General features: G+C 38.9%; 3 protein-coding genes across 7 annotated transcripts; all 3 read right to left on the minus strand.

Moving 5' to 3' along the window:
- Positions 1–12,017: 12,017 nt before the first annotated feature.
- Positions 12,018–19,155, minus strand: MRPL44 (mitochondrial ribosomal protein L44). Its single transcript, XM_074154205.1, has 4 exons — positions 18,958–19,155; positions 18,078–18,546; positions 17,025–17,203; positions 12,018–15,787 (listed from the first exon to the last, which is right to left on the minus strand). The coding sequence occupies exons 1-4, from the start codon at positions 19,113–19,115 to the stop codon at positions 15,616–15,618; spliced, it is 978 nt and encodes a 325-aa protein (XP_074010306.1). The 5' UTR covers positions 19,116–19,155; the 3' UTR covers positions 12,018–15,615.
- Positions 19,156–20,934: 1,779 nt separating this feature from the next.
- On the minus strand, positions 20,935–44,630 carry MFF (mitochondrial fission factor). Of its 5 annotated transcripts, XM_074154199.1 has the most exons (9): positions 44,452–44,630; positions 40,048–40,265; positions 38,965–39,137; positions 38,030–38,118; positions 33,962–34,036; positions 30,180–30,338; positions 24,195–24,257; positions 22,122–22,206; positions 20,935–21,766 (listed from the first exon to the last, which is right to left on the minus strand). In XM_074154199.1, the coding sequence occupies exons 2-9, from the start codon at positions 40,262–40,264 to the stop codon at positions 21,635–21,637; spliced, it is 993 nt and encodes a 330-aa protein (XP_074010300.1). In that variant the 5' UTR covers position 40,265; positions 44,452–44,630; the 3' UTR covers positions 20,935–21,634. The 5 variants fall into 5 exon arrangements, with proteins under 5 accessions (XP_074010300.1, XP_074010302.1, XP_074010301.1 ...); XM_074154201.1 differs by lacking the exon at positions 30,180–30,338; XM_074154200.1 differs by lacking the exon at positions 33,962–34,036 and having other exon boundaries at positions 44,452–44,614.
- Positions 44,631–50,622: 5,992 nt separating this feature from the next.
- Positions 50,623–99,858, minus strand: COL4A3 (collagen type IV alpha 3 chain). The gene is made up of 52 exons (XM_074153594.1): positions 99,664–99,858; positions 99,134–99,190; positions 96,179–96,268; positions 94,427–94,471; positions 93,896–93,940; positions 93,538–93,600; positions 92,733–92,786; positions 91,862–91,888; positions 91,192–91,269; positions 90,098–90,160; positions 89,636–89,671; positions 89,479–89,520; positions 87,951–88,028; positions 86,405–86,467; positions 86,093–86,149; positions 84,818–84,862; positions 83,405–83,458; positions 82,975–83,016; positions 81,587–81,674; positions 80,530–80,565; positions 80,019–80,183; positions 78,800–78,892; positions 77,950–78,045; positions 77,526–77,596; positions 76,054–76,242; positions 74,932–75,100; positions 73,937–74,029; positions 72,733–72,837; positions 71,741–71,838; positions 70,218–70,368; positions 69,973–70,086; positions 69,005–69,172; positions 67,841–67,930; positions 67,132–67,266; positions 66,303–66,401; positions 64,741–64,830; positions 64,210–64,349; positions 62,967–63,093; positions 62,613–62,693; positions 61,501–61,599; positions 60,476–60,526; positions 59,298–59,483; positions 58,591–58,721; positions 58,083–58,155; positions 56,594–56,665; positions 56,354–56,473; positions 55,207–55,305; positions 54,408–54,620; positions 53,558–53,735; positions 52,421–52,535; positions 50,945–51,117; positions 50,623–50,707 (listed from the first exon to the last, which is right to left on the minus strand). The coding sequence occupies exons 1-52, from the start codon at positions 99,856–99,858 to the stop codon at positions 50,623–50,625; spliced, it is 5,127 nt and encodes a 1,708-aa protein (XP_074009695.1).
- Between the last annotated feature and the right edge of the window lie 17,176 nt (positions 99,859–117,034).

Genomic DNA, 117,034 nt, shown 5'->3' on the forward strand with positions numbered 1-117,034 from the left:
TGGCTGTCAGTGTCTGACTGGCCACTTCCCTCGTCAAAGGAAAGAAAACCAAGCCAACAGTCACGTCTGCTGATATCCTTGAGGAACCCTTGACTCTGGCTTGAACTTAAGTCTACTGCTGGTCTACAAAATATGTGTTTGTTCTTTGCAAAGGTGCCTAAAGGGATATTTTTCAACAGAGCACAAAATATTTTTAAAGAAAAAAAAATGTGCTCTATAATTTGGTGAATTGATTTGCAGAACTGCCTAGCAACACTATGTATGATTAAAATCTTTTAAGGTTTAACGATTCCCGTTGCTGTGTATTTAGGGTCAAGTTCTGCACCTCTGCCATCAGTACATATGTTAGTGCTAGCTTTTGTAGGAGCAATATCTGATCCACTGTATTTTCCTCATAGTTTTAGTTTAAAAAAACCCTAGTACTAGGTGTTCAGCATCAGTAATTTGGCATTCCTCCTTCGATTCCTCTGGACGTGCTGATCTACACAGGCTGAGCAACCAGTCCTGAGTTTTAAACCCAGAGTATAATGCAGTGATCTCAAATTTTTCTAATATAGATGGCAGGAGCTATTCATAGTGAAAAATAAATATCATGAAATCATTAAATAATCACAAATTGTTAAGCAGCATTCTTAAAAGTAAGTATGAAATATTTCCAGTCTTGTAAGGACCAAATTCTCACTGCTTCCTCTAGTTTTTCACTTCCCTTTGAAATGCTGATATTCTTGTTTTTCAGAAGATTTTTTTTCTTCTCTTTTTTTTTTTTTTGCCTTGTACAAAACACACTAACACTGGAGATTTGCCAATGAGCTAAACAGCCTAAAGCAGATGACCTAAATTTAGAGGAAAAGAAAAAGTTTAAAGGTTAAAGCCCAAGTTTTTTCCTAGAAAATACTTTGGAGAGCGATGATTGGCCACAACACCTGCCATAGCGGAGACTTGCTATGTACAGTCAGGCCTTGTTTCAACGGGAGTCAAATGTGCCTTGTAAGTGAAGTGAGAATGTCCAACTTCAGCTGCTTGTGTTGTGAAGGTACCTACCTGAATACCACATAGCTGTTAGTAAAAAAAGATACCATTGTCATTGAAGTTGTCGTTGTCATTAAAATGTGGAACTGAGCTCCAGGGGAAAATCCTAGTACGGTTTAAGTTCACCACAAAGTTCAACGGGAGTCTTACGGATTTCATATTATACTAGAGCTTGAAGAAACACTTTTGACATTACTCATGGCCAGCACCAAGATGGGCTTACGCTAATCGATAAATTACCTTTACTAACATTAATTTGGTTTAGAAATAACTCTTTAAAAATACGAAGCCTCTCCATTCTATATCTTATAAAGCCAATTTACCGCAGGAACTATGTAATGAGACTTCAGAGGGTTGTGAGGATACACCCTTTTACAAAGATCCATAAACTGTGGGATTTGGGTTCTTCTAGAGATCCATGAGCACATCTGCTCCAAGTTTTGGGTTCCCGCAATCCAGCGTCTCTGTCTCACAATCTTGTTTCCCGTAAGAGCCGGTGCTTGAGAAAGAGAAGTGCCTACATATAAATGTCTGCATTTACGCTGTTGACATACACAGGTGTGAAAACTGGCTACATTAACTTCCAGCCCTGTTTCACCTCCCCTCAAGCAATAATGTGACTTGTGCTGTTCCTCCACTCCCTTGTTTTTTGTTTTGTGCTGCTCACAGCTAGTGTTAATTTCCTCACAGCAGATGGCTTGTTCTTTCTCTAAATTACTAAGGGAAAAAATGCACAAATAATACACATGAATAAACCCTGTACTCTTGAGCTATACTCTTTGGTTTTCTTTTTCCTGATATATTTTTCTGTTTCTCTGCCCTAGGACCTGAATTTCCTTTCCTACAGCATCTCTGTCCAAATTCGTTCTTCATTCTCTCTTCTTAATGACCAGACTTTTGTGGTTGGAAATATACTGGCCAGCTGTTTATTCCAAAAGTGCTTAATCCCTGCTGTACCTGCTACAGCTTTTAGCATTAAAATTAATTTCTTAACAAGAGGTAAAACAATGATTCCTTACGCTTGCAACATTTCTCTTTACATAAAAAACAGAACTTAACAGTTAGCCCAGTCATGGGTAATAATATCTGAAAGGTGTTTCTTCAGTAAGCCCTTAAATATGGGCTAATAGGGTATAAATTGTAATATACAAGCACATAATCTAGGGGACTGATTGTCAGGACCAAAAGAAACAAGAGTCTAAGAATGTACATTTGGGAGATGAATAAGACATTCTCTGTTTGTCACTAGGATTGAGGTCAATAATATCCATTTTAAAGCAATTAACCCAGCAGGCTAAGTGACGTGAAAATTATCATGCTGAAAGACTAATGGGCTATTAAATCCATCTTGCTTCGCTACTGATGGGCATACAGAATTAATCCTGGGATTAGGTATATCAGATCTGCGGTAAACTGTTACTGCAATATTTGTATATGAAGGGGTTTCTGAAAATGCTAAGAAAGAACATGGCAAGTGTATCTGGCTGGAACATTCACTGATATGCGCTATTAAAGGTTCAGTCAACTGAGCATAAATTAGTGTGTCTGGGCCTGGTCTTATTTAAACTGTAGCTTTTTGTTAATAAATAGATACATTTTAGTGGGAGATCAAAACAAGAGAAAGTCATAGTAATATTTATATAAATCATTATTGTTTGTTGACAGTTATTTAAATCTAAAAAATTTAACTGCAGGAAATGGTCAAATATGATTGAATTACAAAATTGCGTTTATTTGAAATGCCATTTCCCCTTTAATGTTTCCCACCCAGTTCAGTGACATTAACATAATAGAAAAGGTAAATGATGGATAGCCCTGCCTTTATCATAACAGCTGTTCATAGGAAACAGGCCTCCCAATAAAGAGAAAGGCACAGTCACGTCAGCTTGTTTTTAGTGATCTTTAATTATGTTTTTTTAAAAAACTCATGTTTTATTAGTGTGCCATACACCTAATTCCTTTTGAGTGATTTTCAGTGAAGGACTGAGATTCAAAGCAGAAGTGCTGGTTCTGAAGATGTTGTGGAGGAGGCTGAAGGTATAGGGTGAGAGACACAAAACCAAGAGTTAGCAGAAAAGTAGGAAGTATCAAAAAGATCAAAAAGCACAGAAAAAGCAATTCTTCTTTAGTCTCCTCTCAACAGTTTATGACTTATCGACTATATCCTTATTGAGACAACAGCTTTTACAGTTTCCGAGTGAGATAGAATGAAGAGCCAGGAAGAGCCATAGATTGTAGAACCAGGAATCAGGCATTCATAGCAAGACACACGCTCTCCTAGCTGCAAACTAAACTAGAATTTTCCAACTAATGTGAACAAACCAGAAGGATTTTAGGAAGAGGACCGTGAAGGTGTAGAATGCCTTTCCAAAGTTAACAGGTCAAGATCAGAGGTGGTAAAAAGCCTTAAGTATCTTTCCTTAGCTTGATGTTCTGTTCTCAGTGATAATTACTAAGAATGAAGTTCCCATTGTAAATGGTAAATTAGATTAGCTTTTTGCAGTCAATTTTTCTAAATTGTTTGAATGGAAAATTTCATAGAACCATAGAATTGCCTAGGTTGCAAGGGACCTTTCTAATCATCTAGTCCAACCATTTGAACTGAAATGAATCGGTGACATCCTAGTCGGTGTTGTTAAAAAAATGGTTCCTTTTGCCTGAGTTAAATCTATTACCTTGTAGTTCAGTTGAATCTACTTGAAAGTTTTCAGTGGGAAGGGCTGAGGTTTCCTGGATGGACTCCCATACTGGTTATCCTGTACAACTACCTCTCTTCACTTTTTCAAGTTAACTAAACTATTAGCATCTCTCTCATGGAAATACTCTCCTTAAGCTTTCTTCACCTTCTACCTTTGTTTTCTTCTCATCAAACAAACAAACAAACAAAAAGTATATCGATTGACAAGATGAACAAAAAAATTCTATTATTGAATTTTAGCTGTTTAGAAAGTTGTTCAGAAGACTCTGTTACTTAAATTGTGCTTACAGTTGTTAATTAAAAGCTGTGCTCCCCTGGCTGGACTGGAACTACTAGGGGACCTTGTGAGCCTGTCTTGCCTAAGCTTACAATTGTTACACTGCCTTAAGGTTTACAAGTTCCTTCAGGCACCATGGTTGGTGAAGAACAACGTGATTTTTTTTCCAGTGGGAGACTTTTTGAGTGCGGGGCTGTCCCAGCTCATAGTGTAATCCAGTCCAGTTCAACAGGAGATTTTCAGATCCAGGGAGGACATTGCAGTAGATTGACTCATTCCAAAGTTACAGGATGATCTTTAAGGTCCCTTCCAACTCTAACCATTCTATGATTCTATGATTCTATGACTTTTTAATTTTTTTTAATTTTAGTGAGAAATCATGGTAGCTGACGAGGCATTATTCTCTTCCTGTTTTCTAGCTTGGTCAGTGATGTCAAAAGGTTATCAATATTTCAACCTTGCCTCTTTATGTGACACAGTTCTTGAATTTCCATCATGCCTTAAGTGTACAAGATCATATTCCAGTTTGTAATCACAGACTAGGGATTAGAAAGAACATGCCTATATACAGTTGCAGTGAAGGCAAAACATCTGTCATAGGAACATCTTGTACATGAGGTGAATATATTTTATTTTTAATTTCATCCTTACAGTACCTTTTCCTTATTTTTAGGGTATATGCCAAAGTTTCTGTTACTGATTTTGATTTATATTCATTTATCATTATTCTATAAGATCCTGTAATTTAATTATGCCTTATAAACTGTACCACAAATCACACAACTTTTTGTAAAATGATTGTTTCATGCATCCTTTCAGAGGAACATGCCAGAGGAGAGTGGAACCCTTTAAGCTGAAAGGGAAGTATATTCATATTTGATCCTATAAACAGCAATAGAAAAAATAACGGTAAGCCATATCATATTTTACATTTGCTGGAACTGACCATGGGAATGTTAGCAACACACAAGGCAGCCTAGAGCCTATAGGTAGAACAGAGGTTGTGAAACCAATATAAATAAAGTGAGAAGGAAGCAAACAAATGACCTTAGGAGACAAAGAGCTGAAAGACAGACCTTGGCAGTGGAAAGACAACTTAACTGTCTAACTTTGGGTTCTAAATTAGAAGAGGGAGAGACAGAATCTAAATAGACATCCAAACCACCAACAATTTCTGTAGTATTAGGCTACATAAAGTACTAAAATGGAGCCAGGAAACGCTCTCCCAGCTCTCTGAACAGGAAATACTTAATTTGCACATTAAAGTTTCTATAACATAACTTACTTCTTGACCGATGAATGAGATTTCTATTTAAAGCCCAGCGTATTTACAAGTTCAGTTCTTCAGTACCTTTTGTACTTGATGATGAGCATTTCCTGCCTGTTTTCTGTATAACTCCCATGGGAATGAAGAGAGGCCTTTGTTCCTCTTCACTCATGAATCTAAATTATTGATTAGTCAGTCTAATTTGTGGAAACTACTATCAGTTAGCGCTCTCTTAGAACTGCCTTAGATTTGGCAAAAAGAATTACAGCTAATTTGACAAGCATCTTCAGTGAGGGAAACACAATATTAAAATAGACAGGAGAAGTAATATTCTCAACCAGTGTTCTTTTATTTGCTCATGCTTTACAAAACTGATATATACTCCAAAATTCCCTAAAATTTTAGTTCTTTTAATAAACAACACTTGAAGGCTGATTTGGGGAACACTAGAGTAGAATTAAGTGTTCTGGGCAGGCATCCTTTAGTGCTTGTGGTAGTCCTGAAGCAGTGTTTACAGCTGGGATCTACACACAGAAATCAGGTCCAAAGCTTTCTAATTCACTAAGTCGACCTGAATATGTAAAGAATGAAAAAGGTCAATAAGGAAGGAAAAAGTGGTCTGAGTCTAAGATGCCAAGACAAGCCATGAAATACTTACCATGCACTCTATTACCTGAAAGACTGATGGTAAATCAGTGAGTGACTCCAATGCAGTAGTATTTGAATCTTGCCTGATAAACAAAGAGTTTTGTACACTGCAGTGAACAAATCAACAAACATAAGTATCAGCATAACTAAAAGTCATGGAAACATCCATTTGGATTTAAAGTGGGACAAAACCCAGAACCGTATCTTAGTGTAAAGCAATGGAGATGGACGTAACAAAATAGGGAAATTTGGGAAAGAGAGCTTTCAAGTATCAGACATTCAAACAGAAGAATAAAGAAAATTAGGTACGTAATGTGAATATGGGAAAATAAAGTTCTTCAGCCCCCCCATTTCTGAAAGAAAATATTTTAGAAGTAGACTACAAAAGGAAACCTGATCCTTCAAATTTAGTGTAATGTTTCTCATTACTGTAATTTTAAAATCTGAGATACTGTCACCAAGATTTTTCCCATGAATGCCTGAGAATTTGTCTTGTCCTAACTGCAGTTTCATTATTCAAGGAGGAGAAGAGAGAAGGGCTTTATGACTGGGAGTATTAACAAGTTAAAAGTAAGAGCACTAACAAGATGTACAGCAAAAAAAAAAATCCCTGGAGAATGTAGCACAGGCTACTGCAGTTGCAGCAAACAGATACGGATAATCCCTGGTAGCTGCAAATATCCTCTTAAGCGAGGTTCTCTGCAGAAGACTTGTCTCAATCCATAAATGGGAAAAACACTGCTAAAACTAGTAACATTTTAGCACTTTCTCCGTGTTACTTAGTTTGGAAGTAGAAGGACAAACCCTCAAATTGTTGTTTAGAATAATTAATTTAACAAGAAAAGTGAATCCCCTGACATTAAGGCCTCTTGTACATTCTGCTGTACAGCAGGAGCACCTGCACTCTCTTGCCTTGAACGGACTGTTTTCAGCATTGCAAGCCATAGCTGTAGATAAAAAAAGCTTAAAAAAATTATATGTCTTTCAAGAATCCATTCGCTGGTTAAGTGGCAATGACGGACACGTCCCTTTGAAACAATGGGTGTGAATTTCAATTGAGAATGCAGATTTTGAATGTATTTGCCAATAAGAAAAACTCTTTCCTAACCAAGAGGAAAAGGAAATGCTCATCAGCACATGACATAACCAAAGTGACTTGACATGAAAAAGCAGCTTTATTCGTTACATGACAGGAAGATTTAATATTTACTGGTTACATGCTTAAATACGTAAATTTAACCGAAAAAACCACCAACAAACAGAAACAAATTAACAATTAAGGAATGGTGGGCATGCTAATATTCCACATACTATGTTTTGGGAACTGGAAAAGAGTAAGTGTTCAGAAAATTATTGCAGCCTGACTAGAACAAAACCTTGTTTTGGTCTGGTTTTTCAGTTTGGTTTATGGACAAGGGAGTTAATGGAAGAGAACAAACAAATACTTGGAAATAGCACAGTGAATGAAAAATTTGGGTTAATATCCACTCAGAGCAATACCCTAGTTATTGAAGAGCAGAGTCTTACTGACATAAACACAGGAATTTGAGACATACAGCCCCCGGTGTACAAGAGATTTTTAAACAAATGAAAAAAAGTAAAACTTTTTCCTTCAGACTACCATGGATGAGGGAAATTGGCAGGAAAAAAGAACCTGACAGTTAATGAATCATCACAAATACGGAAACAAAAGTATTACAGAAGCTATTAGGTAAGCATAGTATTTCTTGCAACTCAGGACTTTTAATCATCTCTTGTAATTGTTATAATTCATGACTCTCAGTATAATTTCTTTAGAGCTCTCTAAGTTCACCCTGACTATCCTAAATTATCAAGATCCACTTTATGAAAGCATAGGGGTTTTGCATTCCCCCCCTCTTCGAGTGGGGTTGTTTCTGCCCTCAGTACTTTACTAATTAAGGTCTAGCTTTCCAATTTTTCAATTTCAGTGCATTCGTAGCCAGCTTATGAATATTGCTCTGATGCCAGAACTACCCTTCAGCCTATTTTCCCCTCCCTGCACATACCTTTGTGCACAGCGATAAGTGCACAACTGAAACGTGCACACGTGCAGGCAAGAGATAGAGGAGGTGGGTGCCTGGCCCTGCCCATCAGCCACCAGCGGCTGCTCCGTGCTGCGCAGCTGGCTCAAGGTGCGAGGTAATTCAGAGTTAGGATTAGGAGTGTAATCATTCAAAAATAAAACAATTTAAGCAAAGTAATAATTAACAGAGAAAGGTTTCATAGTAATTAATGAGAAAGTTCCATCGTTACTGACCTAGACATTTGCCAGCGTAAACTCGTTCTATACTTCTACTCTTTCCATCATTGATAGAGAATTTTTATTTTATCCTCATTATAAACTGAGCACCTAACACTCAATGAATTTTCAGAGCGTTGTCCATAATCCCAGTTTTGCTCCGAAGTACCATGTGTTTTCTTTCTTCGCTAGAGCCTCTTAGCACTGCCAGGCAGTGGCCACAATTGCCCTCGGTCCTCTCCACAGCCACTCTCATCCCCTTGTACAATGAAATCAAAATAACTGCTTGTCAACACAAACTCTTTGGAATGACAGCTCCACATAAAATGATGTATTGTTATCCTTCAAAATGGAAATTTTGTTGAAAAGCATTCATTGCAGGTTTTAAAAGAATCTGGTAAGAGTCAGACAATCCAGCGGTAGATTCTGTCACTAACAGCAAATTCCTTCTGCAGTTGGGGGAATTTTTCTCTAGAGGAAAAATTTGAAGCTTATTCCAAATTTTATCATACTTTATTTAATTTTTTTTTAATCTAGTCCCTGATGGTTGTCTTTACTAGAAAATGATGACAATGGTACTACAGTCAAGAAAAAATGTTCAATCCTATTATTTTTAAATTGCCCGTTTTTATCTCTCACGAGGTAATGAGATGAAACAAATTCAATCTGACCCATGATCATCTCCTAACACTTGATCTTACAGCCAAGCTCGCAGTAGACAATTGAAATAGCCAATTAAGAACTGAAAAATTCAAGAAGAATCTTTCAAAGAAATAAACCATGCAATAAATTACCTACCTCTGAAACCTGGGAACGATCAGCAGTTTTGCTGCTGATCTAGATTTCCAAGAACTTCAGCGTCCCGCCTGCTGTTCATGTGGCACAGACTGAAGCAAGGAAATTACCACACGCTGCACTTCGACATTGTGCTTTAAGTCACAGGACACTGAGTGTCAGTGCAGATTCCCAGCAGCTGGGAAAAAAACTATGCAATGCCAAGGGCCTTGAAGTAGAACTATGTGCATCTAGGGGAGGTTCATCCTAAAGTAATAAAAGCAGCAATAATGAACTGCCACAATTGCCACGCTGATATGCTCATATGTAATCTTAAAGAGCATTGCATGATATTTGAGATAGAAATGAAATATTTAACATGTATTTCTATTGCAAAAGACACATAAAAGCAAAACTGAACCGTACTCGGTATTGTAAATAGAAAATGATAGGTAAATCACTCCAATCTAAACCCATGATCCTCCTAGTGATTAAAGCCCAATCAAATTTAAAAAGTAGTTCTTCTAAGTTCATTGCCACAGTCGGTGCTTGATGCAGAAGGTCTGTGAAACAGAATAAATAACCTTCAGATACACAGGTTTAAATGAGGCAATGTTTTTTTTTCTGATGAACTGTAAAACAAAAGTTATTTTGTAAACATTTTCAGTTCCTGCCACTTGAAATTAAAGAGAGTAATTTTCATTAGCATTCAACTAGTGTTCAACAAATGAAGCCGTTTTCTCTCTGGACTCTTCTTCCTTAAACTCTGATGCTGGAGGTACTTCTACAAATCATTTTGTTAGATTATCATCCCAAGCACTGATATTTTTTCCAATAACTTAGAGGCTAAAGCTGTGTCTCCTAGTTCTTTGTACTGAAATTATCATTAAAGTAACCAAATTTCTTTATTGGACTACACCAGAACTTTTAGACATATTATTGCCCTCTGGTGGTGGGAATGCTTCCCCCTAGTTAATCCTCCTCTTACAGGACTAATTCTGTAACACTTCCTCAGTTTCATTAGCATTTTCTTACTTAGGTAGGGCTGCCTCCATGAAGGAGATATTCCACAAGAACAGATCGTAGAATGGCATCCTTGAACTCCAATTACTCTGAATTTTCTCTCATAGGTTTACGTCTAATGTAGGGCAGCAGTGCTCTACTACTGTGCTTCCTTCAGCCTCCAGGAACACCTAATGATTTTTCATTCAATTAGGTTAATTATTTGTTTGATCTGGCAATATCTGGCAATTACCTCAGAGATATTAATCACAAACCTAGAGATGCCCCCACTCTATTGTCAGCTTAACGTGGCAATGCGTCTATTATCACTCACTATGTACTACATTAATGGTGGCATCATTCTCTAGAAATGGTCAAGCAAGGGCAGAACGTTTTAAAACTTCCAAACCTAGAAACTTCAGAATCTGATCTCCCACACCAGTCAGAATTGTTTCTTTTCTCACTTCTGTAAGGTGGAAAAATTGCTAGTGGTACTTCCCTCCCCCCACCAAGTACCAGCTACAACCCGCAGAAAGAGACACTGACGAACCAAAGATTTGATTCAATACTTGGCTAAATATGTCTGAATCGTGAAACTACACAACCTGTTGCCAGAAGCAAAGGACAGGACTATAGCTATTGTCTGTCTCCACTGAAACAACTTGCATTAGTGTTGAAAAGTTTCTTTGAAGCTGGATATCAAAACGTTCTTTCAGAACTTTTTTTGCAAGCATGCATGTTTTTAAGAGTTAGAAATGCTACATAAAAATTGGCCATGATTTGAATGACTATTGAAAATACTGTTTTCTAATAGACACACCTACCTATTGATGTGATTAATTTTGATTGCCTATATAAAGTACCAAAATTAAGTACTTTAATCCAAAATCATGGCTTCAGGACAAAGAGTATTAAACTACAAATGTCAGGTAATGATTAATCTAAAATATGTCACTCAAGTTATAAAAATAAATGTTGCTCTGATTTATATAAGCCTCTCAGCCTAATTAGGGGAAAACATAGGACTGTAGAGCTATCAAGATGCTCTAAAAGGGAGAACTCTCAAGCATGTTGAAATTCAATGAAATTTTCATCTCATTGGAATTAAATGCAAAATTCTCCCGATGTCAATAAAATCAAGATTTCTTCTGATAAAGATGACTCTTATAAGAACACGTGAGCACAACTGGTAATGTGTACTTACAGAGGTAAGGTATAATTTTTCATTTTCGTATCAGAACAGTGAGGTTCTGTAACTGTCGCCAGCTGGAGCAATAGGAGCAAGAAGTGTAATGCTTCTAAAACGGAGCTCAATCTGCTCAGGAAAAGGCTCGTAACACCACTGTGATGGTGATGAATTGTCTTGATGATCCACGAGGTCCCTGACAGTCATACAATACCTGCACTCCAGTAATTCAGATAACATCTTTAAACATAAAACTGGAAGTTCAGGAGCACAGTCAGGCAGGCTGGCAGGAACATTATACTTATCGCACAAAAATAGAAAGGGACGGTAGAAAGGGACGGTAACATTTACTTTCTCCCCAGAGGTACCTTCGTCCCAAAGACCAGCCCTGTTTTCAGATGGAGCACGAGGAGCTGCATTGCAGAATGCCCCGTCACGCACAGAACCACCGACAGCCTTCAGTGCTCCCATTCTGTCATGCGCATCGACTGTTTCCACTATGCAACTTTGCACTATGACAGCGGCTACTCACTGACCAGCTGCTGACCATTTTATCCTCCTCATTTATCAACAATTTCTCCGACAAGCTGAAAAGGTAAACGCATAAAACCAGTGCCATTAGATCAGTGGAATCAATTTGAAAGAATGAAAACAATCTGTCTTTAGATGTTTGCTTCACTTAATGCATCCCTTAATGTTAACTTCAAAGCTCAGACGTACTTTAGAAGAGAAACCAAATAGTTTAGAGCCTGTTTAAAGTTTACCGCAGCACTCGGTAAAGGACAAGCAAAAGTAGGGCTCCTCTAATGTTTCTGTACCGCATCATCCCTCTCCCCCTGCCCCGCAAACAAGAATGACACCACATCTTTTGATGTTTTGAATTCTTCATTGCTTTTTATAGCAATATAACACCAGAGCAACTTATTTAAATTTTTAATTTATCATAAAAACCAAAAGTGTTTGGTACAGGAGATTTCAATTAAAGCTTTAACTTTTCACTGGCAATTTCAAACTCCAAATTAACATGGAGATAATGGTAAAATAATTGTACTTTAAGCTCCTGCCTTTATATCTCAGGAACAATTAACACAAGAAATATTCCTGGACTTCTTAATATATTTTTAAGAGAAAATTACAGCAAAACATCTGGTTATTGTAACCATACGAAGACTTGAAAACATGGAGATAATACAGAGCGTTCAGTTACATTACTAAACAGCTCGAGACACAGCAGCAAAAGCACATACTGAGAACAGAATTAACTTAACAGAAGAGCATGAAATCACGTTAAAAAGTTTTTCTCCTAATTACTTAGCTGGGACCAATACAGTAGAACTTCTCTTACCTTTCTCAAAATAAAAATCACCTTTAAAATACCTTCAAGAAAAAGACAAAGGATCTAGATGACAGATGTACAGTAACTGAAGACACTGAGTTTACTTAACATTTGAAGTAAACCCAAGTCTAGACCAAAATCAATAGCAAAACTGACACTGCTTTTAATGGATTAACAACTACTGGTCCATTTATTTCATAAGTCAACTTATATCTATGTCTAAGCACACAGGCATTCTTATGTGAACTAATACAAAGATCGAGAAAGAAAAGACAGCTAAAAAAAAAGGGTTAGCAGAAAGTACTATCCATTTGTCAAAACGCAGCTGTTAGTACACACATGACATCACATTTTAGTTAGTGAAGAAATATTGTTATTTGTGTTCTGCTTTACCAATTATACTTCTCACTTAACAGAAAACATCTTGATTAGGAGATAAGGTTTGAATGAGTTGAAAGATAAATGCAAATACAGTAACAGAAACATCTGCATCAGATAAAGTTAAAAAGTAGTGTACAGAAAAGCATAATCAAAGTTGACTCTTGAAACGATAACCTATTACAGAATTCCATGTGAGAGAACGTATCCTTTTCTACTGTTAAGTTTATGAATATTCATAATAATCATCAATAAAATGAGTTGCAAGAACAAACTGCCCTCATTCCTTTCTGTCAGTCAATTATTGACAAGCTGCTTGATCTCTTGCCTTCTCTAAAAGATAAATAAAATGTGATCTGAGAAAGGAACATAAATGCACTTGCAATGCAGCACCTGGGTTAAAACTAATGCAAGTAGCTTACAAAGTACTTTTCAGACAACAAAACTACCACGGAATTTCATGACCAAAGTTTCTGGTAGGCGAAAAGCTGCCATTTTCACCAGACTTTGTAGATACGGATTTCTGTAAATCTAACCAATCTTTTAATGTCACTTGGACCTTGTTTATGGCTCCTGATTCAGGAAAAAAAAAAAGGGAAGAAAGAAAGAAAAAGAAGTTATTAATCTGAAGTATGTAAATGATCCCACTATTAAAACAGTAAATCCTTAAATACATAAACTTAAGTGCCAGAAGTTGAAGCACAGATACCATATAAAATGCTTTTCTGACCTTTGGAAGCTTGAAACTAGGACGTGTTTTCTTACAAAAACTCCATTTCAACTTACACCTCTGTAAAAATCTAGTCCTTTCTTTCCATGTCCCCAAACTGTCTTTTTGTTTCAGCTCAAGACATTCCATATATGTTCTACACAATGAAATTGATTTATCTTGCATTACTCAATTTTTTTCCAGACTCAGTAATCCACTTCTCCTAGGACTTATGCCAATATTCCAAACTGTGAAGCCACAGAAAGCAGATTTTAAACATTCTTTTAAGGTAAACTACCAGAAAATTGCTTTTTTTTTGTCTCTCCTAAAATACATACATAAGAATAGTAGGTAGATCAAACTTTGGATGTAAAAAACCCACCTTCACTATTGTCCTTTTAAAATAGGTAAAGGTAAGAGAAATACCTCATCTGGAAACTAAAAATAGCATGAGTAATTTCTATCCTCTTTTCAGATTCTGCTGTTATTCCCCTGGAATACAGTGACCTTATTGGCTTTGCTTATATAAGCGAGAATAGATTACTTAGCTGGAATTTTTCACTTAACAAAAGCAATTTTATGCGTATTTTATGCTCGATTGATCTTTCTGCTGTGTTTTATATTCCAGCTTTCCCACGTGTAATCTCCCATGCCAAAACACAGAAGGAAGACTTTGCCGCTCTCCAGTCACGTTTCATACATGCTTAAGATGCACGTCACACCAAACACCGAAGACACACGCAAATCGCAGACAACCAGTTCTTTTGCTTGAATACACCAGTAAATCTGTTTCCATCAGGCAGAGCAGAGTCAGGTCTCATTCCCGTGCCCGGGGCCGCAGGGAATGTGCCACCTGCACTGCACCACAGACCTGCTAAGCAGCCACCACCTTTGGCTGCTAAGTGTCCTCCACGTAAAGCCATCTTGGGGGCGAAAGGCAGTGGATGCATGTTGTTAGGGACAGAAACATCAAACCTGTCTGAATGGCACTTGCATAATTATTTTAGTTTGCAACAGACTCTCACTCCATTTTAAAGGAAACAGTTCCAAGAGTGACAATTCTCATGCATCTGTTGTCTCCTGGAACACACAGTGGGTTTCTATGACATTTAACAGGGACACAATGGAGGTACCTGAGTTATTTCTATGTCACTTTCCATTTACCTGGAGTTACATTAGAACAGCCACAGATGCTGCAAACAAAACAAACACAGATTTCACTGAATCCAATCCTTTAGTCACATGACTACTTACATAAGTAGCCAAGACAGGAGAAAAATGGAAGTACCTGGACTAGACAGGAAAAGTACCAAAAAGGAAAAAAAAAAAAAAAAAAGAAAAAAAGAAGGAAAAGAAAGATAAGGCTGTGCCTTACTGAATAGCCTAACATTAAACCATATTCTCCGATTTCTTTGAGTTCAGGCCTTCATGAACCTCATTTTCCTTTTCACAAATTTTAAAATTAAAAATATACCTCTTTCAGAGCTCCAACAATAGAAACCAATGTGTAGGGCAAATGAAATTTGTATGCAAGCAGTGAGACCTCAAAAGTGACATTTGCATATCTTTTTTTGTAAATTTGACCATCAACAGCATCAATATCATTGATTTCATGTTTTCATAAGGTCAAAGACAAATGAATGCAGATACAATCCAAAGACCGATGTTACACATGTAATTCAACTCATCTTATTAACCATACCCTCAAAACAATCCCCAAGGAAGCACTTACCGAGCCTTTTTCTACCCAGTGAGGCTTTGTCACACATTATTGAACATCCTTAAAAATAGTTTCCCGAGATGTATGGAAAAACTTCTCAGCCAAAAGACAGAAGTTCAGAAAAAGGGTACTTCTGTTATGCTTGGGAAAATGAGCAAATATTAAACATTGTGCAAAAGTAAAAGACTCTTTATTTTAATACCGTATTTGATTTTAAAATTTCAAGCACTTAAGATCAGAAAACCAAATGGAATCTCACTTTCCTAAATACATCTATAGTCAGCATGGAAGCCATTAATTCTTAAGAGAAACCTGAAACGTCTTTTATTGTCTAGTTACTGCTGAGGGCCTTTGCAGCTGCCAATCCTTGTTTGGGTTTCGAATAATCCCAAGGTCTCCTGTTCTCTGTGTACCCGTAGAGCTTCCGCAGAGCCACGCGGGCAGCTTCTTCCTCTGCAGCAAGCAGTGTTTCACCAGGACCCTCAGCTATAATCTTCTTATCGCTTGGGGGAAAAAAAATAAAATTGAAACCATTTCATCATAAAGTCCTGAGCACTATTATGCACTACTATGAATAAGGGCTGATAGATTTTCTTTTTCTCTCTAATGTCTGTGAATACTGAAGGTAATTTCTATATCCACACAAATGTAAACATTTCCGTTAGTCTTTCCCGCAAAGATAAGTGATGGTATATTCAACAACGGAAACTCAAATCAGAAATGTGTCCATTTCCTGAAGAACACTACTTTGTTCATTGAGATTCCAAACATATCACTGATTCTTTAGAGCATTCACTTTGTTAGCCCTGTTAAAAACATGCAAATTCATTACTCTGCTTAGCTTAAACAGAGACATTTACCGCCCCTGCTAAGAAAGCATTTTAAAACTTCTTCAGAAGGATTCACAGAGAAGTTCTCAGTGTTATGAAGTATGTACTCAGCTCTGTTTAATCAACATCTGTGGCCACATGAACAGTTCACGAAGGGACACCAGGGATTCCAGAGGAAAAATAATCAAAGTTGCTTTCTTTTATATAAGAAAATAAATCTTAGAAGGCATAGGAACTGAAGCATGATAAATCAGAACAAGTTAAGGCAATCTTCCTGTGCATTTATCTGCAGCTCGCTTAGCAAAACAACAGTGGTGTCGGTTTTGGTGGAAGAAGGTCCTGTTCTGCTCCAGAGGAGCAATGTTACCCCTGGTCAAGAGACCAGGACGAGCGCTAACCACGCCAGAGACAAGTGCACCAGGGACGACTGGCGCTTCCCAAGTCATATTTGGACACAGACGCTCCTCTGGCCTAGCTTACAGTGCCCATGCTTTGAAAACTAAACAGCTTCTCTGGAATATAAAATAAGTGTCTCTTTAGTCCCACCTCTCTTGATGTCTATGTCTCTTTACCCTTCCATAAACTCTAGACACAGTTGTGGTCCCTCCAAAGCCATTCAGTTACGGTATTTGCAAAGCTCCTATGTCAGGTCACCCAGAACATAGACCCAGACGCTTTCACGCGCCTGATTTTGACTTTGAAGCCTTTTAGTCAGACTGCCTTTTTATGCGTCATTACAGCAAGCTATTGCCAACGCTTAAATGGCTGCTTTGACATGGAAGTCACTGTAAGGTTTCCTTTCTGTAATAACTTGACCAAAGAGCACGAGTAGAAAAGTAAAAGACCATCTTCCCTCCTCCCCTCTCCCCCAGCTTAAATCCATTTCACTTTAAATTAATATTATACTAACCAGTACAACCCAACAAAGTACAGTGGCAGAACTGTGCTGACTCCCAACTGCCTGGTAATTCTTGGTTCTGGAGAAGAGATATTCCTCTTGGTCAGTTCTTCCACTAGCAAGCCCATGGGGTTTATAACTTCCCAGATCTCAAACAGGTCTTTTCCGATCAGTTGGGGAATAAAAAAATCCTAAACAAAAGTATTTAGAAGTTACAATTAATGGGAAAGGTCATGAAGGCTCTAGCTTCTGGTATCTGCTAATAAAAATACAGTATGAAGAGGCATTAATACAGTCGACAGTTAGCTGCTGAAGTGCATGATGAGACCGCCCCAGCGCTCCATCGCAGCTAAGCACAGCTCACCAGCGCCGTTACGCTCGGCAGCTCTGCCCGATTGAGCCACCAATGGGACACGCGCCTCGGGCAAAGTGAACGGCCCAGACATAAAGAAGGAACAGACCAGCCCGAGAGGGGGATTACAACAACATGAACGTGCAGCTCCCAGCACGAGGTAAGCAACTCAGAGCTGCTTCTAAGCCAGAAGTTGTGCACTGAGTTCTGCAAACAGGCTGAAGGGAAAGTGCAAACCCACAGGACTTTCACCTCTTTGGATCACTCTCTTGCCTGTTAACTGCTACTTGCTCTTACAGAGACTTCCAAATGGTCTTGGATCAGGAATAAGATTTTAACATTTCTTTTTCCTCCAGTGCAGAATGAGAAATAAGTGAAAAGGACAACTGAAAGGACAGTAGCTGCTGAAACTACTTCGATACACCGCATTTTAATTGAACATTTTTGTATGAAATATCTTCAGGTGCTTGCACTCCTACATGCAAAACCCACGAGCTCAGCTCCCGCTTTATATAAAATGTTCTTTTAAAATTGAAGATATATGTGACCTCACATGGAATAATTAAATTATTGTCAAACTTCTGCCGATCTCCCTGGATTTCTGGTCATCAAGGTACAAGACAGTTTATTTTTCACGTTTTTCCCCTGTAACTTCTGAGCCCCTTAGATGTTACTGTTGTCGGTACAAAAATACGTGATCAGTAATGACTTACCCTGACAAAGATCCCTGTTTTCTCAGGCCCGCTGCTACTGAGCAAGGCTCCTATCACGGCAAAGAACGTCCTCTGTAGCACAGCTGGTGGGACGGGAAACTCTCTGCAAAGCGCCAGGTCCTGTATAGACAGGTTTTGAGCCACATAAGAAACAAGTTCCTGACTGGTAAGAAAATCAACAAGTGCTCCTATCCCCTTGGCTGGTAAATCTGGGTAGGCACCTTCAAAGCACCGCGTCAGGTAAGAACGCGAAAAAGACACCCCTTGTTCAGCGAGTTTACTATTATCTTGTAGATTAAGAGCAACCGTTTCTTTGTCTATCCCAAGTTCTCGGCGTCTTGCCTCTTCGCTTTCAATGTAACAAGAATTAACAAATGCAGTCTTGAGGAGATCCAAAGAAAAGTCTTCCTGTAGCCGGTGGCTGAAAGCTTGTATCTCCGCGTGGTAATCCCAGTTGGGCTTCTCGGACCTACAGACGAGGGAAAGGAAAGGGATTCAGGAGCAGACCTGGGAGGTGCCCGCACTGCGAGCATCACGCCTTTCAGATGACAGAAAGGAAACAAAAATCGCAATTAGCTTTGAAGATCCGACCCGGCGTTCAGCAGCCCTGTCCCGTCAAAGGGAGGTTTCTCTCTCGGCAGCACCGTCGGTTCGCCGCCGCCCTTCGCCGCCGCAGGACGGGCCCCCGCCGGGCTCAGCACCGGGGCCGGGCTGGGCTGGCCTGGGGGCCGCGCACACCCCGCCCCGACGCCGGCGGGAAGGTGCGGAAACGTTGTGATTTAACCCGTTTCTCAGCCCGCTGCACTCCCTTCCCCCCAGCCCCGCCGACACCGTGTGTTCCCCCCCACTCCCATCTCCTCGGGGCCGGGCCGGCTCTCACCGCCGCTGGGGGGGCGCCTCCAGCCGCTGCTGCTCCAGGTAGGCCCGCAGCCATCGCTTCTTCTCGGGGCGCGGCGCGGTGCTGACCCTGCGCCCGGCCCCGGCCCCGGCCCCGGCCAGCAGCCGCCGCGACTCGCGCCAGAGCAGCCGTGCGGCCATGGCGGAAGGTGCAAGCGGCGGAGGATCCGTCCCCGTCCCGTCCCCCCCCCCGGGAAACGCGTCCCGCTCCCCGCTCGTTCCGGCCGGAAGCGTTCCTGGCCGGACGGGACCAGCGCGGCGGAAACGCCCCTCCCGAGAGCGGCCGGCGGGCGGGGAAGGCGGGCGGGGAAGGCGGGCGCGGGGCGGGGCCCGCCGGCGGACAGACGGACAGACCGACCGACGTCCGGCCCGGCTGCAGCGCTGGGGGTCCGCGTCCCGCGCCGCGAGGAGAGGGGGAAGTCGTGGGAGCGGGAACTACGGCGGTGGGACGGGGCGCTGGCCGGGCCCGGACCCCCCAGCCCCGCTTCTGCCGGGAACCCAGGCTGCCTAAGGCACAGGGAAGGGACACCTGGGGAGGGGGGCGGTTAAAATCTGCTCTTTATCTGTCGTTTGGGTTTCATTTACACGGCAAAGGCTGTTCCCGTACAAGCAGCTTTATTTTTTCCTATTGCCCGTACAATTCCGTGAGATCTGCAGCAGCTCCGACCCTCGTTTGCATCAGCAGAGTTCATACAGTTCATACAGCGCACCTTTAGCTTAAAGGTATGAAATTCATGAAAATACAGAAAATGTGCAAAACAGGCCCTTCCCTTTGTCTCCCTCCAGTGAGAGACAAAGGCACACACCTTCAACATCCACGGTAAGAAAACGTGCACCACAAGCACCCAGAGAAGCCGATGGAGTCCCGTAACACACGGGGAACAGAGCTCCAAAACACCAGAGGCCGCAGCAGCCGGGACAACACTGCAAAAGCCTGGGAACGCCGCACACACCACCGTATTGAACTCGACAGCCCATGAAAGGTGTGAGGGCAGCACCCCTTCACCGGGCACCCACAGGACCGAACCCACCCAGATCCGCAGGGCTCTTCATGCCGACGGTCCCTGAACAGCCTGTCCTTACCCCGGCGCTGCTCCAGGCCACCAGCTGCACAGTCGTGCCAGCCACCTCCCCGCTGGCCGCATCCCTCGGCACACAGGTAGCCCGCTCTGCCGCCTCTGGTGCTGCAGGGTGAGCCGAGGACCTCGCCGACAGAGGCTCCACGGCCTTCTCTTCTGCGGCTGTTGGGTACCATCGTCTTTTTCATGCATCTTCTAGAGCCTTCTAATGGTCCTGCACAGGGGTCCAGGTCAGCTGCTCTAGGAAAGGTCCCCTTTGAAGCGCTGTTTTGGTATCGCTGCATGTTCTCCTGCGCACTGGCACTTGCTCAGTGTCAGTTGTTCATATACCCGCAGGGAAGGGTTGTGGCTGCTACAGCACCGCAGGTGAGCGAGCTGCAGCCGCACAAGGAGCCACTAATGCGCAGGGAGGCCGAGGTCTCCCCGGCAGCACTGTGTAGCCCAGCATCCTCAGGCAGCAGCCACCAAACATGTAGTAGATCGTGGGACCGGACAGGGGATCAAAGATGTTTAAACTGAGCACAGTGCCCATCCCTGGAAACATTCAAGGTCAGGTTGGATGGGCCTCTGAGTAATCTGATCTAGTTGAAGATGCCCCTGCTCATTGCAGGGTGTTGGACTAGATGACCTTTAAATGTGTCTTCCAACCCAAACTATTCTTTGATTCCATGTGGGGACACCAAGCAAACGTCCCATACCTGCGTACTCACCACACGCACCCAGAACAACCCCACAACCCGCAGCAGGGCAGCAGATGCCCATCTGCTACTTTTCAGTTGTTCAGTCCATCACTGTTACTTCAAAGGTTGATAGTTCAGATGAACCTCTAAATAAATTTTATTAAAATAATATTAAATAATGGTTCAGTATTAATTTTTTTTGAGAGTTTTATTAAATATACTACATCAGTATCTTGTACTCCATAATCTTTTGATCACTCACAGACTGACTTGCTTAAAAAATGTATTTTATAGAAAAACATCTGCAAAATTAAAGCTAAAAAAAACCAAACGTATTACACACCTCTGGACAATCTGCATGTTAGCAAAGAATACCTTTTATTATTTGACCTGAACATGTGCTGAAACAAGGAACATACTCGTGGAACAGGACACACTCCTTGAATATGGCACACCTCAAACTACTCAGACTAAAGGAAAACTAGTGCAATCATGTTTAATTGCATCTAACAACAAAACAATAAAAACTACTTTTTATTCCTTTGTTTTTGTATTTTTTTCCAAACCCATTCCATTTGTTCTCTTCCCACCACAACGAAACATCCAGTGGTTATTTCTGTAGATCACTGTCCTTACCTTGCACGAAGCAGACTTCATAATGGCTGATCCATATTTACACTGAAGCATGCACAGGAGGATACCGCAAGTATTTGCAATGCAAATCTATTAAATACATTATAACTGAACAACAGGGTGTCCCTTTAACACTGCAACTCTATAGCCTTTATCTGTGGTGGAAGTTTCCAGTGTATGAATTATAAAACAACATACAATTCAGAAACAGAAACAAAGAATTTTGCAAATTGTTTGTATTCTCAACTATTAAATCTGAGAGCTGTGTCTAGCGCCGAAACCAAAGCCAGCTGTTGAGTAGCCAGAAAGCTACAGTAATTGAATACATGATCATTTCCCTTTTAGCACGCTCTTTGTTTTCTTCTTCCAGAAGTTGCAGACGGCGGTTAAGTTTGATTATCTAAAAATAAATAAAGGCTTTTAAGACTTTTATTAAAAGTTGCCAGACTTTCTAGAAGCTTCTGAATAGCCGTGTAAAATTAGTATCTCGGATGGATTTTAAACACTTGATAATTTGACTGTCTTCAATGGCCAGTGATCAGATCTTGCTGTCCCTTATAAGCAGAAACAGAAATGGAGCTCTCCAGGTTCACAGACGATACAGGATACGTGAGGGCACTCCAGCCCTCAGGGGTACAGAGAGTATCCCTCATCGTATCTGTTACGGGTACCTTTGCAGCCACACAGAACACCTGTTCCTCCATTTTATCACTACAGCTTTTTCTTAATATTACCAATTTGTGTGCTTTACATACCTGTCTTCTTAAGGAAGCAGCATCTACAACTGTCATGTCATCTGGTGTTCCCTCAAGCGGCGTATCCAAGTTGGAAAGACCATATCTACCAGATAAGAGAGATAGCTTAGCTGTCTCATCCATGCAAAGATTAGCAGGTACCGTATTTTATCGACATTCTAGTAGATGTATTTTTTGGTGGTGATGCTGAGAAGAATTATAAAACTTTTTTTCCAGCTTTTACAGACTTGTCTATTTCAATAGGATCCTAACTGAAGGAAGGACAAACATGTATGAAGTGGACAGGAGCTTGACTGAATCTGGGTTTATTGCTCTCCATATTTAAATATTTTTGAAGCTTCCCCACGCAGACAGACTTCTTGCTTGCACTTGGTCTCTCAAGAGACTGTTTCCAGTTATTTAACTGATTAATGAAACTTGAAAATTCCCTGAGTTAAAATGCTAAAGTTGCAAGAGATGTGGCAATAGATTAGAAATAACCAAATGAAGACCTGGAAAGAATTGGGTGTCTTATGCTCAGTACCTACTTAAATATCCCAAGCAGACACAACTTGAGATTAATGATATCAGTCACTTTAATCTCAGAATTTTAGGCAGAGAACCTTGCAAATAAAGAATCTATTGCACAGTCACTGCTACTGAACTTTGCACGCATTAGAAAGTTTGTTCCCAGAGCACCTCTCAGTTTTCTTAATTAGCGATTCAGAGAAAACATTATTCTAACTCCAGGGCAAGTTAATTAACCATGGCACATTTATTATCAGTTGGGAAGTGGCAGACAGTCTATACGTATGTGTTTTGATCATCCAAATGCTACCTCTTAACCAGATTCTTTTCCAACAACTAACAGGTAAAAGTAGTTCCTGATGCTGCACCTACCACTGAGTTTCTCACTCTATCTTGAGTTTCCAGTATCGGTTCCCCTTGACTTGCTTTCTCATTAGGACCTATGAACAGCTGCAAGCAGCTTAGGAAATTGAACAAAATAACACCAAGGCTATCAAATTCACAACAAAATACACCTAAAGGAATGTTCAGCATTTAATGACAGTTAACGGTCAACTTTGACTAACCTGAATATGAGTAGTATTCCTGAAGCTTGCACAACACATTTAAGTGCAGACACTACTTCTGCTCTGCATGTTCTTTCACCACTTTCAGCAAACGTCTACGGAATGCCCTCAGCTCAGGCAGGATCTCTTCCCTCCCCCCTCGCCAACAGAAAACTTGCCAAAGGTTTCCCTGTACATTAACATGTTGTTTCTGAACAAGGATTGCTGTTTCTAGATGAGAGTTACAGTAGTCTGGACTTTGATAACAGTTAGATCCTTGAGTGACACTGTATAAGAGATAGGAAGTTAATTACGTTTTGGTCTGTGGATGGGTATACAAGGAGAGGGAAGGGCTACCAGCAAGAAATTCCTTGAGATAATCTCTTGGGCTGTTACAAAAACGGAATTCCCGAGTTAGAGAAGAATCCCCTGCTTGGATCCAGTGTCTACCCAAGCACAAATGTAATCTCCATGTCGGTGAAAACATGGAAATGTAGCGGGAAATGGGAACAACAGATCTGGAAGGGATTATATTTTTTTTTCCTTCATCCTGACCATGAGATTACGTTTCAGTCCAGGTCCCCTGAAACAATGTCAATCTGCCAAGGTAACGGTAGTGAAAAGGCATCCAGCTACAACTATCAGCCACAGGCACGTTACTGAGAACTCGTGGAAAAAATAAGGTGATGCCAGGTCAAATTTTCTAGAAATAAAAATATGAAACTCACTACTAAACAGAAAATACTGAAATGTAATATACTGCTAATGTAATTTAAGATCCTCCCCTCGCACATTACTTTGAGCCAGAATTCTGCAGCACATTGTATCTATTAGACAAGTGAGGTCTTTGCAGGCGACTTGGATGGGTAAGGAACAACGGCCTGAAATATTTCAAGAGTTGAGAGGGAGGATAGAAAAGAACATTGTGTTTTAAAATAAGGATACTAGAAATAAGGAAACAGAAGTCTGAATTTTAGAATCTAAATTAGCGGATCATGACTAACAAAAAAATACTCTTTACCTGATGTTGTCATGATGAGGGTTAGAGGAAGTGGTAGCAGCTGACCCACCACGTAACACTGGCCTACGGCAGGTTTTTGTAGACAGAAAGCACGAGACAGAAACAGGAAATGACAAACAGAGATAAGAGGTAAACCACACAGAACAAAGGAACATCAGAATACTTCCACTTACATTGTATAATGTTTCAATACAATTCAATATCTATTTATTCTGTTGTAAATTGCACTTTCACATTCCTCTTATTCGAATTTAATCAATACTGAATGTTTATGCAGCTAAGACATGTAGGCAGTTTCTGACGATATAGCTTCATTTATGGAAGACAAACTGTTGGTATAGTGATTTGGGAGGAAGTTATCTGCCTTATAAAATAACCATGGGAAACTTCAGGTTTTAAAAAAATCCCCCTTACCCTCCCAAACAAACCCCCACCAATAACAATGGAAAAAAAAAAAATCTATATACTTATAAAAGCCTTTACAATCATCCTCTCCTCTCTCTAGGGAAAGGGGAGATTTGTCTTTTCTTTATTCATCTACACTAGATCTAATTCAGAAAACCTGGGCTAGTAGCTTAAGGACCATATATAGCCCGAAGAGAGGTAGATCTCTCCAGGAAGAAGCGACTAAAAGCTTCAAGTAGATGCTATGAACATCCTTGTAAGCGTTGCTCTTTCAATTTCTTTTCCTTTTCTTTCTAGGCAGAGAGGAAAAGAAGGTAGAGCTGATTAAGCTGCTGCAACTGTATAATATACGTTCACTTTGCAATAAGAAGTTACTGTGTCCCAATTTACAGATGATGTGAATACCAGCAGTACCTTCTGACAAAGCCACTACTATGTGTTTTCAGAACCTCTGGTAGTGAGGCATTACTGTTCCACATCTATGATGTGGAACAAACTCTTCAAGAGCCTGAAATCCTTTTTCACTTTCTTCCCTTTTCCCAATGCCAAGAGGAGGTACTAGTACCATGTGTTTAACCCATGTATACTCCAGGCTATAAAATTAAAGACAAAGAGGATCTAAGTACGAAGATCTTTACAGCAGGTATATGTAGGAGGCAGAGACTTGGTGCTGAGGTGGCTTAGAGAACACAGTGGCCTGGCCTGAAAACAAGCAAGAACCATGCAAAAATTTCATTTGAAAGGCTCAGGATCTAGGAGCCTTAGCAAACTCTGCTGCCTGATGCAATGCTTCCTGAGACTAGTTCCTACTCTAAATCAGCACGGTGAGTGCATACCACGATGTTTTCCTGTCTAGCACATAAGATAAGCCAGCATGATGTGTTTTACCAAACAGAAATACCCATTCCCAATGCATACAATAAAATAATATTCTTAACTAAATGCATGAGCTCTTGAAGAAATTTATCAAAAAAGGTATTCCTATTTTTTAATCAGAGAAATAATTCAGCTAAAGTCCTGTCTGAGAGATGCTAGAATGAAATACTTCGCTGAATTTCTCATGGTTTCTCAACCAGCAGCTACGGAACAGGCTGCAGAATTTCTCTGCCAATGTAAGTCGCCTGTAATTAACTGGCAGATAACGTGAAGGTCAGCTTGACAGCATCCAGCAGGCATTTCCCACACCATCCGGCACAGGACAACAACATTCGGATTTTGTGTAATGAGAATGATAGGTCTCAAATGCTCTCTCAACTCTTGGCCTCTGTGGTATCTTGTGGCAAATGAAGTTTTATAGCTGTTGCAGAACTAATAATACTAATTCACACCACCCTTCCCAAGGAAAGCCACTGGCTTGGCGGTAGCTGAGGGCTACAGCAAGGAACAAAACTACAGCACTCTGGGATCTGTACAAATCAGGAACTCAATCCAAAGACAAGTCTTTAATCCCACTTCTCAGCATAGCCAGGCTGCAAAGAAGCTGCGCACGATTTCTTCCTTTTCTTTGCAGTTCACTTCTTATTTCTTTACAGGTGGACCCAAAAGAATCACCAGAACATTCCCCTGCCTCTCCCACACTTTTCACTTTCTTGGTCTTATGTATCAACAAAAAAATTCATTATATAGATCACAGTGGCCTCATAACTGAGATCACCTTACCCCTAAATCAGCATCAAGATTTTTGGCAAATACTGAATGCACAAGCATAACATAGTCAAGCTATCACATATATATGGTCGTCTTTAAAAAACTGAGTAAAAAGTACACTACATCCTTGAATTTTCTGGCTACTTCTGTCAATTACATCCTAAACATTAACACATGGTCAGAAGCAGCCATAACTCTGAGGCCATGTACTCAACACTTAATTTCACTGCAAATACAGTGGCAGCCCAAAACATGAAGGGAATGCAGAGTAATCCAATTTAATAACAGTGGGAAAACAGGCAATGAGGCAGCAACCAAATGAATCTGGTCTGTCTTCCTCTGCTTAGAGCAAAGCATGCAATGGAAATACCACAGTCACGATGCAATCATACACACGTGGGCTGGGAGGAAACCACAAGTGTGGACAGTCTAGGTCCTTGGGTCCAACTTCCATCATCTCTGTGCATGCACACAGGGGAGTGAGGCCAGCACATTGCCTTTGCCCAGCAGAGGAAGCAGCTATGTTCACCCCCCTCTGTACTTTAACAGACCTGGAAATCTCAAAAGGGCTGTAAGAATGGGCACTAGGACTTTACAGACGTATTCTGGACATGAACTGGGTAAGAAGCTCAGCTTCCAACATACAGAAAGGATTGGTGCACTGAAGAATCAGTGACTGGATGAAACCTCACTTGTCTCTCTGCTGTTAGTGGTTACTTCAATAAAGCAACAAGCTACTGTTTTTCCCAGTCTTCTTTGCATTTTCAGACCCATTTCATTTTCTTCTGAACTGTATTACCCCGATCCAAAGTCACGCATAGCCCCCTGCGATGGTCTTAACGCATGTCCTATTTTATTTCTACCATGAAAAATATCATTAACTTGCTCAATATAAAAAATGATGTCATAACACCTCAAGATATGATTATGTGGGTGAAGTTTAGCATTTAAGAAGGATAATGGCTTTTTAGAAAGGGCTATCCTGAAGAAAGGGAATAGTAATTGATTTCCATACTTTCTTCTCCTAAAAAAAAAGGTATTGATCCAAGAGTTGAAGAATAGTTCAGATAAAATACAGATTTCAACACAACTCTATTCAGATATGAAATTGCCTTTTTTCCTGCTTTTAAGACATCACTAAAATCTCCTTAAATGTAGGAGGTTGTTCTGGGGTGTTTTTTGGTGGTTCTGTTCGTGTGTCTGTTGCCTACAGCATAGAAGATCAGTCTTTCAAAACCACTAGGTATAGACCCTACAGTCATTCAACAGCAATTGAGACAGAAAAATGGTTAGAACTGGAAAACAAAACTGACCTATTGTCCTTGTCCAAGCTGAAGGAAATGCAAGAGTAAACAGACAGTGTAAACAATGATCATTAAATTGTTGCCCATTTAAACAACCCATTATGTGAGCAGTGCCGGCTAAACTAGGCATAATTTGTTATCTGCAGCAGTACAATCAGCACCTACCGTTAGCAGTTTTAGTAGATTGGAAAATATTTTGGAAAAAAAAAGAAAAAGCAAGCCATAAAACAAGTTAAAAATATTTCCAGCAAGTAACACACAGTCAGATCTTGCTCATTTTAAAAGATCTCTTCTAGTATTAAGCATAAAATGTTAAAATACATAAGGTTTTGAGATAGAAAGCACATTACACAGAGCAAAAGAACAGAGTGCGGGTTTGGAGCAATTTAAAATTAACAGTATTTTGCAACCATGCAAGTGGATCATCCAAATTTCACATTCCTACGCCAGCTGGATAGTCACGGTGGGTATCTAAACACCCAACCACAAAGAATACACTCTCGCCGTATCGAAAAGTTTGGGTTTGGGCACCTATCTGCTCATTGGTGACTAGAAACAGGTTTCCCATTTATTCTAGGAAGGTTAGTAAGAACACCTCAAAAATTAACCCAAACCAGGAAGAGTAATGCAGCTTTTAAAGTATTCGGAGCCCTAGAAATTTTCTGATAATTGAAGTAAGTTGAGAGTGTATGTATGCATCTGTGTATGTTTTCCAGAACCCAAAACATTGGCAAGAGCATACTTAACGGAAGCCAGGAATAAAACCCGTTAGCTTCACTGCAGACTGGGGAAAGGGCTAGAATTTCAGTCTATATTTTAACAAGGACTCTCGGCACAGTATCTGTAAGTGCTATTATTCACAGACAGTAGAATTCCTCCTTATCTGGGAGCTTTAATTTTGTAAAACAAAACAAACTTGTAATCCCATCTAATTTTTAATACTGACAAGGGAAAAAAAGGTATTGCTACCCAACTGTTGACAAGCATCAAAATTTTAACAGCTACAGCCCAAAATTTCAGAGTCGGGTTAAGCATCCAACTTGCAGAATTTCAAGGGTAACTATGCAGCTAATTTCTTTTTTTTTTTTTTTTCCTTTGTTTTGTTTTTAAGTTTTGTTTTGTTTTGTTTTTAAGTCCCAGGGTAAGAACATAAAGGCCAGCAAAGCTGGAGTTCTATACGATTCAGGAATAATATGGGCATTTATATCCAGTCAGGTCAGCAAATATGGTGAGCTACAGGAGGTGCTGGTTTAAAAAGTGACTGCAAACACACAGATATTCACAATAAGATTGGCTTGATAGTGATGTTTTATTACCAAAACAACTAGAAAGCAAATAATTTAACTTCACGCTACAAGATATTAAGAGTGCTGCTGGGATGTTAGCAACCAGAGGCAGATGGCAAATTTCAAAGAACTTCCTAGCACAGGCCACACCGAAGGGCTGCAGGAGGAATGAGCAGTTCCTCCCAATGTTCTTGCCAATTATCTCCTCTAATTCGACCTCTCGGCAAGTCCTAGAGGTCTCAGCTGGCCCGACACTAGAGACTTACTGCGGGCAATTTTTACCCGAACCTCAGTGCAAGCATGCTTTTTCATGTCATTTCATGACATGAAAATTGCTTTTGGTAAATCAACCTTACCTAGCCTTTATATATGTTTCTGTAGTGTTAAACATGTCATTCTTTAATTTTGTAAAACAAAACAAACTTGTAATTCCATCTAATTTGGCACTTCTAAGTGTTACCTTAGAAGTGCCAAATCAAAACAGTCCAAGGATATTTCAAGTGGGCAAAACTCCACTGAAGAAAATGGAAATTGTAGAATCATTTCGGCTGGAAAACACCCTTAAGACCATCGCATACAACTGTAAACCTGACACTGCCAAGTCCACCACTAAACCATGTCCCTAAGCACCATGTCTACACGTCTTTTAAATACTTCCAGGGATGGTGACTGATTGCCATGAGGCTTGTATTGGCTCATTACCTCTCAAAGTATCCACTCATCCATACAAACAGATACAGCATTAATGAGAGGAGCAACCAGCTTCTCAGTATCCATTCCCTTTCTTGTTCTCAGCAGAGTGGTTACCATCAGTCATGTATCACAGAGAACTATTCCCAATACAAAAAGGAAAGAGACTGAAGTCTTGACACGTTATCAAAAGCAGTGTCTGCAATGCCTTGCGTAATATTCTGCCCTGTTTCTGTACATTTGTTTGAATGCTTTATGACAACATCAACCCAATCTTATTGATTTGCACCATTGCTTACCACCAAAACAGCAGAAGACAAGGCTCATAAATCTGCAGGCTCAGGGTCAAATATTAATTGCAGAAAACACCGACAATTTGGGAACAGCAAAGTCCTTTGCAGTCACAGAATAACACCTCCTATTTTGATTTTTATTTGGAAGGAAACCAAAACAATGCTATATTTGACTCCAACAGAAGCATTTTGAAATGTGAATTTTGGACAATTAAATTGCTTGTGAATAGTGAAAGCAAAGGAAAGCAAAAGCAAATAATTTCATCTCATTATTTTGTAAACAGAAACCAAACTCCACTAAAAAGGAGAAAAGAAAAAAAAAAGCAGCAAAAGCTGGCAGAATCAGTGACAACCAATCACCTGCGGTTTTCATCCAGCACATCCAAGACCTGCTGGTAAGCCCTACGAGTGGAAGACTGGATAAACGACAAAATGCCACGAGCAGAGTAAAGATTAGTTCCATCTTCAGGTAACATATTGGGAGGACAGACACGAGCCTGTTGCAGTGATGGTGTCACACTGTTCGTACAAGCATAGTAAATGAAGAGAGAAATACTGTAGTCAGATTTTCAATTAAAAAAAGCTTTTCAGATAGACCCCATTGCAAAATGCTTATTGCTTGCTTTTGGTTTACCCTTCTCCCACCACTGTAACGTAACACTCCCAAATTCTAGTAGCGTAGGGATCACCAGCCACATTTATACATGTTCTTCAGAAACAAACACAAGTGATAATCCAAGGACACTGTTTTGATCGTTATACAAATTAATTTTATGAAGTTGTTGTCCAGCTACATCTCTATCTGTTGAGGTCAGTACTCAAATCCTCACTGACATCAACAAGAAAAGTATTTTTATGAGCACTGGCATTTTAAAAAAATCCTACCCATAATCTCTTTCCAAACACAAGCCTTTTTCAACTAGGAGAATCTCACACAGAGCCTCTTCAACAAAAATTTTTCATCAAGCTGTGACTAAAGACTAAGAGAGTATTTTGATTTGCATGTGAAAAAAAGCTTAAAGGCAACTGCACACAATTTTAAAAAGCACATAATTTGTATCCCAGTGACAACAAATTCCATGATCTGAGTTTTGACTACGATGAAAAATCATGTTTAAAACACACAGGACTGAAATTCAAACATGACCATTTGGATTATACAAACCTCATCTCTATTGGTCAGAAATTAGTTTTGATAAACTGCCTTTGATTTGCTCGTACTTCTTTACATTCAACCTGACTTTATCCACATTGTCCTTTGCACATCAATATATTTTTAAATTTTTAGTTTTTTTTAAAATCAGGAAACTTTAAAGGTGAGATGCCTTTTTAATAGGAAGCAATTTGTGTTGACTTAATTGTAAATATTAGCACAAATGCAAACCAAAGCACGAGTCACTGTACCCTTTAAACCTTGGAATAGTTTTTATTCCAAGATCAGCATCCGCAGTTCAACACATTTCCTTTGATCTTGCCATTTGTGCTTTGCTATAACAGTTTCTGGAGTTAGAATGCCAATCTTCCAGCTTTTGGCATTTTTAAGAAATTGAGCAAAGCATTACTGTCTGAGTGTTTGGAAGCTGGTTTGATATTTGGATAATCTCTAGGTGGGTCATAATTCTATGGATACTCTTATTTTGCATAGAGTTGTTCTGCGACTGGCTGGCACCAAGATCACAAAACTGAGTAAGAAAGAAAATTCAATTGAAAAGGCAGATTCAAAGCATGTTACATGGATGTCACTTCACCCACAGAGAAGTTCAGCCGTCTTGTGCTTCAAGAGACATGCAAAGACAGCAGGAGCTGGTGCTTGGCTGATACTGGTCACTATTTATTACCTAAACTGCAAGTATCTGTAGCTGTAGGGTACATCTGGACAAGAGAAAGTAAAAAGGAGGAGGAGAAATCAATAAACATCTACTTTGTTTCTTTACAGCTTTTATCATTCTCCAGGGCTTGTAGGATCCATCTTTCTTTTATATTTATGATGACTTCTACTTTGCAATCAATGGTAGTGGTCACATCCACATATTTTACTCTTGAATTGCATTGGAAATGTCAACGTTCACTAGAAAACTATCAAGAAGCAGGGCCAAGTACAGAAATACTGACACTAAAGTGAATTTGTGAGAATTTCTACTCCTTTGTGGATTTGCTGGCTTGAGGGAAATGAGGGAAGGGCTGAAGGCTTGAACTTGTAGCATGTTTTCTATAGAAGAAATTTTTCCTGCTCACCACTTCAGAGATTTACAGAATAGGCTGAAAGACAGCTTTAAAAAAAAAGTAACAAACAGTATTTATAAATATTGCAAACCAGAAGGTATTGTGGAATTCCTGTTGTCCGGAATGATATTGCTGTAAATACCACAGTAATGTTATTTGCATACAAAGTCTTCTGTAGATACTGGTGGAAAAAAAAACACACAAACAAAAACCCCCAAAACTATTTAACTAAAACTGCACAAAATTCTCTGGAAGAAAGTTACATGTGCTGATAAAATGGAAAGTGTGTATAATAAGAAAAAAAAACAAGGCAGATTTCAGAACTAGATAATTCCTAACCCCATGGTCTAGTCCCTAGACTACTTTATGCTCGTTGTTTTATAGGTGGCTTGTAAGAAAAGAGAGTTTCAAGAGATTACTTCATTCATTTTAAGGTATTATTTAATTCTTACTTAAGAGAATATTTAGTTTCTTCAATGATTTAATTATTTAAATCTGTTTGCTCCTGGATACGAGCTAAAATGTACAGCTACATGGAATTACTTAATTTTTCCCCATAAAGGTTATTGTTAATTTTAATATCCTTCTAGAGTGCATAGTCTGAGACAGACCTCTCTCTTCCTTTCTGTCTGAAAGTGAGAATAATTCTATTAAGGGCTCAAATGTCAGGATTAAGGAACAAGGAGGGAAACACCACCCCCTCCCCCCAAAAAAAATCCAAATAAGAAGCAAAATTTTTTTTCTGTCACCTTTTTCAGGATTCAAAATTGTTGTCCTGTAAACATGTGGTAGTCCTTCAGACTATATCAGCGACCATGGAGAAGAAATACTATGAGCAAATATCTGATATACAAATCAGCCAAGATGACATAAGAAAAAAAATCTCTAACATCAGGATAATTCTCTAACTTTGAGTATGACTACTTATAATTAGATGTTGTGGCCATCCCCCTTCTCTCCTCTATTTGTAGTTAAATAGTCTTTATCCTAGGTATAATTTAGTTTCAAATTTCTGAAAAGAATTCTTACATACAGCTCCAGCCACTTACTATAGCACTCCCTGGTTACAAACACCAGTCAATTCCAGGGTGTGGAACCAAAACAATTCAGATGGAATCAGAAGTTACTAGGGAAGAGCACGGTAACGTTCTACTATGTGCAGAGCTTTTAGCTTAGCAGCAATCTCCCCTAAATCTTCTCAAAACATCTGTGATGTACACAGGGCTTATTTCAGATATGTCTCTGACTTACTGTCCTGTAAGTATCAAATGAGAGGTTAATAGATTTAACTAGTCAAGGTTACTTTAAATTAATCCACAGAGACAGACTGTGTTCTCATTAAAGACATGCACACTGTAACCTTTTCCCCCACAACTTGCATGAAGAGCAGAATTTCTCAAACTGTGAAACTGAACTCTCTAGAGAGACGTGTTTTTCTAAGGGAAAGGCTGGTGTAGGAAAGAAAATGAAACGCTGTCCCCTTTTCCATGCACTCATGGTGGTTTGTTAACTTTCGATGCAGAAGTGGAATCCTTGCATTCAACATCGACTGGCAATGGACAACAAATAAAGCTTTGTTTCTCCAGCCATTCAAAAACAGCCAAAGAACAAGGAATCAAACAAACTAAAGCTAGTTTTGAAATTTAATTTTTCTTTACAAATCAGTTCTTAGTTGAAGTTGTCCCTTTCCTTTTGCCGCCAAGTATTTTTTCCCTGTGTTCTTTACACAGGGAAATGATTCGGAAAAGTTTGAGAAACCCTGAAGCAAAATTAGAAACCACACATTCAGTGTAGCAAAGGCTGTTTCAAATTTTACATTCTAAACTACAGATACTTAGCAAAAAAAAATTAGTATTGCAGAGAGCTACATAATTAAACACACTCTTGATTTTCATATACCAGGTAACATTTAGGCTTACGTGCAATCCTTAGTCGAAAGAGGTGACTGGAACCGTGGCATTTTATTTCTTGGGACAGTATCTGATCTGTGCCACCTTGAATAATAATTGTAATCCCTTAAGTAAGCATTCTTATAAGTAGAATATAATTCAGAGAGCTGTCATTACTGCTACGCAGGTAGATAGTTATTATATAAGCAGGTACCTACTTGTTAGTCTCAGTTATTTTGAAAACATTTGAGAATTACTGTGTTTAGTGAAGCCCAACTCCCGAAAAATTCTCAGAACTGTCTCTGCATGCATCTGGATGATGAGAAGATAAAAACAACAGAAAAGAAACAACTATCTGTACCATGTAGAGAACACTGTGATAGGGAGCCCAGCCAATTCTTTTGCTTCAATCTGACAATCTATTCCAGAATGTTTAATTTTGTCACTTTGTAGGTCAAGCACTGGAATTTTGCGCAGTACATCTGAACATTTTGTCCAAGGAGGACAACACCGTTCTAGATTAAAACTTGAGTATTATAGTCCTATTTAGAAAAGAAAGGTTTTAAAAGTCAGTGCTCCATGTGCCTTTTCAATGGGGTCCTCATCACAGCATCTCAGCAGACTATCATGTCTATTGGAAAGTTGAATCAAGAAGGTAAGAGAAACAAGCATTTAAAAAAAAAAAAAAAGTATTTTTTGGATAGGAATTAAATACTTGAAATAAAACATGGACTTTATTTGAAGATGTGAACCAGACTCACACAAGCACAGGAATAAAGAGCTGATCTTTGTCAAGTTAGAGTACCATAGTACTTGTTACTGCAGAAGTAAACTACTTAGACATGATACGAACTTAAAAGTCAAGCCAGTTTTGATGAAGCAGCAATGTGTCATTAAAGTAATTAGAACAAAGATTATTTCTTTCAGCCAACAACACCAGAAATAAGAACTTTAGGAGCAGCTGGTTTCTTACATTTTTGTACCACTGGAAAAAAAAAAAACCAGTATTTCTAGATGCTCAAGAAATTTCAATGTGATATATATGAGGTAACAGGTGTACAATTACGTTTTCTGTAGTGCAAAGAAAACATTTGTAGTAGAATTTATCTACTTAAATGGTGTAACTTATCAACACAGAAACTAAAGCTTGGAAGACATGCATTACATTTACCATAAACCTTTAATAGAAATAGTAGCCTATGAGCTAGGCGATACCCAGTACCATCTGAGGTAGCATGATTTACATCAAGCAGGTTTGTTTGCTTGTGCATATTTTGAGCTATACAATAACACTTCCACATGCGTAGCTTCTCTAAGTAGCCATCACAGTGAAAACAGAATGCCACCTTATGAATTTTGTTTGTAGATTCGCTCCTTCTGGTTTTATTTACATGAAACCTGCAAGTATTTTTGCAGTTTACCTGCATTTTTCTTAAACTGTGAGGAAACAAGAGCCAAGAGATACCTTTTTCACCACATACAAGAGACTTGGCTTTCCTGCATTTGTGTGAGGCAGACAAGTTCCTTGAACATAGTGTTTTTGTAATCTGAACTCACAGAACATTCTCCTGAGAGTTACCCAGGTACATGGTCACATTCTCCACTTCGAGATTGACAAAGCCTGGATGAGGGAGAAACACCAGGCTCAGCATCACCGGGAACGCCACAGTGTGTTCAAAGTGATTTCTTATTTTGGATCATACTGAGTCAGAAGCAGCAATGATGACAGAAAAAGAAGGGATTTCTAGGAACCTCAACGATTTCAAAGCAGATGATCTACAAAGTAGGCACAGCATAACTTCTGCCATTAAAAAAAAGTACTTGAGAGGACAAGAGACAACTGAAGTTCTACTAAAATACATTATCTGCAGGTCAGCAAGCGTGGAATGCTGCAGTGAGAAAGATGGCTTCTTCCACACGGGCAGAGAGCACAGATACAGCAAGCTCAGTATTAGCTAGCTGATATTTTTCATATTTTTGATCCTGCATCTATCTAAAGTTCATATAATTTTCCTAAAAGACACTCATTATGGGAACTGCTTAGCATTGGAAGTTTGGTTTATTTGACAGACATTATGCAGGCCCTACCATGGGCATCAAGAGAAGAAAACTAATATCCAGATGTGTCATAATTTCCTGGCATTTTTGAATGATAAATTGGGTCACTCAAGCTATCAGTTATATGCTTATTGATCGTATCCTTTTTCAGTTTACAGAATTCCAAATTCGTATTGTATTGCTAAGCCTCTGAAGGACTCCTAGTAGATTAATAAACTGTCACAGCAATTAATATTCAGACCATTTTAAACCAGTAATTCTACATACAGCTACCAAGCAACCACAAAGCACACAGAGGAGTTTTACAGGTTTATGATTTTTGGATTCAAGAAGTCCAAACATATGTGAGAAGTCTGACAGCACCTGGATACATCCAGTCAGAGCTGATCTTGCCAGTTTCTCAGATGGGTGGCTGGGCAGACACAGCCCGTGGCTTTCAGAAGACTAAACTAACCTGAGGAGCAAGGATAAAGTGATTTCAGGAAATCGCAAGATTTCATATACCATCTGGTTTTCCTTTCAGTCCAATACATCAAAGACTGGCAAAGCAGAGCTGCTCACATCAAAGGGGTAAACTTTTTCACAGGCACCTTCCATCACATGAAGCCCACCTGTTCCAGCATGTATCATGTGCAAACTATCAGATAGGCAAGTGACAGCCACTCCTGCAGTGAAATTCAGTATGACCCATCCAACAGGACATAACTGGATGAATGATACCACAGGGAACCTGGGCACTTAAGAGGCTGCTAGAACATTGGAGACCGAGATGATCGGGAGTTTATGGAGGTGAACCTGGTTTTCCCAGCTCAGTGAATATATACAACTCAGCAGACTCGAGTACCCAGATGTGTGCAAGCTATCAGCTTGTATGAACCAAAAGCCTGATTAAGTAAGAAGAGGAAGATATGCAAAAATATTTCCATGAAAATCTGGAGGAGGAGAAGGAGAATCAACACGTCTAGAACATGCATCAGAGTGCATTTTAGACAAACTAACTAACAAATAAATATGTAGTACATATAGTACCTCCTAGCACCCCTGCTGTAAATAGAAGAAAACAGACATTTCTAGGACATAATTCACTTGATCTGTTTTAGACTAAAAATAGGTAGACCCTAAGTAGGTTATGCACTTATTTCCCCCTAGTTACTGAAAATTAAATTTATGGTAATTTAGCAACAGTGTTATACAGTCTACATTGGGACAGATGAATCCCATCTTCTAGGTCTTGTATCTAAGATCCTTTCAACAAGGGAAAGTATTCTTTATGGTAACTGTATTAGGAATCTTCTATGTGAGTTTTAAGTGTTACATTGCAAAAACAGTTACTGCCAGCTGGAAAAATGCTGTCATTGAGAATAAACCAGACTAATCAGACTAATATCTAATTAATAATAATCAGACTAATATCTAATAGAAATATACAGACCTGTAAGTCTTCAGAAAGCACCATAAGAATTGCTACCTCAGATGGTATCAATAGATGTAGTTCCAATTCTAAATTCTACTCGCCATTTTGATGTCAAAAAATTAAGATATATACTCAGAGATTCCAATACATTGAGTACATTGACACCAAAAAAAATTTACTCATTCTAATATTTATGAGAAATAAATATATTCCTTTTTCTATGAATGAAAACCATTACATAATATCAAAAGTGAGAGAGCCAGGAACATTTTCATGCACAAACCTCAAGTTTCCTGAAAATTCAGGGGGGAGAAAAAAAAAAAATTATACCAGCTCAGAAACTGAAAAATTTCCTGAAGTAACATTTCACAATAACTGGTGAAACCAACTGTGAGCCCACAAACACTCCCACCCATCCACTGCAACAAAATACTTCACAAATGAGTCACCTCACTAAACAAAAAGTATAGAAGTTAAGAAACATGTTGGCTTTGTAATACTAAAAATTATGTATTTGCCACAAAATACAAAATATTAGTTGAAAAAAAAATAACGAGGAAATAAATAACAAAAGAAATATGTAAAAAAGGTGTAGTTGTGTCCCTGCACCCTGTTGCTCTACTCACATGGAATCATTTCGGGCCAGCTGGCCATTCTGCCGAGTGGCGTTTTCGCTCATGGAACGTTCTCTCTTCAGTCTTCCCACTGAGCGGACCTGTGTAAAGGGGGAGAAAGGGAGAGATCAGAGACAGGGAATTCCAGGAGTCACTTAATAACTTGCATTGGAGTCTATAAAGTTAGATCTGCCCTCAGATACAAGGTACGTTTTGATAAGTTTCACAGTGATTAGAAGGAAAACAACTGATGACAGGATCTGGTGCTGGTACATGAAAAACTTACTGCAATCTTGTCATTATCTGTCCATGTGATCTGATGCCAAAAGTATGAAAAAACAGAATTTTGAGTATGTAAGAAAGCAACACTACGTTTCATATTACTTCCCATCACCAGAGATAAGTATATTTCTACTGTATTTTAATAGTCTGTAGAGTATGCAGCTTCATAAATATTTTTCATTTTCTAAAGTGTCAATTACACATCATACTCCTGGATGACAATGCTACACTGCTCTTTGAAGTTGATTTTCAGAGTGTTATTAAAACTCACTAACTCTTTGTGGTCTTATATCATCTGGCAGCACATTCCAAAGGTTAGCTATACATGTTAAAAGAATTGTTTTTGAATAACCTGCAAATTAAAAAAATCTTGTGGCTTTCTCTTCCATCAAAAAGATTTTTTTTAAAAGTATTTTGAGTATTTCTGACTACTTTAAGTTCTGTGTAAGCCTGCAGAGCATGGCAACCCCTAGCCATCTGCCAGTTAAATATGGAACTTCAAAGTCATAATTAGAACTACTACAGTGCTAATAAAAATATTTTTATATTTTGCCCATTTATGTTAGCACCAAGTAGATCTGCATCATAGTAGAGAAATCATTGGTCATTTAACCTTCTTTAGCAGAATGCTTCCCAACTAAGGAAAAAGCAAAAGAAGTACTAGCCTCTTCATTTTGAGGTGTCTGTTGTGGAGGTTTTTCTAGGTCCAAAAAATCTAGCGGTCGATCACTAAGAGAAATAACACGGGGAGGAGTTTTCAATGCCAGTGGTTTGAATGGAGTAGACTGAAGAAGGTCAAGGTCTGGTGGTCTGGAAAATGGAATGTCTTCACTATTACCTGCAAGAAAATCAGTTATCAATAGAAAGCAAGCAGTTCTGAAGCTTGAGGGCTAGTGCTAAAGTTCAGAAACACATCACATCAGTTACTTCCCCTGACCAAGCCAAATAATTAGGCACACCTTTCCTTAAGAGGACTTATATATTAAAAACTATGGTTAAAGCTCTCATAAAGGCCACATTAATTGACACTTATTTGAGCAGCTTCTCTAAGAACAATGACACTGAGCAATCCAGAGCAACATCAACTGTTAGTGCAAGTGAGGGCACTTTTAATCTCAAAATATAGTCCCAATAAAGGTGTATTCGTTTAGAAATATGGTGATGGGGGATGTGAATATGTCACTCTTTCAAAGCATAAAAATACATGCATGTCACACGTTTTGCAAATCGTAAGGTCCGGGTCTGTCACTGTGGAGTCCACGACCATAAATAGTAGAAAAGTATTGATAGAGTCCACCCAAGGACAGACAGGTCCTTAGCATAACCAGCATTCTGTTTATAATCAAACATATTTGGCATGGCTAATATATAATACATCCCCCAAACTTGCTATATATAGTTAATTAAGAAAAATCAGCTGTAAAGCAATAAACATTAAGTTTTTTGCTCCAGAAATGATTTACTGAGATGAAAAGTCAGCAATTAAACTTTAATTATGAAATTTCTGTTCATAATTCATTCGTTAACTGTCTCGACTCCAAGCTATACCAAAACTATTCATGAAACATTTTCAGAGTTTAAGAAAATTCTTAAGTCAAAGTTGATAAGCAATAATTGCTTGAAAACCAGAAGGCATTTTACAGGTTTTTCTTTTAAAAATATATCAATGTATATTTTTGTACATCCAGAAATTTGGAGAACTAATTTAAATTTTTGCCTCTTTTTCTTTTAATGTGACGCAGACATACCTGCCACTACAATCCGCTCCGGAACCTGCATAGTTACACTAGCATTTGGAAATCCTTCTTGGACGCCCTTCTCAAGGTCAGCATTTTGAGGAGCTACTTTGAGTTTTTCTGGGACCCTCATGCGCTGACTGATTCCTTCCGTGTATTCCATTTCATACTGAAGTCGATTAATTTCTGCCATCTCGGCAGCTGGAGATGGGAACGCAGCCCCACTCATCCTGGCAAAAGAAAACAAAACGCTATAATAGCAATATAGGAAACCAGCAGAAAGCACATAAACGGAACTCTTTGTTCTGATTACTAGGCAAGTGGTAGATGATGCTAACTGAACAGACTTACTCAGAGAAACAAATTATGTGAGAAAATTCATAGGAAATGTAGTCACAAGGAGCTGAGAGTTGAGGGCAATGACAGAAGAACAAAGTGATGCTGTACGTAACGCTCAAAGCAGCACTGAGGGTCCTCAAATTGAGCTGTGACAAAAAAGTAGAAATTTTGTATGTAATTTTCTGCTCTGGCTGGCAGAAAAAGAAAACCAAATAAGCCAACAAAACAAAAAAAAATTGGCAGGATCAGTAAGAAATCTATTCAGGATTGGTAAGAAATCTGAAATACTGGTATGTATTTAAACAGATCAGCCTATCAACATCTGAGAAAAATGGATGAAGTCTTACAAAACTCCAAGTTGACATCGGGAACAAAAGAAAGGGCTCAGCTTGGGCAGCAACCTTCTGCTTGCTGCCAGCCACCCAAGTCACACTCCATCTTCCAAGGACAAAGTTCCTTATCAACAGCTTGTCAAATCAGCTTGAAAACCCAGCATATTCATCACCCATTCCCAATCACATGCAATTCCGTAAACTTCTCACTTCTGAATTTTTCTGTAAATGAAAGTCTTACTTTTGCAGAACAGCTACAAGATGAGCAGAGAGAGAACAAGACTTTATTTAAACTTGGAAAAGGTTGCCAGTACTTCATGTATAAATTTTCCTAGAAAAGGAGAGAAATTTCATATGAAGCAGTGGGGGAATCTCCTAGAAACTGCGCTGTAAAAAAAACTTACTAATATGGCAATTGCTGGGAGCTGTATTGAAGACAAAACCAAGATAACTGCGTTTTTGAAGTTAGGTTTAAGGTTGAGAGAAAAAGTAATCCTAGAGCTGCACTTGGAGGTGGGCTGCAAAGCAGCTGCTGATGGAAACCGTGTGCTGAAAAAGGAACTTGAATGGCTGAGAGAAGTTGTTCACCTGGGCAGTGGTGGGTGGACCTTGTCGATGGCTCAGATAGATTACGTTTATGGGCTCAGTCAGGAGAGAGACATCCTGGAGCTGCAGTTAGAGTGGGGCTGGAAAGCGGCTCCCAAAGGAAACCGTGAGCTGCAAGGAATACTCAGTTGTGAGAAACTTTTCATCCAAGGCTGGGGGGCCTTGACAACAGCTTAGACTGAGATAACAGTTACTTTTAGGGTTAGGATTGAGAGAAATATGTATTTCTATACATATACGTACACATACAATATGTAAATATACTTATCGTGGCAAATTTGCCTACAGGAAGCATAGCTTACTCTAGCAAGAAATCTTTTAGTGGTATTGCTTGAAGTAATTCCCTAAATGAAGTAATCTATCCTGGCAAAAAGGCAGGTTTTGCCACTATAATTGTAACAGCATTCTTTTACTATTTTTGGCAGCAAGGCTACATCTGTTGCTGCCTGTGTGCTTTCATATGCTGAACACGCAGAACTTTGTGAACAAAATGTCTCAGCACAGACCATTTATGTGACAGGTGAGACGGACCACAAGCCATTCCTCCCACCATCACACAGAAGCAATAGTTTCCATATTTATTTATTAATAAACCCTCAAACTTCAAAGGCAAGAAGGTCACTGTTCTATGTAAACTTAAAAAAAAAAATTAGAAAGGAAATACCTGAAGTGATGCAGATTTAATCTATCTGTATTAATTCCTACTGTTGACATGTATCAAGTCAAAGGAACTGGAACAGCCCATTTAATTAGAAATAAACACTTTATAGGAGTTCAAGAGGTGCTTAAGCAGCTCTGTCACTTCAAAATTCTTAAGATTTCACTTTGGAGTTTTTTTGTCCCTGCCCTTTGGTCTTGCAAGCTAGATTTGTCCCTCTTGCAAGACATTGGCTAGATCAGCCACTGACTTGAACAAAGCACACAGCCTTCTGACACTTCCACATTCCAAAGGGTGCGTTTCATTCCAAAACATGGTCTATGATCGGTAAAGCATTTCCAAATCAATAGGAGTAAAAATCATAATGTCAATAAAGAGAACGAATTTTAAGAAGAACTTAAAGTACCCACAATATCTGCTGGCAGCAGCTTAAAGAACAGTTATTGCTCACACTTGACAAAAGGTGTTTCACTGCTTGTTCACTTTCTCATTTTGAAATACCTGTATGGCTCTAATTTTCACAAAAAAGCACTGCTACACTGCACCAGCTTTTACACCCCAGCTTCCCTAAACTTTGGTATTGTTTTTGTACATAAGTCTGCATGACAACTGCTTTCCAGCTGCAAGGTAAAACACACACAAAGAAGGAGCATTAGAGCAGTCATTCTATAAACTAAATACTACTTTGGGTTTAGCTGTACTTGCCAAGGACCTATAGATATAATAACTGAATGTCTTCCTACTCTTGCCTACTTCTCATCTACTTTATGTCATCGAGAATTGCATTTTCTGTCAAAATTATTTCAATTTTTATGCCTTTTTAGAAGAGAATAGCAAAACAGAGATTTCAGCAACAGAAAACTTAAAATATTTAAATGGAGCTTGATAGCAAAACCTCCAAGTATTTAAAGAAATCAGTTATGTTTTCTGTAACGTTCTTGTTACACAAAGCATTTTACAGAAGACATTAATAATAAATCAGGAAGAAGAAGGACTTTAAAATTGATATTTACAAAACTAAGTAGCCGTAAAGGGCCATGAGAACAGAGAAAATGTCCAGGAGCGATGAGACAATAAAAATCCAACCACAAACATGGGATAAATAAAGGACAGAGAGCAGCTGAAGCATAAATGAGCATCAGTGGCATTTAGCAAAAGAGAGAAAGGAAGGAGAAAATCCAGAGGAGGATAAGGGAAGAGAGAAGTTATACAAGGTAAATTGTAAGTGTTCAGAAAGACACAGGGGTACCTCCTTCCCCCCCCTCCTAAACAGGAACGGCACGAGAGAGACAGGGATGAAGCAACGCATATGGATGTGAAGGATGACGTTTTGTCAGGATTCTGGCAATAATCAGACATTGGCCATACCTGTGCTGCAACCAGAACGTTATGCACAGTGTGGATGTCTGAGTTAATCTGAGATCCATGAAGATGAGCACTGGTAACAGTACAGCTGAGCCAGCACCGAGATCACAGCAGGTTTTACAGCCTACACCGAACTAATTGTAGCTCCTCCAGCTACAGCACTGCTTGTTCCTGAGGCCGCTACTTTACAACTGGTCCATTAAGTGCATGTAAGCTACAAAGTGCTCCTTTGGCAAGTGTCTACAGATATCCTTTGGCACGTAAAACGGGAGGAGGAGGGCCTAAAGCAAGGTTAAGGACATGTATTACAGGACCCAGAGAACCCTATTAGGGGACCCTAAACCCGTCAGAACATATACCACGGAGGCACTCGGGGCCACAGGCTACGACAGCACTAACAGAAGAATTTGAGGGAAAGGAGAGGTAGGTGTAGGCTAAATGCTGAAAGCTGTTCTACACAGTACAGTTGTGTGTGTTAACTCGTAAATGCATTGCCTCCGCTCCTTAGTGGAAGAACGACGACAAAAAACCCCAAACCTATTATACATAAACAAGGCTGTGGGATCACAAAACACTTCGGGCTGTGTTCTTTCGAGTTTGTTTTACTCCAGCTGGAGGTTTCAACACTGACATACAGAAACACTACTGGAAACGTTAGGAGTGGAAAAAAAACCAACCCTGTCACAGTCTGACAACCGTTTCTCCCGAACACCCAAACATTCCTTGTGTCGGGAGAGCACCAGGCGCGCTCGGCAGCGGCCCCAGCCAGCTACCGATGCCGGGGGAAGGCAGAGGGGAGCTGGGCAGAGCTGGGCACGCCGGCAGCACCGGCCGCTCCAGACCGGCCAGCGACACCCGGCACCGCAGGGAAAGGACGGCCAACAACAACGGGGCGACGGCCAGAAGGGCCCGGGGGGCCGAAGGGGAGCCGAGACAAGCGGGGGGCGAAGAGCGGGGCTGGGGCAGGAAGGGGTGGCGGGGGAGAGTTGGGCTGAGAGGAGGCAGGGGCGGAGGACGGAGGGACGCTACACGGGCTGAGGGGGGGACGGCGGCCAGGCTGAGGCCCCCGGGACCAGCCGGAGACGCTGCCGCCAGGCCCCGGCGGCCCGTACTCACCCAAAGCGGTGGGAAGGCGGCCGGCGGGCCCTTGCCCTGTCCCGGCCGGGCCCCGCTCCTGCCTTGCCCCGGACCCCGGCGCTGCCTCCCGCGGGCGGGCGATAGTTACGCGGCGCGGCGCGACCCCGCCGCGCTCCTCCGGTAAGACGCAAAAACCGGCCCGCTTGTCCCCATCGGGCTGCCGTAAGGGCTGCCGGGCCGGGGACGGCGCGTCACGTGACCGAAAGAGGGCGGAAGCGACTCTCGGTGTATAGGAGCCGGAGAGCACCCATGTTTAGTGAGGGAATGGCGCAGGCGCGCTGGGAGGCGTCCCCAGGCCGCGGCGCAAGGTCAGCGGCGGGGCCCGGAGGCCGCTCGCAGCTGGCGCTGGGCCTTGGACGAGACGGCGGTCGCCGGCCCAGCTGGCAGCCCGAGCGGCAGTTGGTCCCTGCGCGGAGAGACACTGTTCGGCCTGTCCCCGAGGCGTCTCCTCGCCGCGGAGCGCGGGCGGGCCGTTGGCCTTGGCGCGGCGCCTCAGCCGGGCCCCGCGGTCACCGGCGGCGCCCCGGGGGAAGCGGTTTCGGGCAGGGCCCGTACCCTCGTACTGCTCTCTCTGAAACCGTGCTCTGCCGCCCTTCGGCGCTGGCTGTCAAGCGGCAGAGCTCGGGCTGTCTGCTGACATCTTCGTGCTGCGGTGACACACGTACCTACTGTTGTAATACGGGAACGCGGAGATCTAATTAGGTGTTAAGTGGGCGGAAGGTGTGGCTGGGGGAGAGATGAACCCGGCAACCCACCCTCCTGTGATACCTAAGGCAGATTTTATGTAGTTTATAAATGGTTAAACTGTAGAGAATCTTCTTTTAGAGAAAAAATTTAGCTATTTTAGCAACCATCCCAAATGGTTTCAAGGACTTAGTAAGGTAAGGATGTATGTGGCCCTGAGAACATGGTGACGTAAGACAGGGATGCAATAAATATGGATGTTGACTGACAAAGAGGTGGTAGCAGAGAGATCGTTAGTTTTAATGAGCAATTAAGCAGTTAGAACGTTTTGCCAACTTGAATAGTCAGCCAAAGGACAGGTGAAGAAGATGAAGAAACGACCCTCACTCAAAATGAGGACCACCAGAAGGCACAACTATGCATGCCCAAAAGCTTATTTTAATATGTAAAGGAATTCTCAGAAATGTAATGGATATGCTAATGTTTTCTTGGAATTACATTGAATACGTATACGTGTTGTGTATAAATTTAATTTGACAACAGTATTTGGTGCACACAATAGGAGGAGCTATCCCCTCTGCACCCGGCGCCGCAATAAAGAATGCCTGCTTTCTAAACCTTACATTGAGTCTCAGAAAGCTTTATCTGCCGGTTTGCGGTAACACCCGTGCGAGGGCAAAAGGCCAGTCGCTCCGGGGCACCTTTTCTGAAAGACGGGAAGGTGCCTCCCTGCCTCTGAGAAGCTCCCAAGCACCCGGCTGCTGGCTCAGCTTCACCTCCTACCAGCTGGGAAACCTCACCGAGGCTGCCCCGTAAAACGCTGGCTTTTCTATGTCAATCACCGCCCCATTAGCGTCATCGTATAAAATTTGTCAGCAAATGGGGTTGACGGAGCCATTGTTCCCTGCCTCGCTTAACCCCAGCTGGCACGTTGGTTTTGACCACAGAGCACCATCTCCTCGGGGGGCAAAACGCCGCCGAGGGCCCCGTTGGGTGACCTGACCCTTCCCGAAACTGGCTCTCGCTCACAGCACAGGCTGCCGAAGAGCAGCCGTTTCCTTGTGCAGCGGGTAACTTACCGCTTTTCCGGTTCCGTACAGAAAAATAAAAATGCCAGGATATACAGCAGATACTTTTTTTTAAAGAGAGGAAAGCAGCCTCTGAGCTTTCCCGATACTGTTTTGGAGGTCAAAATGAGTAGCGATGCCAGAAGCATTGAAGCGAATATTGATCCACGGCCCGCAACTTGCTAATTCAGTTCTTTACAAATACCAACAGCGCTCTTTTGCAGAGGTAGGTGGTCTGAAATACGATCTCTTACTAGATAAAAATAAAAGTTGTATAACATGGAGAACTATACATTATTTGCCCTTAGATGTATGATCTTACATTTGGCCTCCTTGAAAAACGAATTGTTGGCCTGAGCACATCTTACCAGGCAATCCATAGAAGAGGCCTCAGTTTTACTGCTTCTCCAGGGTCTATGATTTGCAAACTATCGACAGGGATTTAGTTTTTGGTTGTTCTGTTTCGGTTTTAATCTATAAAAAGTCTAAAACTGGTTCTTAAAGCACACTGAAAATATGGTCCTCTCCTGATTCTCCATATGTAATTTTACACAGACATCAATTGATTATTTTTATTCCACTGAATATATGAATTGTTCATAAATTGGGTGGTCACACTATAAAAGTGGCCATGGACTAGTTCTTCTAATCCCCAGGAAACTCTCCAGAAGAGCCCCGGTGGTGATTTCTAGTGCAGTGTCACGTTAGGACTTACCGCTGGAAACCATGACTCTGCCAGCCTGTTCAGGCCCCATGTATTCCGCCAGATCTCAAAAAGAATTGCATCCTGATCCCCTTTAGGATGCTCCTTCCATTTTTTCATTGTGTAGAAGTCCTAGTACAAATAATTTTCTTTGACAGTTTTCAGATCTCTCTGCAGTTATCCTTGATTTTCTTGTTCAGTTACTTAAAAGGCCATCCTTCAGAATGTTGCATACAATGCTGTTTTATCAGTTTGATGTTCAGATATCTTATTTTCACACTGAAATCTTCATGATAGTTTTAGGTGTGTCCTTTTCTTTCTGTTGCAGACAATCTGCTTGTTTGTCTGTCTGTGTGCACTTACAGAATATCTGCAGGTACTGTCTTGTCTGAGGAAACACTGCAAGTCCTACTCTTTTCTAGTTTTTGCAGATTTTAGCCTCCTTGGTGGCTAGTCCTTTTCTTTCTTGAACCAGGAGTTACAGTGGTTCCCTAGGCAAGTTGTGAGAGTGTGGCCCCATCAGCCAGCCACCTTCATCTTCCTAGTTTTTCCCTCAGCATCATCACAATCCTTTCTCTCGTGCTATTTCTGTCAACAGCAACTTGCCACCCACCTGTGCTTCATGCATAGGAATCCAGCAGAAAACAGGAATGAACACAGAACAGAAGAGAAGAGAATAACATGGCTGAGTTGTTCCAGATCGAAACCACTGGCTGTCAGCAGCCCATCACAGCATCCTAAGTAGAAATATGTCTAGGAAGAAAGGTAGCATGCAGCATGCAGACATCCAGCCTGGGTATCTACACTGAAGTGCCAGGCTTCTAGTGTAGTCCAAAGTAGGAGAGATCGAGCATCTTTCTGAGGGAAAACTCCACCTGTAGTCTCTTAATCAGATGCCACTTTTTTTTTTTCTTTTTGTGTAAATGATATTATGCATAGGTAGAAGAAAAGATCCTTAGCGGTGGGAAGAACAACAAAAAAACCCAACCAAGTAAAATGGGTCTTTTATTTAGTCAAAATATTTTTATTTGGCTGTATTTAACAGAAGGTTTGCTTTCCTCCTTTCTCCCCCCCCTTCCCTCCCCCCTATTGTTTGCTCTTTATTTCTGATTTTTCATGTTTCCATTCTTTTAGTACAATATATTAACACCTTGCAACTCTTCAGCATTTTCCAGTTAAGGCTCTCAAAGCATTTACAGACCTGAGTTAACTAATGTTCACAATAATCACTAGCAGTGGGGAAGTAAAATGATCTGCATCTGCAGAGGAAAGTTAATATTTTTCTTTTTTTTTTTCCCACCTTTTTTTATTTTCTTTTCAGTGACCAGCTTGTACTATGCTGGACTTGATGAATGTATGTGTCCCTGCAGTTGTGTTTCATACTTTTGAAAGAAAGACTGAGTTTGAGCACTCAAAATTTAAAGCTGTTTATGAAAATCCTTCTTTAGTAACTTGTTGAAGGCCGCACAATAAGTGAGCAGCAGAATCCAAAACTGGGAACAAGACGTAACTTCCAGTTACGTGCTATTCTATGAGACATAACCCTTTGTAACTTACCTTTCGACTTTAAAACCACAACCCATTCCCTTCTCATTACCCATTATCCTCTACTGACCATTTCCAGCGGGCTTCAGCCCCAGGTACTGACATTCTGCATTTTACTACCAAATTTTACATGAAGGTCTCCACCGTCATCAGTTGTATACAGTGTGCAATGCCTTTGGGTGACTGTAATGAGCCTTAATGGAAAAGAGATAAAAAAACAAAAAACAAACCCAAACCCAATAACCTAACAAGCAATGGGTGTGGATTTTATCTTTGAGTATTTAAAGCAAACTTCAGAGTTTATGGAAAAATCTATTATGTGATTGTTTTAAGGAAAACACCCCATCCCCAAACCTGGTTCAAACGGAAGACTAAATATTAACTTGACATTAACACCTTCTTATCAGTAGTGCATCTGCATAGAGATTCTTCATAAAAACCTGCAAACTCACAATTATAACTTGCAAACAGAAGTACTATGACTGTTCAAGCAAACAATAACTTTAAAATATGCATTCAGTTCATGTAAATGGTATCCTCTTGTTAGCTCCATCAGAAGATACTGGCATGAAACACAGATGAAACTTTTTCTTAGTTAGGTTAACACTGAAAATTCAAACAGTCAGACAAACACAATGCAAGTGTTTTAACAGAAACAATATAAAATTTCACTGGCTTAAAAAAGACCTAAATGAGAAATCTTGGTTATTTCAATGAATTGCTAGACCCTACGTTTAAAATGATGCATTTACAGAACTATTGAGATGAATTAGGCTTCTTCTATAACACTAAATACTAGAATTCTGATAGATTGTGCAAGTATTAAAAAATATCAACATTTTAAATGTTAACATTACAGTTTTAAATAGCCTTGCAAGTGCAATGTTATAAATATAAAAAAACCACCTCAGAGCTACAATTTTATATAAGTTATATGAGTAAATGAAAGTGCTTTTCAAGTCTTTATGTTTGTCCACAGTTGGATTCTCTTAAATCAGTAAGTCAGTGCTCAGATGGTACAATTTAAATATCAGTATTTTTAAAAATTTTGGATTCATACATTTAACTGGATGGAATAAATGATTTGATTTGCAGAAATGGGTGATAAATACTTAAAAACAGAATATAATTTTTGATAAATATTTAAATATGGAGTACTATAAAATGTGAATATTATATTTTTTTGTTATCTATTAAAATAAAACAGAAAGAGATCACATCCTGATGGGTGTGTGATAACCTGATAATGCCATGGAAGCCCTTGAGCCATACAGTAATTGTTAATTCCATTAAAATCCCAAATTATGATACGCTAAATACTTGTTGTTCAGTAGAGACAAAAACATGCAGTCATAATAAAGGCCAAATACTGTCGACTTTTGAACAATTTAAAAGATCTCCTGATCTGTGTCAAAAGCTATGGAATCTAATGAAAACTTTGCAGCACTTTCACTTAGTCAGCCACAGTCCCTCTGGGGAGCACAGCTATCGTGTGTCCCCACTGTACTGTCTCACCAGTGCACGGAGGAGCTCCCTTTCTGGCTAGTCAAGAAACATCACTATTATAATGACACAAAAAAGATTGTATTCCTGTTTGGCAGCCAGAGGAAGCACAAGGTAAGTGGGGAGATACTTGTTTATTAGACAAGAAAACCAAAACAAAACAACCCTAAGTGAATCAATATATATTTAAAAGTGCACTGAAAATATTTCCTATTGAACCCTATCTCTTGTAAGTGCCAGATTTTCATCTTAAATTATATCCACTTTGAACACTGAACATATGTAAGCTGATATTAGAGAATTTAGTTTGTCTTGCGGTTTGAAAAGCACATGACACAAGGCAGCAAGAACACCCTTCATTAAAAATCCAGCACTCCCATAGTTTTATCATGAAGATGCAGCTGAGAAGTGACACAGTTCTGGAGAAGCCCCTGCAGGCTGCCGTTACAAGCTTTCTCCAACAAAGTGCTTTGTCATTTGCCAAAGACAAAAGTCAAACTGTTGCCCTACCTCACCGCAGTGCTGCACGGGCAATTTACAATTTTCTTTCCAGATGCGGTTGGACTTTAATAAATTATAGCTCTTCAGAGTTAGGCAATTCTTTGTAATCCAAGCAGAGTTTCATGTTCCATCCAGAGCGGCCCCTGTTTAGAGTGGTCTCTTCATGCAGACCTGACAACGGCTGATGATATTTTCTAGTTCTCCTGCTTTCAAAGTCTGTGGCAGAGGCCTCCTAAAAGAAAGAAAAATAACATTTACTTTTTTTTTTTTCTTTAAAAAAACAGGGTTATTGACAACAACACTGAAGTCCTTGACTCACTTAAGGCATCTTTGTGCTACAGAATGACCCTAAACCTAACAAAGGGGGGACGTCTAAACTGAGAGGAATTACTAGGGGAGGCCCCACATGTTACGCAGGCAGTTGTCTCCTCGGGCACTTGCAGCACGGATGCAGGGAAGTACAGTTTACCTGAACATTCTTCTTGGATTTAACGATGCCAACCAGAAGCTGTAGGAATTTGTGTAGTAGTTGCACGTCCCCCTGCCATGGCACTCTATGAATGGGATGGCTCGAAATTCTTCCAAACAAGACCCAGGAGATGCCAATGCTTGGCCAGAAGCTTCTGAGCCGGCACTTGTATACTGTAACCACCAATACATTTTTTTATGAGAACTTGTCCATCAGCTTTTAGTAAACTGCAGGCAGAAAAAAATATCTCTTTCTAAAACATACCATATGGTCTGTGGTACATTTTGGACAAAACAAAATGAACACATATTAGCTATATCAAAGTTATAATGAAGCACGGAAGCCTTATGAAAAGTCAAGGACAGTTATGGCATTTCTGAAGTCCCTGCAACAGCCTTTTTCTCCTCCATGAAAAGGCATGAAGCTGTAACCAGCACAAAGACTAGAAAGTAGCTGGCTTCTGTCCAATTGAGGACTAGAGTAACTGAATTACAAATAGGCCAAATCCCCTATTTTTGGTGTGTTCCTGGTTTTTGTTGCATTGGTTCCTTCTCCAAACACAGAAAGCAAAGGCATTTTCCTTCTCTGATGTTGGTAAATGCTTGTAGAAATAGCTCTAAAATAATTTATGACAGTAGAAAATTGGCTAGAAAATAAAATTTAGATTTGGTGACGTTAGCAAATGGTTTTAACCAGATGCTGAAAAAATTCTCTCATTCTTTTCCAAGATTATGATTACTTAGGACCAAATCCCATGAGAGACAAGTTTCACGCTAGACCTAAAAGGACTTTAGATCATGCAAAAAAAAAATTAAAAAAAAATCTGTAATTCTCTCTTTTACTGTCATTTGCTGGCATCCTTATGAGATCCCACAGGCATGGATAACAAAGATGAAGTGCTACCTCCCTAGTATAGATATACCCTTATTCCCATAATTGGTTCTCAATTCACAGTCACGTTAATGAACTTTCTTCACTCATATCTCGTTATGGCATCAAAATTGCCAAGGCAATCTTTTGCAGACAGTGTACTGCATTTGTTTTGATTTTAGCTTTCTGCTGAGTTCAGCCCAAGATCCAATTTATAAAGAACTGCCTGGCATGGAAGTGGGTCAGTTATTTCTGTGTATATGTGTTCAGGACTGGTTTAACCACTCCACTCCCCAGACCTCTTTCCTAGATCTTAACATGACACATGAAAATGAGAGCGTGCAGTTATTTCTGTCAGACTAAAATCCTATGGTTCTCCTTTCATCTTTTCCCCTTTTCCTTCTGCCACCTATTTTTGAGGACAGATAGAATAGTTGTTCCTATGATTCTGGTATTGAATAAGAGTTAACAGAATTATTGTCTACTTCTTGGCAAAGGAAAAAATAGTTTAACGATTATTAAGAAACAAGCAAGCTATGAGCAGATGAACACACCAATGAAAGTAAAAGAACATAATATTAATTATTCAAGTCTTTAGATCCTTACCATAACAAAAGAAAAACCCTTCCAGAGAGATACCCAGCCTTCTGGACATGGAGGAAGTACTGTTGTTTGGCTGTGAACTGCTATTACCATTGCAGCTCCTTCACAGACGACACATCTGCAAGAAGAAACTGCATTCAGTGCAGATATGAGGAAAAACATGAAAGCAGACAAAAATTGTATCTTCTAGGATAGTAGCTACCTAATGGCAGGGTAGCTGCCTGTGTGAGTTGTAATGTAAATGTTACAACTCACGCAGGTTTTCTCTGTTTAATGAGGAGATAAGTAAAAGGAAGGTAACCCAAATACCTTGCTTTGCAATCTCTACTAGTAACACCAGAGGAAGATTGGTGTAAGATGGGAATTAGTCCCAGAACTTTTGAGCTTCCTTATTTTACCTTTACTGAAGTAACAAGCTAAATTTTACCTTCATGTGCTAACTGCTTTATGTTGTTATGGTTTAGATCAAAGTTCTATACCTTTATTTGCTAAGATTAGAAAAAGTAATCTTTATTTCCTAAATGAAGAAACTATGAAGCTGAGCTACTAGATTGCAACAACTGAGTAGGGCAGGCTAGAAGACGGAGTGCAAAGCTTGCCTTCCCATCTTTGCTTTTGCTAGTCTCGGTCTTCCATGCTTTTAGAGCTTTTCCTCTTACGATGCTCTTTATCCTTCTCAGCTGTTCTAAAGCAACTAGAAAGGGCCACATTTGCACAAGAGTGTTTCATAGGAGAGAACCTTCAGCCCCAATTTACAATGTTCTTCACCAACTACATCACACATAATTGAAAGCAGAATTTGATTTGTACTGTACTCCAAATAATGAAGCTGTCTTTATTTCATTTTAGTCTGTCTCCAATAAATGCAATAGTTTTTTAACTGCAGTCAGTGGGATTGTGGGATCTATTCTCATGTCAGCTTTGCAGATTAAGCCCTGTGGTGGGACCCTAGCTTTAATCTAACTTTTCTTAGTGTATCACTGAATTCAGGTGAGTAATTAAAAAAAAAAATCAGATGGTTAAGAACAGTGTTTGTACTGGCTGAGATAGGGAAGTCTTTGCCTAAGATTTGCAGTTCAAGACAATTTAGGATGTCTTTGTCGTTCCAGGCCAGAACAGCTAAAATTCTTATACTTTTACCTGCTTATATGGGGCTCTAGTGCCCTGCCAGAAATCGGTGCCATATCTACTGGCATTACTGTCGCAGTTGACAGCCAGTATGAATAGTCATTGCGAGAAGCAAAACTACAAACATCGTTGGTGTTACAGAACAAGAATGGCATGGTGGTAAATCTCTGCAAGCAGCTACCAGCTGTTCCTAAAAGGCAAAAAGAGGAGAGGTTTGTGACAGATAGGAGATTATATTTAGTGCAGCAAACAGAAGAGAGACACAATGGCATCCAGTCTACTATAGTGAGAATAAAACAGTTGGCAACTATAAAGAGAGAAGTGTCTGTACAGTGGAATTACCCTAAAGCAAAATGCTTATGGTATGTATAAAAATATGTATATAAAAAATAAGGGCTAGGAACAAAATCTGTTAAAATAATAGTATCTTCTTGAATGACATTGGTCCTTGACACAGTAGTAGGGATTCAGATGCTTAAACAAAAGCTTCTGGTGCCATTTTTGACACCCTAAAGCATCCCGTTTAGTCTACAAAAAAAGCAAGACTCTCTCACATACTCTGTTGCTACTGTCAGCCCTGTGCAGATGTTATGAACATTTATACTAGACATCTATCCATAAGTAACTGAATTCCTCCTCAGAAATGTCTAGGGATAGCAAAAAGGGAATATGGGAGTGCAGGAAAGAAAGGTGTCTTTCAAAGCCATGATTCCTAAATTGACTGAGAGCAGCAGACCACTCTGGAGACTGATGGCTGAAACCAGTGCCCATCTTGGACACTAACTGTCAGTTTGGTTTCATGACAACTTAGCATTACTGGACTATAACGAAAATTATCCAAAAATTTTTACCAATACAGTACCAAGATCTTGTCCATGTGCTCGTTCATTTCCTTGTACAAAAAGCAGCGAATAGCCAACATAGATCTGTGATGTCCCATGTGGGCATGAAGGAATCTTTGTTGATTGACTATGCCGGGTAAAGATAAAACCTCTTCTTGTTGGACCAGTAATGATAGAACCTGGTGATCCAGGTAACCCCTGTAGACCTGGAAAGCCAATCAGTCCAGGTTCTCCTGTGGAGAGGAAAGAAATACAACTGCAAATATTATCACTTTGTTTGAATTTTTACTTCATTTAAATTAGTGGAACCACTTGAAAACTAACAAAAAAAAATAATCAACAAGACACAACTTAAAAATTGGTAGTATTTGTTGTTAGATGTATTAACTCCTTCAGACCTAGCTCAGGTAGCTTTACATTGCACAGTTTCACGGAGTAGTGAGGTATTTTAAAGAACCACAGCCATTTTTACCAAAAGAAGTTGTAAAGTAAAAACATTTTATGACGACTAAATAAAAATATTTAGTTCTATTTTGATGTCATAAAAAGGCACACTCATACCTAGGCATTTCAAGTGGATAAATAAATATTATTAATAACAAAGGAGCACAGTCAAGACATATTTTTGTAAATTATTATTTCAGCTGTGAATGTGCATTTGTTAAAAGCTAAGAATGTGCTTACATGTGTTTGTGGCCCTAAAGGTACTGTAAATGTTACAGAATCTCAAGACATGCAAGAGGAAGGATTTAGAGAAACAGGAAGACAGTTTATCTGTAAATTCAGTAGTAGCAGTCAGAGATGTCTGATTTCCTCTACCTCTTTGTCCCGGAAATCCTCTGTCGCCTTTTGGACCAGGAAGTCCCGGTTGACCTGGATGACCAAAACTTCCTGGTAGACCTTTTAATCCTTTAGGTCCTGAATTGTATCAAGAAAAATCCAGGATCATGTAGCAGTAGTTATTCTAGATTTTAATAACTGTTAATGAATAAAGTTAAAGTCCTCACGTAAATGTAGCTGCGTTAAAATAAAAACATCAGCATGAATTTAGTAAGTTTTGAGGCTGTCTGTAGTGCTACTGTCACCATATTTCCTATCAGGAAGATTACAGGGAAATATTGAACGTATTACAGAAAAATAGTCTCATGAGAAATGTTTACAGAAACCAAAGCAAATCGCTTTTTCTTTTAGCATGTGTCATACAATAGAAATATTTCAAAAATATAGTAACAGACCATAATCATTGTGGGCACAGTTTGTAATTCTATAAATAATGCAGCTCCTTTTGAAAACAATTTTAAGGAAAGCATAAAAGAACAATTCTTTAGTGCCTGCTTTGTTATGCTGGAGGCAACTGTCATTCCTGAATGGGGCCTGCCTTCTGGCAAGCCTGTCCCCTAAGGACCTCCCTTCCTGGGATGGAAAGCCATGGTACTGAGAAGGGTGGCCAAGTACCCATTGCACATCCACCTCATCCTGCCTGCTCCTTGCTTCCCTATCCCTCACAGCCATGGCAGGCTTCACTTCCAGTGCCAATGGAGAAGCACCCAGCTTCTCCTTTCCCTTCCCACCCCCAGACTACGACAGACAGAACCACTTCGTAGCACATCTAGAATACTTTTATTATGTGTGGTAATTTCCCCCCCAAAATGACAAACATCCTGAGCATGGTTCTGGTTGTATAAATATGGTGAATGTTTTGATCCAAGTTTACTTTTTATTCCATTATTTTGCTTGGGCCTATGTTGAGGGATAATCTTACTCGCTCACTGACTGTGAGGGTGGAGGGCACACGGAATGGGACAGGTTATAAAGTTGTTAACAAGGTATAAAGAGCTATTTTTAAATATGGAGAGGTATATTTAAAGACACATCAATTTTCTATGCAGAAGCATATTTTCCCACCAAACCAAAATGTTCCACTAAGCAGCACACAAACAAGTAGAGAGATAAAAATATAAACCACCTTGTAGTCCAGGAATCCCTTGAATTCCTTGATCACCTGGTGTTCCCGGGATTCCTGGCAGTCCAGGAGGACCCTTTCTTCCTGGGATGGAGAATACTCTCCCAGGGACTCCAGGTGGACCTAGTAGCAAAAATATAATGAAGAGCTATTGCTTTATATTAAAAGAAAGCAAACAAACTACAAACCAAAAGAAACAGATAAATCTAAGTCTGCTGGTATTAGAATGAGAAGGGTTGTTACCACGCTGGCCCTTTGGTCCCCTTGGCCCTTCTGCACCTTGTGGTCCAGGGGGTCCTCGATTACCCTTTTCTCCTAAAAAAGGAAGATTGAAGATACATCTGTCTGGTTTAAAATGTCAAATCAACTGTCAAAGTTTCAGAGGCTTATTTAAGAGTCCTGCATGATCCATGCAACCTTCCCAAAGAGTAACACAGCCTATAGACTCATCTGAAATGCGACAGTGGACTTCTACATCACTGCTGTTACTGTATAATTTATAGGTCAAGTATATTCAGTTTACAAGAAGATGTTTCCATTCCTATCTTCATATAATGTCTGGTCCCATAAATCTAGCCTAAAATCTCAACTTTAGACTACGTCTTTTTATCTTATGTGTTTTTGTCACTGAGTTTGCAGGTGAAGCGATGCTGTTCAGTGATGCTGTGCAGCTCAACTCCCTTTAACTCCTACTGTCAGTTATGCTGATGGGTGTTAAGAGGGTTATATAGTTTTTCAAGTGTTTAAAACTTAATAAGCAATTATTTTCACTGCACAAAAATTAAGGTTACATTCAGATTACTATCCACAGCTCTGCTGGAAATAAAAAAAAATAAAATGCTTTTTATTATCAAGTCAGGAGATTTGACTGACTAAACCATGGAATAAGAGCTTTTTGCTTAAGAAAGTATAATTACTATCTATATGATGACTTTTCAAATTAGAAAAAATTAAAAATACACAATAATTAACATGGAACACAAACCAGTAGGTTAAACAGGTAATGCCAATTTTGTGTGACTGTAAATCATGAAATTTTAAAATGAAAATACTGGAGTAATGAAGACCTATATCTGATCTAAATCACTAGAAAAATGTCTAAATTAAAAGGATTTTTAGCCAGCTACTGATCCAACTAACCCTCAGAAATATGAAATTAATGAAGCCAATACATTTAACAGTTCATCTGCTGATAAACTGGTAAATTAGATTATAATTGGGACTATTCTTACAGAAAACAGAAAACCCAGTGCTCTGTGTATAATTATTATATTATATATTATATTATTATATACAATAATATATTATTATATATTAATATATATTATATATTAAACACTCTTGAGTTCTATAGCTAAGAGGTTGCCAAAAAGTCACATCTTCTAGCAGTGGTGTGGCATTTCTAATTAGCAGATTCAGTCCCAAAGTCCTTACACATTATTAGTCACTAAGGACAAACTTGTTTTGAATTTGCCTGCAATGGAGGCCATTGAAGTTTCAGTCCTTTCTCACTTAAACATCAGTTTGGAGATAGCCATAGCATCCAACTCAAAGAAAATGCTCTCTTAGGAATGCTTTAATTTATAACTGCCCTACATCCTGCTCTTGATGGAAACACCTCATGTCTCTAGGACCACACCTGCTACTATTTATTACACACATACTATTGTAATGCAACATGTAAATGTTTGTATTTGGCACATGGACATGTATGTGATAAATACACGAATACCTTTTACACCTGGGAATCCAAGAAATCCAGGGTCCCCTCTAGCACCAGGGTAACCTGATTGACCTTCAATTCCCTGCAAACCAGATAACACCAATAATAAACAGGAAGCAGCATCTGCATGCTATGAAGTACATTTTCTTTTTGTTCAGAATATTCAAAGCATTATGTTCACAGAATATGCTACAACTAGAATTATCTGCTCCATTTGTGAGCATGTCAGAAATAGGCATATCATTGTCAATGTTATTTTGTAATACAGAACGGCCAAGGAAATTACATGCCAGAAATTCGCAATAGTTTCTTTTTGGTCTGCTTAAGTCCAGAAAAACTGCTTCTCATATCTATTTTAATACCTTTCTTCTATTAGAAGATTTTTGGGGGAGGATGTGGGCATTTGTTTGGTTTGGTTTGTCATTTTGTTTTTATTTTAATTGTTCTGGGTATTATTTTCACGGTAAGAGCAAAATTAATAATGGAGTAAGAAACAAGCAATATTCCTTTCACTGACTTTTGGACCAGGAGGACCAGTGTCGCCGGCTGGGCCTTTTGGCCCTGGTATGCCATCTGCCCCTCTAACGCCTTTGCTTCCCTTCATGCTGGGTGTGGGAAGACCAGGAGGCCCTGGAAAACCAGGAGCACCTGTACAGAAACATCAGAGTAAGTAAAGAATACTGCCAAACAGCACTTCACATACATTACATACAATGCAGTACAACATTTAGCAACTCTATAATGGTACTCACGTTTACCACCTCAGTGGTTCCCAAGGAAATATAGACATTTTTAAAAAATCCACTCAATTTTCCTAGCCTGCTCATTTAATCTGAGATCAGAGTTGAGTTCTTGCAGAACTCTATAGCACTACAGTTTTTTGAGTATCCTCCAGCTGTAGTTATGACTGTAATCACACTCATGCTATCTCTCTTCTTTAAAGTTGGATCTTAGCTACCCTCCAGACCCCATGGGAAGAAAGCAAAATAATGCAGTTGAGTGAACTGCAAAGCTTCGCATTGTTTTAATTTGCATCATACTGCGTAGACCATCATGGTGTTTGGAATGGTAACATTGCATTAACTGGTAAAGGAACTACCTGTTTAATTATGAAACTCTCTTGGGGAAGACCCCTTTTAACCTTCAGTTCTGGACAAGCTGAATTCTGCTTTCAATTATCAGTATAATATAATTTCAGATAAATAAGGAGTTATAACAACACACCTGGTCTTCCATCTGCACCAGCAATACCTCTATTCCCTTTTTGGCCCATAATGGCCATGCCTGTTGCGCCTTGAAATCCAGGTAACCCCACTAAACCAGGAGGTCCAATGGGTCCTTGATCACCCTGATGACCTTTAATACCTGGTGGCCCAGGAAAGCCAGGTAGTCCCATGTCTCCTTTGATTCCTGCAGAGTATAAGTATTACATTTGGAGAGAGCTGTCAAGATGATAAGGTGATGTGACGACACAGAATATGGGCATTTACTACACCACAAAAGTGAAATTCAGCCTTTGTTTTTAGTACAGAGAAGTCCCCAAAGCCACCTTGCTACTGTAAAGCAAAATAGTTGTGAGAAGACAGGACTAAGGTAACATACACCCCATTCTCTTCTCTCTTTTTTTTTTTTAAAAAACCCCTCTACTTCAGAGATTGCTCATACAAAGGAATAAATGTGAGAGAAGGGTAGAAAGACCAGAGCAGGGAATATTTCTTTATGCATAAGTAGAAGAAATACTTCTTTGCACATCAGAATCAGCAAATCCTTTTCAACTAAACTCCAGTTAAAAGCACCAATATGAGTACAACAAATAAGAGACTACTCTGAAACGATATTGTGCTAAGGTTGATCTCAGAGTGCATGATCTATATATGAAGGATATGAAGAGAGAATATTTTTTCTTTAAAGTAAAGCAAATCAATGGATTTCTACCAGTACTAAAAATATAATGCAAAACCTAAAAAAATGGGAAGAGTCCCCTCAGTCAACTGTTCATAAATATAAAAGGGGGGATAAACAAAATGCGATCACTGTAGCTTTCTTACAGTATGCTTAGTATTTAGCAGCATCATCTTTTTTCATTAGAACATACTCTGTTAATCAAATTGTGTATCAAAATAAAATTTCAAAAGCTCTAGAATGCATATATCACTTTCACAAAACCATAGAAGTTAGCTACTTTATTTGCCTTTTACAATAGTCTTGAATTTACAAGCAAGAGCTCTTGACTTTTAATATATAGCACCAAATCACTGATCAAAAGCACAGAATCACTCTTGATTTCCTCTCACAGTCTTAGTGCCATTTCAAGCATCCAAAAGCAGAAGGCAACTTGAAGACGAAGATGATTATTCTGGTATTTAAAAATTAAGCTTTTGCTTTCTGCAAAGACAACTCACCTCTACGACCAGGCACACCTCGAAGGCCAGGGATTCCTCTCCCTGGTGCTCCTATAAAATATTAGGACATGTTACACTCGAAGTCCTGAATAACTATTAGAAAACATCATAGTTGTCTAATATTTCATACATTTCTTCAGAATTCACTGAATCAAAACGTAGATTCTAGTTATATGTAAAATATAACTTATTATTTCCATTTTTTCTATCCATATATACAAATTAAATTTGTAAGTTTTTCTTTATAGTAGGAAATCTTATTGATCAACCGTATTTGAGGTACATTCTACAATAATAAGCTTTGTCTTTTTTCAGAGGAAAAAAAACAGAAGAAGAATCTGCATTTAAGTTAGTAACTAAGAAAAATAGAAGAAGAAATATAAATATCTAAAAAAGAAAATACGTTAACAGGGATTACTTCAAAATTAATATGAAAAAACTTACTAAAGACTATGAATGCCTTCCCAGTAACCTCTTTATACTAATATGCAAAGAAACATTTTCACTGTAGAATATGAAAACACTTTCTGTCAGAATTCAGCGGAGGACTAAATCTATCTGTGGATGCTGATGACATCAGGAGTAACATTTAAATGAAAGGTTTTACAACCCAAGAGCCAGGTCATGGAAACTTTGACTAAGCATCTATGTAGACACTGTGAGTCCTTTTATCTTATTTCCATGTAAGAGAGGAGACTCCTTTAAAAGGATTTTGGTTCTTTAGTCTCTTTGAGATTAAACACCTAAGAACTGTTAACAGCAATACTTTGGCTCTTACTGACATTAACAATTGTTATGACAAATCACGTGTACAATAGAGCACTGACATGCATTTGGGTTGTTGACAGCACATACAATTACATAGGAAAACCTGTGAATTATGTAAAAGTGAAAAACCTTCTAGTTATAAACTTATCTTTGGCTCCACAGAAACTCTTATTAATCCTTCCCAAATAATCCTTGTCAATTTAACTAGGGAAAAAAAACAATTGTAAAATACAATGAAAATATTTCACTGGTGTTACCTGGTTCTCCCTTTACTCCTGGGTGACCAGGCATACCGTCCTGACCTTGATTACCTCTTTCACCAACAAGTCCATTTTTTCCAGGGTCTCCAGCAGCACCTGTGAATAATAATGAACCAAAATATCATTTTCATTACCGTTATTTTACATTTCAAAGGGAGAAGATATGAGTCCCCTTTATTAAAATTTAATTAGTTCAGCTGCTTCAGAGATAGACGTAACTGTGTTGGTATATAAACATTTGTAAAGAGCAGCATATAATTTTTATCGAGCTCACTGGACTTCAATAGATTTTACACCCCCACTATTTTTCACAGGCAATAACTTCCCTGTCTTTCAAAGGCACTTTAGTACCCTGCCTTTGATGTATCCCAAGCTGGTGGGAATCCACACAGGCAGTGTGGTTTCTCTCCCTGGCTTTATTACAAATTCAAGGTTTCTCTAAACAGGGATTAGATTCTGATCTTTGCTAACTCTGCCGTTTTGTCAGTGCAAGTTCACTAAGTCTACAAAACCACAACATCATAATTTTGATGAGGATCTCTGAATATAAAAACATTCAATGCTCTTTTTGAAGACAATAACTGGCACTCACTTTAATAAAGCCCGCATTGCATACCTCCCTGTTGCTGCATACTTATGCACTCCCCCTTAGCTTGAATAGTTTGATCTTTTCTGTTGCTTTAACAAACAACTACAACTCTCCCCCCTCTTTCCACTCTAATTCATTTTCTTCTCCTCATCTAGCTACATCTTAGTTTATTATTCCCATTTAGGAGGTAGAACAAGCCTTTCTTACAATTGTGTGGATATAACATCTTGAGACCTCTAGATGAAAAAAAAAAAAAAAAAAAAGGCAAAAACCTTTACAATAGCCAAACGAAATTAAAACCTCTTGCCTCAGCTGAACTGACAACATTGAAAACAAGCTGTTAAAGACCTTAGCTGGAACCAGAGAAGGTAAACAAAGCCTTGAACTAGCATAAACAGAGACTGCCACTGCATCAGTTAAATTCTAAAAAGTTCAGAAGAACAAGAACATCAGCTACCTCATTACAAAGAAAATAACAAAGCAGGGGGCAGTGATTTGGGAGAGATGCTATATACCATACCAGGAGGGCCTGTAATGCCCTGTTGTCCTGGATGGCCCTGCCGGCCTTTAACACCAATATCTCCAGGAGGTCCAAGCTTCCCTGTAATAAGAAAATGTGGGAGAGGAGAAAAGGCATTATCACTACATCCAGACTCAGTCTGAGAACTTTGCTATAACTGCTGCTTTGGACAGCTGTGAAATATCTCTAGCTGACATAAGCAAGCCTGGCTGCAGTGACTATAAGGAGCTGTTCAGGTTTACAGCAGTTGAATATTAACATGCCACCCCACAGGCACCCTGTGTACTTTATTGAGAAATTACCTTCTTCTAGAAGCATGTCAACATCTCACCACCCCTCCAAACCAGAACATACCTGGGATTCCTGCACTTCCAGTTTCCCCTCTGATCCCATGTGGTCCTGGTACTCCTTTATGTCCTGGATGACCTTGGAATCCTTTTTCTCCTTTGCTGCCCAAAACTCCTGGGGGGCCTGGATCTCCCTGAGAAACAGCAGTTGCACAAACATGTAAAGAATCACATTACATTAAATACATTTACATTCCATATTTGAACAACAGGAAAATCATATGTAATTTTAAAGGTTAAGTAAGTGTAATCATGGTTCATTATGATTTTCAGACAAAAAGTCTTCTTTGACATGAAGACATGAAGTCTTCTCATAACAGCCACTGATCCTTTAGACATAGCTAAGAAAAAAAAAAAAAAAAAAAAAAAAAAAATCTTTCTTTAATCTGTACAAATCAACCTAAGTCTTTAGATGTTTTCACTGGCACATAGACTTCCCTTCAATTTTATTCTAACAGCTCTTCTTTTGATTCAAATGTACGTTCCCTACATAATATACAACTATACAAAGTACTGAAATGCGTATTTTTCCTTGAATTTCTACTGACTTTCACAACAGTAATCTCATCGTGGCTACCCAGCTAATACAAAAAATAAACAGAAAATTTAGACAGATTACAGGAGTTACAGTACAGTTTGCAGCCTCAACCATGTATCAGATAATCTCATATATAAAAAAAACTCCCAGTTGTTCAACAACCAGAATATGTGGAGTAAAATTCTATCCAGTTGACCTGACTTAAAAGATGCTGTTTTTTTCTTAGCAATATATATTACTGAACATAATATATACCAAACGTAATATATATTGCTAAGAAAAAAACCCAATTCATCTAGTGTAATGATATTACTAGACTGTCAAAAACCAACAGCACAATTTTAGATCACGAAACTTTTGCACTTGCTAAGATTATATTTTCCTGTACTTTTTAACATACAAGTATTCCTACTGCTGACTTTTTAAGTGCCAGTCCTTGTTCTTAATGGATTAGCAACTTCTAGAGAAGAAAGTTATTTCCAAGACGTTCCATCTTTACAAATAAGACATTCTTGCACCAAGAGAAAGATGAAGTACAATGAATTAAAAAATTTCTCCTGAGTAATGACACAATAGAATGTTCATATTTCTTATCACTTACAAATCATCTACTTCTACAAACTCTGCAGCTCTTGCTTGCATGTTGTTCTGTTTCTATAGTCAAAGGCTCTGCTCATTGCCTAATACGACAGTGTTGCCATTGCCTTGATACCTTTGGACCAGGTTCTCCTGGAGGCCCAGCAGATGGGTACCCAGGATCTCCTTTGTCACCTGGAAAGCCACCATAGCCTGGTGGACCAGGGTCACCTGGTAGTCCTGGAAAGCCTGGAGATCCTTTCTGTCCTTTTGGACCTGGAAAAATAAAGATACTGATACCATTCTTAAAACACTTATAATTGCATATCACACCTCATGTTTTGCGATCTACGGCTCATATATTCAGGTATTCATTCTTCATTAAAGATAATTTACACAGCCAGGTGATTTTCATTCTAAACACATTAAAAAGAGGTTTTTCCATGCAAAGACATATAAATTAAAAGAAGTTATATTTCATTTAGAGAGAGGGAGAACTGCATTCTGCAAATCAAACAAATGCTGGGGTGGTGAGAAGTCTATAGGTACCGCAAAGAATAAATCCCAGTGTAAGTATTGTGCAGTGGGCTTACAGAAACTGCTCAGGTCTGTGCAAATGCTTCTATACAGCTCTATGAATTTGTAATATGGCTTGACAGAAAATAACCTGGAATTCCCATGTCCCCTTTGTTTCCTGGTGCACCTGGGAATCCTTGTCCTCCAGGAACCCCTGGAAGACCCATAAATCCTTTGACACCTGCAAGATGAAGAAATAAATGTCATCTTCACGTTTGCTTTAGACACTGGCTGGCTGGTAGAGCTGTCATGAACACAGAATCCTCTACTGCACACCTCGTCCTGGTACCTTATTATTTTATAAATCAATATGACTCCAGACACAGATAAAATTATCATTATTGTTGTCAGAAAGTCAAGGAAATGACAAGTATCTTATGTATCAACATTAAAATTAAGCTTTGTGACCACAGCACTTTGGGGCAGCAGCTGAAATATACTTTTGCAAATTTTGGTCAAGATCATGATTTTGTATTGCACTCGACTCTCCGTTCATTGTCCCTGCCCGAGTTTAGTCTGGTTTCTGGGCACGTTGCAATCACATTACTACTTAATCATTATGCATTTCTCATGACTAGTATACTCAAGAGCTTTTTCTTACATGGCTTAGGCACGTTTTCCCCCACTTACCTATCTTTAGCCCAATTTAGCTCAATTAGCATTCAGTGTAATGACTACAAGATTTTGTTGCATCTAGAATGTCCAGATGTCTAAATTCTAGGGTACTAGCAATGCCTGAATATTTAGGCAGATGAGGTCTTATTTTGTTCCATAAAAAGTTAGGGAGTAGCAGAAAACATGCAATTTTTCCTGTGATGGCTACACTGCAATGACTACAAAAGATGTTAATGACAGAATATAGCAATAATGCTATAATGACATACAGCACAGATAAATGCCATCATGAGAAGAGCAATTTTGTTTACAAGTTTAAAATTATTTCTAATTGTCACCATTTTTATGTATCTCAAAAAATCAAAAATACAGAGCGGTAAAGATGTTTTATTAGCTTTAATTTGAAAAAGCAGATGCATTGTCTTACTCAAGGGTCAACATGTATCATTATGTATGAGGTTATGGTAACAGCAGAGCAAAACTTTGTAAAATAGCTTAGGTAGGTTTATAATTTACGCAGGTTCTTCTTAAGTCTGCTTTTCACTGAATACCTGGTAACTTTCAAAATATAAGCCTAACGTGCAGGCTTTGAAAATGGAAATAAAATCAATCTGAAATAAAAAAAGCTTCTGAAATATTTCTGTGCATAATTGTAATGCTCATGTTTCAGAATTCTTATTTTTTTTTAATAATACTGGGAATTCAAACTTGTGTTCAGAAATGCCAATTTTTATTCATCGGCCTCATCAGCTTTTAGATTTTAAAGTTATTATTATTCAGGATTTAATATAATTTTCTATTTATCACCCCAAACAGTGGTCTATATTTGGAAGGGAGCAGAATCATTTGGCAGTAGCTGGTATGACTTCCAAACAGCAGGTTTTGAAATTACTCAGTTTCAGAATTCTCAGAAAAGCTTCAGAGTTAATATAGAGAATGTACTGCTGCTGCTGGAGCTGAGTTTATGTGCTAGCACTGAGGCAATATTATCTCTACTTTCCACATGATACAGTAATTTTCAATATACATATTCAATACCTGGTACACCAGGTATTCCTTCAGACCCATCAAGACCTGGGGGACCTTGCACACCAGCATCTCCTTTCTCTCCTCTTAGACCCATTCTTCCTTGAACTCCTAAAACAAAGTTTCATTTTAAAAAAATATTACAAAACAACATCTTAGAATATAAGTTTTATGTGAAGTTTAAAGTTTTATAACTCTTGAAGCTAATGAAGCAGAAGTGGAGCATAGGTTTTTCACTCTGTGAACACTCATAAGCAAGACACAATCTCACAATTAATGCCTTCTGTATTTCTCGTATGGAGACAAAAGAAAGTTTCTGAAAGCTTCCACAGGAAAATGTCTACACTAAAAGCCAGATACCGTTAGTTAACGCATGTACAACTTGTATAGAGAGAGTCTATATTAATACTGCAAACAAAGGAATTTTTCTGACAGCCAAGTATTTCTGATCAGACTCAATTTCTTTGCAATCCAGCATTTAGTTGGTAAGCGCACCCGTTTTTGTGCTCACAGCTACTAACTCTGTAAAAACATGAATGTGTAGCATATATGTATAAATATGTATATAAGCCTCCTAGTACTACCGACATATTATTACTGGTTTAACATTACAGTAAGAGTTTTTTTTAAGGAACATGGATATGTAAATAAATATTCAGTGTAATATTCAACTATCCCATAAATAAAAAAGCAGTTACAGCATACAGCAATAATTATTTCAAAGCCATGAGAATGCTCTCAGTAGTAGAGTCAGCTTTCTTCCATGTTTTTGATTCTACTGGAACAGCAACATAGATGACAACCCTAACTAGTTGTGAATGACAGAATAAAGAATGTGTACCTTTTAAGCCTCGTTCTCCTTTATTCCCAATACCAACCAAGGTCTCAGATGGTCCAGGAAAACCTTTATCACCTAGTTCACCTTTTTCTCCAAGAAACCCTTTTCTTCCCTTTAGTCCTGGGATGCCAGAAGAACCTGCAAGAAAATATAATGAAATTTTCTGAAGAAACCTGAGGACGATAGGATAAAGGAAGCAATGAAACTCCTGTCTTCAAGGATAACTACATATGTAAATAAACATTCCAAATCAACAACATAAACTAGCTTCTTAATTACTCCAGTCATCAATAAAACATCTATAAGCACAGATTATGGCAAGAGATGGTAATTATTTCTTATATTCAATATATGTATAATCTGTTGAATAGATATAATAATGATATTTGGAACATGAATGGGATGGAAAAAATAGAGCAAAATAGCTCTCTGCTCTTTACTTAGGAAATCGTTAGCCACTTTTACAAATACCAATGAACTAGAAAAGGTGGCAATTCAAAATTGCTAAAATAAATAAATAAATAATATTGTTCTCATTCCGTTCGTAGACTGCATATATACGGAAGCCAAAGATTTACCAAGACAAAGAAATTATGGTATAACACACATACTCAGGAGTGATAACATACATCAAGATGGATCACAAGACTACTTCAGCATGGAAGTTTCTATATTTTAAGTAATAATGAAGGCAGAAACTATGGCCACTTGCCTCTGATACCCGGGTCGCCTGGTCTTCCAATCATGCCAGGGGGTCCAGGAATTCCTAAGAGGCCCATTATACCTGGCTCTCCCCTTGAGCCTGTGGAATTGAAGCAATAGGAGCATATTTTTTAGTATTTGATCAGTGAAAGAGAATACTTCAGAAAACTATACATGTGCCTGTCACTTAAGTGTTTAATTGCTTATTTTATTTTTTTCTCCATTTCTATAACATATTAAATGAGTTTTCTAGTCTTTAATGACATGAACAGGCCTTACACACACAGTAACACCCAAACTACCTAGATTAGTAACTGCAACAGCTTCTATCAGTGAGTGAAATAACTGACAGTGAGGATAATGTAGCTGGGTTATCCACACAGGGATGGAAGACCTGTCATGGGATGTAAGGGAAAGACATTCCTTTCTGCCTCAGGAGCTGAAGGCTAGCTGGGACACAACTCCCCTCTAATCACAACAGAATTCTAGGTTTGCATAACTGAGTCAAATACTACATGTTTATCATTAGTTTTATAGATTGTGTATATAGAAAGGTATGTACCATCTCCTTCCCACAGAATAATGAAGGATTTGATAGCAATGAAAAAAACTTTATTAGAGAGAAGCAGCATTACATAACTGACTTTTTTTATTCTACAAATCAAATAAAACAGGGATTACCTACCTTACTTAAAGTTAGCTCTGGTTAACGCGACAGAGTTTGATCTGACTCAACTCTGTCAGACTCAAGATCTGCACTTGCTTTTTAAGAAAAAGACAATAGCATTGATAAGCTATCTGTTTGAAAAGGGATGCTGAGTAAGAACTAAACACTTTACACTTCCATTATGCTGGGGAGTTGCTTTAAATGTTAACTATTTCATGTCCTACTGCAAGGACATTACGGTACAAAAACAATGTAACGTAGCCCTCTGTTCTCAGAGGACACTAATATAAAATTCCGTATTATGTCATGACAGCTTCAAGATATGCTCGTCATTTAGGGAATGATGATTTATTTGTTTTCCATATAGATAGATCTCAGTGATATATGAACGCTGTTGATGGAAAAGTATTTCAGCATCTTCAATTTGGAAAAGCATGACTGACACTTTTTTGCAGAGACTGACTTAATTTCTACATCAATCAATCCAAGTATTTGGGGAATCCTTACCTGGCACCCCAGAGATCCCTGGCCTTCCAGACTGTCCCCTGAGACCAGGTAATCCTGTATTTCCCTGAAGGCCTACTAATCCAGGTTCCCCAGGCTTTCCATAGATTCCCGGGATACTCAGGCCAGGAGGACCAAGTTTTCCTTTTGGACCTTGTGAACCTCTTCCTCCTAAGAAAAATGCATGACAGTGCAGTATAGTACATCAGTCTAAAAAATAAACCTTCATCTCTATCTTGCCATTATGAGCATGAAAAAAGAAAAAATCCTCCTGTTTGAGGCAGAGATTAGATGTGTAAGACAATATACACATTTGGGAAATCTTTAGAGTTATGTGTTGTTTGTTTGTTTTTTTAAAGGGGGGGGGGGGGGGGAAGGGCGAGTAGACAATTCTTGTCTTTCTCAGAAAAAGAAGAAAAATCCAAACATGAAAGCCCCACCAATTCTGCATTCATCCTCTTAAAAAAAAAAGTAAAAAAAAAAAAATAAAAAAAAGAAATCTATTTTTGAGGTCATATACAGGAGGACTGTGCTACGTATTCAAGTATGCTTCTTTTGGACTGATAATCATACACAGTATATGCAGGTACTTTTGAGACCCTAAACTGTTTTTTACCTAGTTCAACCCTTCCTCTGTTCTGTTTCTTTATCAATCACATTGCACCAAGGAATCTAAGTTCAGCCCCACATAGGAGACATGACGGAAATATCCTTTTTCCTGTGGAATTTGGGCCTGTTTGTGATTACTCTTTATATTATACAATGGAATCTGAATTCTAATCCATCTTAACCAGTGCATGTGTTTCCTTCCATCTGCAGAAAGTGCATCCTTTAAATGGACTCACGTTTTCTTGCATACTGTCCTATAACTAATATTCCGAAACAACTTCAGCTCCCTCAGGCCACTGGAAGGCAGAAATGAAACCCAGACCCACCCAGCTAAATGGCACATTTGATTCAGAAGGTCCTACCTGGTGGGCCTGTAGCTCCCTGGCCACCTGGCAAACCTGGCAGGCCAATAAGACATTCAGCAGGTTTCCCTGGAAAACCTGGATCTCCAGGAACTCCAGGTGAGCCACGATCTCCTAAAAGAAATGAGACTGGATTCAAAATGATTTAATTAGAAGTTTCAGGCTTTGTGTGAGCATTGTTTGTCTTGGCTTCCCTTTCCTTAAAATAACTTGCTGTGTTCCTTGAGCTTGTTTGACAACGGTACCTCTTAGGCCATCATCACCATCGTGTCCAGCATTCCCTGGTAGGCCTGGAAGTCCTGGAAATCCAGTTTCACCTTTTGAGCCAGGAATGCCATGACCTCCTGGTGAACCCAGTCTACCTGGCTCTCCAGGAATAACCATGCCTGGGTCACCCTGCAACACAGAGAGAAATGTAAAGAATCCACTATGTTTTTGCAAATTTGCCGAAATATTTTCTTCACTGGTGATCAATTAACTTTTTTTATTAGGGGATCTTTTACAATGTAATTTTTAATGGCTCCAATTCAGCAGACCAATTTGATGTTCCCTATTGACCAGCTGCAGGTTCCATACCAGAGGAGTAACTCATCTAGACAACTTTTGAACTTTGTCTCCTCACTCGAAGAAATTGCTACCAAGCAACGCAAGACACACGTCCCTCCATTTGGCCTTTACTGCATTGTGATGTTTGCTGTAGCTGTGAAACCCTTTGGACCAGTATCTCAAAATTTGGTTAAGTTTGTGCAAATACAACTTTTCCTATATTTTTATCAAAATATTTATTGACATAATCAAGGTCAGCAACCAGATAAGTCTTGGAATACTCAAAGTCAGTTACTGTTTTTTTTTTTTTTTCAATCATTCTTCTGAATGTTCCTTTCCATGAAGGCTGGTTTTATCACAAATGTCCCAACTCTATTCCCCAAATGGATCGTTTGAATTAGGTTTTTGTAGGCTGACTGAACTGCTGGTTGTTTTGAGTACTAGCTTTGAGTACCAGCAAATCAATATGTTCATAAAGCAGGTCAGTAGAGCTGAGCTTGTACCAGTCACTGGTGATATACTTGAACTAAAGGCCACTCCACATCTAGCTATTCTGTGGCATAAAACACACATTAAATAATAATTTTTAAAAAAAATGTCTACAGCCTTAAACTCTACACTCCGTCATGTCAAAAAGCACATAAAAAATGACATATGAGCACACAAATAAAGAAATGCCACTTTTTCAAAACTTTTAGGTGTTATTATTTTGTTAAATTTTGAATCCTGGTTACAGAGTATCCAAGAGTCCTATATTTACATATGCCATCAGTACATTAGCTTCTGTTCCTCAGCAAGAGTGGCTGCAGTATTACCTCCAACCTACTTGCTTTATGCTTTAATTCAACAGAGCACTTGCTATAATTAAATGCAAACTTACTTGTCACTGAGCTCCATCAAATACATGCTTAATTGCAACTTCTGAATAGCCATCTTTTCAGAAGTTATGGCCTCAAATTTTGCTGTAAGCAATGCAATATCCTCCTTGTGCTCTGAAAACTGCACTACCAAAACATCCCAAACACTTGGGAGTTCTGAAATCCCGTATCTGAATTTAAAATTTTGGCTTGAGCCCCTTTTTATACAAAAAATTTAATTTCATAGTTTGTGCATCACTGGTCAGGAAACTCCTATATTCCTTACACTTCTTAATTTATTTGCTCAGCGTCACATTTAATGAATGGGACCTATGGGAAAGTCTGTGCTGTATTTTCAACCAAACCTTCTCTCCTGGTTGTCCTATGTTTCCAGCTCGGCCTGGATCTCCGATCTTTCCTTCACAACCTGGTGACCCTCTGCCTCCTGCAAGCCCTTTATTTCCTGCAAAAGGAATTAAAATGCAGTACAGATGTTACGGTTATAACCATATTTTACAAGTGGGTATTTGTATGGATGCAGTAATGACCCTCTGACACTAAAGTAGCTTACATGAGCTGAAGACAGTATCTTGATTTCAGAGTTGGTGTGACACACTGCATCTTGTTCCTTACATATTTACTCAATGTTTACTCTAACACTGCTTGGTTACTTTCTTGAAATCAGGTATTTCACAGGGAATGTTTTTTTTGAAGTGAGGCTGCTCTGATGTCGGTTCCCCATTGTTTTCTTTAACAGCTTGGTAGTAGTTTTAGTACCAGAACTTACTTCACCCTCCCGCCCTGCCCCCTGTCCTGACAGGATTATAAGAATTTGGCATTTGTTAATATTTCCAGTGTCCACAGGGGAGTATGACTTTGCATGAGAAATGGCCAAATTCACAGTATTCAAAATGCTTTCTGTTACCTGCAGATTAGAGCAGGTATTGCATTGTACGTAACTAAAATTGATTAAAAATGAAGTACTGACACTTATACAGCTCTGTCTCTGTAACACATATCCAGGTAAAGAGAATTCATCTGAAGTACGTGTGGCGCTCAGATGCGCTGCACCTGTTTGGGCAGTATTCCAGGAAGCATCAGTGTCTTAAAATATTTTCCTACTGCTAGCTTTGATACTTAATTCTCTGAAATACTTAAAAATATTTCAAACTTGCAATTTATATGCCTTAAGACAGTAAATTACAAGAATGCTAAAACCACTTCCCTGTATGACTAATGTTCATGGATATATTTTTTTTAAATTTGTTGATTGTTTTTAATGTGGACTGAAAAAAAAAAAAAAAATCAGATTTTTTGGGGGGTTTGCTTTTTTTAAAGATCAAAAAGCGTATTTTACCTTTTGGACCTGGGTTTCCAGGAAATCCAAGCCCTGGAAAGCCTGTGTCACCTGTTGGCCCTGGATGTCCTGAATCGCCTTGCTGACCTCTTGCTCCAACTCTACCTGTACAAAGAAAATAAGTAAACTGTGATGTGACAGAACATCAGCTTGTAAGATTAGATGTTATATAGTTTATCAATTAGGACACCACTGTAGTTTATATTAGAACTTAGACACTATTTCTCCTCCACAGCAGGTTTTCACAGTTAAAATGCTAAATTATGTTCACAGTATCAAAGCAGGCATGAGTCTGTGGGTGAAGTTTTTATGAAATCTGCCCAAATTCCAGACTTCTAGGAACAATTATGTTCAAATCTTCCACTTGTTGAGAAGATACAAACACATCCTATAGGGTTGAGGCTTGTAACAGCAGCAACTATAAGAACAGAAGCTACCGTAAAGCTGCCAAGAAATTTTCTTATGCCATTCAAGGCAGCTTTAAAGACTATTGTTCTACAAAACCAAAGCAAAGATGCCTTACGGTTAGCCTGAATGTCACTTACTGTCCTTCAGTGCATTCAAAAATTCTGCAAAAATTTAAAACACCAGCAACCAAAAAAGTCCCACCTAGAACCCAAGCCCAAAACCCGCCCAGAACCCACCCAAAACTGGAAACTCACGTTCTCAATATCTTATGACAATGGTTAGTAACAGTCACATTAAAAAGGAACTGGGAAACATAGTAATACAGTTACTTTTTGACTGTGTCCCTGCAAAGGCTGAGAAGGACCGAGGGCTTCAGGAAGATTAAGAATGCTTTAACCTGATTTTGTTCCTTTTGTTTTGAAGGCTGCAGCAGTCCCAGCGTAATTTTGGATACGCTTTTGTCAAAATTAAGCCAGAGGTGCCTTTCTGGATATACAAGCTGCAGCATAAGCGCCAGATGTTTCTGGTTCTTAGAGGAACCAAGCCGCAGCATAGGACTACTTGGAATCTCTGCCATACTGCAGAGATGGACATGGACATGGTCCTGTGTGGGCCTTAGTTTTCCTTAGTTTTCTTGAAAGGGAATGTTAAAGCTAATTCCATAGTTTCTGTATCACAGAAATCCTTTTTCTAGGCATTTAAAAGTAAGCCAATGGTTTTATATGGCCAGAGCTGGGAGAGAAATCCCTATCAGATTATCTCTGAAATTTACCGTATCTAGTGCAGATGTACTCACCAGGCAGTCCTGGGGGTCCAGGTAAACCGTCTGGTCCTTGAGGTCCTGGCAATGCAGGTAATGGAGTTACCCTACTGGTCTCTCCTTTCAGACCTTCAGCAAATACATAATCAAAGATTACAAAGCCTTATAGTTTGGCAACATGTAATCTTAAGCAATAAAAATATTAGTGATCAATCTACTCGGTTAAAAATGCAGTCTTCTACACTTTCCATATTTCTGAAACTCCAACAGACTTTGAAAAGCATTCAGATTCTGGCTTTTATAAAGCAAAAGAATTTTATTGACACCAAGTCCACCTGCAGTCTTCCTCTCAGCCCTCCTGCAGTCTAGTGGAGACCCAGAAATGGAAGCACAAAGTCAGCAGGAAAATGATACAATTGCAAAATGCTTAATCTGCATCTCCATTTCATAAAGATTTAATGGGCACTCTCTTTAAGAAACCTTGACTATATTTGCCACCCAACTTTGTGTTCCTCCAGATTATGCTGGCCTATAAATACATACACTGGTATGTTTTCAGCACTTATAAATGATTAAGTCCTTCATATCTTCACCTACTGACTTTGCTCACACTAATAATGATGACTGGATGCATATTTAAAGACCTTTTCTTTTTTTTTCCATGATGGAGACAGTCAAGCACTGGAACAAGTTGCCCAGAGATGAGGTGCTGGCTTTGTCCTTGGAGTTTTTCAAGGTCCAACTGGATAACGCCCTGAATAACTTGGTCTGAGTTTATAGCTGACCCTGCTCTGAGCAGGATTTTGGTGTAAAGATCTCAGAGTTCCTTCCAACCTCGATTATCTTATAAGCCTAAGACTTTTGCTATTAGCTCCAGTGGGACCAAAGTTGGAACAATGCTATGGAAATCTCACTGCAAGAGAAACTTCCTATGTTTCAGAAATTATGTCTTTGACTTCAATCTATCTCTGCAATTTCAATCAAGTACTCTTTAAGATAGGTAAAACATGTTAAAATAGGAAGGTACAAACCAGCTTCTCCAGGTAATCCAGGTGGACCAGGTATTCCTTTAGAGCCTTTGAAACCTCTTATTCCTTGTGGTCCATACCCTGGAAGTCCAGGAAGCCCCATCTCTCCAGGAAGACCAACATTGCCAGGCAATCCAGGTAGTCCTCTATCTCCTTTTGAACCAGCCAATCCCTATTAATGATTACAGGTGTGTGTATACCAAGCATTACTTGCTTTCCACACCAGCTTTCATAACTAAATGTCCAATTCTCTGTCTGAGTATAATCTTGCATTACTTTAGTAACAGAGTAGCTCTTCTAATTTAAGAGGAATTTTTCCTCTGATTTACTTAGGATTAAAAGAATGTAAATTTTAATATCAATGGTTACAATAGAGGGCTATTAAAAGTGAAATAGTACAAATAAATACAGCACCTTCATTTTTCAATAGCTGTACACTGTATACTTTTTTCTTTTTAAAACAAGTTTGAGAAAAAAACCAAAACACCTCAGCTCAGATTTTCCTGGAATACTGTGGAGTCAGGTTTAGAGATAGTTGTATCTGAATCACTTTAACAGTTTCTCAGCTGACACAACACAACAATAATTGTTATTTTTTATTTCTGCTGAACAAAAAGATGATTCTTAGTGAAGATTATGATTCCAGTTTTACGGTTAGTCCTCCCAACTTTTGTGGTTTCTCTCAGCCCTGACTGAAGGTTAAACTCCTCAAGACTGTACAGGAACTATTTGAATTATTATTTCCTTTTAAGTATTTTAAGTAGTCGGAAAAACTGTCTTTAAAAAAAAACCAAACACCTAAAACCAAATCTTATTCATCATAGGAATCCAAGATAATGGTGTAATATAAATATCCAAACTAACAGCACAATAGACTGCTGAGGTTTTTCAGCAACACGTACCTACACTAGCCTCGTCTCTCTGGTATTACATAACAATATTTACTTTCATTCTTTTCTGCATATTGGTTATGCATATTCATTCCTAGAGTAGAGCATAGTACCCTTAAGTCAGGTACTAAGTCAGTTAAAGTATCTGAGTAGATTAAAAAACTGTTATTCAAGATATGAATACTGACTTATTTTTTCATGAATTCTGTATTAATTGCAAACAGTGCATACCCACCTCTTCGCCTTTAGAACCCTTGGATCCTTTAGAGCCAGTTCTCCCCAGAAGTCCACTTGAACCTTTTCTTCCTTTGTCTCCCCTGGGCCCTGGATCTCCTCTCTCACCTTTTGGCCCTTCGGGATACACATATCCTGGCTCACCTTTTGATCCTTTATGTCCTTGATCTCCTCTAAAACCTGCAGGTCCCTGGAACACAGCAATCAAAAGATTTTCAGTACTAGACATGTCAGCTGTTTTCAGGCTTGCCTTTTTTTTTTTCTTTTTTTTTTTTTTTTAATTAAATAACTGATAGTGGTTCTCTTTGTTCTCACCTTTATTCACTGTAACAGCACATATCAATGAACAGGGGATTTTGGAGCTTTTTTTTTATTTTACTTTTCTCCTGCGTTTATTCCAGTTGGCCCTGATTATCATTTCATTTAGGCTACTATAAGCAGGAATGATGCAGGATCATTTAACAGATCAGACTGTTAGCTACCTGTTTGTGCTTTGGTGGCACAAAAAGAAGGACAGGAAAGTACCTTAAAATCTAATTATAAGTTTCTCCTCCACATGGGAATATCTCCCCAGGAACACTGTAACTGCCATAGTTAGTGCTATTCATAGTTAACTTCTCCTCTCCTTTCTTTCCCCCTCAGGGTACAAAGTGCGTTCTCTATCCCAGCCAAAACTATTGCAAGCTGAAAACACGCTGGGGTCTAGTGATCTTGGGCTCATGAACTCTTGGCAGCCTTCTGGAAAAGCCTGTGAGCAGGCCCATTCTGCACCTGTACTGCAACCACCACAATAAATACTTGTGCATGACTTTTTTTTATTGGACAGTACCAACTGTAATTTCCCATAAATAATTACTACTACAGGCATAAGTTAGAACAACCAAATGGTATGTCTGTGGCAGCAGGTGTCAGCCTTCCTTCTTCATAATGTTTCCCAAGAGGGAATGTCCTTTGTGCCCCTGAAGAGGGTATTATGAGAAGGAAGCTTCTCTGCACAACTGGGGCTTAAGCAAGTCCTGAGTATGCTGGAAACAGAAGTAGTAAGAAGTCTGATGAAAATCACAGCACACAAAACTCTATATATGCTTTACAGCCACTGCCATGATTATAGAATTATGTAGATGAGCAGAAGTTAACTGTATACCCATACCAGGGTATACATGTTAACCCATACCAGGCAGAAGCAGCAGCCTAGCCATCATGAAATTCAGCACAGGTTAATCACACAGGTATTTACCTGCCTCACTGCCTGGGCTGTGCTTCTTGCTGCACTGAGCAAAACAGGCTCATGTAAAGCTAGGTCACCGTACCTTACAGTCTCTACCTAGGCCTTCCATGCAGACACATTCATTACTAGAGAAAGAAAACTGTTGAGATCACCTAGTATGACACTGCATGTAACAGCAACCATGAGGTTTCTTTGAAATAACTCTTGTGCAATCTGAAAAATAATCTGAAAAACCGAAGTCTTACTTGAGCTCCTGGAAACCCTGGTGCTCCTGGAGAACCTGGAGAACCCTTTGGACCTGTTGTTCCTTCTCTACCTGCAAAAGAAACAGCATATTTTGTGATGAAAAATGAAAAAAAGGACATGGATTTTGACAAGCTCCGATGATCACACCAGCATTGAATGTTTCTGCTTGTTACATTGACTGCATCATCATAGACTGACCTGGCTTCAGGCTGCACATAAGCCTATTAGCATTCTGACTTCACCTCTTTTATGGCTTGTGCTCATATCAGTGGATGGAGCTGGATCAGGTTCTCACAACTCATCACAACCTCAGGGCTAGTTCAAGGACTGCATGCTGCAGACATGCCTGTACCTGATTCTCATGCTGAAAGCAAAATCATTGGCATTTCCTACTATACTGTCAGAAACAACAAGACAATTTACCAGGCACGCCATCCTGCCCATGTGGCCCAGGAGAACCAGGACGACCAGGTATTCCTGGAACATAGCTGCAATCAGTACACACGCAAGCTTCATCACCTAAAACGAAAATAATTCATTAGTTGTTCCACACGAAGTCATTCCCAAGCCTAACTAATGTGTTACATAGCCTGTTACAGAGGATGGCTAACACTTTTTGGTCAGATAGTGGCAGAATCACAGCCTTAATTTTGTTGGGAGATGACTTCCAACACAGTACAAAATTGCCTGTGGTCAGATAGTGAATCAGAACTGATTACATTTAATTGAAACTGTAGGAACACCCAGTTTAAATTCAATTCTAGTTTTAGTAAACCATTTGGATACAGTCACTCTGCTGCTAAGTCAAATTCTCTCAAAAGAAGAAAGGGACATTGGCTTAAAACTAGCATAGCTCCATAACAGCCTGTGTGACTTTAATGCCTAGCACATGGCAAAGAGATTCAGCATGTCCTGTGGTGAAATTTGCAGAAGGAACCTTCTCTCAGAGAGTGTTGGTGTTGAACATAACAATACGACAAGCCTACCATAATTGTAGGGTTTTATACCCTACTGTAATAATTGTTTTTTCCAGTGAAAATCTAAGCCCTGCTGCAGTGCAGCACAACGGGTGTGCAGCACTGGCACGCGCACTGCTCTTTTAGCTGCTGTTTACTGTAAGGGGAGGAAGACATCTTGCTATCCCTAATGAATTTTCTTAAATCTCTGAACTCAAATGGCTTAAGAGGTAAATTACATTCAAAATCTCATGAGGATCCACGAAGATTACTGGATTGCACCATCAACTTCTGAGTGATAGTTTTCTGAAACTGACCTTTCATGCCAGTGTCTCCTGGAGGTCCCGGAGGTCCTGTACACCCTGGCTCTCCAGGAAGTCCTGGTAGGCCAGTTCTAAATGTTACTCTACCTGTTAATGAAATGAGCATGACACCATTACATAAGCAGATTATTCAGACAAATTCTCTAGTTGCTAAGACGGAAAAAAGTTGCAGGGATGAGCTGCAGTATTCTGATCCTTATGGGTCCCTCCCAACTTGAGATATTCTACGATTCATTTAAAAAATAGAACTACCTGGACAAATACAAAACACCTGCAACTGGAAGTACTTCAGGATAAATATGGTAATGCCAAAGAAAACCTCAGCAGACTGTTCAATCCATCTGTCTAGCCTGTAAAAAGCGTAGTCCCTTCTGGGGAAAGTATTTCCGTTTTATTTGAATCAACAGAAACATAATTCTTTCTTTTACCGTGAATGGAAGGGAAACATTTTTTAATCGGAAATTATTAATGCTGCTCAAGTATCTTTGACACAATTATTCTGGTGTATTTACTATTAATTTGGAAAAACAGAACATGCATTGAGCTCTTCCGAAGGTAATGCATTTGGAGGATAAATATATTTTTCAAAGAGAAAGAAAAGAGAAGCACTACATTGGTATTACTTCAGAAAAACTTGTTTTGGCCATACCACATGTAAAATAAACATGATGCTATTGGTACTCCTAGTTAAACAGGTATTCCTAGTTAATAATTTTATTAGAAGTTTTATAAACTGATACTGCTTTATTTTCATGCTGGCAGAACTTCAAACCTGCTCTAAGGCCCGCTAAGACCTCTGGAAGCATGCAAGTGATTTCTTTAGCTTTCAGATTAGCCCCTTCTGAATTTAGTTTTACAGCTTTACTACAACCTTTGGAATGATTAATTTAAAGAACAGATTTTCTCTCATTATTCTTTCCTGGGTTTATGCAGCAGACTTTTATAGTCAGAGTTATACAAAAAGGTAAGAAATCTTTATACTGGGAAGTCATTGTATTTTCCCTACAGAATATCATTAGTAGTGGAGGACAGACCTTTGCTACATATGATTTCGTGAGTATCCTAAAACAAAATTTCCAATGAGAAATTATATTCAACCATATTACTCAAAACATACTCTATAAATAATGTATTTATATAATCTCATATATTAGATATTGAAATGACTCTGGATCTGTTCTTGTTCATCATACGTAGAATACTGAAATGTCACCTGGTTCTCCGGGAGGACCTGGTAATCCAACAGGACCAGGTCTGCCAGTAATACCAGGTAGTCCTGGAGGGCCTACAATACACAAGCCAGTTTGTCCTTTTTCTCCTTTTGTTCCTTTTGGCCCAGGAAATCCTGGGGGACCTCTCAGACCAGGTCTTGTCACACCTAACCAAAGAGGAAAAAAATACAAAAATGAAATTAAAGAAATGAAATTTCAAAGCAAAGTAAGTACCCAATAGAGTGAGTGAGAGACAAACATACTGAGTTCATCCCACAAATCTTTTTTATCTTGTAATATATTAAATAATCACAATGAGAATATTAAGAAATTTAAAAATTATCTTTAATCTCTCTTTAAATACTTGGCCCATCAAAGCTTTTGGATGAGATTTTTTTACCACTCAGAGATACCTCTCAAGTCATCTGAAGTTAAGATTCCACAAAGCTGATTCAGTATAACAGGCAGGAAGAACAATGTGTCTTATTGTTGGTACTGGATCATTGTACATACCTGGTCTACCAGCATATCCGGGAGGACCCTGTGGCCCTGCAAAAGCAATATATTTAGAACTTGAATTAAACCACTGTATACTCTGCAAAATCACTACTCAGTAATATTGACTGCAAACTTTGGGCTTCTGCATTTGAAGCTTATTTTATCTTTTAAGAATTCGTTTTTGCCTGAATAGGCACCTACTACTTATGCAACTGTATCTCTCTGAAATCTGGCAAGATAAGGATGTTTACAACAGATAGGAGTAGGATCCACCACATTTATCTTAGGTGGGGATGCACACAGTTACTTGAGAACAATTTTACATGACTTTACAGGCCTGCAAACTTGCTTCTTTTTGCCACTATTATTTGCTCTAGTAAATATACCACCTCTTAACAATGCATTAATTTCTTTGCAAGGCTCAGCTTTCCTGTTGTCACCCCTTGGAAATACATAAATAGATTTATAACAACAAAGTGTATTCACTGAACGCAACACAATCACGTGGATACATAAATATTCATAAAACTAGAATACCAAAGCACAGAAAGCAAGGACTTGCTAGATGTGTATGAGATGGTCTATAAGATGCTGCCTTCCAGAGTTCAGCCCACAAGTCCTTGTTATATTGTGATACAGCTCAAATAATAAATCAGTACATTTTAATTTTACAGCATGGCCAAAATAAACATAACCAAAAAAAAACATAACAGAAAAAAGTGCATGATCTTTAAGAAGAGACTTACAGCCCTGATGGTATGCCTATGGCAAACAAAATAATGTGCTGATGCAGCAGTCCACTAAAGTCATGAGACAGGATGTCAGTGAGCTTATGTGCTCAACTCAGTTATCTGTGCAAAGGAGTGTGCCAGATTCATTATTTTTAAAAGGAAATACAGTCATAAATCAAAGTCTCAGGATACATTTCAATTCTGCAATTTGCTTGGAGCAATTTGGAAATACACTTCTAAAGGCAGACGCAGGTTGCTGGGTGCTAAAAAACCCAGCCTGCAACAAGCCCTTTGAGTGGACAGCTCTTACTATAAGATTCTAATTGTGATGTCCCACTCACCAGGCATGCCACGTTGACCTTTTGGTCCTGGAGGTCCAGGGGGTCCTTCATCTCCTTTTTCACCAACCACAGTGTCATAATACTCTGTCTTAAGAGAAAGATGGTAAGAAAAGAAAGAATAGTAAGAATGAAGAGAGAAGGACAGTACCTCATATTGAGCATTTCATTAGAACAATGTTATAATCTCATTCATAATTTTGATGTTGTGATCACATGGTAATCACAAGGAGCCAGAAATGAATCATAATTGTTATAGACAGATAATGTCAAGAGGGTGTGAAAATATGTAAGGCTAAGATTTCAGCTCAATTCCTCAGCTCCCAGAGAACTCCTCTGCCTGCAGATGCAATTATACAGGCAAAATATAAGCTGAAGACCCCATCAAAAATATTATGGTAGCACGAAACAGGAAATCTTCTTGAAAGAAACCTCTAGGAACGACCTAGTCTATTCTGTTGGCTCAAAGTAGCATCATCTATATCTAGACTACTCTTTTCAATAATCATACATGAAAACAGACAAAAATCAACTACTTCATTCACATGTGCATTAAAATGTCATTCCTATAAAGATGAATAATTTATTAAAGTTTAATATTGTGACGTTTCAAAGTTTCTACAAATGACAGGCAAAATCAAATGGCAATTTGCGGTAATTTTTTTTTTTTTTTTTTTTTTTTTTATAACCCCAAATTTTTCCTCTCTTCTGGATTATTTTGCATGAGCACCATTACTGGTAAATCACTATTATAATAATTATTGTGCCTTGATATATAAACATCACACTGAAATATAAGCTGACTACTAATGTATCAATTTTAAAAGGAATAAGAAACTGCTTAAAATTAAAATTCAAAATGTTTACCTTTCTCCTGTATATTTTTTGAAAAGCAGTGTTTTTTTAGTACTCTCTCAATATCACAAATGAATCAGCTTTTTACAAAGTTACCTCTTAGGAACAATTTGGACAAAAGGTTTCCATTAGGTGTACATGGGGCCTTTAAGTAAGCCACTAGTGAGATAGCATGACTAGACAGAGAACTTGTATTCATGGCATCTCTTTTTTTTTTTTTTTTTTTTTTAAAGTCTTCTTAGGATTTTAAAATTAAGACCAGCTGTCCTGGAACTGATTAGAGATTGTTGTAAAAATTAACTCCTGTCAAAATTGCTGGAACTGAGTGAGGTCTAACCAGGCCCTGATCATGCATCCAGCTTCACATGAAGGAAGATGCCATCCCTGTGAGCCTCCCAGCAACATCAGTACTTTGAGAAAGCCATGCCTCAATTAGAGTATCATAGGACATACGTTATTGTGTCATACAGTCAGTTTTTCTTATTTTTAATCTAATGGTTTAGAAAAATTATATAATGAAGATAATTTACACTTACTCGACCACAAGCTCCAGGTGGACCAGTGTTCCCTTTCATCCCCTTCATCAGAGGGCAGAAATGGGTTTGTTTATTGGAAACAATGCATGACACGACATTTGGTACCCACTGTTACTTCAGTACATTGCTCATAACATTAAAGAACTTCTGCTCCTGACCAGTCCTTTACCACCCCCATCTCTGTTCCCTACACAACTATTCAGCTAGCTACATACACCAAAAACTACAGGAACACATCAGCAGGCACAGATGGACACCAGATCAAACACATAATCTATTTCAGCTGATCATCCTCTATTTCATGATATCACTACTTGTCATCTGTTAGGTAAACATATTATATACACAGTGATAAATAGAACGATATAGTAACCCCAAAACATACCTTATCCCCATCCTCAAAAGCAACAACAAAACCATTAGACAATACCTTAACTCCTTGCCTGCCAGCCAGTCCTGGTTTGCCCTGTTCACCCTTTTGTCCCTGCAGATGACAGTACACAATTTTATGAGGATTAATCTTTTAGCACAGCCATCAGTCATACCTAAAATGGAAAGCTTCAATCTTTCATGGTGATGGCAAGTGAGTACGACTTGCCCAGGGGAAGAAATCCCAGGGCAAGACATGGTTTGGGGTGCAATTCCATGTCTGTGGGAAATACCACAGGTCTCTCATCCAAACCTGCCTTTATAACAGCCCACTCCACCAACCCCAAGGTGGAGCCACTCTGGATAACACAAGCGTAGTAGGCTCTGATTTGTCCTGCCTCTGCAAACTACAATTTCTGAAAGGGGAGAAACTGAACACAATGTGAGACTCTCACATTCGGCAACTCCCTCTCCCAGAACTTGGTCAGTCTGCACGATGGCGCTGAAATCAAGAGTTGTAAGCAAGACCAGGAGGAAAAATAGTGCAGGCTGCTGCTAAGGCTTTCTGCAAGTGTATACATGCAAGGAAAAGGCACTTCTTGGAGGCTTATGCAGCTGAATTTGTTGCTAGTTAGTAAAGTTGAAATGGAACCAGAGCAATGACATGTCTTTGTCAGGACACAAAGTTTTTTCTGTTGGCTGAGATAGTAGAGCTTTGCGGTCTGTCATTCCATGTTCTTTGTCAGACCGGTCTGTGTTAAAACTGTTTGCAAAGGTCATTTTGGTATGATGAAGACGATGTCTTCATAAGAGATAGGTGAAACGGGCTATTCTGACACTAAGAATTTTGATAAGATATTTGTAAGGTTACTGGGACCCTGATGATGTCGTTAAAATGGAAGTGAAGTAAATATAGAAGAATTTATATTTAAGCAATTGAATAAAAGATGCCATTTTATAACTGAAATTAAGAACTATTTGATGACAAGATGACAGTTTTAATATTTATCAGACATCTTGTTTCAGGCCAAGGCAGCTGTGACCTTGACAATAACTTTTCTTTGTAAAAGAATATATTTGATTCTAGTGATTAAAAATTATTCATTTTGCTTCTTGATTTATGCTGAAGGTATAACACTTTTGCAAAAATTTCAAATGTGACTAACCAGAACTAAACTCAGTAGAATTAATTTTGCATAACGTAAACTGTGTCTCAAACACAAGCAACAACTATTTTTATTTTAAACAGAATAGACAACATCTATGAACTGAGCCTCTCTCTCCTGCATATATCTCTGAGAACATGGTGTGTGCTCATACAAAGCCAGCTGTGTGAAAAGAAATGTTTCACAGTGTATGCAAACCAACATTTGCAAATACATTCTGCAACGGGAAAAAGCTGTGACAGGAAGATACAACTGAGATAAACAGATGACTATTGCTTAGAAAACGTTTAGAGGGCTTCCTTCATTACCGGTAAGCCAGGTGGACCTGGGGCACCTTCTTTTCCAGGTGTACCCTACAAAGCAAAAACATAAAATTAAAAAAAAAAATAAAAATTAGGAAGTTCAAAAAAGGGTACATTGCATTCAGAGGGCATAACAACTAAATACGGTGCATATAACTGTATTTTAGGTCTTTATAAATTTTGAAAAGGTTATTTTTCCAATGTTCATTGTCTCTAATCATAACTAATGTTCATAAAACTCTACAAAACAGTAAAGTACAAAACTTTTAGTACTTTACACCAGTGACTCAAATAGAATTTAAAATTTTCATAACGTATAGGAAGAATAAAAATAACAATCAAGTTGCTCTAGAGCATCATCATTGTTATAGCACCATACAATTGAAGAAAGAGCAATCTATAGGTAGTACTGATCTTGTCTTGCTACCTTTCCTTGTGGAAGAAAATTTATTGCAACTACAAGAAGTATGGAAAAGTTTCAATATATATATGTTTGGACTGAATTAAATATTTGAATATTTTTTTCTTAATATTGCTTCCAAAATGTATTTGGAATCAATATGTTGTGTTCAGAAAACGTCACAGAACATTTTGGTTTTTTTGGATACTTTATGGTTGTACCCCGATTACATATTGGTAAACTATTATTAATTCATACAGTTTGAGTTACTAAGAACCTGCATCTTTCATTGATTAGTTTTTATTTGAAGGTTTGAATGCAAAGTGGTAACTTTCTATTTAATTCCCTTCAAAATGTAGATATACTCAAGTAAATTGTATTTTAATGTGTGTTCTTTTAAAAGTAAACATGATTTTTTTTTCTCAGATTATTCTTTTAACAGAATAACTCTCTTATAACAAATTTCTTCATGTCTCCACATAAATTAGTATGCTCAACTAGCAGGTAAGTCTGCTGCCTTAAGTAAACCCAATGTTTTTAATTCTCTTCTACATAGACACTGGCACTATAAAGCCAGTATGTGTTCAGAAGAGCACTTTTTTTTTTTTCTTTTCCCTAAGTTTCAACAACAGAACCTTTACAGCAAAACAAACAGAAGTGCATCCACCATCAACTGACCTCTACATCATGTACTCATGGTATGTGAACCTATAAGAACAGTTATTTGACTTTCAGCTCTCTAGTTTGGTTTACTGGATGAAAGAGCTTTTGAATCTAAGAAAATTTGCTGTGAGTGGCACTGAAATAAAAACTGGGGTGCAAGACTAGTGCAAAACTGCTTTGCAGAAAAGAATAACATGTATTCAATTGTTTGCACTTACCTGTGCTCCGGGTTCTCCTCGGTCACCCTTTTCACTTTGGGAATCACCATCCGGCCCCTGTAACAAAACTGCCCTCAAGATACACATATTTTAAGAATCATGTTTTCTAAATTAAATATATCTTTTATAATTTTGTTATCTTTTTAAAAAAGCATAAAAATAAAGCACAGTTAGAATGCTATTAATAGGTATTCTATTCTATTCATTAAAGGTTGGAGTAAGCAGTGTAAATACTGGACTCTAAAGAGAAGCATTTACTAGGTGGTGCTGCCTGAACATTTGGATTTAAAAGATTTATTTCTGGTCACTTACTGTAAACCCCATTGGCCCTGGAAGTCCTCTTGATCCTTTTTCTCCTTTCTCTCCTTTCAAGTCCTATTACGTAGAAAATCAAAATTTAATATGGTCTCTTGGATTTTCTGTGCTCGCCATAACACTCAAGGTGTACAAATAGGAAATCCCTATGTTATCAGCAAGCTTCTTTAAGCAGAGATGGTTTTAGTTAAATGACTAAGAAACAGAAACTTCTTATCGGCACTCTCACCTAAGTCTATGATATTTGAAAAAGAAACTGGCTGTGCACATATTGCCGAACACAGCAAGTTCAAAACGGCTTACCTGTGATTGCATACGAGGGGACTGGAGTAAATATCCCCAGAAATGGCAAAAAAATCACAAGCAAAAAACCAAATAAACCTTAGTTGCTTCACTGGAGCTACAGTTATCTCCAATACATAAATGCAGCGGCTACCCATGCAATCCATGCCTAAATGGGCTCAAGATTAGATTACCCTGCTGTGTAGTACTGTTACAGATTGGGCCACATCCTAACGTCATTGTAAAGCCAAAGTTTATGGACTGCCAAATTATTACCTGGTTAGACTCATGCCCCAAACTATTTATGTAAGGAGTTTTGAGAGGGTTTAAAACCTTAATGCCCAATGTCTCTGAAAAATCGCCATTCCCCCATGATAAACTGCCACAGCTGTGACTGGGACTGGGAAGTGCTCCAGGTTGTCCATATTTGCTTTAAACAGGGAAGAGCTGCTGTGTCTGAAAGCTGAACCTTACTTCTGCAATCTTTCTCTTCCCTCCTCAATACAGTCTCAATGCAAAATTCCCTTTTTATCTTAGCACATAATGGAGAGAGAGTTTTGATAACTCCATGGATTAGATCCAAATTAAATAAGAAAAACAGAGCCAGGAACAGGTTGAAGTCCTGTTCTGCTAATACGTGAAGACTTAAAATTGTGTATCAACTACTGCTGCTTAAGTTCTACATAAGGACAAAATGCAAGAATTTTAATTCAGAAAGCAATACTTAAAATGAAAGCTGAATCAGAGTATTTCCTTTCTCCAGTAGTCACTGTTTTTCCAACACTTTCCAAGACTACTCAAGTTCCAGTAAAAACAATGGGAAAATAAGCTATGAAATGTACAGGAATGTGTTGCAAGCTTTTGTGAAACTCTGGTAGCTCAGTCCTGATATTTTCAGTGACAAGGCCTGGGGTCAGCACAGCTGTGGCTTTGGTACCCATTCAGAAAATCCATGTTGATTTGGTGAAGCTAAAAGTGATTTACTTTTCATGTACTCTGAGATCTAGAGCAGGTGAATTGCTAATAAGCATTTAGCATTCCACTGGCATCGTGCAGATGTGCAATGTGAATACACAGCCCTCAGCTGAGCTGGCCGCACAGACACTCTCTAAGAAGAGCTTAGTATCTAACTAAACAAGTCTGAACAATGTTAGGATGGGTAAAAGGAAATGTTATGGGAACAATGAAGATGAAAATGTCCTCTCAATTTAAAAGGTAGGAAGACGGCTAATCTGAACGTGATGTTTAACAATTTTACTACCGTCATGTTGTCTGGTCCGCTTAATGTCACAATAACAGTTCCTGGTGGTCCAGGGGGTCCAGTTAATCCAGTGTCACCCTTGAAAGAAAAAAGAAAAATAGAGCAATTACAAGCAGTCTGTTTTCATTATTTCAAATTACTATTGCTATACTTTTGACATTGTGCAAAAAATTCTGTCATTACACTTAGCTGTTAATAGAGTTATCATTTCTCTTTGCTTGCCATTTATCTTCCAATAAAAAAAGGCATATGGAAGACTTAAGACTGCTATGAAAACCTTCTCCTAGCTGAGAAATATAAAAATGCATATGCTGATTTCTGTTACAGCATCTAGAATTAGCTTAAATTTTTAATACTATTTGTTTAAAAGTTATACAACCATTTCAACTGCAAATCAAATAAAAATATCTCCTTGATTATAATTTTTCTCTCAACTGGATTAAGTCAATCAATAAAATACATTAACTGCCTTTGGTGACATCCTCAAAACCGCAGTCTGTGTATTACAGGGGGACAACTGTAACGTAGTGCTGACAGACAAAATCAGTTTTCATGCGTCCTTAACATGAATATTGCAGTACACTTTTTCACTATGGATCTTTTAGAACATGGAAAGTCCTAAATGTGATCTTTCCTGTGGAGCTCAACAAAACAATATCCGTAATTTCCAGTGATTTTAAGCCAGTGGAATGCCTCTGTGTGCATCTGCAGTGTAACAGCAAAGAATGCATCACTCTTTCATAATGAAGCAAGATGCTCCATGATCATCTGAGCTGATGCTAATGAATGATCAGTTCTATTTACAGAAATTTTCCCAGAAAACTTCAAGCACATTCCTGGTAGTAATTACGAAGTTAAAACCAATCCCACTGTCAGATAGAGCTGTTTCAGTTCACACCTTGATCTGTGCAGGTCAGTTAGTACAACTGTGAGGTGCCTCAAGCTCTTGAAAGGATCCTGTGAGGACATTCAGACTGACTACACTGGTCCTCCTACAATATATGTATTTGTAGTCATTTATAGAATCATAGAATCATCTAGGCTGGAAGGAACCATTAAGATCATTGAGTCCAACCAATTTCTAGCTTAATGTCAATTATGAGATAGAAAGTAAGAACATGGATGACAAGTCATCCAATTTCTATTCAAAATCTGGGTGGTTTTCTAGCATCATCAAGGCTGACACCAAAAAGATGTTGGCCATAAGAAGTTGTGAGTCTACAGATGCGATATATTTCCCAATGTTTACATGCTTAGATAAGCATTTAGCAACACTGTGCAAATGATACATAAATGAATTTAATGCCATGTGTTAGTAAATATTAACTACTGGCTCCTCTTAGGTTTCTACCCTTCTATCAGAAAGTTTATATCATTGGCTCTTATGTGAAAACAGTTTGTCCTTAGATATTAATTGCCACGATTCCGTTTTCCAATAAGACTTCCACACATTTCACCATAGTATATCAGAAAAAGCAGAAAACAGAAATAAAACATTAAAAATGTTTAAAGCATTTTATACAATTACCTTTCTTCCTTTGTTTCCTATTACTTTCAGTCCCATAAGACCCTGTAAAAAAATCCCCAAATGTTATTTTTTTTAATTTTAAAAACACCTAGAAAACAAGTTAATTGATGTTACACATAATAGGAAGTTTTCATTTTTATTACCAATCTGAGACTACCTTAGGTCCAGGAAGTCCTGCTTTTCCTGGCATGCCCTATAAAATAGGAAAAAAAAATTTCCTTATTTTAAAAAACTACAGTCTTCATCACTAATATAGGTGTTTCGAAGAACCCAATTTTCACATGAGTTATATCACTATTTTTATTCTTTTTTCCACCTTTACAACCACAATTTGTTGTCAGTGGGTGACAGAATGCCTATACAGTCTAGTTGCAAACGTATCCATCTCTCAAGTATACACATTAGTATTTAAAGTGAATTTATGGGTAATTATTTGAAAATTAAAATTTATGCTTTTGAAAACATGGAAATTATCTTACATAAAAATAACCAAAAGAAACTGAAAAAAAAAATAATCAGAAGTGTGTGGCAGAGGCAGGTAATTGCATTTGTGTAATTCCATAGGTTTCTGGGAAAATAATAAGTTACAGTAACAAATGCGACATAAATTCATACTCACTGAAGGTCCTGGAGGGCCCTGGGGTCCAAGTTCTCCAGGATATCCTTGAGGACCCTGGGCACCCTATGTGTTAAAAGAGAAACAGTAATAAATCTCCTGGCAAGACTATGAGTAAACCACAATGCTAAATTCAATGAACAAACAACAAACGGGAGCAGCACCGTCTCTAGATTTCTCTCTCATGCCTCAGGATTACAGAGAGGTATAATTTCTTCTCACTCCTTCATTGGTTGGCATATGTTTTGAAACATAAGAAAATATATCCATTCTAAAACTAAACTACTCGAGGATATATGTCCTGTTTAGCTGTGGATATTCTCATAATCCATATAGTCCTAATAAGCCTTTAATATTTTGAATATTCTATGCAATAAATTCTATACATTAAAGCTTTATTTCAAAGAAATGGAAAAATAAAATGTTTTATTTTACTTTAATTTTAATGTCCTCCATTTATTCTAACTGTCAAAAGAAAAGTCTGCTCTGCCTTCTCTTATTAATCTCAATTTTTTAAATATGGATCATACTGTCCTCTGTTAGTACTCTAGAAGTTGAGCAGCTCTGATCTGTTCAATCTTACTTCCTGGGGAATTTTTGCAGTTGGACTAGTTGGTCGTTGTAGGTACTCTCCAATTGAACTATTCTATTTTATTCTATATGTAGGGTTAAACCCCTAAATCTATGACCATTTTTTCCTCCATTTCTGAAGTATTGCTGTCTGCAACCTGACTTCCCTATCTCACTTTACTAACACATAATGGACATTATTGGTTCTGATGGCAAAATTAATCACTGTTGTCTTGGTGTACTCTGTTTTGTAAAGTCAAAAGAAAGACTTTGAATATATTTTATTAAACAGAATATATAAAGCTAATAATTTCTTTAAGACAACTATTTTATGGTTTAGAAATTAGTGAGATAGTTGTAAAAATACTTTTAGCTATGTAAAAAATACAATAATGAAAATTACACTGAATATAAAAATACTTTTTTATATATATGCTCACATATTATATATAATGTGTTTTACATAGAGAGATTATACATATAAAAATTTTCTATCTATCTCATATTCTGAAATAATTCTGAATTACCTGAAGTCCAGGCATTCCTGGCAATCCAGGATCACCTTTTGCACCGTACCCATGGTCATACACCTCTGCAGGGCACCCCTGGACAATTAGATAAAAAAGAAGATAAAAAGTTATGCTGCAGAACTCTGTAGTGGAACAAATCTTCTAATACAGTTTGTAGGGAAATAAGCAACATCAGAGTTGCATAATGATGGCAACTGTCAGCTATGGATAGTTCTACCTTTATAAAAAAGATTTTATTAAACAGAATATACCTTTTTCAGGCATTCCAGTTCTCTGTTAGGAGCAGTCTTCACTTCTGACATACCTACATTACTCACCCACAGTCTTGACCTTCAATTGTTTTAGTACTTTTTATCCCTTTAAAATACTCTTTAGCGCATCTACAGATTTCCATATGAATTCATATGATGTTTGTGGATGGGGCTTATTTTTTTGTGTGCTTGAAAGAGTTACATTCATTACATGCAATAACAATAATTAAAGGGGAAAAAAAAATTAAAACTGCTTTGTAACCTGGAGTGAATGCAACTAGTTCAGATGAAGCACCAAAGTTTGTAGCTGCTTCTTCCGGAAAGTAAACCACCTGTTTCCCATGAATGGAGACGTTGGACACACAAACTGTTGATGACCAATAAACATTTCACGTAATATGGTGTAAATAACTGACCTTCTCTCCTTTGATGCCGGGAACACCCTAGGGAGAAGAACAATCATACTATTAAAACAGAAAAGTAAAAGAGACAATAGTGAAAAAGACACATTCTAAATATTTTCTAAGCTCAGTGAAAATAAAATCGCTCTTGAAGTGATTTATTTTCATGGACATGGTGTATAGTCAGGTACATGTTTACTATGCCAGACTCTAATTTAAGAGGAAAGGGCATATTGTTAAAAAATAGTCCAGTCTCACAGTTACAACTCTTCAAGTGAAGGTAGAACAGTTTTGAAGCCTGACCTTAATAAAGAAATAAAATCAGGAGAACCGGTAAAGATCATGTTTAGAAGTTATTAGATTTGAAGCCGCTGGAACTTGACAGACAGCATTCCTTTTCCTGTTTAGAAGTTTCTTTTAAAAACACATTTCTACAGAGAAAAAACAAATCCTACGGTTAAGGCAATGCAGCCAAAATGAGAAGTTCTAGGTTTAATTCCTGGTTCTTATTGACTTAATTACTCCATATCCTCAAAGATATTTAGGCATGAACTGAAAGTGCAATCTATTAAATATACATTGGACACCTTTAGAGATGCGAGTGGCAAATTTTCCTGAGTATCCCTTGAGATACTAAAGAGCTAACACCAGTCAGTGAATTTGCATGCACTCATTAACTAAGAAGTTGAGGCCCATGAAGTGGGCAGTCAATAAAGCATTACTGTTAACTTCGGTTTCTTCAACACACAGTTTTCATATTAATAAAATGGAAACACCTATATATTTCAACTGTTGTCAATACCAGCCAATGTGAGACTTTATATACCTTTCTACCACATAAAGCCATTCACTTGAAGGAGTATAATCATGAAATTCAGACACCTACTGGAATGCCTGGAGCCCCTCTTCTACCTGGAGGACCTGGAAAACCTTGATCGCCCTGAAAGTAGCAAGAGTGACTGTTAATGCATATTATTGTTTATTATTTGGTCTGATTTTAGAAAATGTGATTACAAAAGAAGTTTTTTTATGTTATCATACTAAAATTGTGAGTTGCATTACCACCATATTTGGTAAAAGGGGCACAGCCACACCCTAGTGGTCTTGACTTCTATCCCAGCCACCGGGTTTTATTACCTACATCAGATCAGTTCACTGTTTCACTAGAAAAGTATGATTTTCTGTAGTAAGCATTATTCTGACTCCTTCTTTCAGAATGCTGGAAGCATTTGCTCATAGAGCAAAGAAAAACTAGTAAACCTGCAACTTAACATTAAGCCTTTTCTTTTAATTGATTTCAGGATTTATGAATTTTCAACTGCAAGCTAGATACTGGTAAAATAAAATTAATTAAGTATCTATGTCTTCTATTTCAACAGAAGGACAGGCTGGACAAAACTATTTAGGTCTCCTGGATTTAATGAAAAAGGTTTTATCTGTCAAAATATCAAACATCCATCTTAACTTTTTAGCAGAGGCCATTAGCATGTGTTATTTAACTATCTATCTTATACAAAAAAGCAGCACTTTTCCTTTCTCTGGCCTCATGATTCAAATTTTTCATACTTGATAAAGTCACAAACCACAACAAATAAAAGTTGTTGTATATTGAGGGAAAAATTCAGAATGCTTTTTGGCCATTCGTAAACATAGCCAAACACAATCTCTGTAAGATTCCATTTGATCTGTACCTTTGTGCCGTTGCATCCTGGAACACCCGAGCGCCCAGGAGGACCAGCAGTTCCCGGTTCACCCTAAAAAGAAGCGCAAAATTGACACAAGCTTTGTTTTTGCACATTCATATTACCCTACAGCAACACTGAAAGAGTTTATGTTGGAGCAGTGTTTCACAAGACTTGACAGATTACAATGTGTTCTTAAATCATTACAATGAGTAAGAATTGCTGATGCTAAGATTTTTATCTCTAAGCTAATTGACAGAGACAATGCTGACATTTAGACTAGTGTGAGCACATTTGGCTGAGGATAATTGTGTACTGAAGACCATATTAAGAGCAAAATGGTTAAATTGGTGTCGGTTTTACTTACTGGAAGGCCTGGGGGACCTGAAAATCCAGGTAATCCTGGGACTCCCTGATGATATAAAAACAGAAGAATAATATTACAAATATTAAGCTCATGATGCAGTTTTTATTTGATCATATTCATAAGAAGAATGAACGCAAGTATGATTCTATCAAAAGATCATTATTTCCTCTAACCCTTATGACTTTGAAACAAGGATAATGGTAGTTTATGCGCTGTTAACATAGACTGGTTTTGCCCACAGGAAAAAAAAAAAAAACAACAAAACACCTCTTCATGGAATTCTAGTCTGACTTTTTCATAGCACACCCCAATACTAAATACATACAGCATGAACTTTGTACATAAGGTGCAGCAAAAAAGGCAAAAGTTCTAAAAAACAGATAATGCATGTGCCTACTCCAGGTCACAAATTTTAAAAATACTTTAAAATCATATATAATGTTTTGGTTCTATTTTTCACAGAGTATTGAACCAGGCTGGCATTTAACATGACATTTAAGATACAAGTTTGTTTAAAATAGAAATACTTACTCGTATACCTTTGGGTCCAACTAAGCCTGTAAGCCCTGGAGAACCCTAGTTCACAAATGGAAAACAACATATTTCAATATAATTGAGAAAAAGCACATATATGTTAACAGGACATGAAATGTTTATAATACCAATACCAACACATGCACATGAAACGATGTAAATAAATATATTATTTGCCTATTACAGACACTAAAGCAAACAAGCATTTAATACAACTCACATAGATCATGGCACCTTTCAGTGTTTACATGGGATATATCTCATCATAGGTCAAAAAAATAATAGTCAGGGCTTGTTGAGAAAGCAGTTGCTATGGATCTGTTCAAACTGTGAGACCTGGAAGTGCTTCCCTGTGAGGAAAAAGCTGGAAGGCTCCCAGATACGGGTAATGTCCATGTAATGACCAGGTACATGCATGTACCAGCCACTCCCATCTGCACTCCTGCGCATGGAAAGGAAAGCCAGGAGCAGGCTGAAAGTGGACTAAGCAGGACAGGAGAGCAAGGCTGAAAGAAGACAGCAAAGCATGCCACAGCACAGTCTAGACAGAATCTGCTAGAATTGGTTCAAGACACTTCGAGCTTTACTGATAATAAGACACTTTTATCATTCCCAGAAAGGAAATGGGGAATGTACAGAACTGCATAGCTCCTAAAAACCTGGGCAACATTTTGTTTAAGGCAATGTACAGGCATTGAATAGGAAAAGCTAACTGGAATACACTGCAATAGATGGCACTCAGGCTAACAGAGATGTTCTTCCTAGAGACATTATCCTTACTTTTTGCCATTCTTGCAGAAGTTATCACTTATTAAAAGGGAAATGCTCTACTAAACACTTTTCAGTGAGTTCAAATAAATGGCTCATCAATGTGTATAAGATCCACCATGAGCATCTTTTCCACAAGATATTGTAAAAATGAGACAGGACAGAATAATACAACAATACTCAAACAAATCAAAATTATGAAACCCATTTGTATAAAGTATGGATAAGTGCTGGAGCACATTAGCAGGTCCTAGACATAATGTGATTGTTGCAGTACCTTCCTAATTTATACTGTGGCTGAGTTCAGACCACATTTACACACAAATAATTTGTTCACCAAAGTCAGTTTACCGATGACAGCAGGAGTGCTGTTCCTCAAGACAAATATAAATACAGTGGTTTTTAATGAGCAATTTATTTGTTTTTTCTGCTCATGCAGGAGTCACTGAAACTATTAGGTCTCAGTTTAGGCATACAGGAAAGAAAGAATGTCCAAGTCACTGAAGTCACTCTCTCCATACTGCAGGCAACTAGGTATTTCCTAAATTGACAAGATTTATCTTTAAAATGATCTTTCCCTTCAAATTTTCTTAAATCTGTTTTTCTTATTTGTCTCAGTAATAGCTTGTTTTCTCTCTTACCATCAATAGATGTCAGAGTATACTGTTAAGACAAAATTGAGGTAATGCTGCTAAAATATATTTAGACCCATGTTCATTGCCTCTTGCAGTTCAGTCCAGGTGCTTTAGCACTGGCCACTGCAAAAGCCCATGCTCGTATCAGCTACTTTGACTCAGTCAAAAAATGACCATTGCTGCTGGTGGGTGCACAACATCCCTCGCCAAATAGGAGACTCTGAAACAGGTTTTGTTTCAGTTTGGTTTTTTAAAACAGAATTCTCTACCCAGTCAGAGCTCACTTTCACAGTCAAGCACGGTAGTTTCTCTGTGTGTGTCTCTCGTGCCTCACATACACACCTACCTTTGGTCCCTGTGGCCCGGGAGGCCCTTCTGGACCAGGAAAGCCTCTATGACCAGGTGGACCTGGAACTCCAGGAAAGCCTTTTTCACCCTGTAAACATTAAGAGAATGATGTTCTTAAAATATCCATGAATTCTCCTTTTGATAACTTATTTCTAAGGCATTCATTCCTTTCAGTACCTCTTCTACAGATCAGTTTGCTATTGTGGCAGATGCGTTACCCTTGCCCCATACTGACCTGTTTTGTCGTCCAGCCTATATGCTGTCTAGGCCACATGGTATCACTGCAGTAACACACTCATAAGTATGGCTGAAGATATCAGAAGACAACAGTACTCAAGATTTTACATAGTACAGAAGTTAACTGGCAGTATGAAAAGTTTAAGAAAGCAGCTGATATATTCCTTGCTAATATTGCTATATCATGTTTAGTCCCTACAAGCGACACAAATCCAAATCCATTCTAGCAGCCCTAATTTGTAGTTGGCAAACTTAATGGCTGCTGCTGTACAGCAAGGTCAGATCCAAATCATCAGTACCTCTCTTCATGCAAGCCATGGAAAGAAACAGTGGGAGTCAACTGCAGCAAAACCATCCAGATAGAACAAGAGAAGTTTGCTTTAAGCAACAACTTTATAAATTGTTCTGAGTCTCAGAAATTAAGACACTCAATTACTTTCTCCTGTGTCTTTTAAGGTGAAGTTCAAATAACCAAACCAGTTTTGGTAAAGGAAACAAAAGATTAAAGCTACATGAATAAAATACAGGAGGCTAAACTACAACGGAAGAAGCATTTTCAGTTTTTTATTTAAATATAATGAGATGCAAGTCTTATCTTGGCTAAAATAAAGTGCTTCAAGGCTAGAAACTCACAGAAAAGGTGTTTCAGCTCTTTAGATAGCAGCAATTTAGCACGCTCAACTTTACATCAGTGAAGAGCTGCCTATTCCAGACCTTTTACATCACAGCATGACATGGGAGAGAGAGGATGGGGTTATCGATTCTCTCACAGTCAATTTTCCCATTGCTTTATCAGGGGAGAGTTATACAAAAAAAGCATTTGGAATTCTGCTGTGCAGAAGTTCTGGTACCTTATTATTTGATATACAAGATAGGATCCAAAAGAAGCCTCAGGGAAGTCAAAATACCTTGGCTTGTCCCTCCACCAATTCTCACCCCTCAAAATCCCACAAACTCAACAGATTTTAAGTAGATTCTGAATTTTAAAAAGTAATAACATTAAAAGATAAAATATATTCCCAGAATATTTTAACACAAATAAAAATAAGAATAGCATTAATAAGTTTCTGTGATATCTGTATCATAAACCGGCATAGCTTTTTACAATCAATCATTTCTTTCATCCACCAGCCTCCCAAGGAAAGCAAAAAAGGAAAATGCTATACCAAGACGTGCCGCTGGAGGGGGTGCGGCACTAACTCACGGAAAAAAGAAAAAAGCCCTTGATCATCATCCTCCGGTGAGTTCGCTACCCCCTGACGGCGGCAAGGGACGGGGTGCTCTCCAGGTACAGAGCAGCACCGCGCTCTCCTGACAGCTTCGCTCCCCTCCGAACACTGCAGGCAATTTCACCCACACTTTCTTCTTGACAGATCAACAGGATCAGGGGATCCTCAGGCTGGAGAATTTCTTAACATTGAGCAGTTATCAAAACATATTGATTAATGTAATTGTTCTGACTTTCCAAAGCTGCCTGAAAAACTTCATCAGTGTAAACAATGATTAACTCCTTCCTAGTAATTGCTTAGTTGCTTTAACATGGAACTGATGAAGACAAGTTGCAGGTGTTCATTCTAATTAATATTTCTCTTTTAGTGGGCAGCTTATTTTTTTCTAATCTTTCAATTGATCTCAATTTTACCGGTTAGGAAAAAGTCAGGTTAACCCAACTAAGAACATGAAAAATATGCACCGAGATTTTACTAAAGACATGAGTATTCTCCTTTCCTGCTTATGAAAATATGTTTTAATAAAGAACATATTTACTTTGAGAGAAATTTTCTCTGCCACTAAAATGAAGCTTCCCAAAGGTAAGACTAGCAGTGTTTACTGTGGTGCAATATGACATCTTTTCTTGGTAATAAAAGTACAGGAGGAAAGTTGTCAGTAATTCTTTACCGTCCGGATGTGTCGATCAGTGGGACTAATCACAACCCTAAGTCTATACAGACACCTGGAATTTACTGAGAAGGTTCAGTAGGGCAATGACTGTGTCCACAGTTAGCCTGAATTACAACCATGACTTCTTTAATAATGCCCCTTTCATTTGTGAATCAGTTGTTTTTCCAATTACAAGCAGGAGTTTGAAAGAATTTTTGGCATTTGTGTAATTCAGGTTTGTATAAAAGCCACTCCGAGCCTCTGCCAAGCTACTATTGGCAACAGCCAGGCTGCGGCTCTGTTACTTTTGATGGATTTGATGCTGTTCCCTCACTGCTGGCAAGGTGATCCTGATTAGGACCCAGAAACTCATCCCCTGTCTCGGTCTGCAGGAATTTATCTGTTTGATACCAGTGCATGTAGCTTTCCTTCAGGAACTGGAAAAGGTGGGGGGGAGATGGGCAAGGTCCAAAGATGGGAAGAGGGAAGCACTGAACATGACACTCTCGATGGCATTATGAAATCTGTAACAGGAGACCTGCTGCCAGGGTAATGGCATCTGTGGGCATTTGTTAGGAGTTTGTGAAAGGGACCCAGTGCTTTGGACAGTTGTACTTCTGTTGGTGTTCAAACATCATGCAATACTGTAAACAATACTGTAAAAAATAAATTAAAAGTCTTAGTTAAACAGTGTGTCCTTCTACAATTCTCTGTAGGCTTTGTTGACAGAATGCTGTCACACAATAAATTCACTCGCTATATCAACTCAACTAATATATTAATAATTTCCAGGGATAAGCTAATCTTAAAAGAGGAAAAATATATTTGTTCTTACCTTATTACCTTTCATGCTATCACAAAAGCAGGGACTTTTACCTTTGCATACACAGCCCTGAAAAACAAGAAGACAAATTTTATAATAAAATTATTTTTCTCATTGTGTTTTTTGGTGAAGGGCAAATAAGATCTCAGTGGTTTTAGTAAGGTGATTTTTTCACAGATAATACAACTTTATTTAAAGTTTGTGAAGAGTGGCAATTCACAACAGTGAAAAAGAGCTCATTATTCCTCTGCATTATCTTTTGAGACAGATAAGGGCACTAGTTTAATTTCATAGTTGGGGTAAAGGCCAAGAAGCCACGCTTAACACCACCGGATTATAATACCAGGATGAAGTGTAATAATCAAGAGTTTGGGCTCACAGCACTAAACATTGATGATTCTTTAAAAAACTTACTATAGAAACAAACACATATACTGATATTGGTTTAGATTACAATGGTATTATATTTATTTTTATCTCTTAACCAATAATTTTCTGACTTTTTGTAGCTGCGTTCACCTCCTGACCCTGGCTTATAGTACCCAATACAAAGGACCCTCAACTTTGCTGTTTCTTAATTCTGGAGGTTTCCTGAGCCAAGCTGTGTCACAGTGAGTGACATCCCTCACACAGGGATGTCCCCACTCCTGCAGCAAGTCCTGGGCTGTAGCTGCTACCAGCACGGCTCCTTGGAGGGCTGTGTTGAGTCTGTGACCCCTACTGCTGGAGTATGGCATGGCTATCTGGGGGCAACTACAATTTGGGAAAATTCAATGATTAACCAAATATGAAGAGATATTCTTTTTTTTTTATTGGTCACACTTAAGTGAAACAAAAATCAAATAAAAATAATCCTTTGTTAGACATAAATATCATACATACTAAAATATCACTAAGTTTACTGAAGCCATATATTTCATACAGATGTAAACTGCATTTATTGTCCTTCATTGTACACTTAAATTTTTTCCTTTGTTTTTGAAGGTCTTGCTGAGTGTCTTTTTCAATCATACCACTGTAGAAAGAGAGTTATTTTTCAGTTTATCCTCCCACTTAAGTATATATGTTTATCACAATGACAGTATACTATGGTATGGATACAGACAATAAGAAAGGGGCAACTATCACATACTGGTTATGAAGATATTTTTCTAAATCACATAAAATCTAGAAAAGAAGGAAGAACTGTATTTTTATTTTTTTTTTACTTAAAAGATTAAAGACTTCAAGATGGTATGATATGAAATTTATATTTAGATCCTGAAGACAGAATTAATTAACCCCTACAGCTGGTCATAATACAACAGCAGCACTGTTCCAAATTTATAACTTTTCCAGTGGTGTTCTCAAAAGAACAGAAAACAAAAGTTAGAGGGAAAAAAATGTTCTCCATTACATTTTAAAATGATAATGTCAGATTGTCATTAAATTTAAGTTTTCCTGTAGCAATCTGTTCAGGTCAAACATTTTACAGAATTGAAAAGCATCTTTTCTTCCCACAAGCTACAGTCCATTTCTTTTATCTTTATCATCCAAAACTGAGGTCTGTGGTATCAGCTACCTGTCTCCATTTCTTCCATAGTTCACGGTGTTTGTCTCTTTCCATTGATTACATGGGAAACTTGACATCTAGTTTGGAACAACTCCTCCAGTCTCTTCTGGTGCCTCTTTTAGGATTGAGGAAAGATGTTGCAAGTACTTGCTGTTCTCTGTGGACTAGACAATTACTGACAGTGGCTGCCTGTCTTTTAGGTGGCTAAAGTTAGTTGAGATGATGACACCATTAATTAATTTAAAAATAGATGCAGGGGGTATTTCTCCAGTGAAAAGCTATTTAAACGTTCTTTTACGAAATAAAACAGAAATTAGAATCAATTGGCCATGAAAAGCAACTCCCCCAAGAAATGATTGTGTCTGCCTGTGCTCTACAGACAGACCGATAGGTGATTATGATGTCTCAAGCTAGATTTTCAGAGTTGGAAACGTTAAATACTTAATTCTTTGGCATATTTAAAGAAGACTCTTTATTCCCCTGATCTGACAGCTAAAATTTGAGGAGTACTGCACCAGAAATTTGGAAAACAGAGTTATCATGTAAAACAGAAACCACATGACTATGCTACCTTTACTATTATTTTAATCAATATGATTTTATCACCAGAGACACAAGAATAAATACTAGTGCAGAATTAACAACAAACAGTATCCTGATTTCTTCTTGGTGAGGTCTGTCACTTTGGCACTGGATAATCTAAATTCATCAAGTAAGTAAGTTATATGACAGATGTCTTAAGCCTTTAAGCATAAATACCAGAGGATAAAGTGACATATATCTCAAAATAATTTTGGCATAGTCTATAAGACAACCAATTTTCTTGTTTCCTATTCAATAACAGCACCTTCCATCCCAAAGTATTCTCTTCAAAATAGGTGACAGAGGTTATGAGTACATGTCTGCTAAGCAGTATAAAAACACTAACTGTTCAATGTTCAGCATCCCAAGGAAAGATGTAAACACAGTACACAATAAAAGTAGTCTTAAACTGCAGGCACTGCATTTTACTGCTGTACAGGGCTGGTGAGTGACTCAAACTACCACATTCTTAAGGCTTGCATATGAAAATTGTAAATTAACTATAGTATCTATGAGACCCATTTACTCAGCAGTCTCAACTGCTGAAGCAAAGATTTAGTTTACAGATTTAGTGGACACATGTCTGAGTCCAGCAAAGGTTCTGTTTTATTGAGGAAAAAATGCTTACAGTATTCCAAATTCTCTGAACTTCTTCAGGGTAACTGGGATCGTATCCTGTCTGACCAGAGAGAGCTTTCCTGAGAAATAGCCACAGCTGGCTTCTAATTTTCCTAGTACCAGTTTATTCATCATTATAATTCTATAGACCTTCATGGAGTTTTACATTTCTACCTGTGAAAGTAAAGCTAGAAGCAGATTCTTTGCAGTATTTGTATGCAAAGCACAGTTTTCAGGACATGTAGAGAAATCACCAAATGAAATGACTCTTCTATAACAAGTATAATCTGCAGAAAATTTTGTATGTACAGATACAGGAGAAGTTTTTCACTTACAATCACAGCTAATTCAATGTGAAGTTAATGCATGAACATGCAGAAACTTATGATGCTACATAACTAAACAAGGTTATTAAACTATTTAAAGAAAAAGAGCCTTTGCTCTTCAAGAAGTCAGAGTGCTTAGAATGTGTTTAATTTGCCATTAGTAAGCTTTCAGATCAATTTAGGTCTTTTTGTGTATGCATATCACTTTAAACTAAACTGAATAGACCAAAGATGATTTTACATTACACAGTCAGTTAGCTGGATAATACTACATGTTTTGGCATATGATTTTTACGTAAGATTAGATTCTGCCTTCTGTAAAGGAGCCTTGAACCAAAAAATCATTGCTCACTTACACTACTGGATGTTTCCGCATCCTTGCAAGAAGCCTGCAGCTCCTTTACCAAAGGACCGTAACAAAACAAGAGTATATTTCCAGGTTATAAGACAAGGACACTGAATATTAGTTATTAATGGCTTATTCAAAATCCTTACAATAACATCTCCACAAGTAAATTCATTAGCAAAGCTACAGGTTTACGGCATGTTTTTCAGTTTCGTGATTTTTATAATAATCACCTACATTTATTTTAAGTATTTAGATACAGTAGATGGCACTAGATTTTTGATCTAAAAATCTAGGCTAATGGCTAAAGCCAGATCATTATATGAATAACAAATCAAATTAATTTACCAATGAACCAAAACTTTAAAAACCCCAACACTTCCTTGGAGTAATTTATATAGAGCTCCTTTCAAAACTGTTTTTGAGTGATAGTAGTAGTATTCTATGTTCTTTAAATAATTACAGTCGTACATGCTGAAACACATTTTCTGCAGTGGCTAATTTTTTGTTCAGTGGGTGCCCCATTATCTGAATTGCCCTTCCTACACTATGGAATTGGATTCTACGGGGCTCTGACCTCTTCCTGCCCCCAATTCAGAGACTAAATTAAGCACCTGCTTAGAAAGTGTTCCAGTCCTCTCCTCCACTGAATCCCTTGAAGAAATGACAAAGCAGGAAGAAATAACATACTACAGACTACATTGTTACCTATACAAAGCTTAATGCAGATTCAGCATGACACTGCTACTCCTACCATCGTACTCGTGGCAACTTAATTTGGAGTATCAGAATCTTACATAGCTCGTAGCACTTCGCCAATAGAGCTAGTTACATGAAGGATGTCAGAGAGTGTATTTAGGGATGTTATCAAACCTGAATGTGTCAAAGGACATCAAAAAGTGTTAATGTAAGGAAAAAAGCAAACAATGATAGGCATTTCTATCAACAGCACAGGTTTGCGCCCTGTCACTCGCATTTGTGGGGCAATGCAGTCATACTGGGAACAGTTTAAAGGGAGGAAGATGGAGAACAGACAAAATGAGCCAGTGAGGGTGATGAGCCAATATTTCTCCATTGATCACCTTTTGGAATGACATGTATGATGACAGAACAGTCAGAGTATTGGTTTGCTTTTCCAGATCCAGAAGATCAGAGTAGGTCAGCTGTGATTTCAAATACATATTTGTATTAAAAATACTGCACGCAGGACAGAGAGGCAGCGAAGTGTGCTGCTGCAGGCAACAGGTACTGCATTCTTTATGTTTCAGGTGAAGACTACATCAAGACCCCACAGGATGAGTAATAAAGACATTCTTATGAAAGCTGAGATGAAATTAAATGTATTCTGTAGAAATACAGTAATCTGGTTGCAATGGGGCTTAAGTTTACACTTTTGGCCTCATTGGTCCTTAACTTCATGGGTGAACTCCACCGATGCCAGAGGTAAATCCTGGTTAACGTAAAAAAATCCTAGATTCATAGAATTGGCTAGGTTGGGAGAGACCTTTCAGATCATCAAGTCCAACCATGAACCTAACACTGACAAAAACCATCAACTAAACCATATCTCTAATCACTACGTCTACCCGTCTTTTAAATACCTCCAGGGATGGTGACTCAACCACTTCCCTGGGCAGCCTGTTCCAATGCTTAATAACCCTTTCAGTGTAAAATTTTTTTCCTAATATCCAATCTAAGCCTCCCCTGACGCAACTTGAGGCCATTTCCTCTTGTCCTATTGCCTGTTACTTGGGAGAAGAGACCAACTCCCACTTCTCTACAGCCTCCTTTCAGGTTGAAAGCTGACTGTGCAACATAAGGAATTTTAAGATGAATTAAAAGCAGTTCAAGTGATAGCCATTAATTACTCTGGACAGTTAAAATAGCCCAGGTGTCCTCTCTCAAGTGGGTGGTGAAGCTGCCACTTTCCTTCATTGCTGGTTCTAAAGGCTGAGAAGCCTCATCTTTAAAAATGCAAGCTCGATTTTTCATTTAAACTTGATTTTTATTAGCATTTCACCTATCCTGCCATTAGGTCTTTATCTTCTAATTTCAAGGATCACTAAATTAGAACTCCATCAAAACATGGAACAAGACTTATTGGATAAGATCTATTTTTCTGTGATGCTGCTTTTTCTTTTTTTCTTTTCCATCTTCCTGCTTATTAAAGGTATCCTGAGTAACCTACAAATATGCAGGTCATCACAGTGGTCCCTTCCAAGTGCAAGTAAATTATCAGCTGATTTCCAGTTTTACATAGTTTCTCTTAAATTCCAGTACCTATTAAAAATTATGTATCAGTGAGACAGCTCCTTTAAGAGTCTTGATTATGAATTTTCATGGCTGCTGACACACCAAGATTTCTGAATTCTTCCCGAGCTGTCTCAGTGCAGAGCAATCACTTCACACATTCCAGAGGCATCTATAAACCACAACCGAGCACATAGAATAATATTGCTCAAATAGTTGATGTTAATACAGGACTTAAAACTACAAAAGGTCCATTTCTCTAATGTTCTTGACTACATTTTCTATTACATCTAATAAAAGTGGGTATGAAGCATTATTATTAGAGTAAGGGGAAAGTTTTGCTTTAACATTTATCTACAGTACAGACTTGTGTTGGGGTAGGTACGCTGCAGAGATGTGAAATGCTACACTTTCTGAAGGACACTATGGTGCTAGTGAAAGCTTCTAACTTGAACATAGTTACATTTTTGAAAATTTATCCTAACGTGCTCAAGCAGAGGATCTGAGAGCAGAGCTGTATAGAAAAAAGTTCCCACTCTGGAAAAGGCTATATAAGGAAAATCTTTTCCTGAGTCTGATGCACCTGTGTTAGGATACTTAGCTAGACGAGCACAGTCAGTAACTCTATCTAGGCATGGTTAGTAGATACGTGACTCTGGCAGCATATTCCTCATGTTGCACAACTGTAAATCACCATGTAGCATACAAGGTAGTAGAGAATGAAGTCCCCTCACTCCAAAACATTGCTATCAAAACAAAATACCAGTCTCACAATTACAATCTGTATACTAAAAGTTTTTCATGCATTCTAAGCATCAAACATGAATTCATTAAAATTATCAAAGACCACGAAGAACTTTGTGTTTTTTTAGTCATTGCTGGACCAGTACAACAAAACCAAATTATTAAGCCTTCAATAAATATAGACAACATAGAGCAGAAATAGGAGATGATGAGATGAAGGAAAATATGTCAGTTCCCAAACCCTGAAACATTGTGAAGTCACTTGTGAACTGGAAGGCAGCCAGACATTCCTACCTTAGAAGACTCCTGTTAACAGCCATGTGTGCTATCAAAATTCACTGCATTTTGCCTACCGGTTGAATACCTAGCACCTGACAAAAATTATTTCATTTTGCTTTCCATTATAAAGAAATACACCTGGAACTTTAACTAATAAACAACTTGGTCAATAATATCTAACATAGGGAGACTGAATCTCAAAGGGCACGGTGGAAGACAACTGTAATGCTACAGACAGTGCAGCTGTTGAATAAGCTCCATTAAACACTTGTAATGGGAACCTTGCTCAGGGAATAACTACTGAATCAATATCCCTCCTTGGTGAAATAAGCCTTTTATTACTGGTTACGTGCTGCTTTCAGTGTGAGATGCAGAAGAGAAGTCCTGAGCGTTATCTATGTTTACAAGTACCTAAAGGGTGGGTGGAAGGATGATGGAGCTGGACTCTTTTCAGTGGTTTCCAGTGATAGGATGAGGGGCAACGGGCACAAGCTGGAACATAGGAATATGAGGCGAAACTTCTTTACGGTGAGGGTGACAGAGCACTGGAACAGGCTGCCCAGGGAGGTCGTGGAGTCCCCTTCTCTGGAGATTTTCAAGACCCACCTTGATGCAGTCCTGAGTAACATGCTCTAACATGCTCTAGGCAATTCTGCTTCAGCAGGGGAGTTGGACTAGATGATCTCTATGGTCCCTTCCAACTCTAAAAAAAAATTCAGTGAAATTCAGTGAACACATCATAACAGTTTGGTCCAGTTTCTGACAGATCTCAGAACAATGACTTCCACCTTAGTGAGATTATTTGTAGAGTAAGATACTGGTCATTGTAAGTATCAAAATTTTCTGTGTTTGAGTAGAAGCATGCAAACCATCATTCGCTCTGTTTGAAGATGGAGTAATTCCATACCTTCTATTTATAGATCAAAAGCAATTAAAAAAGCCCCCAAAACAGATTCAGTTGGGACCCTCAACTTACAGTTTTCCAAAACTCCACACAACATGCCAGCTCTATGTACATAGATAATGAGTAATTTTGGGCAGCTTCTACAACACAGGCCTTGGTGATCATCACTGTAGAGCTCCCAAACTTTGAGTTTGAAAACTCAGGGTGGTGGGTTTTTTTCTAAATTACAACACTTTACCTATTTCATCCTAACAGGATGATAACATGCAGGCACAGTGAAGATTGCTAAGCCCTATTGTTCTCACACTCCCTAATTCTTGATTGTCAGTGAGTTGGAGAGTGAGTTCAGGAGGGTAAAATCTGCAAAGGCAGACCCATAAACTCCATCTCTGTGGGTTTCTTCTCCTGACCTTGAATAGGACACGGGCACAAAAGAAATAAATATCCTTCTTTCCACAAGAAAAAAAAGATTAGGCAATTCAGACTACAGAATTTTGTTTTGTGTAGCAAAGTCTTAAGGGTGTTTAATCAGCTTATTCAACCGTGCTCTTCCTTCCTAACTGAGGGTCATCTTAAAAGAGCAATCTAATAACAAAGAATACACACCGTTTAACTAGTGAATTTTTGCTTACCTACCATAATATGGTTAGCAGTACATCACACAATTTGTATTTCTTCCCAACTGTTGAGTTGAGAATAGTATTCACTATAACATTTTATCTCCTGTATATTTGTATATTTATAAAATTCCTGGTGTGCATCTTCTGTTAAGTGGTGCAAATAGCAATGAAAGCAACAGTAGCTTGTTCAGAGAATGCTTATTGTACAATCGCACATGCTTTGGTTTTTCCTTTTTGAAAGGCTCTGTGATTTCACAGATTAAAAAAAAAAGTACGTTACTTTTCCTTGCAGCTTCCTCCAAAATAATCTGTGGAAAAATGCAGCACAAAGTCCTAGTTAAAAAGCCTTCATTGAACCCGACCAAATGGAAAAATCTGTAAACCTGTGAGGTTTGTACCCTATAACAAAACTGCTAAGTTGAAAAAAAAAAAAAAAAAGACAAACAATGAAAACAGAACTAAAAATACACTATGTGTGGCAAAAAGGAAATTTTCCAGTGTGTGCATGCGAGACTGGGTCTGTAAACAGTTAAGAAGAAAAAAGCCTTTTTGTATTTCACCTTTCTCCTAGACTCCTGTAATCCATGCCAACATACTGAGCCTTCTAGTATTACTTTGTTAGGCGGTAGGGTGAGAATGTGACAGTAAACCAGATGACCGGACATCCCATACTAGCTGCACTTAATAGCAAAGTATTTTGTTTCAAAGACATGTTATGATAAATCAGCTCTAGGTATTGCAGAAGACATTGCTAGCACAGATCTCGAAATAAAATGCTGTTGTATCTATATGAAATGAAAAGCAATCAAGAAAGAACCACTGTTTGCTGGCCTACTTTGATCATTTCAATGATGTTATTCAGTCAGCAAAATAACTTGAATTACAGAGTTTTGCTTAATAGTGTATTTACCGTGTAGATTTGTTAGAAAACGGCTATACACGTAGTGTTAATGCTTCAGTTTTCACAGGTGTTTACTAAGATCACATAAGGAGGTTCATCTTCTTTCAGTTGTATGATGCAGCAAACACAAAAGCGCACAACCTCTCTTGGCCATCAGAGCAAGCCTCCATGTGGTATAAGACAGCAGAACTCCATAATTTTTGATACACAAGCATTAGGGCAACTCTGCTAATTTATGCTAAGTCTGTTGGCCCAGTAGGAAAAACATTGCTCTGTGGTGCTCTGACATTGGCCTGTTTCTCCATGGACATGATCGCTGAATTACAACTAATTACAGAGGCAATCAGGATCAGAACAGTCTAGTATAAATTGGGCCCAATTATCAAAGTAACACCCGCACTGACTTCAGAGCTGGGATCATATTAACCAAATCAAAGAGAGCACTTCACAAAGGACTTGTTTTTCTAACATGCTCAGTGAACTCGCTTTTGTATACTCAGGTGCACATCTTCCCTTCTCAGCTGCCTTGTATGACAAAAGAACCTGGGCTCTTCCAAAAGCCAGCAGAGAAGGAAAATTCTCACTGTGACACTTTGTCCCTCCAACATTTTGATTCCTAGTTAAACAAAGTAATTCAGCCTGCATCCCATTCTCACCAGCCTTGGAGATGCTCATGGCTGAGCTGGAACACTGCATTTTTTCCTTCAACAACCACGTATTAAGATCTATTTATGACAACAATATAGTTTGCATATAATTAGGAAAAAAATACTGCATGAAGAAGAGGAGACTAGTTTAAAAGTATTTGCACGCGAATTCTAACATTTGTAAAAAATGAAATTAATTAGGAAATATGAACACTTGCATCTAGTCACAGACAATAAGCATAAGTAAGAAAGGGGATGCAAAACAATAAAATCTTCTCAAGCCTTATAGCTACTGAGTTTGTTATCTCCCTTCCTTTGCCAGCAGCACATGATGAAAAAAAAATGTGAAAAGTATTGACTGAGGCAAATGCAGAATATAGAGCACTTAACTTTATCCTGTGAGCTAATACAATATTGCAATTGTATTACAATGAAAATAGAAAAATGGTAGTAGCATGTGGGGCAGCTAACTTGCAATCAAGTAATCTTGCTTGAGTAGAAACCCTCTTTTACCCTATTCTGAACACATGCTAGCATGATGCCATCATAAAGATGATCAAATGCCATTAAGAAACAGTAACAATTCAATACTAACGAACTTGACCTAGGTATTTTTCTTATTAGCATAATTTCAAACAGCAAATTTCAGGGAACATTTTTCAATTAGTGTTTAATTTCAACACATACAAGAAGTACATGGATGGTATCAAAAGACAGGACACACTCAGGAGAGTTTATGCGATTGTGCGTGTGCATCAAGACAGTATCAGCTCCAGGTGCTGTTAAACAAAATGAAACAATGTGTCACGGTTTCTGAATTGGCCAGTAGCAGTTGACAGAGACCTCAAACCAGGACATAGTAAGAAAGCAAATCAATTTTTTTTCTGAGAGGAAAAAATAGAAATAAGGAACGAGAAAGATCTTGTTCCCTGAAGAAACACATTGATAATTTTTATTATTCTTCTAAAGTATTTACATGAACGTGGGAAAATCCAAAGAATTATAACACCAGTATTTGGAGCGAAGGAATACATCAAGCAAGCTGAAAAGCCTTTGACATGGGAAGATGCGACTTTTGCTGAGTTTTCAGGAGATGTGATTAGAGCATGCCAGTGGCCAAGAATGCAGATAATAATACTCCCTAGCAGGTGCCAGAAAGTGGAGCCTCCTAAGGACAAGGAAGTCTGGACTCTGTGAAGGGCTGCGACGACCAAAATTTGTTGTATAAACAGCAGCAAGCACAAATTAATAATTTTCTTTCTTCTCTTTGGGAATAAACTGCTTATTGAATTATTAAGAGACATACACTTAAAACTTTTTCATGTTGAAACATTTTTTAATTTATGCATACAGCAAAGATATTGCTTGCTGGTCAAATATCAATTTCTTTTCATATGAAAGTGTAGCACGATTTTAATACACAAACAATACCTATTTCTTTGCAATGGACAGTCCAGCCAAGATGCAATGATTTATTCATCAATCATTTCACGTCAATTAACATTAGCCATTAATATTTTATTAGGAGTTTAGATAAAATAGCTTTTTAAAAAGTTTTTATTTCCTCCATGATCTAGAAAATTTTGTTAGACTTTCTCTTTTGAAAATATCAGCATTTTCATACAAGAATAGAAACGGTGACATCTGAATCTTAAACTGGTCTCAGTTATCTGTTGCAAATGTAGTTCAAACTAATCTCAGACAACGTTTGACATGCACTGAATTTTCAGAGCACCACTGAATCAATACATTGTGTTCAAACTTTGCTCAAACAGCAAGATTTCTGTAGAAGACACTTCTTATCATCCCCAAACCTGTCTTTAAGACCCAAGTGTAAAGAAAGAGCTAGTAATGACAATGCTCTAGAAAACTGGTATCTCAGAGCTTCATTATCTACCTTAAGGAGAAAGGCTGCTAATGAACTAAGGTACATGAGTCTGCAAGACTGGCAAATACTCTAGAATTCTAGTGAGGTTGATAAAGTGTTGAAAGGCTTTATTGGGCCATGTGGGTCTTGCTTGTCAGTACACCTCCTTTCCCCTTCCTCTGTAGATAAAAACACGAAACAGGATGACAAGATCAACACTGCCAGAATAGAGGCTTAGAAAAAGTGTGAGTGTGTGTGTTGTGGGAGAGGTGGGAGGAGTTCCTGGTACAAAGCCTGCGCTTGTTAACAACCATCCAGAACCATACACAATGATGTCCACCTCTTAGCAGCAACAGGGGCAATGGATGGGAGGTACCACCAGAGGAAGAGAAGAATAGAATAAAGAATAGGAAACTGTGTAGAAGAGAGAGGCAGGTCTTGAGTTTATTCACCTTCCACATCGTGCTTTAGAGCAAGAATCAGACCCAGGCAGAGCCTGAAACAACTCTGCAGAATACGTGTACTCTGCAAATAGATCCGGTACCTCTGTTCTACATGAGAACCAAGAGGTATTTTAATTCCATTACAAATAAAACAATTACATCTTTGTTAAATGACTAAAGTTGACTGCAAGTTAGAGTGCCATGAAAAAAAAACATTTGGCGAGGTCCTTATGCTGTTTCCAGACACTTTACCTAGAACGGGTGAGTGAAAGAGCTGCAATATTTTCAAAGAAACATTATTCTTAATTAGTTTGCTTCAGATAATTACAGCAGAGTTTAGCTCTATATTTAGCAACAACAAAGTAGACAATCAGATTTTTTCCTTATAAAGGTGAAGTGCAAAATGTTTTGACAGGCAGTAAAGGATTTTGATGTACTGCATTAGTTTACTCACACATGCAAGGAGAAATTAACACTGTTGACTATTACAGGAGAAACAGAACTTTAAAATATTTACTGAAACTGGCAGTTCCCTGCCTTTGATGTCTATCAGAAATTCACTGAAACTGGCAGTTTTCTGTTTGGTAACTGCCAGAGACGTTGAGAGCTACACTGACCCATTTACCCTCACAGCTGACTGCTCTTCTCCCGGTTGAGAACGTACAACCCAAACGCTACAACCAAACAGAGGAGAAAGGAACGGCTCAGACTACAATATGATGCGGGAGAAGTTACCGACCCAGCGGTGATGCACACTCATCGTTAAACCTGAAAGACAAACTGTAAAGAGAGGGTGTACCGAAGGCGGCACAGGTGGTCCGGACGACAGGTGCTGCTCAGAGGGTGTTCCCCTCAGAGGCCATCACGGCCCGCTCTGTCCCTGCCGTCCACATCCACCGCCTCCGGCGGGGCGAGGCGCGGCCCGCGGGACAGGCCTCCGCCGCCGCTTCCTATCCCCTCGGGGAGCCCCTCGCCTGGAAGGGCGGGAAGCCCCCCCACGACCCGCTTTTCCCTCGCACCCGAGACCGGCGGCGAAGCAGCCCCTGTGCGGGGACCTCCCCGCCATCCCCCCTCCCCGCCCGGCAGCAGCGCCGGGATAACGGTACCTCACAGCGGGGCGCGACGTCCCTCACCTCACCGTGCCAGGGTCCCGCGTACCTCCCGCGGGTGAGGCGTATCGTTTTAAACACCATAAATTCACCTTTTCCTCATCACAACTTGCCAACGCAGAAACGCAACGGAGGCGGCCGAGGGGCTAAGCCCCGCTCTACCCCAGGTGACGCCGCGGGACCCCGCGCCACCGTCCCGTCCCGCCGCGCCGCCTCGGCCCCTCCGCCCCGCGCTCACTCACCTCAGCCGCCGCGGCGCGGCCCGGCCACAGCAGGGCCAGCAGCAGCAGCGGCGCCAGGCGGCTGGGGCAGCCCCTGACAGCCATCTCGGCGCTGGCTGCGCGGCGTCCCGCGGAGCTCGACCCGGGGCGCTGGGACTCTGCCCCCCGCCCGCCCGCGGCTTTTGGCCTGGGGGCTGCTGCTTCGCGCCCGCCTCGGCTCTCCCGGCGCCCTGCGGGGGGGCCAGGGGCCGGGGCGGGGCCGGCTGGGTCACCCCTCTCCTCCCCCACCCCCCCGCGTCTCCTGCCTCGGGGACCGCCGGCAGTCGCCTTCTGTCCGTCCGTCCTCCGCGGGCATGGAGTGAGCGAGGAGCCGGGGGCTTTCCCGCCTGGGAGCTGAGGTGAGCGCTGCGGAAGGGCAGCCCCGGGGCGGCGGTACCTGCCGCTCGTCACGGGTCGTCGGCTGGGCAGCTCGCTGAGGGGCCGGCCCCATCCCGGGACAGCTGGAGGTGTCCCAGGTTGCCGGGCTGCCTGCGCCCGCTTCTCCCGCGCCGCCGTGAGGGCGCAGGTGGTGGGCGCCGGCCGAAAGGCATCGGGGTTGCGCGACGACAGACGGGACCGGGACCCGCCCGGGCTAGGACACGGCCTGGGATCGCCCGTAGGGCCCCCGCGGGGAGAAGGGGTCGGTTAAACCGGGGAGGGAGCGAGGCAGGAGGCGGCAGCGCTGGGTGCTGAGCGAGGCGGTAGCGGGGGAAGGCCGGCCGCAGCCCCGGCCCTCAGCGCCATCCCGCCGCGGCCCCGGGCGCTGCCGGCACTGACGGGGGTGTTTTCCTGTCAGCAGCGCTTTCCTCTCCCTCAAGTGTTTTGTTAATGAGACAGCGGAGACCAAGAAGGGGCAAAGTGCTGCCCACTGCGTAAGTCTAGGTCGGTGAGAAACGTTTCTCCCCAGGCTTTCCACACAGCTTGGTGTGATATAAAGGTTTTCTGAATGGAAATGTGGTTTGTAAAGTGTTGGCAATATGTTAAGTTTTATCACATTTATGTTATTGCCAAAAGTAATGCATGTTCAAGGTAGCATCTCGCCAAAGTGCTGTTCTGAGATGGCGCAAACTTGGAAAGTATGTTGGCCAGGCTGGCCACAGTGATTTTACCTTATCTGCGGAGTTCGTGAATGCTGTGTAGGAGGTCCCACGTTACAGGTTTTATTAACCAGCACAAGTGATACAGAAAAAGCATCTCTGGAAGAGCAGAGCAATATGTTCTGCAGCAAAGATCCTGTACATCATCACAGATGTTATTACCTTGGCTCTAAAATCTCAAGCATCAGTGAGAGCAAGTTGGCAGGTATAGAGAGGAAAAATCCTCTGTTTTCAAGCCAGATTGATGGTGAGCATGTAGAGGTGATAGTATCTTAGGGATAAAACCACTAAACATGCATTTTGTCAGATTACTAAACCTGTCCACTGTAACAGCGCTAGATTTTTTACACAGTAATACTGTAATTAGGACAAAAATAGTGTCTACAGTTATTTATAAATAAAAAGCACCTAAATCCACCACTGAAATTTAACATTAGAAGAAATGGTGTTAGACAGAAGGCAGCAGAGACTCATTTACACAAAAGTGAGAACAAAAGGTGCAAGGTTCTCTGAGACAACAAAGTCGGAGCAAGCGAGACTACAGTGGAAGAGAGTGGTCAGTCCTGAGAAATGATGCAAATTCAGATGCACAATGAACAGTATTACTTTCACCGAGTAAAGAAAATAGTACCTAAAAGGAGAGCTCTTGAATACTAGGCCAAAGAAATATTGGATGAAGAAACAGAAGAAAGCAGACAAACCACTGTTAGGATAAATAAATTAATATATGCAGAAATTCTAGTGAATAAAATACTGCTATAATAAAAAGGTATTTTATGCCTTTTTATTATATTTTTAATTTTATTATATTTATATAAAATATATAAAAATATATATTTGCATAAATATATATTTTATATATTTTTATATCTTCTATATAAGTATATATTTCTATATTATATATTGTCTTATACACTGTATTATATATAAATATATTATATGATACATATAAATATAATATATATTATATGATACATATAAATATTTTTATATATTTATTTCATATTTTTATATATTTATAAATATATCTTTGTATATAAATATATTTATTTATATTTATACATTTATATAAATATATTTATATAATATATTTATATTAAATAAATATATTTTCATATATTATATAATTTTTATTATATTTTATTATAACTGACTTATAAAGTCAGTTTTCAAATGATTAAAACCCTGTATAGAAATTTCAAAAAAAGAAGTCAGCAAGCCCAAAGGAAAGATGGGAAAGTGCTAACAAGGGAGATGGAACAGAAAGAGCATTTTTTTAAAAAAAAGTCCTGTTTGAGTCCAGTCTTATCCCAGTACCACCTATTTCACTGACATTGAGCAGCTGGCTTCTAAGTAGTTTGGCCCAGCTGGATGGTAGTTGTGTGTGTATTATAGTTAAGAAACAGCAAGTAATGTGGCGTTACGAGATTGTCACATAATAGCACGTATGCCTTTATGTGAGTTTCTAGGACAGGTAAGTGACTTCAGTGAAGCATTGAGCTGGAATAAAGGTAAGATTAGCCACTCTGCTTTCGTTGCTACCATAATTGATGCCACCCATCCAAAGAAAGTCTATGAAACCTCGATGCAGACTGTGTTGCTGATACTGTTGTAGTCCATAATATGTTCAGCGAGCTGCTCGTCTGTCAAAACAGCAGGCCAGGTAGGGTTATCATCAGTTGTATCAAAATATATACCCGCAGCTGCCTCTAGGGGTGCTTCACCAAAAAAAACATCAGTACATGAAAAACAGAGAAGTCAACCTTAATACTAGAAAGCAATTGAAAGCTGCAACAAAAACACTGTAGAAATAAAAATAGGTCTTAAGGAAAAGGATGAAAAGAGCCCTAATTTTTATTTCCGAACTTCTGAATCCTAGACTTTGCAGTTTCAGTGGTCTTGTTACACCTTATGTTGCTTGATTTAGATGTGATGAGATTTTAGTTAGGGCTGCTCTAATTTTTTATACCTCAATAACTATGTCTGCCTCAAACTATGGCTCATGTCTGGTGGTCTTATTTTACCAGAGTCCCTAAGAATGAATTTGTCTTCATTGTTGGTCCTTGTCTAGAAACTAAGCACCTAGGTTATGTTATGGCACCAGCTTTTGCCCCCTCTGGTTTTTGAGAATTTTATGAGTGGAGGTTTTGTGATGCTTGTATAAAACCTATTCCTTTGGTGGTATTGAGTGTTTTATCCTGGGGATATTTGATCGTCTTTTGAATTAAGTAAGTATTCTATTGAGGTAACTGTTGTGATTGCTACAAAATACATAACATGAGATCAATTTGATACATCAATCTATATAACCCTTTGTAGTCCTTATATTATTGCACCGGCTGCTGACCAATTCAAACTATAGGAAGCTTGTTCAGAAAGCAATGAATTTTCGATAGTCATGGCGGAGTACCAAGCAGAGTGGTTTAAGTCTTCCACTCGTGCATTAAGTATGATTTCAAACCAGGTCAATAGGTTGGATCAAAATGGATTTTAATTTTAAAATTAAAGGTTCTCTGCTAATACAAAGCAAGCGTACCAAATTCAAATTTCAATTTCATTTTCAGAAGCTGTTTGGATAATTAAATAATGAGATGGATAGCAGGCAACAGGAACAAATTTCTGCAAAATCTGACACTTTATGACTGGCTTGGATTTTCCTTTTGAGGCAATCCATCCCTGTGGTATTTTATTAATTTACAATCTTGCTAATATTATTTATTCATGTAAAAAAAAATCAGGAGTGTTATTGGGATACTACGTTATTATTAGCAGTGTTGTTATTTTATTTATTTTTTTTTTTACAGGTGGGGAACTGGGGCACAGAAAGACAGTAAGAATTTGGCAGATGAATGGAGTACTGTACAGTACATATAGGGTGTGATCTTGCAGCATGGATTGGCTGCCCTTAGGCTATTATTTGTTAGTCGGTGCACGGTAGCTTACAAAGTCTTTTCTTCATACTGCGGGATAGGAATATACTGTGCATACACAGAGAAATCAATATTATTTATAGATTAGTTCTGGTTAGAGATGTAACATCTGGAAAGATGTTACACTATCTAAATAATAGAAAGCAAGACAAACAAGTAAAGTTTCAGGAACTGTACACTGATTTGCTTTACAAGGAAAATACAGCTGCTTGTTGAACAGCTATCAGAGAGCAGCCGGTTTGCTGCAGGTTCACATCCTTGCTCTCTTGTCGGTAACTGATTCTCTCTCCTTACTCAGGAGACTTCTCCAAAGGAAGTGAACCCCTGTCAGTTCACTTTAGTCAGTGTTCAGTCTCCTCAAAATTAACCTCCCCAGATTTGGAAGACTACAGCACTAAAAAATAAAAGCCTGTGATAATCTGTGCTATCCTAGGAAAA

This window comes from Numenius arquata, chromosome 9 (assembly GCF_964106895.1).
Source record: "Numenius arquata chromosome 9, bNumArq3.hap1.1, whole genome shotgun sequence".
NCBI lineage: Eukaryota > Metazoa > Chordata > Aves > Charadriiformes > Scolopacidae > Numenius > Numenius arquata.

Bases quoted from the DNA above. Each gene is read 5' to 3' on its own strand.
- MRPL44 (XM_074154205.1), bottom strand. From the start codon at position 19,115: ATGGCCGCACGGCTGCTCTGGCGCGAGTCGCGGCGGCTGCTGGCCGGG. The intron at 17,204-18,077 runs GTAAGTCATTAC...ACTTTTGTTTAG, and splicing joins AAACAGGGATCTTTGTCAGG to GATTTTTTTATTCCCCAACT. The intron at 15,788-17,024 runs GTTAGTATAATA...TTTTCCCCCAAG, and splicing joins TACTTTGTTGGGTTGTACTG to CGATAAGAAGATTATAGCTG.
- MFF (XM_074154199.1), bottom strand. From the start codon at position 40,264: ATGAGTGGGGCTGCGTTCCCATCTCCAGCTGCCGAGATGGCAGAAATT. The intron at 24,258-30,179 runs GTGATTGGTTGT...AACCTGCCGTAG, and splicing joins GTGCTGGATGAAAACCGCAG to GCCAGTGTTACGTGGTGGGT. The intron at 21,767-22,121 runs GTATGTAAAGCA...ATTTATTTTTAG, and splicing joins CTGCTTCCTTAAGAAGACAG to ATAATCAAACTTAACCGCCG.
- COL4A3 (XM_074153594.1), bottom strand. From the start codon at position 99,858: ATGCCATACTCCAGCAGTAGGGGTCACAGACTCAACACAGCCCTCCAA. The intron at 67,267-67,840 runs GCAAGTGGCCAT...ATTTTCTTGCAG, and splicing joins AGGCGACCCGGGTATCAGAG to GTTCTTCTGGCATCCCAGGA. The intron at 58,722-59,297 runs GTGTGTTGTTAT...GTTTCTGTACAG, and splicing joins TGGTGCAGATGGAAGACCAG to GTGCTCCTGGTTTTCCAGGG.